We start from the raw sequence: 119014 nt of genomic DNA, 5'->3' as shown, positions 1-119014 counted from the left end.
TGCGGGTTTTAAATATTATAAAAATATTTGAAATCCTATACTCATTTACTCTCTGAAACGTACATGTCTAAAAATGACTTCAGGAGGAGAATGACCCATCTGTCATTTTAACAGTATGGACTACTATCATTATTATTAACAAAATAGTGATAAATAATATATAATGTAAAACAATTATAGATCTATCTATAGTAACACAGATTCGTGTGTTTTTACAGCATGCTAATTATTTATTAGCACACATGTTACTATATTAAAAAGTTCATGTCACAAATCACCAGCTGAATGACAGACGAAAGGTAAAAATCATCAATCAACCAGTATTGTTCTAATTCAGTATTCTTCCTTCAATTTTTTTTAAAAAAAACTTATCACTGAGCGAATTCATTGTAAATAATGTTGATTTTTAATATGCAATTGTACTGCATCTAACCGCGCTGTTAACAGGGGACATGTTGCGTTGGTACTCTCGATCTTTCTAGATATCTTTTTGTGAATCACCATGACATTTTTTCTCCACTTTAAATTAAATAACTTACAAATGTAAAAATTAAACGCTTAATCCTTCTGACTGAACCAGTGCAATTTGTACAAAGGGCGACTAAATATGTACAAGATATGCCTACTAAACCTAAATAATCGAGTTCTTACTTACATGTCCAGATGTCATTGAGACTTTCTTGTCTTTCTCTCGTATAAATTTGAGAATGTTTGATTGCGGTAAGTCTCTGAAAAATTAAATGTAATGGAGCTTTACATCCTACTTGTATTTGGATTTGGCGAATAAAAACGGACAATGTTTTAATTGTTTGTCAAGGTGGTCACGATATAGTATCCTAACCTATGCTGGATCCCAAACCAGGATAGTGAACAAGTGGGTACATTTCATTATCCGTTGATCGATTATAATTGAAGCATTTAATGTGTTCCACAGAATTAAAATTGTTCCGTAAAGGCTTCAAACTAAGACAGAATCTGAACAATGTGAGAATATCTCAACCGTGCCTTCAATTACCGAACACAATATGGGTCAATAATCTGAAAATGAATGTAATTTTCTTCAAATCGTCATCGCGTAATTATTATCTCATACAATTCTATTTTTTAAAGGCAAAGAATTTCATCGATTTATTATCAGAAAATAAACGATGTATTAAATTCATCTGCTCCATGTAGAACTAGAAATAGAAGGGTGCATAATACTGCAATTAATCACATTGGTATAGTGGGGGCGTTACAATCGATTTTTGGCATGAGTGACCTTTTCCAGTGCGATATGGTACCCGATGTTCAGGTAATATATTATGTCATTTGCGAAGTCACCTAATCGAAAATAAATTGAATCTTTCAATGCACCCGAATGCATTTTTCTACATTTCTTCTTGTTCAAATTCATAATTACATAAATGATATTAAAGGCATTGCTGACATTTTGTTGGCATTATATTCCTCAAAGGGACGCTACTCCTTATGATACTAAAATTGATTTGGAATCAATTGATATTACAAGAATGAAGTTGATGATATAGTCATGTTTTCTGTAAGATAATGTGTCAAAATTTGACCAGTCTGCATCTATTACATCAACACAGCGATTTCAAACCAAAATGATTACTGAGCAGTTGTCAACGGTGGGGATCTGCTCTTTTATGTAGGATAACTGGAAAGGTACCTTTGCGACAGCAACGATCTCAAATCTCAAAAGCATAACATCCTATTAAAATCATATTTCTTCTGAAAGTATATACTTAGATCTGAAAGTAGGTGATTGATATACCAACATTTCTACCCATCTTGCAACCGAAAAAAAAATGACTTCAGCGCTGAAACGCAGTATTCTCCAAAACAAAGCATAATTTCTAACTTTCATGTTATAGGCTCCGATATAGCTGAATTGTATGTTAACCTTAATACATTGTACAGACAAGACTAATTGACTTCTGGCATCGTTGCTTTACACGAAGAAGACCCTAAGTGTGATATTATGCCACTTTTGGAATAAACCGACTTAAATACACAATAAATGGCGTTAACTACCTTAATTGGTCCACGGGATTGTGAAAAACTCCATTGCAACAGAAAAATGTTTGGCACATCTTCCAATCACTTTCATGACTCGATCAGTTTAATTTAAAATGTCTATAAGACGAGTGTTTTGTCCTGGTTTAACGCTCTTAGAATAAGATAAAGTACCCGGCGACGTTTAATCATTAACAGAATAGACCTAAACCTAACCCAGACGACTTGCTTTTTAATTCCCTCTGTCTTTAGAGTCAAAGACCTCAAGGATAAATTCTTATTCTTAGTCACTTTTTGAAGAATTTAATTAGTATTTGATGAGAATTTTGAGAGAATACGTAGACAATAAAGTATAATAATATTTTAATTACCTTTGTCAATTTATTTTATTATAATCAATCCTTTTTTTTGTAATTTTGATATTAAGCGTTTTTCAAAAAATAATAGCATATTTATGGATAATTACCAAGTTTTTTTTAAAGTTTAAAATTCTTAAATTTTGTTCATTCTAAGATGTAGTATTCCTTTAATATTGAGTTTTACTTTATTGGTTGATATTTTGTTGGTCAACGATATTATGCTGCTTTTGGTTTCACGTGTCAAAATATTATAAACGTGTCTGTGGTATGCGGGGCCATTTCTTATAATTTCGTTCGATTGACAAATTTCTTTTTTCATATTAGGCACAATAATTAGATATGGGAAAAGCTACTAACATCGCCTGATGCCAAATTTACATTCCAGTGTCATTTGTAGCTTATACCTACCAAGTAAGCCGATGGCAAACCAAAATTGCTTCCGACCATTTGCTCCTCTGTTACAAAAGTTTTACTCAAGAACGTAGGAATTGTCCGGATGAACATAATGATATGTCAGTGAATATGTTGGCGTCGATATAAGATTTACATGAAAAGGTCACAGACGCTTCTAACCTGTATATATAATTTTGAGATGTGAAATTTGTTTCTATTATATTATTATTCTTATATTAAGATTACCATGGGAACTATACCGTCTGTACGTATCGTTGAAATTAGGGCTGATAACGATTGGTGATGTGAATTAATGATAAAACTTTATAAATATTTATTATGTGATTAAATTTATCATTCACATTAAAAACGATACCCTACATTAGAACAAGGAAGAATATCTAACACCAGTTCCATAATTCACCAAACAGGTCCAAGGTAATAAACGACGCAAGAAAATGAAAAGTCAGTGTTAAGATATCCCTCCAAGGCGATTACCAGTTGCGTGTGGTTTTGGAAATTGAATGTGGCCATGAGTTCCGGAAACAAACCATAACACAGTTGCATAAGAGTTGGTTTCGAAACTTATAACCGGTATTCTTATTTGCAATCATAAGCAATTGGTGATAGCTATGGTGTGAAGGTAATGCATTGTATTCTACTGGAAATGCAATACCGGATAATGAAGGTATGAAAAAAACCAGTTGCCCAAGATCTCTGCATTAGCCAATACTACGGACTAAGCATCTAGGATAAGCAAATATAATTGCCAACTAGTAAACTAATCTGGACACCCATTTGCTCAATTCGAACAAAGTGCAACTAAACCCAAAATTAACGTAATTTTTGGTTACATTTCCTTAAAATTTTCGATAAATAAAAAGTAATTATTCTGAAAAAAGGTTGTTCATTTATTGAACAATGAAACATTTTTTATCAACGTAAGAGAATATATTATTTTTATTGGGTCATATAATATTGCAAACCATCATTTTGCTGACAACAGATGAGAAAACGCATTGGACTACGTAATATCGGAGTGATATCAGGTGTTACTCATCGTTAATTATAGCCATTAGAGCACAAAAATGATCTTATATCAGGTATAATGAAGATTGCGCAAAACAGCAAGCCATAACGGAAGCAACTTTAACAGATTATTTGTATTCAGTCGTTCCTCTACTGGTTAAAGAGATTGTGCACAACTGTGTTCAACTGGGATAGTCACATATTCCGACCACTAAGGAACTTGAAAGCAGCTAATGAGCAACAACACGCAATTTCGATTTTTGCTCAGTTACACTAAATCCAGATCAGATTCCTCCAGATGCCATCAGACGGAAAATTTATTTTCTCATGGATTCCGATTGTCGCAATTTAGACCTGAAACTCTTCTTAACAACATAATGTGTACTTGTAGCCCACTTGTTATTTGTTGTCACTGTTGGCGTTTAATACAGATAACCAAGTTTACAAGATATTCTTAACATTTTAGGGACATCGTGTTAGTCATTGCACAAAATGAATTTCAACAGCGAAAAGTGAAATATAATCCTTTATAGTCGAATCTAGTCAGTTTTCGAGAATGATGCGTCGTTAAAGATGATAACAGAATGAGACAGGACCTGTTTCACAAAACATTATAAGTGAGATAAAATCATGTGTGTAAAAATATTTTTTGTTTTCTAAAAAGCAGTTAAAATTAGCATTAGTGATTGACCAATCAGATGACGGGGAAACTAAAATATTTCTAAGCTGCGTTTTCATGAACTTGGTCGTATGTGATTCATGTCAAATACGTAACTGGCAATACATACATAGTTTTCTTTCTAGTATTTAATCTGGAAAGTAGACTATAATTAATGTCCTTTATTCGCTTGGCGGCATATGGTTGGGTTCTATAAACTTATTCAGATGAAACCAGTCCATTTCTCCAGAGAATACCTTTCAGCAAAGTTAACCATAAATTGTAAAGCCATTAAAGACTAGACGTTATCATCTGACCTTTAAATGATAACAAAAATAGTATTTCCTGTATTGACCACCATCTTTATAATAATGAGTTAGCCATTGGTCAGACAAGATTAGTTTGTGTCCATCATTCAAGTTAGATGACATACAATCTGATAAGGTTGAAGAGTTCGTGGTGGACATCAACAAGATTTCTACAAATCCAGACGAAAGTCAACTTGTTAAGTATTGAGGAAAGAAGCTCCAAACCGGCATTTGGTTGCTAATAGTATACCATAGCAGACCGATTTCAACATTAATCGAGAATAGCGTAACAATTGTTGTTTGTCACTTAATATAATTATACCATTTACAAATCTTTTCTCACTATCCAGCAAAATGTATTGGTTTCCTGGTTATCTTTTAAACGCATAACATTTTTCGTCCAGTCACCCTTACTGAATCTTTGCAGTACTTACACTTATTTTGAGTCTCAAATCTTATATAAGTAAATATCAGAGGCTATCGAGTTTTGGATCAATCAACTACCCGAGCAATCCAGGTGTCATAGCAAACAGGTTCGAATTCATTATTTGGCCTGCAAAAATCAATTGAGTATGCACCATTGTATTACTTTTGACGTCATCATGGCGCCATATTTTAAGTGTGGAGCTTTGTTGTTAAACGGATGTGTTTTTATCATCAATATTATAGTATTTAGATGAAATGATTAAGTAAACGGTGATATGTGAAGTGTGAAACATATTGAAGTTCAAAATAAACAGCAATTAAAAACATTTGTCGTATTTTATTATACAATGATGTTTTATAACAGTTTTTAGTTTAAATAAGGGCGATACTGTCTCAAGGGTTAAAACAACCCAGGTAAGTTTAGGAACACTTATATACTAGTTAGCTTTTCTTGCTCTTCCTGAGGAAAAGATATAAATAAAATATCCCAAGGTTTTACTGGAGCTAATTAAAGAAGCATCCTGTTGAAATTTTTAAAAGAAGACTTTAAGAAAGAGATTATTACGAGGCCTACAGCTTCAGATAATGTTCCACAAAGCCTGTTTGAAAAACCACACACAATCCAAATTTACTTATCTCAAATCAATCTTCTTGAAAGCCCTTTTTTCATCCAATGTAAAATGTGTCATCACAATGTCTACTAACTGTTCAGACTTTGGTAATTTATAATAAAAATTCCATTAAGACGTCTACAAGACAACACAATTTTATCAATGGCAAACTTGACGTCTTTTGTCTTGTGACGTACCAATCAAGTTAATGCCCTGCCATCTCAATTGTCATAGAAACAATATTAATCTTTAAACTTCATTTATTATGTATCTATAGACAGCAGCCACTTTCAACACAACTCTCATGGCACATAATATAGAGTACATGTAATTCCTGCAAATCTTAGTCGATATCAACTGTAAAGATCGAAAGGATGGCGATATGAAATCAAACGCTTATGGATACGTATCTAGAGAATTGCTGAAGTGATTTCATGATACGGTAGAAAATATTGTGAAATATAAAGATTTACAGCTATTTTGCGCATTTTAGGATTTCTGTGATCGCATTTATAAGCTTGAATCCAACAGTAAATATAATGGAATGGACCAACTTCCTGTTCATCCAGGTATCATCGACCATTCTCTTGAATCGTATTTGAACACGATTCCATCACTGCTCTTGTATAGCCAAGTAGAGCCTACACATCTTTAAAAAAAAATTGAACTATATTTTATTTAATGATAACGTATTGTTGTCGTCCTATCTATCAGCAAACCTTTCAAAGTGCATTATTTTTGTAGATCGAAAAATTGTTTTGCTCAAATTTATGAAAACTAGGCCTATACTCCAAAATCTAGTCAAAACATAATCTGAAAGTTTGAACTAAAATAATTCAGCCCTTAATATTACTTAACGCCAAAAATATTTAAAAAGTTTACATTAACTTTTTAAGTTATGCGTTATGGTTTGTGTAAGAAAACCACTGTAAGGATTAAGATAAATATCAACGCCTAATTGTAAAGAAATATGTTTGCTTCGTATTCAAAAGGTTTCAACTAATAATATCGAGCCAATATAAAGACGAAAACCAAAACTAGGTTAAACTGCTTAATTAACAATTAGTATTCTCAGTTTTAATGAACCATTTTAAAACAAATTCAGTTTGATCAAGTTGATACATAGATGTAAATAGCATATTTTAGAAATATTTTCACGTTTTCATGTTTTTGATATGAAAATTTGCATAATGTCACTCTTATTAGTCCTCTTGGAACTGATATTTTTATATCAAAATTTATTTTATTTTTAAATTAGAAAAATTTAGAATTAATAAACAATAACCTAAATTTGAGGCTATACCGTGACAATCAAGTTAATACCACGTGGTGATCTGTAAAAGAATTATGCAATAATCCATCTATAAACAATCACACTGAACAAACACAATCCATGTGATAATCTATAAATAATTTTCTTATTAAAGATATGGGTGAATTGTAAACTATAAAGTTAGACTACATAATATACATCTATCGCTTCCATTAAAGCTCTGAATAAAAAAAGGTTATTACGTAACGTCTGGATGTGGACAATGGTCGTTGATTAAAAATCAGAAAACAAGCATAGAAGGACGCTTCTCCCATTCAAGAATAGAATTTAATGTTGAAAATTAATGTCCATATCGTATCCTATAGAAATGGGCTATTTTAAAAGGATTGTTATCCTTTCGCCCACAGAATCAAATCTTGAGGTATATAAAGAAAGTCAAAGAACAGTTCGACACTCTATTCAATAAAAAACAAATTGAAATTGTCGCGAATCATAAACCCAATCGATAAAATTTAGTATTTTCGTTTTGTCTTGAAAATGAAGTTTCATCTCAAGACTTTTATAAATAGCACGCTATAGTCTAGAAAATTCACGAGAATATCCTTTTATAGAAATGGTTCTCAGTTTTCATGAATTCTATCGACTGTTTATCACTGAATATTGGTTTGTATTCTCTCAAGGCTACAATTGTATCTATAGCAAAATGGCTGTTTTAACGTACTTCTGTCGATTAAGCAGGGTGAAAAAAAAAATACATCTATTATACACAATACTAAGGTTGCACCACAGTTTGGCAATGATGACTTTCAACACCAGTTCGGCCATTATGTCACTTTCTTACTGACAAAGAAGGCATCTTTAATGTACAGGCTACGTATTTGGATATTATATATGCCTTTGAATTTCGTCGTATCCACACTAATCACGTTTGTGTCAAGTGATTCAATCTAAATGTCAAAAATGATCCAAATTCTAAAACCGTGATGAAATGATCCGATTTATTAACGAAAACGTATAAGCTTATATGTGCCAGGTTATGAGATAAATTTGGCGGTTAACATTTGAATTCAGAACTGTCCCAAGAATGAATAGGACGAGTCCTATCAATCACTGGGAAAGAATAATAATACCAATATTTGTACCATATATGATAGGCGTCACAAACGATGTAGCCTACTTGTATTTGATAGATCACAACCTTTCAGTTCTCTAATTATTTTTTTAGCAAGAAATGTTCCCTTATCAACCATTACACCGTTTTTCTCTGTTTTTACTGCTCTGAGTTGATATACAACACACTTGAGAGTAGATTAAACAGTTATACGCGAATATAATAGGTCCTGTAGATAAAATTTTACTTTTAAGTATTATTTGTTCTCAGGGGATAACGCCCAAGTCGATGCCATTTTAACGATTTTGCTGAGTTGTATGAATGTAACATTTCATTTAATGTCGAAAAATATTAATCGTCCTACTCAACAAGAAAAGACTTGACTTGTTTCCTTCATATATCTCAGATAAATAATCTATAAGCTTCAATTTATACACGATTTATCCTTTTTATAGCCACGGGAAACACACAAACATTCAGTGGCGTAGCGAGAATTTCATTGACGCAGGGGGTGGGAGCATCTGAGCGCCCCGACATACCTTTGCAGATTTTAAAGTTAAGGTGGGGAGGTCAAAGGGCCTCCCCTTGGACAATTTTCTTATGTTGGAACACGCTTTTGAAAGTGAAAGGAGAATTTATGGCCGAGGGGGCAAACACTGCAAACATTATTTGAATCGCATTTGTTTGATGTCACAACGAAATGATTGCCAATGATTCTGCAGAGCCATAAAAGGGCTCTCCTTCCACGAGATACAATTCGAAACGCAACTAATAGAGTAACTAAGGTGATTGCTTCGGAGAACAGCTTAGTCGAGTTTTTAAACACAAGGAATCGAGCCTTTGGAATACCTTAAATAAAAAAAAATTATATTAATTATTAGTTTTATAATGAATTGTTGAGTACGTGTATTGTACTGAATGGGTTTCAAAATCAGAGTACCGACTCATTGTTGCATTTCGGATTAATCCACCACTACCACACTATTGTAGAAAATAAACTATCTCAACTACAAATTGTTTTAATTTCGTCAAGTGGACGCAAAACTCCAGTTGATTTAGACGTTGTAGTAATCCCAGTCAAACCAATATCTAGAAGAAGAACTAGTAGAAGAAAATTGGTTTAATTATTCACGCTCAATACGGCTGGTGTTGTCTTATCAAATAAGACTGAAGTTGAGTTTGGAGACACAAATCAAACACTTATAGACAGAAGACACTTAAATGTAATCTTGTGAAACAATACGCTGTTACAACTGCAAAAAAAAAAATTCAACACCACACTTTTTGAAACCCATTTCCCGGAGAACGAGAGAAATATGCAACCATATTGCATTAAGTTGCTATTTTATAGGTAAATATAATACAGAGTAGTACCAAATGCCAAATTGTACAGGATATTTTGTTCAAGATCCGCGAGTAAGAAAAGAATAACACGGTAGACAACCTGGCTAGCCCAATTTTCTAGAACCTATCTTCATAATCTGGTTCTGATTATCACAATAATAGGTAGCGTATCGAACACACATTTTCTACGTCGGAGAACTACAGTGACCTAAAACTTCAATGGAAACTAACACAGGTTTGATATTAAATACATAAATACACAAACAGAATATAGAGGGAAATATAGCAAATTATCATATTCATCTTGGACTGGTGTAATGTCGGCCAGCCTTTGATCTATGGTTGGAACTGATCGTGGTATATTATAGTATTTAGAATAGTGTCAGGAATTGAGTATTAGCCAATGCTATAACTGACTCTAGTTTATTATTATACATAACAATAAGTAAACAGAAACTGTAAACAATGTCTATTAATAGATATATAGACGTCAGGTTAGTGTAATAATATTATACAAGATAGAATCTTTATTATATATTAACATCATCAAACGAACGATGTAGACAGGGCAACTAGGTTTAAAAAGAAATGATTTTGAAGGACAGATACTTAGCATGCCATCAAAACAATGAAACAGAACTCACTGCCTCAAACTTGGTACATCGATTGAACTGAAGCAGAATTTAAACAGGTTACTGTTGTAAAAGATTAGTGCACAACCATTATCATTTTGGATAGAATGACTGTAATATTGTTAACAATATTGGATTAGAATTTGTTGCTTATTTAAGCAGCGAATTCGCCAATAGGATGCATTCTCTGGTTATATTTGAGTTGCCATCATCTCAATTCGTCAAAAGACTGTGAACAATGGCTGATTACTCTACATTCTAGTCTGAGTGGGTAACTCTACATGCTAGTCTGAGAGGATAACTATACATGCTAGTCTGGGTGGCCGCCGTTCAGATGCGGTAGTAGATCATAATAGTCACGCACAAATTTTGGATTTTATTTGCAAATTGTCAGAATATGAAGAACATTTTTGTACAAGCCGTATCTTCACAATATCGTGCTATTACGAACTTTGTCTAATACATTGACTGCAATAGCCACTAGCCGTTGTAAAAATGCATTTGCAGTTTTTACGTTCCACTCTTCTGAATCGGCTAATTGCCAGGACAGTTTTTTCGATTTCCAGCCTTCTATGGGTTTTCAACGCGCACAGCTTGTAGCACACGAGGCCTCGGTTTATTGTCCCATCCGAACGACTAGGTGCTTTCCCCATATCAGTCCCACCGACCTGAACACTGACAATGGAAAACCGGATCGACCTATGCCTGGATTGAATCCTGGATTATGAAAAATTAATTAACCGTCAAAAAATATTTGGAAATATTGGCAGTGTTAGACAACCCTGTGTTTCGTCAGTAGTTGATTAAAACACTTTAGACTGAAATATTACAATTAATATCTATAAAAACTTAAAATTATTCGCTACCCAAAATGATCTACATCTTGAATCACCATTTGCACAGTTTTCATTGCAGACATTCCGGTTAGCTATAATTACTTGCCATAAAAGTCTATGTTTGGTCACAAGCTAGACTGGCATATATCTAACAACGTCAGCAATTGTTTTAATTTATAATTATTACAATTTCTGGTAATATATATAGTAACATTAGGCTATTGAACTAGTAATGAAAAATAAAATGAGTGTGGTCTGGAACTTCAGTGTCACAATGGGACTGGATAATAATTGATTTCTGGCTTTCATCTTATCTCTACGTGTAAAATAATTCTATTATAATGCTAGGTCTGATAGCAAGTCCCTGGGCATTTTAACTCATTTAGATTTACACTAACGAAGATATTTATTCATGAAAGATAACATATTTATTAAATTTATGATTAAACCCCACTTCCTTGATTTCAGTACACTAATATATTTATCGTCAAGGAAGTTGTTGTAGAACCCTGGGATGTGCTATCCAGGACATTCTTCCGGGATCTTGCAAAATATATGTTGCAGAATACCAAGGCTCTCAAGTACGCGTGTACTTAAACATAATGAATGTGATGGCCCAAAGCATCAGATAATCTTATAGTAGGCCCTATTATGAAGTCCTGTCTCACGATATGTTTTCCCGAACTACTATCAGGTGTAGTCAATATACATTTACAAAAGTTTACATTATTTAGGGCCTACATAAACCTTATTTAAACTAAAACTTTATTTGCATGGCTTATGTTTGTTTTCATGTCATTTGGCTCTAATTACATCATACACAGACATCTTTCTAATTACACAGTTCTCCTGAAATTCCGGACAAAAGTATTCCAAATGTAAGGAACATCTATAATTACTGCATTGTAATGTTAGAAGCACAGGTTCAATGATACATCTTAAAGGAAACAAATTCTATGATTGCGGGAGACAACTCCTGTATTATATTTAGTTTATTTTCAAGTTCAATAACAATTTTGATTGCGATTAATTCGTTCATCGGCTTCAGTGAATATATGTACCGGTGGTAATATTTATTTTTGAACATTTTTCATTTTTGGAATGTTCCTTTGGGCTGATGCTATCAAAAGAAAGCTACTATGCTAAATTACAACAATCGCAGTTTAATGCAATGAGGTACACGTGAAATCAGAGTAATGATCACCTTGAAATTCAAAGTAAAGAATAAAAGACAAAACCAAGTGTTTGTGAACAGTAAGAGCTTTCTGTTCAGTGCACAACAGACTACAATCTGTTGGATTTGAATATACATTGTATAATATAATATAATATAATATAATATAATATAATATAATATAATATAATATAATATAATATAATATAATAATAACAATATCTAATCTAATCTAATCTAAATAATGCATTTATAGAGCGCCTTCAATCCAATAAATAATACTGTTCCGTGACGCTATTACATTTATACATAATATATAAAATAATGGTCTAAAAACCAAAAAGAAAAAAATAGATTGGTCACAGTAAAAACACAATGTCCCAATAAAGTTAAATTATATAAAATGTATAGTATAGTATAAATTTGCACAGAAGAATTCCCAAACGTCAATCTCTGACTTGAGAGGTAACGAGTTCAGGTCGAATCTTTCACACTTACACCAATCAATGGAAACAATTTCATTCCAGTTCAATAGAAAATGCGTTAATTGTTCCACAACTTACACAGACACGACCTGTCCGTAAACAGTCACTTCATTAGTTTGTCAGATACAAAAACAAAGATAACAGTAATGTTAAGCTATTCCAATTTTCCTGTACAAAATCATTACCGGGCCCAACTCATTAACGCCTTAACAATCTTCTATCATATATTTTAATTCAAAATCCAATCCATCTGTATCAGATGTGTCCCCGTTTATAGACAATTTCATATGTGGTACGTCGAAAACATCGATAATAGGATACATGTATATAGAAATACATAGAAATATTAAAACAGAACCAGAAACATGAAGTTTGGTAATGTCGCAGGCTGAAATAGTCCCATTGTCTGAAGATCGCACAGCGTGAAACTCTTGACTAACAACATGTTTCAGAACATGTTGGATAAATTTGATTATATGAACTCTCTTACATACCTTGCGATGACAAAATCTCCTTGCAGAGATTGTTGTTCTAAAACTGCAACATAACGATGTCCAATACAAGTATATGCTAGTCCCCGAAGTCAGTCATAAATGAAATTGTGACTGATCCCAGTAGATTGTGACTGACTTATATTATGCAGAACATATTTGTATGTATTCAGCTAACTGTTCGATTAAGGCACTTTCAAAGATATGCATTTAATTTATGGTGCAAAATGGCACTAATTGTCTTATACTACATAATAATTCTATGCATGATAAAAGCTTGATTGTTGATTCAAACTCATTTAATGACACCTTCTCTTTCGGACCCTTAAACTTAACTTTCCAGAAAGCTATGCCAAGAACAAGTTTTAAGTAGTGAGCTCCATGTTTTATTATACAATTACTTGCATTTAAGGGTTTTCAACTCGCTGAAAAAACTCAACGACTTGTGAACAAAATACGACTGACGATTTCGATTAATTGTGATCGGGGCCTAGTATATGCAGCCAATGAACAACACACTGTTGAAAGTTAATTATTTAGTATACAGTAAAATAATGTCCCTTATACGAATTGTTTTTTTTTTTGTCAGCACAGAGAGTCTCTTAAATAGGCTGTCGTGAGAATAACATCGATATTTGGTAGTTAATAGTGTAGTTATAACGGCAAAGCGGAGGCCACTTCCGGTTTGATTTGATATCCATGTGGTTAATCTCTTATAAAGGAGATAAAAATAGACATTAGGAAGATGAAACGACTTCCGCTGTAAGAGTGATAGAATTTGGTCGTTTAATATCCTGTTACAAATTGATATTTAATTGATTTTGGTGTAGCTGGTCAATATCCAAAAATATCTGTATACATATACTCTGTAACTTTATATAATATATAACTTTCAAAATAACCCAGTTGAAATGGGTGTTTTTTATGCTTTGAGAAAACCACCTATTTTGTGTTGATGCTATGCACCAAGCAAAAACTAGACTAAGTTTTTATAAGCACAGAATAATAATTATTTTTATATAGATAACTTGCGTTGCAAGGTAACATACGCCCATTGGCAGCTGTCAGAAATAATAAAACAGTCTTTAGTGACTAAAGTACGAATTTTCTCATATTGAAGAAATTATTTATGCTGAATAATTCCACAAATTTTTTTAAAATCAATATCAATAACCCAAATACAACAAACAATTAAATCACACAGCTCTAATCATCGGCAAAAAACAACTTTTGACGCGTGTTTACAAAGTCAAGGGCAATAACTCAAAAAATGTTCATCAAAAATATCTCTTGTTAGAACTTGTCCGAGATCTTTTTAATTCCAATGATCACACCAAGTTTCATCAGAATCGGTTGAAAACTGTAGCTTCTTTGGGCTCACAACCAAATTTTGACGCGTTTTTCGTAAGTTAATGGCATTAACTCAAAAACATTTCATCGAAAATGCGTCAAGTTAGAACTTGTCAGAGATCTTATCAATTTCAATGATCACACCAAGTTTCATCAGAATCAGTTGAAAACTGTAGCTTCAATCCTGCTCACGAACAAATTTTGACGCGTTTTAAAGTTAGAACTTGTCCGAGATCTTATCAATTCCAATGATCACACCAAGTTTCATCAGAATCGGTTGAAAACTGTAGCTTCAATCCTGCTCACGAACTATTTTTAACAAATATTGACGCATTTTTACGAAGTCAAGGGCAATAACTCAAAAACCGTTCATCGAAAATGCGTCAAGTTAGAACTTGTCCGAGATCTTATCAATTCCAATGATCACACCAAGTTTCATCAGAATCGGTTGAAAACTGTAGCTTCAATCCTGCTGACGAACTATTTTTAACAAATATTGACGCGTTTTTACAAAGTCAAGGGCGATAACTCGAAAACAGTACATCGAAAATGCGTCAAATTAGAACTTGTCCGAGATCTTATCAATTCCAATGATCACACCAAGTTTCATCAGAATCGGTTGAAAACTGTAGCTTCAATCCTGCTCACGAACTATTTTTAACAAATTTTGACGCGTTTTTACAAAGTCAAGGGCAATAACTCAAAAACCGTTCATCGAAAATGCGTCAAGTTAGAACTTGTCCGAGATCTTATCAATTCCAATGATCACACCAAGTTTCATCAGAATCGGTTGAAAACTGTAGCTTCAATCCTGCTCACGAACTATTTTTAACAAATATTGACGCGTTATTACGAAGTCAAGGGCAATAACTCAAAAACCGTTAATCGAAAATGCGTCAAGTTAGAACTTGTCCGAGATCTTATCAATTCCAATGATCACACCAAGTTTCATCAGATTCGGTTGAAAACTGTAGCTTCAATCCTGCTCACGAACTATTTTTAACAAATTTTGACGCGTTTTTACAAAGTCAAGGGCAATAACTCAAAAACCGTACATCGAAAATGCGTCAAATTAGAACTTGTCCGAGATCTTATCAATTCCAATGATATCACCAAGTTTCATCAGAATCAGTTAAAAACTGTAGCTTCAATCCTGCTCACGAACTATTTTTAACAAATTTCAACACGTTTTAACAAAGCCAAGGGCAATAACTCAAAAACCGTTCATCGAAAATGCGTCAAGTTAGAACTTGTCCGAGATCTTATCAATTCCAATGATCACACCAAGTTTCACCAGAATCGGTTGAAAACTGTAGCTTCAATCCTGCTCACGAATTATTTTTAACAAATTTCGACGCGTTTTAACAAAGTCAAGGGCAATAACTCAAAAACCGTTCATCGAAAATGCATCAAGTTAGAACTTGTCCGAGATCTTATGAATTCCAATGATCACACCAAGTTTCATCAGAATCAGTTAAAAACTGTAGCTTCAATCCTGCTCACGAACAATATCTCAAAAAGCGTTCATCGAAAATATGTCAAATTCGAACTTGATCGAGATCTTATCAATCTAAAGCATCACACCAAGTTTTATCAAAATCAGATAAAAACTGTAGTCTCTATAGTGCTCACAAGAAATGTTGACGGACGGACCGACGGACGGACCGACCGACCGACGGACAGGGGCGACGACAATATACGACCACATATTCATGTGGGCGTATAAAAAATCGCTTTACAACCTCTTAAAGGATATATCAAATTTTTTCACGATTTTTTAATTGCTTTTCTTGTATGTAACAAATTATGAATCTTTTTACTATTCCACACTTCGAAATATGTAAATTTATTTGAACTCTTGTTTACGTAATAATTAATGATGACTAAAGAATTCCTTTCTATACTTAATTGATGACTATTTACAACAAACTAAGAGGAATAATATTTTGCTTATTTTCTTGAAGATACAAATTAAAGGCAGAGTATCGAATTCCGTTAATATACTGGTATACTGTACCACGTGTTTTAAATTAATATTATTATATGACTGTATCTGCCCCTCCGAGCTGCTATTCTAGCAGGGCTGTTGGGGCATTATAAACCACTTTGATGATCCATAGTCAAGAATTGAAATTAAAATCAAATCTTTTTGTCAGTAGGTGGTTCCACTTGTCTTCCATGATCTGACCATATCACTATTAAGCACGATTTCTAGGTCATTGAGATATTCTACTAATCAAATGCACTGTGGCACATGATTCTCGGATATTCAATGTCACGGCCTTGCAATATCAATCAATTTTTAATTGTGTTTTATTGTAACAATTATTTTAGGACGAATCGATCCAGAGTAGACTGTAGGCTTATCATAAAAGTGGTCCAGGAAACAGATTAACATACATAATCCACTTATCTATATACATAACGTTATTTATATAGAACAGTGAGATAATCCATAATCACCCATACCATGAAGTTATAAGAATAAAATGGGTAATTACGATTGACGTTCCGAGAAGCAAATAAACTTTGTATTTACAAGTTATAAATTATTCACAATCTCCTCTAACTACAGTTAGTTTATTTTCTAACGTAGTTAGAACTTGATGTTCAAAATAACACGATATCTTCGATTGAGACATTACCGATCATAGGACTTTTATTGCCAGTTCCGATTGTCATGCTTGATTTTTGTTCATTGCTATAATTGAGAAATATCAGAGGGAACCATAAAACTGATATTCACGAGAAGTATCAGAAAGGATCATAAAACTGGTATTCAAATGAAAATATCAGAGAGAATCATATAACTTATATTCAAGAGAAATATCAGAGGGAACCATATAACTGGTATTTATGAGAAATATCAGAGGGAACCATATAACTGGTATTTATGAGAAATGTATCATAGGGAACCATATAACTGGTATTTATGAGAAATATCAGAGGGAACCATATAACTGGTATTTATGAGAAATATATCAGAGGGAACCATATAACTGGCATTTATGAGAAATATCAGAGGGAACCATGAAATTTATATTGAAAAGGAAAACCATAAAACTGAAGTTCATGAGAAAAAATCATATCACGAGTAGTATCAGAAAACTGTTGTTCTATTTGTCCCTAGCTTACCTTCGCCGTATGCTAAGTGCTCAGACAATTTATAAAGCATTCGTTCGGTTTGGTAAAACAATATGAATCAGAATTCGGTCCAGTGTATAATAAATAATGAGATGGTAGGCTATCGTCGAGTGTTTGTGTCAGTTGATTACCGACTAGGCAATATTCAATTCTTCTGTAACTTGTCAAATTCTTTATCAGTTGTCATGGAAACACAGACACCGTTTCACTTTCCGTGCCATCTTCAGTAGTTAATACGGATACCCTCATGTCCCTGTGCGCGCGTTTCTTGTCCCCTGGTGATCGTTTGACGTCATAGCGCGCGATGTGCTGTAAATAAAAGACAAATAATACATGAAAGTCGTAAAGTGATTTGAACGTTGACCTCGTCTGTCTGAGGCACTGGATTCGATTTGACAATAATGGATTTCTCACAGGGTGATATCGCTATTTCTTTGTAATGGCTTGGAATGGATGAAATAATTGCATCAGATGTCATAGCGAGGGAAATTGATTACTATCTCTGTGTTAGATTGTGTCTAAATATAGATTAAAAGATAGAGGATTGATACGCCGTTTTCCATCTCGAAAGCTATATATTTCACAAAATAGGCTTCTCTACAACTTCAGATCTGTGGTTTGACAGAAATGCCAGTCAGGCGAAACCTCCCTAAACCCCCCCCCCCCCCTCCCCCCTTCCCCACCAATGGCCAATATTCAATAACATGTCAATCTAAAACGTGTTTTACCCCTTAAGCACCTTGGAGTATGTTATTAAGGCAAACCCATCATCCCACAGGAGCCGACTCGCCCTGTTTAAATGGCCTAAGAATACATTTCTTCGTCTTATCGTAATGGAATAGCCTAAATATTGAAGTACAATTGCCATTTCGAAGTCAACTGTTTTGAACATGTTTTGAAACACTTTTAGCAGCATAGATCGTTCCGAAAAGAAAATTGCGAAAGATTAGCATCAAGGTGACATTTTCGCTCACATGGGAATACTCGTTTTTTTGTGTTTTTTGTTTTTGGATAATTTATTTTTCACAGCAGTGGCCTCATACGGTTATTCTCTATCCACAGGGTTCCACTTTAATATTTACCATAGAGAGTGTTACAGATGGGAATATGCTTTTGAAACAGCTGATGCCACTATGCACTTTACTTTTTGGATATTTATTTGGTTGAAGTATGATTTCAAACTGTATGGGCATTTTACACTAGCCATAACGACGATTGAATTCATATTGACCTAGATTGAGACAGGAGGAAATTACCTAAATCACCATAAAATAAGATCTAAATTACTTTCTTAACTATTCTCTAAATAATTACTTCTAAATTTTATCTTCTTTCTAATGCACGTCCAATCTCCCTAGACAATCAGTAATGGAAGAAATGCTGGCGAGTTAATGTTGCTATGCTGGCCAGAGTGACCTCATGCGTTCGACTTGCGCAAATTTTCGATGTACGATAAAAAAAAATTTTTGTCCCGAGAATAAATGTGAATGCCACAGTTCTCAGATTTCTACTTAATATGTATAGTAGAATTCATATTTTCACACGAACTGTAGAGCTGTTAAGATGAACAGTTGTGAATTATTGTCCATGACTTAGTCAAAATTGAAAAAAAAATTGTTATGACTTATTATGTTAATATTTGAAAGTTAAATTAAGTACGCTATAAAAGAAGGTGCCACGAAATTTTCTTCTGTTTAGACACGTGCCTTTTGAGGCGACCACATATTGCCCTCGACTTCTCACCCACGTGAAGTCGAGAGACGACAAAGCGTTGAAAAAGGCGAGAAAGCGAGGAAAAAGGCGAGAAAGCGAGAAAAAAGGCGAGGAAAAAGGCGAGAAAAAGCGCGAGGAAAAGAGAGAGGAAAAAGGCGAGGAAAGGAGCGAGGAAAAAGGCGAGAGAGCGAGGAAAAAGGCGAGGAAAAGCGCGAGGAAAAAGGCGAGGAAAAATGCGAGAGAGCGAGGAAAAAGGCGAGGAAAAAGGCGAGGAAAAGAGCGAGGAAAAAGGCGAGGAAAAGAACGAGGAAAGGAGCGAGGAAAAAGGCGAGAGAGCGATGAAAAGAGCGAGAAAAAAGGCGAGGAAAAAGGCGAGGAAAAGAGCGAAGAAAAAGGCGAGGAAAAATGCGAGGAAAGGAGCGAGGAAAAAGGCGAGAGAGCGAGGAAAAAGGTGAGAAAGTAAGGAAAAAGGCGAGAAAGCGAGGAAAAGAACGAGGAAAAAGGCGAGGAAAAGAGCGATGAAAAGAGCGACGAAAAAGGCGAGAGAGCGAGAAAAAAGGCCAGAGAGCGAGGAAAAAGGCGAGAAAGCGAGGAAAAAGGCCAGAGTGCGAGGAAAAAGGCGAGGAAAAGAGCGAAGAAAAAAGCGAGAAAAAAGAGGGTAGCTTTCAAATTAATGAGTTTTGCTGTTGTTCCATGCATACGGTATTTTTCATTTTGGTATTTTCATTTTCAATCGGTACCCATGTCGGTCGGTCCGTTCACATTATTGGTAATCGAATGAGAATCTAGGATTAAGTCGATTTTGTTTATTAAAGAATAAAAATTGTATATATATGTTTACGAAATTGGATGGGGAACAAACAAATGCGTCTTCTTTTCTATTTTAAATCTATCCGAAAATTAACTCAAGTTTACCCTTTGTTCTTCATTTCATCAGATAACGACACGTGTATCCAGAATAAATTCTATTTTGTTTATGTTATAAGCCTATTATGTAACATAACTATGGTCCTTGGATTCGATTTATCGATGAAATAAATATTCATTCATAATGAAATGATCATAAACTAATGGATATGCCTATCAACTGACGTCTTATGTCGTGTAAAGCCTGATCTGGAATTTAGTTTTAAACCAATTGTAAATCTTAGGGGGTAAAGGTACTAATGACAAAGTTACGAAAGCACAGGCACAGGACTTAAAACTTTGTGTGTAAATTGAAAAGAAAGAGTATTTATCCAATATCTGCACAACTGTCCATTAAAAAATAGCCTATCAAACATAAACACTTTATTAAAACCAGACCGGGACACATTGTTAAAAAACTGTTTTTGTGAGTCTGTAGGGCTTATATTATTATATGGACCAATTAAAATTTGTAAGTTTGTATTGTTTTTATTAATTGCAAGAAAACTACTGTACGTATTTAAGCAAATTAAACGCTTTATTTTAGAGAAATATATGTCGCCTGAAGGTTCCAACTAAAATTATTGAGCCATTAAAAAGACAAACATCAAAACTTGGTCAAATTAATTAATTAACGATCCATTTGTTAATTAACGTATTGAAAACAAATTCAGTTTAATCCAGTAGATACATAGACATTGATAGCGAGAAAGCAAGGAAAAAGGAAAGGAAAAAGATGAGGAAAAAGGTGAAAAAACGATGAAAAAGGCGAGGAAAAAGGCGAGAAAGCGAGGAAAAGGGCGAGAAGTCGAGTTTCCTCGCTTTCTCGTGGGCAAGAAGTCAGAGTAGATATGGCCGCAGCCGGTTTCCATAGGCCTCACGACCTGTTTGAAATTATCAAGTATAATTTGAAGATACCATTTGTAAGTTAATAATGTACTTCGGTGGCAATATTGTACAATTTCACATGTAAATGTAAATGTCAGAGAGTATTAACTATTATAATTGTCGTAACTATTGGTCGCTCTGAAAGTGTTAAAATGACTAAAAAATAGTACTAGTTATAGATTCTTGAATAGCAAGCAGAGGAACTCTTTAATAGAAACTAGAAAGTATATATAGATGGATCAATATGAAGCCACACTGACAGGGTAATGTTAGATAGTTACATTATTTTCTCTCACAGGGACTCGCGAACAAGTTCATTTTATTCTCTTAAAGATTTATATCATCATTGTAATTAAGGGCATTACACCTTCAACTCTTCTGTCATCGGCCATTTTGACTGTAGTTTGGATCGCATTCTCCATCAACTAAACTAATAAGACTTCTCACTATTTCTGCACTCAGCACAGTGCTTCTCAACAGCGGAGGAATTTGAAGACCATGGGGAGGAATTATTGCCAATGGGTACTGATTCCATTTCCTACGTATTTTGTGAAGTGTCAGTCCAGCACGGTAATTAGTGTATTCACAAAAAAAGCGGTTCGTTGAAGATAACTGAGCGAGGAGATCTACGACTGAAATTGGCGCCATTCACCAAGAACTAAAGAAAACCGTGAACATTCGGCCCAATGGTCATATTGAACTATCTTGATATTTGGAGTATGATTTCATAAAAATTACTATTCAACATCTGATAATACCTTATTCATTTTCATGATCGACACCTTAAATCTCTATATCCACGTTTGTGAATCACACTTTATGGAATTGATGTGGCTAATGTCTTTGTGGTGATAATAATAATGTTTATTTTCACGGGGGAGATAGGCGATTGAGTAAGATAATTAGAGATGGAACTGAACGACAATCCAGATATCATGATACCAATCGATGGCACGATTTTCAAATTAATACAGTACTTTTGTTATAATAATAATAATAATAAACTATTTATTTTACATGGGACAGAATTAGGCTAGAATGCACAATACCTCGATGGACCACCTGTTTAACAAATACGCAAGTGTATGTTTTATCAGAGTTATTGGTTCAGAATTGGTACAGAAATATGTAGAGAAAGGAGCCAGAATGTTACGAGAACTATTTGAAGTGGCCAGAGCAAAAAAGGCTTGTATTAAATGGACAGACTATGTTGCTGTGATCAAGTACATGTTTAAGTAGAGCTGCATTTATAAATATGACCATTAAGTCTTTGTGAAGTAAGTGGATCAAACATTCGCCAATGGGGGTTTTGGGCATCACAGAAATAATCCACAACCAGTTTGTCTTTATTGTCACCATAATTGTATGGATTATGAGCAGATATAGTTATTTCAATCGAATATAGTTGACAACAGTTCTGAGCCTGTCGCCAGTTGTTTTCAAATCATGAACTGAAGTACTGTATTTAAATGGTTGCACTTGAACATTATATTTTCTTTGATGGAAATATATTGTCAGCCCTAATCAATCGCATCTTCATCGTAGATGATCTAGATTCGGGTGAAAAGCATTTACGATATTATTTCGATTATTGACCTTATCATCCCTCGTGTGGTTGATATAGATATGAATATCTAAGATCAAGTCCCTGTGATGACTAAAATAGATTCAATGATTTTAGTATAGCCTCTTACTAATTTTATCTTTCACTAGATGGAGTTTTAGTGACAGACAGTTGCTTCGTTTTTACAACTAATTGAAAACTGCCATAGAATGTGTTTGCTTAATATTGGAATCAATGTGGAATGTAATGTCTAAACGCTGCCACGCATAAAGCTGCTTGTTGGCTTTCAATTGAGTACGATGAAAGCCGAAGACAAGATTCGATAACCCAGTCACCATATATAATACCTCTTAATGACATGCAATTCCCTATCGTGTCTTCAGGGACAAGTATGGTATGACGTCAATCCGTCCAGAGGAATATTTAATCTATGAAAAGAGACTAAAGTCTTACATATTTTATGGAGCGTTAAGAACAAAAGATTAATCTGTAAATGACCCAGGATTAATAAGAAGAAATTTTGAAAGAGAAATATCTGGTTCGAGAACACGAGGCAATTAGTGGTTACTGAAGAAAAACGATCGTAAACATATCAATCAAGTATAGGCCTTTTAACCCAGTTCCAGCTTGAACTTCCTTAATATTTACATTATGATGAGGTTAAGGCCTGTTTCCTAACTTGGAATGATATCAAATCCCCCAAATTCAGCAGCAAACACCGTAAAGGGGACCTTATTTGTCTCACAGACAATTTTGAAGGTATAATAGTGTACATATGTTTGGCATATCTATCTTTACCTAATGCCTATTGTTGGAAATATAGACAGATGAAACGAATTAACTCTGATAAGGGAATTATCCAGTATAGTAATAAGAGTATTATGGGCAGTGTGATGTCGCATGTGGAATTCTGGGGGTAGCCATACACTTTAAACATTTAGAACACGATCCTCTAGTCGGGACCTCGCGACATAGTGTTTTTGGTAAATAAAACATAGTATCTGTGAAACGGTTGTCCTGGATATATCAAAAGAACAATGCTCAAAATCTACCTGAAAAGCCAAACACTGGCCATTGCTTTTGTTAACTATCACAAATGAACTTGGAAAGCTCCGTTGTTAGTGATCCTCTGCTAGGATATTTCAACTAGGAAAGCTCCGTTGGCAATGTGTTGTCTTCTGTTAGAACATGTGAACTGGGATAGCTCAGCGAATAGCAAGTCGGAATGTCGTCTTTTAAGACGTAGGTGTAAGAGCAGATTGTCATCTGCTAAGACAGTTGGACTAGAATTGTTCAGTTAGCATTGAGTCGGATTGTCATCTGCTAAGACAGTTGGACTAGAATTGCTCAGTCAGCAGTGAGTTGGATAGTCATCTGCTAGGACAGTGGGACTAGAATTGCTCAGTCAGCAGTGAGTTGGATTGTCATCTGTAAGGACAGTGGGACTAGAATTGCGCAGTCAGCAGTGAGCTGGATTGTCATCTGCTAGGACAGTGGGACTAGAATTGCGCAGTCAGCAGTGGGTTGGATTGTCATCTGCTAGGACAGTGGAACTAGAATTGCGCAGTCAGCAGTGAGTTGGATTGTCATCTGTTAGGACAGTGGGACTAGAATTGCAAAGTCAGCAGTGAGTTGGGTTGTCATCTGCTAAGATAGTGGGACTAGAATTGCTCAGTAAGCAGTGAGTCGGATTGTCATCTGCTAAGACAGTTGGACTAGAATTGCTCAGAAAGCAGTGAGTTGGATTGTCATCTGATAGGACAGTGGGACTAGAATTGCGCAGTCAGCAGTGAGTTGGTTTGTCATCTGCTAAGACAGTGGGACTAGAATTGCTCAGTAAGCAGTTAGTCGGATTGTCATCTGCTACCACAGTGGGACTAGAATTGCTCAGTCAGTATTGGGTAGGATAGGGGCAGTGGAAATGAGAATAGCCATCTTCTAAACCAATTGGTATGGCAATACTCAGACAGTAGTGGGTTGGGTTGTCATTTACTAGGACAGTGGGACTGGAATAGTTCACTCGATAGTGAGTTGAATTGCCATTTGCAAGGACAGTGGAACTGGGGTGCTCAATTGGTTGTTTGATGGATTTGAAATCTGCATTTGATGCCTTGTACACCTCAGCTGGGCCATCAAGACCTAGATCACCATCTGATGAAGGTCACCTCTGGTGCTGAGGTCGTCATCTGACTCAACTATCTCAGACTCATCAAAATCATTTTCCTCTAATCCATGATCTGGTGCAACAGCAAGCCAGATCAGCTGGAATTCTGTAGCAAAGCCTTTTGTTTGAATGGTAATTAAAACCGCTCAACTCATGCCTATAATGCCAGAATAGCTGCCTCCTAGATGAGGTGAACTAGACAACCAAAGCAATCTTCATTGATGCAGAAAGAGCTTCGTTCTACTACATAATAATCAGCTGGTGATCGAGGCATCTCGGTCGACTGTTCCAACAATTCTTTATTTTTGGTCAAGGTTTTTTTTTTGCTCCTTATCACGGTAAGCTGCCATTCGTCGAAGTGGTTAGTTCTTGTCGCCGAGGCTCACAGATTCATTTAATCAATGAACATATTATGTAAGATATGCTGTACCAGCGTTAGAAAGATTGTGAATGGCCCAACAGTGCCAAGTGAAACTTTCAAATTTTCAGATTGGATTGACGATTCAAATAACCTCATCAGATCCACTGCAGTCGGAAGAGGGATAATTATGATCAACTGGTGACGAGTGCGATTTTCAGTCGTTGGTGCGAGAGGTCGACGGAAACCAGCAATTATTCAAATGTTTCCAATATACCAACAAATGAAAGTAGTCAGGTATCGCAAGGTCAACCTATTTACGAGACAGTTAAACAAAAATGACACTTTCATTATTCCATACTATAGGCCATAGGCCAGGTTATTCTTGCCGTTTAAAATATAATACTTTCAACAAAAAACATATTTTATCACAATATATTTACATAATTAATGATATAAATGTCTATGTAATATCGATAACATAATTCAGATCTAGATTTTATGGAGAAAATATTTATTATAAATTATTATCTATCTAAATGGATCTAATCTCAAACAGCAACATAGATGACTCTAATCAAATTGGAAGCCAACACCACCCTCCTCTGACTGAAATAACCAGTTTTAAAATTACCAGAGTTGACATATCGTCACAAAGATAGCTTACCAGGCAAGGTAGTATACGCCCACTGGCAGCTTGATTTTGAATAAAAATATTTAGCAGTACAGTATCACCGGTATGAAATATTCAACCTTCAGTCATACAGTTCTTGGGCGATAATGAATATTATTACCAAGTTTTGTAAAAATCTGTCAAGAATTATGCCATCTCGAGTGTTTATGACCTACAAATTAAACATGTTTTCAAGAACAAGGCCAATAACCCATACTAAATATTGTTCGATTTATCTATATTTCGATGCGTTTCATCCTTGGTTGAAAACAAACATTCACACCAAGTTTTGTCAAAATCAGTCAATAATTGAACCTTCTAGAAAGTTTACAAACCTAAAATTGAGCGCATTTTCAAGAACAGGGGCTCATACTAATTATTTTTCGATTTTTTTGATTTTCAATAGGGTTCATCCTTGTTTGGTTACAAATAATCATAATAATTAAGAATTGTGCCTTTTAGAGTGTTTACCAGCAATTGTGTGTCGACGGACGGACATGGGTGACGACAATATATACCCCCCATATCATGTGGGGGTATAAAAAAAAGAATTTGAGACATAGTCCATATAGGGGACATAATCTTAAATGCTAGGTAGAAGGTTTAAATAACACAAAGTATTACAAAGTTACAAAGACAGCTGCGCCATTAGTCTTCAGAAATAAAAGAAAAGTACTAAAATCGCATAATTCATTCAAAAACAAAACAACAAATATTTCTTTTCCTATTTCTATAGATGTCGTTTCTATATATGGCAATGTCTAAAAAAAAAGACGACTCGTCTATTTAACTTTTCTGGAGACACATAGATTTAAAGGCTCAAATTTGACAGTGAGCTGTGAACACTTTTACTGATTGTCTAAGCTATAAATTTCATGTTTCTGAGGCTGAAGTATCCTTTAAAAGGATATAATTGCTTCATTCATTACACATATTGATGCTGCTATTTAAACGACAACAAGTATATTTTTGATCATCTTATTATTAGTTTAAAATACTCTTCATATCTTATACTTGAGCAATCAGGTTTATAACATGGGGTAGAGAAACCCTTCAAAATGCGTTATATATTTACTGCACAATTCTCTATAGGATATCAAAGACACAACTACCATGAAATCTAGATCATTTCATGTATAATAAAAAGGTAACACCCCAAATGTCTGATAATTTTTTTTTTTATATTACTCATGAAATGTTCCCTGGCAATCCTCTAATAGGAAAGGAGAACTGATTTCTTTTATATTTTCACTTTTTGTTTTACAGGACAAATACCAAAATGACACAAGAACACACAAAGCAAAATAAGAAAACCCCTGAAAATAACATTGAGCTGTAATAACAATAAATTTAAGGATGTGTGCAAGTTTTTGTAAAGATAAGATGAAACAAAATCTACTAAATTATTAAGTCTTTTGATAAGTCTTCAAATGTATAGCAATCACCCTATAGCAATGATTATAAAACAATCTAGTAGGTTTGGACTTGTCTGCAATTGGAAGAAGTCAAACCTTCACCCCAAAAGCTACAATATTTTCAAGATACTGAATTATTTCCAGCCTGGGTACACTAATTTCCAGTTACACTTTACACTATATTTTGAAACCATAAACTGTTTAGGCAACCCTCATTAGAATTTATTCAAATCTATCATATAAAATATTGCAAGTAAAAATAAAGCATTTTATAATAAACAAACAACAATACAAGAAGAAATCATCACATGATAAACAAGGAATGTAATATTATTTACTAAATAACAATAATAATATCAAACTTAACAATATAAATTATTTAATATCTGAGAAAATATTAGTTTTAAAAATCTATCATGTACATTCCGGGTTCAGGCCATTTTCTCAAATTTCCATAATTTCTTAAATTTGTTTGATACAAAATGGTCCATTCTACAGGTAAGAGTGCTTTTCACTTATTGGCAGAGAAAAACAATCTAATTCAAATACAGGGCAAGATGTTTTGTTCACGTTTTTTTCGGCAGGTAAATTTATCATCCATGATCTGATAAAATTCTTCTTTTAACCATGTTCAATCAAATTTTGCCTAGTAGCGTGACAAGTTGTCCTGTTAAACTCTGAACACTGAAAATCACAGTTAAAAGTAGGCAAGACAAGACAAATCACTGTTTAAATTTCTCACATATAGTAAAAAGATCTTTTATTGAACAGAGTGATGATTGGTTAAATATTACATTGCATGGAACATGAGATGCATAACATTGTGTCAGATCATGGATTGTGGGTGGAGTAACCTGCAGCAAAATAACAAAACAAAACCTCCAGATTTTAATCAGTTATCAAGGAACAAAGAAATTAATCTTGCTTTGAATATATACATAAAGTACTAATTAGTTACACAATTTTGGAGTAAAAGTGATTTTATTAACATAGTCAGATCATCTAATTTGAACATTAATAGTAATTTAATGATCATCATTCTAAACACTATCACTAAACACTCATGTCCTGATTAATTCAAATAACTATATCTACAGTAAGCTGCATATTTCTTTGGTTACAAGACTGTCAGTCTGGAGAAATCTGTTGCTTAAGCAATGTAGCCAATGAGAGTCAACAATGAATATGATTACAAAATTCACATCCCTTAGAGGAATTATTACTTCTTTTTGTTTATGTGAATTCAAGTAAGTTACTAATAAACAGCATTGGAAGATGGACAAGCTGAATTCTTATAGAGCAATCATTGATGTTTGATTTATCTAATCTGAATTTCCTAATCTCTTAAACAAGTGATAGTCATTTGATATGCAGATTTCCATGTTTCAGAATTAAGCTAACATTTCAAACATATATCACTTAAGTTTTCTTTTTCACAAACTTTCTGAAAATTATGGAGGGAAACTAAGAAGCTTATTATAACTGAGCAACTAAAGGTGTAGGCGTACTTGATTGACACAATCATGACTTCACTTCTACTTGGTTGTTAGTACATGCACCATCATCGGAATTCTGATGTTTGGATGTCAGCTTACTTAATCTGACAACTTCATTTGACATCATTTCAAGATCCTGAAAAGAAATGATACAATCTTAGATAGTCAAAGACGCATTTAAACTCGGGTATCAAAGAAATGAACCATTAAGAAATGCAAAAGTGTATTTATCATTGTTCTTTATTGGTAGGTACGTCATTGGTATGTGTTTGTATTCTCTATGTTATGAAAGTTGTCTGTAAAATCTAGAAAATAAATCCATCCAGAAATGTAATTTAGCACACAAAAGGACAAACACATTTGACATAGAGTTTCTACACTTTATAATATAAAGTTCATATTTTGGCAATGTTAGGATTTACACAAGTCAATAAAAACCTCTTTCATTGTTACAGGTAATAAAGTGACTTATATTGAGAAAAACTTCAACTGGTTAATAGTAACAAGATTGGGTTAAATACTTTAATTGAGCTTTATTAAACCTCGCAAACCTCTTTTTAGAATGATTATTTGAAATGTTGAACCATAATTTATCAGTCAACCTTTTATGGCAAAGACCAAAATCCGTCCTTACATCTTAACAGACTATATGGTTTTAGAGAATAAAGACAGTAAAGTCTTCATTCCTAGAGCAAGTTGAGTGTGGGAGGCCAGGCACTTATCTTATCAATAGATAGCTAGAGACTGACTGGTTTACATGTTTCACCAATCATAAAGATTGTAAATTGAAATGATGTAAGTGTCTATATCCATTGATTAAAATATAAAAGCCAGATTGGTGTGATGAAATTCTGATTTAATGTTAAGTTTTAAGTAAGTTGACATTTAGAAAGCAGAGTACTTGTTAAAAGACAGCCTCATAAAATAATCACAAGACATTCCCAAATAGGTATACAGTAACTGCATTCCAGTATGCTAGTTAGGAAAACAGAATTTTAAATCTTCTATATAAAATATCTGATATTGGGCCAACAAGATATATCTGGAATAAAAGTATACCATTGACTTATTTAATTGAGATTGTAATGAGGAAGTAGGTCCATGCTTTTTCCAAGTCAGATCTTCTAGTTCACAAATAATAGTAGATCACAGCCAAATTTGAAATTCTGTTGGTAAAACTAGAACAATAGAAGTTTTCAGAGAGGTCCAAGAAAATAGGTTAAAAACCATAAAGGTTTTTTGCAAAGATCTGACTTGCTAGGCCATCATACTTGATACATGTGCATAAGATATGCTTCTGTCTCATAAAAATAGAAACATAACATCAAGTCTTTTTGTATAATCCATCATTTATCTGTCACCATCGTCACAATATTTTTGTAGTGATTATGTTATCTACATACATAAATACTAAATATTTTCTATGAAGGTATAAGTGGAATATGCGGAGCATATTAGCATTAAAACATTAGTTGAAACAATAAAATGTGTGAAACCTCCTTGAAACCTAACTTTTTTTTTCTCTCAAGTTTCTTTCAAATTCAAATTCATGTGAAACTTTGAAGTCTGCAACCTTTTAACCATAAAGACTAGCCTAAAATGGTTGCCATGGAAATAATAATAAATCTTCAATGGACTCTAATAAGTCTAAAGAAATATCTTGAGATCAATTGAATAAATTGAACTGTGCTGTTAACTAATTCTTTGTATCATTCATAAATTTGACAAGTTCAGAAACAGAGATCTTTTTCATTAAAGAACAAAAAAGAATATCCTCACCATTACTTTTTAAATTTCAATATATCTCTGACTAAGAAGATATCTCAATAGCTATTAAGAATGTCATTTTACATCAGAAGCTACGCAAAAATCTTTCTATTAAAGGGACATTCCCCTTTTTTGCTCTAATTTGTAAAAACTATACACTATTGAGAAATGTTCTCTTTAATGTATCTGAAAGTTTTAAGTAAAGAAATCCAATCATTATTCTTTAAACACCAAAAATATTTAAAAACATTACTTAAGGTTTTTTAGCTCTTATGCTTTTTGGAAGCTGTTAGAAAACTAATGTTCGGATCTGAAAAAATATAAATGCCTTATTGTAGAGAAATATGTCTCTTACGTATTCTTAAGGTTTCAACTAATAATATCTGGCCATTATAAAGCCAAAAACCAAAACTAGGTTAAACTGCTTAATTAATTAGTACTCTCAGTTTTTAATTAACCCTTTTACAATAAATTCAGTTTGATCAAGAAGATAAATAGATATCAATAGCATGCTTTAGAAATATTTTAAGGTTTAATTTAAGTTTTTGATAATGAGAACTTTTTAGGAACAAGTATAACAAGGGTGGTCACCATTCTGTGTCAAATCAAAAATCTAATTTGTAAACACAAAATTTAACAAAATTCTGACATAAACTGTCACCTCTATCACAAGCCAACACATATTGATGCCTTTCAATTAAGTCAAGGGCAATAACTAAAATGCATTTGATCAAAAAATTGTTAAATCCAAACTTGACTAAGATCTCATCATAATAAATGATCACACCAAATTTAATTTAATTCGGATGCAAACTGTAGTCTCTATTATGTTCACAAACAAATTTTGACACGTTTTTTCCTATGTCAAGGGCAATAACTCCAAAACCATTCAATGGAAGTTTGTCAAATTTGAACATGTTCAAGATCTCATCAATATAAATGATCACACCAAATTTAAAATCAGATAAAACCTGTAGTCTCTATTTGTTCACAAGCCAATTGTGGACAGACAGATCGACATGGGTGACGACAATATACGACCATACTACAATGTGGGCGTATAAAATGTGAAATACCCCTTTAAGATATATTTTTAAAAAAATCTTTATATTTTTGACTGCAAGTGATATTACAGGCCTAGTCTGATACTCCTCAAGTATTAAATGTACTATATTGTGTATAGTAGATAAAGATTGGCTCTGCGACCATCAATGACAAATCTAAACTTGGACACCCCCACTTCTTTCTTTGTTATACAATATCTCCCACTGGGTGCTCCAAGTTTAGATTTCCCCTATAGCATCCCCACCCCTTTCACTTCCCAAACAATGTAAGCTCCTTATCCTGTTAGTGCTGGAAGTTACACCTTTCGAACAAAAATCTAACATCCAACGTCCAAGTTACCTTTACTCTTATTTCTCCCAGCTTCTCTTAACCCAGACAATATGGTGAAGTCTTAAATCCTCCTACCTTGGAACAAACCAATCCCAGTACTGATCAACCTTGGTAAAAATCCACACTTGTAATCCTGATACTTACGAACCCTGGCAACCCCAGTAAAACACATACCCCGGCATGAACAGTATAAATAGAAACCTGCAAGGTGAGTCTAATCAGTCTGAAGAGTTCAAACACGAACGAAACTAGTCACTGATAATCAGGGATAACTGGTCGCACAGCCAATCTTTATCTCTTATATTATATTTTTACCAACGACCCCATAATGGCTAATTTCGTGACTCCTGCGGGCAGTCAAGATCCTCTTTTAAAACTCGGAATTTATAACACCATGGTGGAAGAAAATCCATCGGCTGAAAGACAAAGAGTCTACTTTTCCACCAACCAAGTCTGCCAAAGCTAATGCTAAAGAAGCGATCTATCCTCAGAGGGACACACCAGTCGCCTCTCACTTCCATTTACCGAGACTCTCCAGTCGAAATCTCGACTACTTAATAATCAACTGACTCAGCACCAACCCGGACCTAACACAGTCTACAGCCAATAGGGCCTCCATTTAACTCCATTGGATTATCAGATTGCAAACTTTCCAATGGGATCAATGACAAATCTAAACTTAGACACCCCCACTTCTTTCTTTGTTATACTATATTGTGTATCACTGTACAATATAGCCTAGGTATTCAATTATTCTAGTGGACAAATAATTCCAGGTACATGAAAATTAAAGATTTAGTTACACAACGTGTACAAATTTACTCATGAACTAAAAAGTCTGAAATAAAGTAGATTACAGAAAAACTAGGTTTCAAAGAATACAAAAACTGACACAAAACTGAAAAGTTTCAAAGTACATAAAACTGAAAGGATTCCAATTGCAAAAAATGAAGTTCTCTGAAGTACATTTAAGCTGAATACTTTCAAAGAATATAACTGATAAGTTTTCAAGGAATAAAACTACAAAAAAAATTTAACTCACCTTTTGTAAGTGCATGTTTTTTGTTAATGTTTCTTCCACCATATTTTGCAACTTTTTATTCATTTCTTTTAGTTCACTGTCCTCTCCTTTATTAACAAGATCTAATACTTTCTTCAGTGATAATTTCTCATCATGGTGGTGGCCATGTTGATTATTGCTACGGTGATCTGTTAAAAACAAATCTCAATCATTTTTTAATTTACTTTAAATGAGATATTATTTCATTTAATGTATTGTCTGATGAATCAATGAATCAATTAGTAAACATATTGAAAACCTTGTTATGATTAAATAAATCTATATATTACCAGGTCTACTTTCCATTACATAATGTTCTATTATAGCTGTCTTTCTTAACAAATCTTCAGCCATACAAGCATTACTCATTTCTAGATGAGCAACCTGAAATTCAGATGAATTTTGTTACAATCTGAGCAGAGAATAATTTCAGATTTTAATTCATTTTGCAAACATGCAATACTGACACATAAAAATCACACTAAACATTCTCTTTGGGTCAGAATGAATCCAAAGAAAGACAGGGTTTGACATACTAACTTTTTCTTCCAATTCCCAGGAAGTTTGCTGCATTCCTCCCATTTTGGTCAACAATTCACCATATTCTTGTTCAACATCTTCTGAGAAACTTTTGTTAGTATTAGTTGGTGACTGGAAGGGAACAGTTTAGAACATAGAAATAATTTCTAGTAATATTTGCTTAGTTTCTGTGCCTGATTTTCAAATTTTATCAGAAGTCTCTTATAATTGACCCAAAAAGCATTTATGAATGTCTAGTGTATATTACAGATGTTATACAGAAAGTTGGAATGATGCAAATTGAAGCTTAGAGTGTCAAAAAGGTTAAAAACCTGCATAATCCCTATGGAATTTGTCTGAAAGATATAGGTATTAAATAAAACATCATTGAGCCGTCATAACGCAATGAGTTGTCTACCCTGATTATCTGCTGTCAAGTAAAGTATTCAGAATAGTAATACAATAATTTACCTGAGGTCCACTATTATTAGACTCTCTATTACCTCCACTAGCACTCCAGGATGACACAGAACTATAATAGACAATAACTTTATTAGAAGTCAAAGAAGAAATTTGTCAGTTAAAGCTAAATGTAGTTCTATAATTTTACTATCGCTTTGATATTGGTTATTGTACTAGCTGCTATTACCTGGACACAAATAAGTATTATTATAAATGTATTTGACAATATCTTTTAAAATTTTGGAATAAAAAGTGGGCTTTTAACACATCTTATATGAAAAATGACGCGAAAAAAAATCGCAGTGCTAAAAAAATGAAATTTTTACTTCAATTTTTAGTAAAACATGTTTTGCATGGCATCTAAACTTATTAAATTGAATAGACAAGACTGACAAATTTTTGCTCTCATGTACGGTCAGAAAAGTTGTTCATGGTTGATAAAAAGCCATCGTGAATGTCTTCATGTTATTTCACCAATTTTTCATAATGCTGATATATCTGAGTCGTTATGAATGTGGAATAATATATCATGAGCAGTCTAGTTCTAAAAAAAAAATCACTAAATGTCAAACTTTTTTTCTTCTCAAATTCATAGACTATTTTATATGATATTTCTATCTAGAGAGTAATCTTATAAATAATTGAGTAAGATGTTGAAATGAGTTAGCCGTTAATTGGGAGGCAAACTTCCAAGGTCAACTATCATATCTCTTAATTTAACGTTTGAGTGACAGGTGATGTCACCTTAATTCTAAATGGTATTGATTGATGACTATGTCAACTGCCAATAATTCAAATACTTATCCAGTTAGTACTGTTATTAATGTTTGAGAAAATATGCTGACCTGAGTGGGTGTTGTTCTGGTTTTGTCATTCTAGAATGTTATGTTATGATAAAATTTCATAAGTATATATATCATTTTTTGGGATGCCTTCTTGTTTTCACTGGTGGATATTCTTATTTCATATTGATTGAAATTGTTACTTTTTATATGTTAGTATCAATATCTCTGATAAATATAAATTAACATGTGTTTTTTGCATTTGTCAAAATTGTTATTTTATTTTAGTGTTATGGGTTTTTGTTTCAGTTTTATTTAATGGCAGACTGCATTTTGATGTATGTAGCAAGATACATAGATTATTTTATTTCCTGCTTAGACTGCTTCCTACAATCTGTACAGGAATCTTTAATAATCAGCAATTTTCAATAGCTTCGATATATATAGAAACCACTTAATATCTTTTCAAAATGCTCAAACTTCTACTACTTTCTCTAGGTTTGGAGAGAATAATTGGAAATTTGTCCTCTCCAAATCAATTGGTTGTTGGCACTTGAAATCATCAATGTCAAATCGGTCAGTCAGTAACAAGAATTGAGAGTGAAGGGAGGTCAGAGTTGTTTTGAAGCTTAATTAACGAGACTGGTTCATCCATCAATAGTTAGTCAAATGACATGTTTACTCACAGCATTAACCAATATTGAAAGAGAGAAGTGTGAAGTAGAGCATAATTAATACCCAGACAATCTGCTCCAATCATCCATGTGCTGATACAATCATACACACAAGTGTTGTTACTGCTATGTTTTTATGAGTTTACTGATTAAACTCACAAACCTTCACACAGACTATCTTAATTGGGATATAAAAAAACTGCAGGTGCTCCCTTAAGAAAGTATCAGTCCTAATTCTTATCACAATTTTAGCAAATTTTTTGTTCAACGTGTGACCCTGGGTCATGTCAATCATGAAACAACAGATTTTGCATGGAGAAACTGACTAAAACATGTATAAATGATGAGCAAATATGATTGAGACCTGTCATTAAGGGATATCATGGTTAAAACTGTGAAAAAGTGACACATTGTCTGTATGGAAGAGATATTTTCTTGAATATTTCTATTCCTAATCATAACTAATATCTGTTAGGATTCAATTAACACTGTATCAATATTAATATAACCTTACTAGTCTTATTTACATTCTTCAACCTTGAATTTCCAAATCAATCATAACTAACCTACGACTTGATAAACATTGACCTTCAGTATGGTTTGTTGTTATCAAATTTATTTTACTTCATGATGTCTTTGCTTACATTGGTTTTAAGTCTGTCCTCAAGGTCATTCTTCACATTGGTTTTAAATCTATCCCAGAGGTCATTCTTTATTTAGGTTTAGATCTACCCTTAAGTTGTACTTCACATTGGTTTGCCCAAAAGGTATCCTTCATATTGGTTTTAAATATGACAACAGATTATTCTTTAAATTTGTTGTAAGTCTGTTCCCCACGGTCATTCTTCTCATTGGCTTTAAGTCTTATCCCCAAGGTCATTCTTCAAATTAGTTTTCTTCACATTGGTAATAAATCTGTCCCCAAAGTCATTCTTTGTATTGGTTTTAAGTCTGTCCTCAAGGTCATTCTTCATATTGGCTTTAAATCTGAAAACAGGTCCTTCTTCACATTGGTTTTAAGTCTGTCCCCATGTCATTCTTCACATTAGGTGAAGGCAATCTGCCTGACAGGTCAATCTTCAAATCTGTTAGTCTTAAGTATGATCACATACCAAAAGATTAATCAACATGACATTATTTCTGGAACTTTCAACACTTTTATTCTTGTCTGTGAAAACCTATGATCCATACCAATTTTTTTGAACAGTGTATATATATATCGCAAATTACCAAGAGACTTTTTATTATGTTTTACTGTCTTGTATGAGAGAAACTTCTAGATCTTTAATTGGATGGTACATGAATAAGATAATGAAAACTATGTCAAATCTGTCTGAACACAATTAGATTCTTCCTCTCATGTCTGAGGAATGGTAACAATTGGAAGCATTAGTGCTATTGATTGTTGTGCTCTTTCTTGGATTGCAAAAATTACATTTTCACTCCATTACATGTATGTCAGAATACCCATGGTAAGAATTCAGGCATAACGTTAACAAAAACGCCATGCAGGGTGTTGGGAGGGAAAGTTTGCCAGGATAGCAGCATTAGCCTGCTCTTTTTCAAATTTCAAACTGTCGAGGGATCTTTAACATGCACAGCCTGTTGCACACAGTGCATCGGTTTATTGTCCCAATTGAACGACTAGACACTTTTTCAATGTCAGCCCCTCTTACCTGCATCATTGACAGGGGGACCTTCAAGTTTGCGAGCGAGCATCTAACTCACTGAGCCACCACAGCTCCCCAAGAGCTACCTTTGATGTTATACATATACAAAATAAATGGTAGGAAGCTCACCTATTATCACAGCGAAACATATCATTAGAATCAGAAGATCTGAATAATTCTTCCATACCTGAAATAATACAAATATCATTAGAATCAGAAGATCTGAATAACTCTTCCATACCTGAAATAATACAAATATCATTAGAATCAGAAGATCTGAATAATTCTTCCATATCTGAAATAATACAAATATCATTAGAATCAGAAGATCTAAATAACTCTTCCATACCTGAAATAATACAAATATCATTAGAATCAGAAGATCTGAATAATTCTTCCATATCTGAAATAATACAAATATCATTAGAATCAGAAGATCTGAATAATTCTTCCATACCTGAAATAATACAAATATCATTAGAATCAGAAGATCTGAATAATTCTTCCATACCTGAAATAATACAAATATCATTAGAATCAGAAGATCTGAATAACTCTTTCATATCTGATATAATACAAATATCATTAGAATCAGAAGATCTGAATAATTCTTCCATATCTGATATAATACAAATATCATTAGAATCAGAAGATCTGAAAAATTCTTCCATACCTGAAATAATACAAATATCATGAGAATCAGAAAATCTGAATGACTCTTCCATACCTGAAATATAACAAATATCATAAGGCCACACCAAATGGAACAATTGGTCTACATTTTTCAGCTGAAAAAATGGAGCGAGCAAATCTTTTTAAATTTTTGTTTATGGAAAATATTTTTGTTCTGTGGAGTATTTTGTGTCAAAATACAAACAATTTTTTTTTTTTTTTTAATCTTTTTGTTCTGCAGATTTTAGTTACAAATAAGATGAAAAAATATCTAGGCATATCATATGCACTATCCAATAAATAAAATTTTGGTTGTTTTTCAATGCAACATCCGTAATACATTGAGTTCTCAAACAAAAAAACATTATTTGAATCGGTAAAAGAACAGGCTCGGGTCAGGAGCAAGTAAGCGCGTAACGAGTAAACGACGTGCAACTTATATGGGAGATAACTCATTTTTAGCTTATTCGATTTACCAGACTCAATCGACTTGGTTACTTGCTTTGTTACGACAGAAATTTTGTTTCTTTGTTTAAATTTGATATTTTAAAAGCAGAATTTTTGAATTTCTCAAGCATTAAAATTAGAATAGCCAGTTTCGATTAATTTCAAATATATTATGCAGGTGGTCAAGCATTTGGCAATTTCCGTGATCTCCATCCCGTCAGTCATTGTGTAGCATTTGGCACCCGACCACCGTTTGTCGCAATGCCATGTGATATTGTGATTGTAACACTGCTATTAGTATCTATAAGACAAAAATATAGTCAATGCTTTAGAATCTTTTACGGAAAATTGATCATAAAAATGATGACATGACTATTCTGTTCAACGGGACTAGGTTTAAGGTGGGCGATTTGACTTGTTAATCCACGTGAGAGGAAACATCATAAAATAACATGGTAGGTAGCGCTGTCGCTGACTCTGTTTTGCCGTTTGGACTATAACAACTTTATATTTTTATGAACCGACACGAAAAAAAAAAAAACAATTGTATGAAATTTTTCTGTCAACGGATTTTGATACGAATATGACGAGCGGCGATTTTTTTAAATCAAAAAATAATAATTTTTTTTTGCATTATTTACATGCGGCGAATCCGTCGACCAATCAATCCATTTGATGTGGCCTAAGGATCAGAAAATCTGAATTACCCTTCCATATCTGAAATATTATAAATATCATAAGAATCAGAAGCTCTGATTAACTGTTCCACATATGAAATATTACAAATATAGATAGTAAATGTAAAAAAAATGACCTACTTTGTTTATCTTTGGAATCAGTGAGTATTTCTTGTAATCTTTCTTGTAATTTTTCAGCTCTTTTCCTCTCTGATTGCAACTGTCTTTTCAGATCTTTAATCTAAGTTAAACAAATCATTGGGTAATTCGACTATAAGGAAGATTTGTAAGATGTTCTAACAAAGAAGTTGACATCACTTTGGATATGTAGTTTAGATATTGATATAATAAATATATCTTACCATAGTCTGTCCTTTCTTTTCATGGATTTTTTTATTTCCAACACTATCTTTCAGTTCCTGAAAATATTAAATGTTTAAAGAGTTTGTATAGCATACCTTTACAGAGTTATTTCATAGAAAAATTTCATTATATGATACTACAAAAATACTACTACTACTGTTATAACTATTTAGTACCACATGGCCAAGAGGACAAAGAATTTATGGTTTGAGACATAACCAATGAACTGAAATTATAATATGATAATTGAATATATGTTTATACTTGACGTAAAGATGTTATTGTTGATGTTAAAATTTCTATTTCATTTTCTAATTTCTTTTCCTTTTCTTTCCATTCCTGTAAATACAAAATTATCTCAAATTACAACATTATTCATTGTTACAAGTTAATAGACTATCATTCTATCTAACAAGGACAACAATTTTAACATCATTCCTTAAGTATCATCTAAATCTCAGATATATGAAAGTTTTATGAAAAATGGGATGAAAATTCTTGCCTCTATCTTTCTGCTTATCTACTACTGCCTGCAACTTGATAGACAAGCTTATTTCCCACAATTGTTTTTTAGAATACACACCTTTTTAGAGGATTCATGATCCTCCAATAGTTTTTGGGTTTTAATCTCATATTGATCAACTAATTCTCTCAGTTCACTTTCATGACTAGATTTCATTTCCTTTATTGCTTCTTCCTGATCATTGTTACACTGTTCTAGATTCTCCTGAAGTTAAAAAGTTGAAATGATTTTTGCTTTTGAAACCACTCTTGACTAGTAAAAATGGATTATGTTTTAAACAGAAATCAATAAATATCAAACGAAACCAAAGTGTGCTCTGTCTATACATCTAGATAATTTAAGGTCGTCAAAAAATCCTACCGCTAGGTGTTAAAAGATCAGACAGTATGCACCAGGCTTAAGACCTTGTGTTTTGAACTGTACATGACTAGAATAAAGTAGTATGACCTCTTTTAATAATACCACCTGTGCCAATATCAATATGAAGTGATGGAGGAATACAAATATATAACTTACTTCAGTTTCTTTTAATCTTCTTTCTAACCAACATTTACTATCATTAATAGATTTATGTGTTGTCTGTAATTCTTCATATAATATCTTCATTTTTTCTAATTCTACCAATTCATCCTATCAAATTACAAAATGTGATAAGCAGTTAAGAAAATCTCCTAAGCACTAGGCAAATATGATAAAATATATATATATATATATCTAATAAAATATATGTTTTACACTGTTTGTAATAAATATCAAACAATACAATGAATCAGCATTATTTCACTGTAGAAATTATTATTATCTTATTAACAAAGATATGATGAAACATAAAGAAAAATGATCAGATAAGTTTGAATTGTGATTAGTTACGAATGCTACCATTGACCCACCTGTAATTTGGTGATTTGTTGTGTAAGGGAGGTAACTACTTCATTATGTTTTTCCTCCTGTTTATTAATAGAGTCTCTATGGTTGTCTATTTCTTTTTGGTATTTAATAGCTAATTCATCTAATATAGACTTTCTTTTCTCTGCAACCTACAATCAAAAATCAAAATATAAATTTGTAGACTTGGTTTACATTGGAAGCTATTCTTCACAGTTATTTATAATTCTGATCTCTCATTTTGGATTAAATCCTGAACCTTACGTCAAAGGCTTCTGAGAAAATGCTCATGACTGCTTCAAAATAACGTCCAGGGATATTACTTTGGCTCTATGACTGAAACAGAGCCCATGTTTTTGTTGTCTTGTTTGGAGACAATGAGAGAAATTAAATAGAATTGAAATCGTACTCACAAGACTTAATGATAAAATATAAAATACCTTGGTTATTTCTTGTACAGACTGTATTTGAGTATCTCGTTCATGTTGAGAAGCGTGTAGTTGTTCTATAGTTTCATTAGCAGCTTTCTGACTTTCCTATAACATATTTAACATTCTATGAAGATGGCATTGAGATAACATTGAGATAATCATAAGAAAGAAAAACAAACAACCAATTCTACAAAGATTCACGAGGATCCTGTCCACAAGCTATTCCTTGGCTAAACCTCTTGACATTGAACATTATCAGATTATCTGTACCTATTAACACCTTTTTGAAATAATGAGGAAAGATGACTGCCAACATAGTTTCTTTAACCAAACAATCAAATAATACTCTGCTTCTAGCCTGCAATCTACATTTATATTTTTCATATAGGGCTTCTATATTTATCAATTTGAAAACCTTGATTATTCATCATAAATAAATGATCTTGGACATGACCAGGTTAATAATACTGTAAAACAGTAACTTACAGTTAACTGAACTTTTAGATCATCTATTAGTTGAGTAGATTTAGTTAACTTATTTCTTAAATCAACTATTTCAGTCCGTAATTTAGTAGTTTGTTCAGTCAACTGTTGATTACCTACAATATTAGCTGCATCAAGCTGGAAAAAATATAACATAGGATAAAATCTATATAAATAAATAAGATAGCTCCCTTAAAATACATATCAAACTTCCAATATTTGATTTATTTCCTGAATTATTCCTTTATTTGACCATTCTTTGTAATTATCTAATTTTTATTTCAAAGTAGCAATCTGGGGCCTTATTCTTTAAAACTTAAATAAGATAAAAATCCAGATTTTAAAGGAAAACACTAGGATCTGATAGGATAATAATACTAAATTTTGTCTGAACAAACTGATCATGTGCATCAGATTGTTTATATCATTGATTAGTTCTTCTCTTTCATTATTCTTCTATTCTCTAAATGTCCTTTTTCCATTTCTTCCTTACAATGAATTTCTAGCCGGACCATAAAAAACACACTTAATAGCATTCTGGACAATCAAAATGGCGTCACAATTCAGAAAAACTGTGCCAATAGCCAGTGTGTTCAGGATAAAACTAGATCAAATGTAAAACAAACCTGTGATTGTAGTGCAACTATTGTTTGTTCTAATTCTTGTATCTTCTGACCAGCAGCATTATTCTCTTCAGCCTTAAATAAAATAAAACAAACAATACACAATCATACAGCTTAAATAACAAGTACAATACACATACAGCAGTAGTTCAATGAGTTGGGGCCAATGATTGGCAAACTTCTGTGAAGAAAAATGAAGACAGACAGTGCTCCTACATCCCCTTTTTGTCTCATGAACTTAAAGCACCAAATCATCATACACAAGATAATCCACCAGCCAACCATCAGGTCTTTGTCACAGCCTGTGATATTCCATCAGCCATTGAGAATATTACTGAGTTTACTCAGTTTGATCACAGTTTAAACATACATAATGTTTTGCTTTCAAAAATTGGTAACTTCCTTGAAAACTGAAAGAGAAGACCTTGTGGTCGTCAATGCATTTATTTTGTCCAGAGTTTTAACAACCATAACAATCTGAGGCTTTCTATATTTCAATGGTCAACTTACAGATTTCAGTTTGTCTATTTCTTTTTGTAATTTATTTTGTATGTCTTGATAATATTTCTGATCTCTGTCTCTTCCAGCCTGTATATCTTCCACTTTTTTACTGAAAAATATTAACATAGGTTGAGAAATCTTTATGAAACTTACATTTAATGAATTACATTATATAAAAAGAAAGCAATATTCCGATTAAATTCTACTGTTAATATTTAGGATTGTCAAAATATTCAAAAGATATTCTTGTTGGATGGTCATTTATACGGAGCCCCTTAAGCGTAATTTATGATGATGTTATTTCGTTTAAATAATAAATAAATATGTTTACAATTGCGTCTTAGGGGCTCAGTACATTTATATCTTAAATGAAAGAATTTTTATCCCCACAAATATATACAACTGAGTATGGTGAAGTTAAATGAAGAAACATATTTATAAAAATGTTTTAAACCAAACCAACCTGCTTTCTGCAAACATTTCTTCTTTTTCCTTCTGTATTGCCATATAACTAGAAAATTATACATTAGCTATTTGTAGGTTATACAAAAGATATAGAAAATAAGACTCATCTTATCCTAACAAATCAGTTGACAGAAAGAGTGATAACAAATCATAAAATAATTATTTCTGTATGCTAGTTTAGTAATGGGAATCCTTAAATGATTTTAATATTTACCTTTCTTGTTTCCTTTTAAATTTCTCATTAAGCTGGAAAGACAAACACTCAATAAAAATTTGATTTAAAAATCAGATTTGTTAGTTGACACCAAAATCAAATCAAAATATGTCTACACATGAATGACAGCCTTCCTATTCTGCTAAATCTAAACATTATCCTTCTGTATGGTAGGATTTATGTTTAACATGAAATTATTCATTTGGAATGAAAATGTCCTCAAATCTATAACTTAGAAAACAATATCTAAATTTACAAACCTTTTCATTTTCATTCTGTAAGGATGCAACATCTTCTTTGAGTTTTTTCTATGGAATAAAAATAAACATGTTTATGTTATAGATTATGATAATCATTCTTCCATCAATATGTTAATGAAACTTATATTTTATTTAAAGTATATTCCAAAGAAAATAATAACACACCTCTAAAGTAGTTAATTCATCTTTCATAATCTTCTTTTCTTCTTTTTCTGTTTCTAAACTGATGTTTAACCCTAGTTACAAACAGAGTAACATAAATTAGCAATAATCAACAAAACTGTATACTAAATTCAATTTTTTTTTATATAGATTCTCATGAATACAAAATTCTCAAAAATTTCCTGGTCTTCTCGGTATGCATATAGAGCTGGGTCAACCTATTAACTATAACTATTTTTTTAATTTGCTTCAATTGATGTAAACAAATTGTCAACTTACTGTTTATTTCTTCTGTTAATTTGTCAACATTCCCATCATTTTCTACAAAAAAAAAAACATAATAAAAAAAATCTATACTCATAATAAATTCTTGGAAAATATAGAAATCCACTAATTCACATAATCAACATAAATATGCAATTGAAGATGCATGCAAAAATCACAAACAGAATGATTAACTTTTCAATCATACATACCTGTAATAGTATCCTCAACTTTATCTGATCCCTCTACTTTTCTTTCCTCTAATCCAGGTGGAGGCTCTCTCTCAATCATTGGTGGACCATCTCTTTCATTTCGAACTTCTTTTTCATACTTGTCTTTTATAGCTGTAATATCAAAACTAGCTAACATATGGTGAATTCACTTTACAGACTATGACTGTTCCAACAATGTCTAAGAATGTCGTCTTGGGTCATAGCTAACTATTCTGCAGTCTATATTCTCTTGCTGCTCACATGTGTTGTGAATGCAAAATCATCTGCCAGACAGATAATTTTGAAAGTAAAGGTCAACTTTCCGAAAAAGGATGTCACTTTCAGGAGCAAGAAATAAATAACATGTTTACAATGCCCTTAATTTCAAATATTCCGTGAATTCCGTCACTAAAGCACCCAAAACCATCCAAAAGAAATACTATAAACACAAACTCTTTAGATATGAGAAATTTACCAGTCAGGTCTTACAATTATAAAAAATCTAATATTTTCTAAAAAAAATATTTCCTTACCATTTAAATTCTTTGTTAAAACTGAATTTTCAGCTTGCAGTCTTCTGACTTCATCTTCTAGTTCAGAGTTACCGCCCTTGCCATTATCCTGATCCCCTTTTATTTCAGACAATTCTTTTTCAAATTGTTCATTTGATGCTACCAACTATAATACACAGATAATAAACAAAACAGATTTTATTAATGGAAAAATGGCATTAAGCTGTTTATTCAGGAGGCATTTTTTGGATTTGCACAATATAAATTGTCCCTTGGAAAACTGAAATCCAAAGCATTCATGCAAGAAGTAGTATTTCAAAGAATGAAACTTACAGTTGATAATTCTTGCATCAATGTTTGATTTTGTAGTCTAAATTCTTCTTCTTGACTATGTAATTTACTCTGCAATCCATCATTTTCTTGTATCAATAGCTCTACTTCCTACAAAAATATAAAAATCTATAAAATATCATAGTTTACAAAACATGAAAACAATTAATGTGACAATTTCCTGTTTTTTGTATGTTTTTCAATCAGAGACTTTGCTCGCCTGCAACTTACCTTAGTTTTCTTACTCTTGTTTATTGCCTAAAATAAAAAAATAAAAAATTACAGCATTACAATTATCTAACCACAAATCGAAAATTACAAATTTTCAGATAGAATTGGTCCAATAGTTTAAAAGCATCTCAGAACCCAAATATTGTATTTCCTAAAAAAATAAGTTAAATTATCATGACATAACATGTAATCATACAACTTTCTGTTGTTTTGTTGGTAATTCATTAGAATAAAAAGAATTCATACAAAACAGTGGAAAAGTGACAAAATAATAATAAGTAATGATAGAACTCTACCTTGTTTGCCTTGGCCAACTCTTTATCAAGGTGTTCACATCTCTCTTGACTCAGGGTTAATTCTGAAATTAAAATTGTTTATATTGGATTAGTCTGAAATAAATAAAAAATCATCTTCTTTGCTTCACTGCCTTCAACTTCCATACTGTGTGCACCTAATACATTCTTAATCAGAAAATTTAAAAGCACCAGCCACGTTAGTTTTAAAAACTAAATTATTAAAACAGAATTATGGTGTGGTATTTTTTTGAAAAGTGGTAACATACCTCTCTCAAGCTTTTTAGATTTACCATCTAATTCATAATTTCCAGTTCTTAACTCTAATAGCTGAAGCTGAAAAATAAAAAAACAATTCTGGAGCTTGGCTGATTCGTTGGCTGAATCAAGAGAATATTGTCAAAAAAGACCTATTTAATATATATAAGCTTACTGTACTGATAATGGTAAAGGAACAGGCATGAGAAAAGAAATCTGTCTACAATCTTTTGTGACAATATTGTGGTGTTTCCAATATAGCATAGCATATATCTAAATATATTTTACTGCAGACAGTACTGTTTCGGCCTTCTGGAAAGTATTTTTAACATTTCATTTAAATTCATTCAATTTCTTTGATGTTCCATGTGCTGTATTATTCAGATACAAATGTTTCATACAATATCTTTTTGAAACAACTGTATAGAATATTCAAAATATTAGTACAGTCGAGTAACCTAATTTCATGCTAACCTATTTTTCGTGCATCTCAGGAAATGATTAATAATTGACATGTGCGACATCGTGTGACCTCCGCATTAGTTTGTTTTAATAAACATGGGTTTTCTGTACAATATCAGCTAGTAGAATGAATCCAGTAGTTTCAAGCAAGGTAAAATGTATTAATGTATACTTTGACAAATACAAAATGGCGGATTTCACTTATTACCAAACGTCCCCATTTTTTGATCGGCCGAATTTCCTTATAATCCCAAGCGGTAATCGGAATTCCAAGTGTCGTCTGCTAGAATATAGTCCAATGAACAAAGTCATGTGATAAACTAGCGGATTCTGTGTCAGCAGAAAACACAATGTGGGCCATATTCTTATGTTGTTTCAATGACTTTTAGCAATAAATCACACTACGTATCTTATTTTGTCAGTCACTATTTTTTTCTAAATCATTATTCTTTGAAGGAATTGTCATTAGTTATAATGAAATATTATTAAAGATAAATACTAAGAGAAGTTAATTATACCACCAAGTATCTATACAACGTGTTTTTCTCAACTTATTTATAGATAGAACATTGTACACGAAAATAGGTGACACATTTAGCAGCCATTGTCGAGTAGGTTACTCATGAAATATGGATCAAGGTGAGGGATTCATTAAGAAAATCGAAAATAAAAAAATTAAAATCATATTGTAGAATATTTGAAGAAACTTCTAAGACATAAAAAAGAAAATTTGCTTTTTTTCATTTTGACGAAATTCAATGTACGAAAATAGGTTACACCACTGTATTGGAAGTCTTAAGTAGTTCTGTCACTACTGCAGACCCAATAATAATTGAGTAAAATGAAGGAAAATGAATGGATTTAATGGAGTTTTACATCCTGCATGCTTTGAGCAATGAGCGGAAATTTTGCCAGAATAGCAACATTATCCTATACTATTTCTACTGAATGTTTTTATAATGCATTATGTCCGTTCAGTGATTCTGAATGGCACCGCCCCTTTTTGACATTTCAACAGTCTGTTCAATCTAAGTTATGCATTACAATCATGACAGTTGCAGATATCAAAAGAACAGTCGATACATCCAAAAAACAGGTCAACCATGTAAGTATGTGGATATATATAAGAAAATATACCTGTAAACGATGAAATTCGTCCTCTGATAAGGCTGACGCCATTTTTAGTTTATGTTTACGTTTGAAAGAGAGGCTTCATTGAAATACAAATTTCGGAATGTAAATTATATGTTTATGATGCGAAATATAAAATCAGCTTTGAAGTTGTACATGATATGAAGATTTTCTGAACAAGATCTTATTATACTATAAAATAACTTTTGTTCATTTAATGGTAATAATGATTGTCGCTTTTTATTTGCTACATAATCTCATTTCACACTACTACTTCACTCCATAACATTCCCTTTTTCTCAATTTTAATTTCAAAATGGCTGCGCCCATTAATTAGAAAAAAAGAAAATGAAATATAACCCAGTTGATATGAAACTGTTTGTGAATTAAGTAACAAATTACTCCAACTGTCTTCCATTGAGATATAGGTCTGTATCTAATTCACCTCAGAGAGGTTAGGCATGTAGGGTAGGCTATGACACAGACACTATCTCCTGTGGCTACAAGAAATGAGAAGGGAGCTTCTACTAGAAGTTCTACACTCTACTCAACTCTCAGACCTGTATTATGCTTAAAACTTGAAAAATCTGTTTCCACAGGCACAGGTATCTAGCATATTTGAAAATATTGTGTGTCTTTAATTCATCATTGTTATTATTTCAGCTGATCAGGCTACAATAAAATTATAGTTCAAAATGAGTGTTTATCTTGAGTTAAGTGTAATAGCTGTCATGGTAATACATATTCTAGTCTGTCCATATACTAAAGTTGAAGAAAGCTTTAATCTACAGGCTATACATGATGTAATTTATCATAATCTCGATATAGAACAGGTGAATATTCTATTTTATTATATATTACCTGTGCACTAGTGGACGATGCATTACAATAATTACGTTACATTTGGCTACACTAGCTGTATCATTTTGAACTGTCAGGTTTTCCCAATTTATATTATTTTGGGACTATCATCCTATAAATTAAAATATTAAATTGATCATATGTTCTAACATACTTTAGGCACATAATCATATTCATCTTTAAATGACATTTAGAAGTATAAAGAACATTATATAAATAAGAACACTATTATGTATATACTACTCCTTTCTTTAGTTTCTGCAACATTTCAATTCACATACAGGAATCTTTATCAAACAGTTATAGATTCAGCTTTTAGCCTTTTACTGTATACATACTTGTTCTGTTGTCTATCATTATTATTTTGTACTTGATAAAGATTCCTGTATGTGAATTGAAATGTTGCAGAAATTAAAGAAAGGAGTAGTATATCCATGATAGTGCTCTTAGATAATCACTGTTCCTTGATATTGTTTTTTTATTTCAGTATGATCATTTAGAGTTTCCTGGTGTTGTACCTAGAAGTTTTATAGGACCTGTTGTCATTGCCTTTCTCTCAATGCCTATGATTAGCTTATCACAGTTACTCAATCTAGACAAGATGGCTTCACAATATATTGGTAGGTTTAATTAATTAAAAGATCATTGTTAGCTCACTGTTAGCTATTTCTTTAAGTACAAATGGGGGACAAAACTTAGTCAGCCTCAATTCTTAGGCGTCTATGCATGCATTGGTTATTTACCAAGTTCTAATTTTTATTTAAAAGACTTTTTGAATTTATTTTACAGTAAGATTTTGGTTGGGATTAATGGTAGCTATAAGTTTTATATCATTTTCAAGATCAGTGGGTACAAACTTTGGTAAAGAAGTTAAAACATGGTTAATAATAACATGTCTCACACAGTTTCATTTCATGTTTTATATGTCTCGACCACTACCAAATATATTCGCTCTTGTTCTAGGTAATGTTATATTGAAATTAAAGTCAAGCAATAATATTTCAGTGTTCTGTAATTTTTTGTTCCATGGATATTAAGGCAATTTGAAACTGAATAAGAATTGTAATTCAGCTTTAAATTGTTTGAGAACACATTAGATAAATGTAATTTATGATTTTCTTCCCAGATGCTTAGATTTGTCATTCATTACCATCTTGAATGATCCAAGATGGCTAGCTGGACTCATTTCATGTCTATTTCGTTGATGGGTCAACTAGTTGTATTTGGTTCATGAATTGCTATACAAATAATACATGATGTTTTTCTCTGTGGGGGTTGTTCTTACAATATAAATCTTGAGCCTTATTGAATTCTGTTCAAGCAGTTGTTTATTTTTTTTAGTATTGTTTGCCCTGTCTATGGTGTTAAGTGAAGATTTTGTCAGGTATATATGGTTATCTGGAGCAGCAGTTATAATTTATAGGACAGAATTAGTCTTATTACTGGGTCCTTTATTAGTGTTTGGTTTGTTGAAACAGAAACCTTCATACCAAATGTTACAGTATTATATTTTACATGGAATTTTAGCTGCAATATCTTTATTAGGTGAGTATGGGTTTGTTTATTCAAGAAAGTTTGAATTGTAATTTAAGGCGATTGTTCAGATAGAAAAGACTGCAATTTTAAGACTTTGTTTGCAGAACATTAGGGTCTGTTGTTTATATTTCAGCTTTAACAATAATAGTAGATTCAGTATTCTGGAAGAGGTGGTTATGGCCAGAAGGAGAAGTTTGGTGGTATAATATTGTTTTAAATAAAAGTTCCAATTGGGGTGTATCCTTTAAATTTGATTCTATTCATTTGAAACTTCTTGCTTGGCTTTTGGAAGAGACATTTTCCAAGCAACTATGAATATTTTAGTTTGTTTGTGGTGTTGCAGACATTGATAATATATTCAAGATCAGAGTAAAGACACCAGAGCAAGTATCAACTGATGAAAAAGAAACAAAGTCTTAAGTTGTTTTTCAAGTAAAAAATAAACACATTGTATTTCTTGAATAATGCAATATTCACAAAATGTTTAATTTTCTTAACTTTAGTGTAGACAGAACCATTTTTCTGGTATTTCTACAGTGCTCTTGTTCGTGCTATATCATTTAGTATTGTATTGTTACCAATAGGTGTCTACATAGACAGAAGAATAATACCATTACTTTCATCAGCTGTTATATTTATCATATTATTTTCATTTTTACCACATAAAGAATTGAGGTTTATAATCTACACTTTTCCTGTGGTGAACTTAGCCATTGCCAGTGCACTAAAATATTTGTAAGTATAGTAATTTGAATTTGATATTTCATGAAAAGTAGTGAAAATTGAATGTCATTAGTAATGTTTTTAAGGATTATTGCTATATTTTCTTTTGATGCAAATTCAAAATTGTTTACTGCTTGCTCATGCACATTTTGCTAAAAACAAAAAATTTTATTCAAAGGTTACCATATGATGTATTGTCAAAGCTTTCTACGATATTTTGTAAATATTTCAGATGGATAAATCGTAATAAATCAATCAAGCGGTATTTATCATGTTTGATTGGTAGTGGTTTATTAGCTGGTAATTTATTGTCTACGGCAGGATTTTTATATATCTCACATCATAACTACCCTGGTGGTCAGGCCATACAGATATTACATAGTTTAAACAACAGAACAGGTATTGTTATATTGTACTCCATATTTGGACTGAATATGCTAGAACCTAGCCACAACACCATATATAATATTATGTGAACATGTGTAACTGAATTCTTTTTCAAGCACGGGTCCATCAATTTGCTTGGTACTAATCTTTCTATGGAAATGTATCATGATGTTATTTATTTCTTGTACAAACAGGCACATTTTTCCCCTGCTCCAGAAAAAAACATCAGTGAAACCCTGGTTGTAATGGATGACAACATCTTTTATCTTTACTACTTTTTTCTGTTTTTTTTATTTAAGAAGAAAAAATAAAATTTTTGTTTATTTGTATTATAATATTGTATTTGTAGATTTTGTTGATGTTCATATTGATGTGTATTCAGCACAAACTGGTATCTCTAGATTTACACAGCTCCATTCACATTGGAGGTATGTTTTACTAATTGTGTATGAATTAATTCTAAATTAAAGAATAAAGGGTTGTTTTATTATTCTATTGATGGAGTGAGAACTGCACCTGAATTTGGATGGTAGCGAGATAATAGGTAATCAACTCCTATTACCTTTATATTGGTTTTAGATGAGTGTGTATGTTTGTTTTCTTTGTAGGTATGATAAAACAGAAGATATATCTCCAAATGGACAGGAAATTCAGAAATTCACACATCTCTTATTGGAAGCTACACTTGCAAATTTTAGTGACAGTGAACTTTATACACACTCACATGAACTACAAGCCACCATTCCTGGTTTTACAGGAATATCATTAAATCCAAAAAATATGCCACCTGTAAAATTAAAGTTTGAACCAAAAATATGGATTCTGAAGAAAAAGTTTCTCTCAAGAATAAAAAACATGTAAACAGAAAGAGATGTGTTTTTTTTTATCCATTTTTATATGCCAACATCTCTCTATGTGGACGTATATTGTCGGCACCCCTGTCCGTCAGTCGGTCGGTCAAAATTTGCTTGTAAACGCTCTAAAAACTAGATTTTTGATGGAATGAAATGAAATTCAGTTTGTCTAGACATGTTCATAAAACAAAGATCAAGTTCGAATTTGAGCTATTTTTGACGGTTAGAAGCAGAGTTATTGCCCTTGTCCCTAAATCTTGAATATTTACCACCCGCATGCCATGGTGGGCGTATATGGCTATGGTCCACTATCTTCTCTTCTAGGTTTGGTCTCTAGTCTTAGAGACTGAACTACACAGAAAACCAGGTGACATTTTAATAGATTGAAGCAAGCTTTCTGTACAGTTATATCATTAATAGCAACAAACTTTGCTACCTTGTATCGACAGGTCAGATGTGTTGGTCTGTTTACTATTAGTTTAAATGCGAAAGCTGACTATATGATATTCATGGGGCTGTATTAACAATCTAATAAAATACATTTTGTCAGGATATGAATAATCATATTGTGTGATAAAAAAAATCCAAAATACTAAGATATCTTTATATTACCAACTAATAATTGGTGAAACAAAGTTTATAATATAAATTCACTATTATTCACAAATCACAAATTATGAAGTTTATTTCTTACAGTCTCAGTTTCAGTTCCATGAATACAGCATCCCAGGACCAATCCTCAAATCAATAAATTTTAGAGAATTCTAATCTGTAATAAGATTTAAGATTGATTTGGAGACCAAGACTGAATTTTAGGTTTAACAGTGCTGTATGGTACGTAGGCTTTAGATGTTGCCGTTCGATTTTCATAGTAGTCTGCCATCCATTTAGCTCTTGGTGGGGCTCCATCCCCTACTGGTGGTACATCAGAAATATATTGTAGCCATCTATGCCTGGAAAATATAAATGATTAACCTTAAAGACATTTTGTACTGAAATCTGAGAATTAGTGGAAAGATATGTTCACATTAAGAGGCATGAATACAAATAGTCTACTATATTTTGAGACAATGTAGTTTAATTGGTAATAATTAACAGAATCATTAATTGTCCTTCAATTATTACCTTTCCATCAATGATATCTTTATAACCTAGGTATCTATTGCATGATAAGGGGTTTCTTGAGGTTGATGTATGCAAAAGATCCCTTCCTGAAACGAATATCTGATTCTCAAGGAATATCAGCTGATTAGCTAATCACATTCCAAATGAGAAGGTAAATGTTCCCCAGTGCAGTTAATTTTAACCACTTACCATTCTGGTGGTATCTGACTGGCATCATAATCTAAATGTTTCTCAGGACTGTAGATTGCCCATCTATTTCTACCTACAAGTGTGATAATAATAGGCAGTCAAAACTTTAGTATTAGATTGAAAATGCTATTTGTATCAATACCATGAATAGTAGTATTACCTTACCCATGCATCAAGCACAATAATATGCACATCTGAATCTGAATTTAAAACAAAGCCGACTTACTCAATTTTTAGCAACAAGTAGGTTTTATTTTTATCATAAAAATAAATTCTATGAATAAAGTAGACCGTGCATGTTTTTGGACCCAGATGAGCACAAATATCTTTTCTCTACCAAATAGCCTTCTGTACAGATATCATATCATACTTACTCATTAGGCCCAAGGAGTTGGCAAGGTATGTTATGTGATCGTTAAAAACAAACAATTTATGAATTAAAAATTACCGAAAAAATAGTAATTATTCTGGTAGTATTTGTTTCCAAACTTGTCTTCACCAACTAAATCTCCTGTCTTCATATCATCCGTTCTAGAAAAAATAAATAAAAAATATTTTAGAGGAAAATGAAGTCATAGACCTCAGCTCGTCCTATTTCTTAAGCATCTTGCGGCTTGAAGACGAGAAATCAGTAATAGGTTTGCAGGAGCACTGGGACATAATTCAACCTACTTGTACCAGACATAAATGGACTTCCCTAAACCACCATTATCTTTAATAATCTGCCGAAAGACATTCAATTTGTCCAAAATACCAGTTTTCGACATCTTGAAATGACCTCAGGCCAGTTCGCTTTATCGACAATACTGTCGAGGTTCAGACCACAACGTACATTTTCAGAAAACCAATTAAATCCTATTTTATCAACGATTATAAACTATAATTCATAATATTTTTATGCTAGTTTTATTTTTGAAATGACTGTATCGTTGAAATATTGAAGAAGGTAGCACTACTTGTACCAGAGAGTACATAATATCTGAATAAAACGAATGCACCAAGATGTCAATTCGTCCATATACCAACAATATACCGACAATATTGCAGTCAATGCGACCATCTTTACACAAACCACCAGGATCTATCTGATAATTTTCCAAGCAATTTAATTGATCTGTCGAAGATAGGGTCAGTGTTTTCGGACTATATTGATAAAACAGTAGTACAATAGACATTAAATACAGATAACATTTAGTATGTAATTGATAAGTAGGCTATAAAATGGCGAAGTTATTATCAATAGTTTTAATTATATTCATACAAAATCAAGCGACAACCTCCAAAAAACCTCACATTCTTTTTATTGTTGCTGATGACTTGGGTAAGCGTCTTCCTGTTTCCAGATTGTGTCTTTGTGTTGCTCTTTTAGCAAACACGTTTACTCGAATTACATTATATTTTAGGATGGAATGATATTGGTTTTAGAAATCTCGATATCTTAACACCTACCATAGATAAATTGGCTAGTCAAGGTGTTATTTTTAACTCATCATATGTTTTACCAGTATGTAGCCCGTAAGTTTATATTCGGCTTTATTTAAAGAATATTATTGCATGTTGCGTTAGCGTTCAAACAAGCTGATTTTGAAAAGTTATCTCAAAGGAAATTAACTGAATGCTGAAAATGATGACAGAATGGTAGATTTATTAGTAAAGGAAAAAAGTTTATACATCCATCATGGTCCTCTCACAAGGTCCCTATCAGGTAAAATTGTACATAACAATTAACATAATATGAAACATTAAATGCTTAATACAAACCAAATAACCACAGAATATCCCCCATAAAAAATAAGTCAACACATAAAATAATGTTTGACACCATTTACATTGCCAGAACTTTTAATTTGCAATTAATGTCGTTCACGAATATTATATTTTAGTTCAAGATCTGCCTTCCTGTCTGGTTACTATCCATTTAAAACGGGCTTCCAGGTAAATGATTAGGCTTAATATCATTTGCATAGGCCTACATGAAGCCTAATATAATTTTCAAGAGGCAGAATGATGCCGCCATCTATTCTTTGGAAGACGCTTATTGTTCTTGCGTGCAGCTCACTGACCTGAATGTCCACGGTTCAATCGTGGAATAAGTCCCGTTATACCTTCAGTTACCCAGCTCTTATTAGCTCACTTAGGTGCAAATCTAAGACGTAAAATTCAATTTCGTTTAATTTTAATTTCATACTGTTACCACCTTACCACATGTCATCCAAGTTCTTTGTTTTAATTGGCACAGTGAATATTCTCCTTCTCTAAGCCTGTATTGTTCTATTGTTGAAAATGGCAAAATATTTTACTACTGAAGATTTCCTTGAATAAAACTTGTGTTGATCCTGGGTTTCCAATTTTTGTAGCACTTTGTCTTGGGTGCGTATCAGAATGTATGTTTACCATTGGACCTTACTCTGTTACCCCAACAAATGAAGAAAGCTGGATATGCAACACATGCTGTTGGCAAGTAAGGGGTTCTTTTTTTTTTTTTATATAATTTCACTCTTAATATGATGTACGATAGCTTCTTACGACGTCGTGTTGTTATAATGATACATCAAATAGATAAATGCAATTAAATGCTACTTGACACCCACTAATAACCTGGGCCCGGGCCTGATTTAGAAACTGCTTTATTTAAACACGTATATAGTTTTTGTGTCAATATGTTGCAAAAGTTTGGATAGCTTTTCCATTTTCACCAATTTAGTTTTAATCGTTGACTACAAAAGTAACGTGGTAACCACAGAAGTACTGGTTCTGGTGTATTCACACTGATTGGTTATTGCAGGTGGCATCTAGGATTTTGTAACTGGAATTGTACACCGACATACAGAGGTTTTGATTCCTATTTGGGATATTATAATGCTGCTACAGATCATTATACTCATAAACTAGGTAATACATCGTAATCAATATGGGAAGTCTAATGGTAGTTGCGGTACATAATAGATCGAACAAAAGAAACAATCTCCATTAATTTAGATGGCAAATAAAAACTCAGTATGTAATGTAACTAAAATTGTAAATTTGCAGTTAACTCATGTATTAACATATGCAGATTTGAGATTGGAAAATCTGAAAAAAATATTTTAGAGAATAATTCATTGTTTCTACCTTTTAATTTACAGTGAATTACTATGATATGCACGACAATGAAAAACCAGCATGGAAATACTATGGACAATACGCAGGAGTAAGCAAAACTTTTCATTATAAATATTTATACAAATTACGCACTAACAATGCGGAGGACATCCGCGAATCCAATATATTTTATACTATACGAAACATCTAGTATCTCGTAGTTTTGAGTTTTGCTTATCAAGGAACATTTGGACAATTTTGCGCAGGTGGATGCAAAACATCACTACAAATCACGCTTTTGTTGTAACTGACTTTTGTTATCCCGTTGCCCATGTATGAATTAACTGAAAGAACTCGCGTCGATTGCATATTGATTTAATTCCACTAAATTTATTAAAAAGAACATAGACCACGAGCATTCTTTGAAAGATTTTTGTCTATTGACATCCCTTTCCTAGAGTCTCCTTAACTAATTGTATTGAGATGTTTTAATATACATATACTTCATTTTAATATTTCAGTATTTTTTCACCGATAGATCACTGGAAATAATCAGATCACATGATACAGATATACCACTGTTTCTTTATCTTCCTTTTCAAAATGTTCATGAACCAATTCAGGTAAGAATAATTGCTATAGTTGCTATTACGTTTGATTATTTCTATTTCATAAATGATTTCACTCGAATCATTCAATGACTTTTGGTCTAGCAATGCCAAGATACCAAACTGTATATCAATTGTATCATTTCTTGATTTTCAATAAAAAGTCGTTCTAAGAGCCTACTTGCGTTGAATATTCAGGTTCCAGAAGAATACGCCGATCTTTATCCTCATGTTGGTAATTATGGAAGGAAACATTTCTCAGGTAGGTGAAGTAACTAATATGATGGGAAATGATATGAAGCTTTACGTTTCATTGATAAAATAGGAGATAGAAACAGTAGGCTAAGTGTCAGAATGGACAATGAAAAGAAAATTTACGAGTAGAAGAAGAGGTTCTGATTTTGTTTTGTTTTTAAAACTAGCGAGAATTCATACAAAGGTGAGGGGGCCCAACATGGTCCACAATATTACACAACTATGTAAAGTAATAAAAAAAGAAAGTGGTAACGCCACTGAATTCATAACAATAACTTTTTTTTAGGAATGGTCAGCTTCCTAGATGAGTCCATCAAAAATATTACATATGCTTTGAGAGATAAAAACATGTTGAACGATACATTAATCTTATTTACAGCAGACGTAAGTACACTATTACTGAAAACCGTTACTGATACAGAGGTTTTATGAAGGTCACTTGATCTGAAATAGTTTTGTTCATGAAGTTACTGCAGCTGAAGTCATCAGTGCAAATTGTGCAAATATATAAATAAGTAAAGTTAAGGTAATGATACAAAGTTTTACAGAACGGTGCCGAACTGTTATATTATGGTAATAATTACCCACTACGTGGTGGTAAACATACATTATGGGAAGGTGGAACTCGAGCAACTGCTTTCATGACCGGCTATGGTTTACAACATACTGGTATTCATTATGATGGGTAATGTATAGATACATGTTTATAGAATATAAATAGGAAAGACATTTAAAAAAGTTTAAATTCCATTGATTCTTGAGTAATATATCATTCTTATTTTAATGCAAACCAAAACTTTCAGAAAGAAACATACCAACAATCAATACGGAATGTTTTATTTTAGTTTGATCCATGCTGTTGATTGGATGCCAACATTGATAGGAGCTGCTGGGGCAGAACAAGGTAGGTTGATATTTCATGTTCAGTCCAGTTTACAATTTAATCCATATTAGATAACCGTACACTATAAACCACATCTCCTGTAAATCAGCATCCCTCTAAACCGACAAGAATCAAGAAAAAAAAAACATCAATTAACCAGCGTTAATGAAATAAATTATATTTTACAGTACCTGGTATTGATGGTATAAATCAATAAGGTTCTATCATAATAAATTTATATTTTACAGTACCTGGTATTGATGGTATAAATCATTAAGGTTCTATCATAATAAATTTATATTTTACAGTACCTGGTATTGATGGTATAAAACATTAAGGTTCTATCATAATAAATTTATATTTTACAGTACCTGGTATTGATGGTATAAATTAATAAGGTTGTATCATAATAAATTCATATTTTACAGTACCTGGTATTGATGGTATAAATCATTAAGGTTCTATCATAATAAATTTATATTTTGCAGTACCTGGTATTGATGGTATAAATCATTAAGGTTCTATCATAATAAATTTATATTTTACAGTACTTGGTATTGATGGTATAAATCATTAAGTTTCTATAATAATAAATTTATATTTTACAGTACCTGGTATTGATGGTATAAATCAATAAGTTTCTATCATAATAAATTTATATTCTACAGTACCTGGTATTGATGGTATAAATCAATAAGGTTCTATCATAATAAATTTATATTCTACAGTACCTGGTATTGATGGTATAAATCATTAAGTTTCTATAATAATAAATTTATATTTTCCAGTACCTGGTATTGATGTAATAAATCAATAAGGTTCTATTATAATAAATTTATATTCTACAGTACCTGGTATTGATGGTATAAATCAACAAGGTTCTATCATAATAAATTTATATTTTACAGTACCTGGTATTGATGGTATAAATCAACAAGGTTCTATTATAATAAATTTATATTCTACAGTACCTGGTATTGATGGTATAAATCAACAAGGTTCTATTATGATAAATTTATATTTTACAGTACCTGTTATTGATGGTATAAATCAACAAGGTTCTATTATAATAAATTTATATTCTACAGTACCTGGTATTGATGGTATAAATCAACAAGGTTCTATTATGATAAATTTATATTTTACAGTACCTGGTATTGATGGTATAAATCAACAAGGTTCTATCATAATAAATTTATATTTTACGGTACCTGGTATTGATGGTATAAATCAACAAGGTTCTATCATAACAAATTTATATTTTACAGTACCTGTTATTGATGGTATTAATCAACAAGGTTCTATTATAATAAATTTACATTTTACAGTACCTGGTATTGATGGTATAAATCAACAAGGTTCTATAATAATAAATTTATATTTTACAGTACCTGTTATTGATGGTATAAATCAACAAGGTTCTATCATAATAAATTGATATTTTACAGTACCTGGTATTGATGGTATAAATCATTAAGTTTCTGTAATAATAAATTTATATTTTACAGTACCTGGTATTGATGGTATAAATCAACAAGGTTCTATAATAATAAATTTATATTTTACAGTACCTGGTATTGATGGTATAAATCATTAAGGTTCTATCATAATAAATTTATATTTTACAGTACCTGGTATTGATGGTATAAATCAATAAGGTTCTATAATAATAAATTTATATTCTACAGTACCTGGTATTGATGGTATAAATCAACAAGGTTCTATAATAATAAATTTATATTTTACAGTACCTGGTATTGATGGTATAAAACATTAAGGTTCTATAATAATAAATTTATATTCTACAGTACCTGGTATTGATGGTATAAATCAACAAGGTTCTATAATAATAAATTTATATTTTACAGTACCTGGTATTGATGGTATAAAACATTAAGGTTCTATAATAATAAATTTATATTCTACAGTACCTGGTATTGATGGTATAAATCAACAAGGTTCTATAATAATAAATTTATATTTTACAGTACCTGGTATTGATGGTATAAAACATTAAGGTTCTATAATAATAAATTTATATTTTACAGTACCTGGTATTGTTGGTATAAAACATTAAGGTTCTATAATAATAAATTTATATTCTACAGTACCTGGTATTGATGGTATAAATCAACAAGGTTCTATAATAATAAATTTATATTTTACAGTACCTGGTATTGATGGTATAAATCATTAAGGTTCTATCATAATAAATTTATATTTTACAGTACCTGGTATTGATGTAATAAATCAATAAGGTTCTATTATAATAAATTTATATTTTACAGTACCTGGTATTGATGGTATAAATTAATAAGGTTGTATCAGAATAAATTTATATTTTACAGTACTTGGTATTGATGTTATAAATTAATAAGGTTGTATCAGAATAAATTTATATTTTACAGTACTTGGTATTGATGTTATAAATTAATAAGGTTGTATCATAATAAATTTATATTTTACAGTACTTGGTATTGATGGTATAAATTAATAAGGTTGTATCAGAATAAATTTATATTTTACAGTACTTGGTATTGATGTTATAAATTAATAAGGTTGTATCAGAATAAATTTATATTTTACAGTACTTGGTATTGATGTTATAAATTAATAAGGTTGTATCATAATAAATTTATATTTTGCAGTACCTGGTATTGATGTTATAAATTAATAAGGTTGTATCATAATAAATTTATATTTTACAGTACCTGTTATTGATGGTATAAATCAACAAGGTTCTATAATAATAAATTTATATTTTACAGTACCTGGTATTGATGGTATAAATCAACAAGGTTCTATAATAATAAATTTATATTTTACAGTACCTGGTATTGATGTTATAAATTAATAAGGTTGTATCAGAATAAATTTATATTTTACAGTACCTGGTATTGATGGTATAAATTAATAAGGTTGTATCAGAATAAATTTATATTTTACAGTACCTGGTATTGATGTTATAAATTAATAAGGTTGTATCATAATAAATTTATATTTTGCAGTACCTGGTATTGATGTTATAAATTAATAAGGTTGTATCATAATAAATTTATATTTCACAGTACCTGGTATTGATGGTATAAATCAATGGGATTCTATCAGAATGAATCAACCTTCAAAAAGAACAGAATTTATTTATAACTTAGATGATTTCTTTATTCCTTCTCAGGGACAAGCTGCAATCAGGTAAACCCATCTTTGTTTTCATTTTTTGCTCTGTGGGGATATTTGACACCATATGTTTGGTAGTAAATGTCTGGTGATCATGGGACATTTGTGTCTTTCCATGTCGTCTATATTAGACATTGACAATGTACAGAAGCGATTCACTTCTGGATTCGAAGATCTTGTGCTTTAGAATAATATGATTGAAATATCAGAATATATCTTGTATCTTATCTAGAGATGGTGATTGGAAATTGATATTAGGTTATCCAGGTCTCTATGATGGTTGGTATAAACCAATGAATGATACTAAAGATACTCCACTGTATGATTTTATTTATACTCCTGGTGATAAACCAGCTAGACTCTTTAATATAAAAGGTAAGAATTCTTTCCCAACGATAGTGACGTACCTAATATGAAGGACCAACTTATACCAATTTGGAAATATATTTTTGCATATACATACCTCTATGGACAATCGAGGGATGCACTTTTATAGAAGCGGAAGTTCTTATACTGCAAGCATGCAAGCTAGTAAATTTCTTATATTTTCAGATGACCCCAATGAGTATAATGATGTGTCTAAAGAACAACCTGAAATTGTCCAGAAATTAACTGCCAAGATCAGTGAATACAGAAAATCAATGGTACCAGCACTCTATCCAAAGAGTGATCCTGAAGCCAATACTGTTGCGCGAAGAAATGGAGGAGTGTGGACCCCTGGTTGGTGTTAATATCATTATAATGTCATGAATAATAATAGTCCACATAATTCTTTGTCAAATTGGTTTTTTCTTTAAGCTGTTCATCATAATTCTATTGAAGGCGGAATGGCTTTTTATTCAATGTTCTTCATTGCTATTTCTTAATTCTTAATTTAAAATTCTTATCTCTTCATTTGCACGCTTAATGCAACATTTTTGTTGAGCGAGAATTGTTATTGAACATTTGTATTTGAACATAATTATGTTGGTAGAGTTTTGTGTTTGACGTTTTGCATTTGAACATATGTTGAGCTAGATTTGTATTTTATAACAATAAATTTCATGGAAGCTTTCAATATAGAAGGGATTGCAAAAGACTGTCCCATCTGTAGCACTCGAGGTCACCCTTTGGGACCGAAGAAGCAATGAGCTCACCTTTAAGAAAAATTAGGAAAAAAACTATCGCATGCTATATTTCAGGCACCAACCGTATTAATGTGTGAACAGGTTTTTTAACCCTTGTTTTAAAATATTGGACTGCTGCGCCTGTTTGCACCTTTCTGGTTTCAAATCGCTGGAGGCTTATGTTATTCTAGAGGAAAACACCACTTTAATATTCTGACCAAACCTTCAGTCGGACGAACGGAAAACTCAATGTTTGGACGTGTAATTGCCATCGATTATTATACAAATGCATGACAAACTCTTAAGAGAAATAAGATCAATTTATAACATTAATAATGTCGGGGAGTAACATCAACAAGACCTTTCCGGTGTCTTCTCGGGTAGTCCATATACGTGTGGGAGTTTAAACGCTAATATTATTCATGTATTAAAGTAACATATTCTGTAGTATTTTTTTCAGTTGGATGCTAACAAATTCAAATTGATACAGTTTGCAATCTTAGGAAATAATAAACATTGTACAAGAAATAAAATCAAAATGTTTCAAAATTTTATTTTCAATATTAGTTGTTAACAATAACATATAAGCTATAGTACATGTATAACAAAATTGAGTCGGAATGTTTTAAAAAAACAAACATTGTTTGTAAACACATACTAAAAAGGTCAAGTGAAAAACATTTTGATGTCAATTTAGTGTTAGTTTTAACATCAACACCATCCTGGTGACCAAGCACCCCCATTTCGTTTAGCTACTGTATGTGCCATTGGATCAGGTGTCGGAAAGTTGGCAGGCACCATTGATTTTCTATATACGTTTATTTTACCAATCAATCGGTCCACAATGTCTGGATGCAAGGCTGAAATCTCATTTCTTTCTAGTGGATCATCTGAAGCAAAATGTACAATAATTATAACCTAAAAAAATGCTATTACTTTCCTGTTTATTTTAAAGGGACAAGCGATATTTTTAACCAATCGTAACTTAGTCTTAAAAACTTGAATTCTTTAGCTTGAGACATTGTAAAGACACCTTTAGAAATACGAAAATAAATCCGTAGTTTGAGATATTTTTGAAAAAATTATGCGATTTACAGCACTTCTGAAGACTATTTAAATTAAAATTCATGTAAAATAGTAAATTGAAGAGATTTCTTATTCCTTTTCTAAAAGGCACCAAGCGCGAATAATTGGACAACATCGGTAGATTAGGCCCTACACATGTATGCGAATTAAGTTAGCAATTGACTGGATCTGGATTTGAGCTCCATTATTTACGAGAAAACTCATGGGTTGTTGTCTTCTCCCTATACAGAACCATTATCAAAATCAGGACACGCCAAAGTTTAAAACCATTTAATTCATATAAAATACGAAACTTCTAGAAATAAATGCAATAAATACCTTTTATATTAAAGAGTCTAGCTGGTTTATCACCAGGAGTATAAATAAAATCATACAGTGGAGTATCTCTAGTATCATTCATTGGTTTATACCAACCATCATAGAGACCTGGATAACCTAATATCAATTTCCAATCACCATCTCTAGATAAGATACAAGATTTCCATGTTTTAAAATAAATGGAAAATGATATTACTACTTTACTGCTGTAGATTACGTTAATGAAGGCCGTTCCAACCATTTTCAAGTGCTGATGGATCTTTAGCGTGTACAGTGTGTGCTGTACATGGGCCTCCGTTTGCCCCCAACTTGTTTGGAACTTTAATCATGGTTTACTTCTCTGCTGATAATCGAGACTTATCTGGCATAAAGATCACATGTGGCCACAAAATTTAAACGGAAAGTAAATAGAATACCTGATTGCAGCATGGCCTTGAGAAGGAATAAAGAAATCATCTAAGTTATAAATAAATTCTGTTCTTTTTGAAGGCTGATTCATTCTGATAGAATCCCATTGATTTATACCATCAATACCAGGTACTGTAAAATATAAATTTATTCTTATAGAACCTTGATTTATACCATAAATACCAGGTACTGTAACATATAAATTTATTATGATAGAACCTTAATGATTTATACCATCAATACCAGGTACTGTAAAATATAAATTTATTATGATAGAACCTTAATGATTTATACCATAAATACCAGGTACTGCAAAATATAAATTTATTATGATAAAACCTTAATGATTTATACCATCAATACCAGGTACTGTAAAATATAAATTTATTATTATAGAACCTTGTTGATTTATACCATCAATAACAGGTACTGGAAAATATAAATTTATTATAATAGAAACTTAATGATTTATACCATCAATACCAGGTACTGTAAAATATAAATTTATTATTATAGAAACTTATTGATTTATACCATCAATACCAGGTACTGTAGAATATAAATTATTTCTTGTAGGACTTTGTTAAGTTATACCATTGATAACAGGTTAGCCTACGGAGAAGGCCTGTATTTACAAAAATGATAAACATATTTTCAAGACTCAAATCAACCCCCAAAATGGCACATCTGTCCCTTTAAGAATGAAATTACCTTGTTGTCCTCCAGCAATACCAATTAATGTCGGCATCCAATCTACAGCATGAATCATTCTACAAAGGAAATAAATTTTTACAAGACAAGATTCACTAAGAAGATTCTAAAGGCCAAAAGCGACACTTTTCAGTATTCAATATATGAAGCCATGTACATTAGTATTAATCAATTGAAGTTTCAGTTTGCTCTCTGAAAGGGGTTAGGTTTTCAAGCACTAAAATTCATATTATATTCCAAACATATAACGGTTACCCATTGTAGTGTGTTCCTGCATTCTGTATACCATATCCGCGCATAAAAGCAGTAACTCGAGTTCCACCTTCCCATAAAGTATGTTTACCACCACGTAGAGGCCAGTTGTTCGCGTAAGCAACCAATTCTCCACCATTCTATTATAAAGAAAAAAGAAAATACGCCCTAAAATGTACTTTTTGTCAATATTAAAAGCTTATAATTGTGTAGAAGATAATTGACATGCAAAGCGTGATAAAAAGGTGCAAGTCGGGCTCCAAGTTACTTTGATTAGTACAGATGCACTCTCACCCCCTAATTTTCAGCCACAAACTACATGTATACATCTTTACAATGGGTTTCAGTGGTTGAAAGCCGACACCGGGTTCTTCTGACTGTGAGGAGGATTCGAATCGCCCTGCAGTTTACAATTCAACTCCGCCATAAAAAGCCGGTGTGGTGACAGTACAAATTTGCTGTGAATAAAGGCTTATACGTACATCTGCAGTAAATAATATCAATGTATCTTCAAGCATTTTTCGATCTTGTAAGCTTTTAGTAATATTCCCGATAGCTTCATCTAAAGCTGTCACCATACCTTCAAATGTAAGATGGGTCAAATAAATGAAAAGCTCTGTGATTGTTGACACTTTCCCTAATAACCTGGCTACATTCTATTGAAGGTATCAATTGGCACATGTATGTTATTCCTTAAAGTGGTTTGCGAGGACTAGAAGCAGCAGTATTAATCCGATCAAACCAGCTTTAAAGGGAAGAAGTGTGACCAAGGACCAATATAAAGAGAACCTATGTTCTTATCCTTTTGTTATGTGAATAAATATTTTCCTACATGTACATTACCTACCGCTAAAATGTTTTCGACCGTAATTGACTACATGTGGATATAAATCTGAATATTTTGGCGGCACCTGTAAAAATCAAATATAAACAATAATTATCTAAGCCAATGTTTTGATAAAAGTGAATTGCATCAATATCAATCCGATGACTAATTGTCAACTCAATACCTGTACCAAATAAGTGTTCTTGTTTGTGCTATTCTAGAATATGTCCTACTCAACAAGGGTTATATTTACCTGAATTGGTGCATGAACATTTTGAAAAGGTAGGTACATAAATAACGGTTTCTGAGTGTCATGCTGTTTGATTATGTCTGAGGCTCTGTCTGCGAAAAATTGCTAGAAAATAGAAAGTTTTAGTATCATAATGTGAAGAAGAAAAAGTACAAAGAAAGAATAACAACTAAGGTTCACGGCGATCCTCCGTCTATCAGCTTGGATAAACATCTCTCACAGATTATGCTTACCCATTAAACTAGATTAATAAGGAAAGGTCAATACCTCCAATTTTGCACACGTCGACCTAGATTATTACCCACAACCACCATTTGTTTGGTTTAGGCTAGCGGTAATCAAGCAAATGTTATAGCTCTAACCGATTGTGCTACCGTAGGAGAAAACGATGAAGAAAATGTCGAAGATGATGATGCTGCTAGTGATAGTACTGATGCGCTTGAAAAGGGAATAGACAACGGCTGTGATGTGATCCTTACCGCCGAATATTTTCCTTTCTGATCCCATGCTATCTTTTCATTATCTCTCAGATCATAAAAGGGGCCTGAAAAAGTTAATATTTAGATAGTTGACAATTTTATTTTTGAACATATTGTAGATCTTAACCCATCTTTAATAATTATAACACTAGGAAGATGACAAGAAAAAGTAAAACAAACCTACCCATAGTATGTTGGAAATAGTCTTCAGCACCATTATAATAGCCAAAAAATGTATCAAACCCTTTATACGTCGGTGTACAGTTCCAGTTACAATAGCCCAGATGCCATCTGCAAACACAATGCATAATTTATGGTAGAGAGAATATCCGGACACACGCTGGCGCATACTATGACAATATTGTCGACTCGGCTGTCCCGGCTACTCCAACCCCGGCCTCCTGCACTCCCATCATTTCAATTTCTCATCAATATACATAAGTTTGAGCCCCAATGACAATTCTGAGGCACATTCTCGGTCCCTGATGCACATAAACTCTTATTGGACATTATAATTCCGTTTGGAGAAATGTGTACACGTTGAATATAATATTAATGAGTTTACAAATATTCTTACTTTCCAATGGCATGTGTTGAATAACCAGCTTTTTTCATTTGTTGAGGTAAAAGAGTAAGGTCATGTGGTAGACAAGTATTTTGAGAGTTTCCTACCACATAATGCTGAAATTGAAACAATTTATTTCATCATTCAATTTTCTTTGAGTCTGTCCTAGCTTGAGTCAGCATACAACTCAGTGACACTGCACACAAATCATAAGCATTGTATTGCATACAGTTCAAAGGCATTGTATTGCATATAATCCCATACAACATGTTGTATACATCTCTGTGGATGATTACTCTTATTATTCAGTATCAACTCGGAGATGATGTGTTGTCCAGAATATGCATAACAATGTTTGATAAGCTCATCCCAAGGCTATTCCCCGTGTGTAATATGAAATTTACCTGAAAGCCAGTTTTAAATGGATATAATCCTGACATAAAAGCTGATCTGGATCTAAAAATAACAATAATAGTTTTAAATATAGAGTTTTCATTCGACAAGACAAGACCTTCTTGCACCCATGAAGAGAGGGGCTTAAATCTTATTAGCCTACATATGCGTGTATAATAACGATTTTATTGTTTGTGTTTTGATTTAAAGGTTTGCACTTACGGACTACATACTGGCAACACATATGATGAGTTAAATATAACACCTTCATGTGCCAGCTTATTTATGTTGGGTGTTATCATATCAGGATTTCTAAAACCAACATCATTCCATCCTGTAATATAATTCAACACCCTGAATAACTACCGGCAATATATTTTCTAGAAAGGAATTTCAAAAAGGTTTGTATTTCAAAGTGGTTTTGTCACGAATTTAGTGAAAAGATGTTCAATATCTTTAAGATAAGATAAGATAAGATTTATTGTATATTATACGCCCATTGTGGCCGACATACAAATATAAAGCAGTGCAATAAAGTGAAAAGATATTATAGAATATAAATTTAGTATAGATAGGCCTATATGATGATACATGTAGAATAGACAAAATGACAATGGTACTTTATATATAAAACAATGTACAGGTATCATATTCCCTTGTAGGTGTTAAACACTGTGCTATACCGATACCGCAGGCTAAAAGCATCTCGTACTCTAAGGTTCTAGTTCCTATCGTATTGGAGCCCTTTTATCCCCAACCTCCAAACTATCTCCTGGTAGTCTAAGAAACTTCACAGATAGGCCTACAACCTAAGGTGTAGATACCCCTTGGGATAGGCCTACTAGTTTGACTTCCAATGTTTTGGAACCATGACTGAAAGGTGCAAAATATGTTATATATAATAGGCGGTTGTCACTGTCAGTATAAAACTTTTCCCTAACATTTGTATTTTACTCCTTCAAGATGACTGAATAGTCATTACAATTAAACAGTTGACTATTGACATAAGCTAAGCATACATAACGATAAATATAGGTCGATAACCTAGTTTATCAACGACAGCTTACAATGTATATAGATGACGAACGACACGGATATATTTTAAATTATACCCATACCTAAATCATCAGCCACAATAAACAATATATGAGGCTGTTTTGTTGTCATACATGGAAATAAACAACATATTATCAACAATAATATTCCTTTCCTATCCATTCTGTTCTTATCTAATAATGTGATATCAAAAAATGTCTATGTGATAACATCATCTAGGTCATATATTCACAATATTGCACACGTACTGCCAATCAATGACTACTGGTTAACCGCATAATATGATTTCTATGATATTGGCCCTTACAGGATGGAAACTTCGGGAAGGGAATTAAAGACAGTGGGAAAAATTTTTCATTGGGAGGGGGGGGGGAGTGAATCCGTCGTGGAAGAATGAAGACGGGCAATGTCATGCAGTGTGGAAAGAAGGAACTCGTGTCAGGATGAAACATAAGACAACCCCTTTTCGATTTTCAATGCCTGTGGATCTTTAAAAATGCATTCAGATCGAACTTATGACTATATCAAACTGAATCTGGTATTCAATCTGCTACCATCCAATTAACTGCAATTCCTAGGATAGTGTTCGATAAACTTCTCGCTGTGAGCGCTTAGCTAGGCGATCTGAGCCCGCGTGGACTGCCTGTTGTATACTTGCGCTTTGAGTCATGGATTATTGGCGCATCTGAACGTACACCTCTAATTATTAATGTTTGTATTGAATACTGGACCTCTTAAATAACATTTTTCAACAAAACTATGCATATGCATACAAAATTTTGACCCAAGAAGTAGGTTTCTATGCATCCAAGGTTAGCCTATATTTGGCCTGGAATATGTTTCGGTCCAGGCGTCATTTGAAAAGAAGGTATTGTAGAGAAGCCATAAGTTTCCGGTGTAATCTCTCTCCCTCCCATGTCCTAAGAGAAGGTGTTCCTGGAACATATCTCAAGAAATTTCAAATCATAAGATGACTGTAGACATGGCAAAAAATGAAATAATGAACACCAACTGTAAATAATACCATATTTTTATTTTTATTTTAAATAATATTGAATAAAAATTACAAATCTAAAGGAAGGCATGTGTAAACAATCGGTCTAAAATATTTGTAAATGATTCCTGATTTTCTGTTTCCTGAATTTAAATTTAAAAACCCTCTACCCAATCCTAAAAACCATACCAAACATATACATCCATACACCAATATAAAATTTCATTCTAAAAACAATAGGTTATATCAGGAATATTATAAGGGGGTTGATAACTGACTCTAGCACTTGTCTGTAGAACTAACACAATAGAACTTAAATCTAACCAAACATGATACAAAATTTTACCAAGTCTTAGACATATGTATCGGAACTCAACAGCAGTAGTTAATTCTTTAATGAACCATACAAGATGATATCTTAATTTTTTGTTATTTGTATCTGAAATTCACAATTTGAATTGTATATCTGCAGTAGAAAATACTAAATTATATATCCTATTAGATAGATAGATAGATATATTTTCACAGATTTAGTGAAGAAATGTAAATAATACCATAAAATATGAGTTAAGATATCTGGTTTGAACAACAGCAGGGAAATGTAAATTATATCATAATAGAAGATTCCTGTCTAACAGCATGGCAACTTGACATGGATATATCCAGATTTAGACAATATTCATATCTAAATGAAATTTGAATGAAAATATCAGAAGTAGTTTTCAAGTGTGAACACTTCATTCAGATATGTGTTTAATAATTGAGAATTGAAAAGAATAAAGCTGACATGCCTTTATCTTAAAATCATATTTAATAAAGGTTCTCAAAAACAAATTATATTAAAAGGAAAAAAGACAGATTCTGTAAATCATTAGTCATATCTTTATCTGTAGTATTTCAAATTGAAAAGATAGCAAGATATTTCGAGAAAACCTATATTTGTGAAGTTTACCTATGAAAATAAATCTAAAATCTTGTAAAAACTATGAAACAGTTTCTTTCTTAATGTAAAAATAATTTAAAACCATCCAGAAAGTTATAGCTTTTATGCTGAACACTGCATAATAATATACATAGTAGGTAACTATAAAACTATAAGTTAATCTATGCCAAAATTAGAAATACATATCCAAAGCAAAGTAGATTAAATAGCATCCCCTGATACGGAAAATATAAAATAAATACCATATCCAACCCTTTACCTTTTTACATAATATTTGTATAAATTAGACTAGCATATTTTAAATATAAGTTGTTAACATTTTATAAGTTATAACATTGTAATATTTTAATGAGACAATGAACAATAGTTTGACATTAGTTTAAATAACTTGCTTTATAATACTGATATATTATAATATCCTCCACTCCAACACAATGGTCTAATCATTTAATTGCAGGCAAACCATACATGTAATTTGATAAGTGAAAAGTCATGCTTTGTCAGCTTGTAAAGGGAATAATAAGTCAACCAACTTCCTTTGCTGTTTTTTTAGAAATATCATATGCTGTTGATCTTTGATATCACACAACATTTTGTTGACTATTTCAATTAGTAAGCTTTTTACAAAATCAAAACAATGAAAAATTAGTATTAAAAGATAACAATTTAGAACATAAAATTAATATATATTGTCAAAATATAATTTAAAGATTAATAAGAACATCTGTGGTAGAATAAGTAGTGATATAAGGTGGGCTGAGACAAATAAGGGATTATTTACCACTTGTTTCACAAAACAAAATAACATGGTTTCAAAAGAGGTTTTTATATATAATGTCTGTGATTCCTGTATTCAGGCATACATGTCTACATTGTGATGTGACAATAGCAAACACTGTGGACTCAAAAGCCTTTTTAGAGTTCTTGAAATTATCATAGATATCATAGATAATTCATAACTTTGTGACCACTTATAACTACTATTTGATTACTTCAAACCATTGCAGAACGAGATTTAAATAACAAACAGATTGTAAATAAAAGTGCTGTATTTCATCTAGTTTTTAGTGGTTTACCTTTCAAAACACAGATATAAGTTATTAAACACAATAACCAACAATCAATAACAAATTGCATACTGATTAATAACAATAGTGATGAAATATTAACATAAAATATAATAGATGTAGGCTACGTTAACATAAAACAAAGCATTGAATATAAAAACAAAGCTATGAATTTATAACAAAGTTATGAATATAATAACAAAGCTATGAATTTACAACAAAGTTATGAATATAATAACAAAGTTATTTTTGTTTCACAGCAATCTGAAAAGCGAACATTTTTTTCTATTGTGTATTACAATGAAACTAGGTATTAATGTCAAAACAATAAATATCTATCAGTCAAATATTTCAGATCTCAAACAAAAAGAAAATTAAATGAAAGGATTGTTTTAAATGTGTGTTTGGAAATTATTATGATAAAAAATACTGAGGTGTGCAGTAAAAAAAAAAACATTTTAAGCTCATTGTATCAAGCACTATAAAACAGTGAAAATATTTCATTATTGTAAGAACAATTATGACTAGTAATAATAAATCAATGGTGGGCCAAAGGAGGACATGCATAGATGAAAATGTTTAATTTGTAAATTTAGTAAACAGACAAGTTGATATTGATTCACTGGGAAATTATGCATCATCTAGAAAAGTCTACACCTCAGTATTGGTCACAACAATTATTGTTCCCAATCTATTTAATGTATCCCCAAATTAGTTACATAATGTGTGATATATTATGAATGGTTTTCTACAGATTTCTTTGGTATATTTATTGAGAGACTTGATATGGAATGACTGCTTTGAAGGTAACAAGTCGATTTTCGAAGAGGATTTTATGATCAGCCCTATATACAATTCTGTTGAATGAGTGGTTCTTTCTTTAAGGTTCAAATTCTAGTAGATCACAATTATTGATACAACTAATCAAACAGTGATATAAAAGCATTGTTTATATTGGAGAGTTCAGGTATGAAGAAGATGAGACTTTCAAATCATTTTGAAATGCATACTGACTAGTCCTTGGATTTTTTATCCTCAGATTCTTCATACACCATTCCTAAACTAAAATTTGAGAACTGTTGAGGCTCAATCTTTTTACTGAGATCCGTTAATCTTTTTGAAATGTGTAGTTCCTCTAATGGTACACCAGTAGCCCAGGGAAGATTTGACAACATTCCTATTTCTTGGATCATATCAAAGGTATCATCTCTGTTTATTAACCCACCAAATATAAATGACTGAAACAATAATATCACAAACAATGTGAGACAAAGTCAGCTGGTTCGGGAGCAAAAAGGAGATGAAATATATCAATATTATCTTGAAACTGGCACAATGATTGTTACTAAAACCATCAAAACCATCTGATTCCTATATCTAGGTTGATTTTAGTTGCTGTTCCATCAGATGATTGTAACACTTAATGAGATAGCTTTTCAAAACATGGAATACATTTACAAAGCAAAAGCCTGTAGTGACAGCACAAGATACAATCCAACATCTCCAGCTTCTTTCCTTCAAATCCAACACCGTTATACAAAATTACCTCCAAAAAATATATATTATATAATCATATTGTAGACAGAAGAACATACCTTATCTGAATTGGCTAGAGTAACCTCTATGGACATTCCTCCTCCTGGTAACCATGGATATGGTTTTGCCTACAAACAAGGATTCAAAAATCAAAGAATAATTTCATAAGTTGCTATATCTTATATATTGTTATTACTATAAAGATGTTGAAAATATGTATATAAATTTCCATTTGTTATAATGAATGTTCTTACATGTTCCTGTAGGTACATGACAACTAATAACTAATTAATGTTGTATTATGGTATTTTGAATCCTACCTTTTCTAAAGCACCAATATTAGCCAATGGAATCACAAGATTTTTAGGTGATGGTGATTTACTTCGTTCAAAACATAGAAAACTGCAATAAAAAAATCAAAACGTTTTATTTCAGAATCAAATTAACACTGAGAACATACAGATATATCAGCTGTCTTCATTAGTATGTATTAAGATGGAAGTACATTTTTGATATTGACATAAGCTGAAAGCTTAAAGTATAAAAGTCTCAGACTTGCAGTAGCAACGATGAACTTAGCGTTTCAGATGTATCCATTTATTGTCAAAATCAAACATACCTTCTGGTAAGATATAACTTGCCACTTTTAAAAGCTGAAGCAAGCGATTTATCTCTATTGATCAATGTACACAGTCTTCCACCTTGCCAACCTAAAATACATGTATTACAATTAACTTACAGTGATTGCCAACAAAATGGAATTGAATTTACATTCTGCTTTTTGTCACCTTTGTGGATAGGAAGTGGCAAAGAAGACATTTTTGCTTTGCCATGACAGAACCATTAACCTCCTTGTTTACAATAACGAAGTAATGAGAATCTTGAACAACCTTTAGCAAACAGACGCTTTATTCCATGTAATACACTTGTTTGTGGATCACATAGAAAGGGGAAAGTGAATGAAAAATCTGAAGCTGCAACAATTCAATATGACCAATGAAAACATCTTTGTAGAGACATGAAGAGTTTCTGTGTCAACACAATATCATTCAGCAACTATACACAGTAAGTTTACCTGGTAAAGGACATTCTGTTTCAGGTAAGGAGAATAGTTGACAGAAAGCTTTATCTTCATTAGATAATTCATCATCATCATCATCATTATCTTTATCTTTATAGGCTTTCTTACCATGTTTTAATATAAACTGTAAGAAATAGAAAGACAACATAAGATATATGGATAATTTAAAAAATCAAAAATATTTGGGACAACATTGTACTTTTCATTCATATTATTTTGCCTTTCGGAGTGCTTGTGACCAAAATATTGGAGATGACTAATACAGCACATTTTTACAGTTTGATTAGTTTTTATTTTAAAATAAGTCAAATTAACAAAAAGAGCTCATTCTGTTATGTTTCAGATACAAAATGTATATTTATGACAACTTGAAAAGTTTGGTTACAGAGTGATGGTTCAGCAATGTAAATATTGCCTCAAAATTTGCACAGGTAATTGAAAATAGTTCATCTGATACCCATTACAGTTCATTGGTACTTACTTTATCAATCTGTGATGTCATATGTCTCTTTTCATACTGGCTGTCTGTAGGTAAAGACATCCAGATTCTATGACTTGTGTCGTATTTCTTTTTAAGTCGAGGATATTTTCGGTAAAGATTATCAATAATGAATAATTTAAAACCAATCATTGAACCTACATAAGAAAGAAAGAGTGGCTCAAAGAGGTGGCACAAATTTTCAAATTTTGGCAAGGATTGTTATCATTATGAGTTTTTTTTTCATTATGAATATGAGTGTCATTCAACAATATTGTACATAATATAGGAAAACTTGGATACTGTACTGATAGCCCAAATTGTGATGCTACTATGATGCTGTACCCAAAACATGATAAAAAAGGTAGCACCCTGTAAAGTCATGCATTTAAATTATAACAGTATTCACTCCCAAAGCAGAAAGAACCACAATTGAAAGGCTCCAGAATAATTAGTTTTGTGTAAAAATAATTTCTCTTTAAAATGTAAGACTAACCGATCAGTTCAAATAAATAAGGAAGAGGTAGTGTACAACTGGTTATAAAAAATGTAGAAATAGTAAGAAACAGCAGATTGGAAGCTTCTGGATGGCGCCATGAAAATAAACTGAAAATGATATGAGAAAATATGAGACATAAATGGTTATCAAAGGCTCACTCAACAACAGTAAATTTAAGACCTTTGATATAGTATGTTGAATTCATATGCCACATCATCGTGTCCAAACCCATTCGTCATTCTTCTTCAGGGCCATTGTAACACAAGTGAAAGCAACATGTCATTCAATGTTTTGATAAATATGAACGATACAGAATTAAGTAAAATGTTCGGTAAAGAACTGAAGTTGATAGAAAATCAAACCTTTGGAATATTTATTTTGGAAAGTGGAAAGGATGTATTCTCATATCTGCAAATGAGTGGTGGCAAATCGATTTTGTGTTTTATTTTTCCGACCTCATTTTCGTTCTATCAATTGGGATTTGGGATGCGATGATGCCACATGAAAATAGAAATAGCTGACTATAAACCCAAAATATTCAAACTGAAGCCATAAAATCATGCACCACACATTATCCATTTACAATTTTAACTTGTAGAAATATATCTTTTAACTTATTTGTTGTCAAAAATAAATTGACTTTATTCTGAAGTAATATAACATTTGCAATGAATCAAATTCTGATTTGAATAAATCAAAATATTTGTAACACAATACCTTTTGACCTTTTCTAGTCCATCCGCTGCATCACCCAAAGCATTCTAAAAATAAAAGAATTAAACAAGATCTTCATTTTGATCCACATAATAAATGTACATTTGTAAAAGAAAATGGAGTACCTTCATGGCAAGTGAAGGCAAGTGTTATAAATCATCTAAGGCATGCACAGTAGAGAATCAAACTATGCTTACCTGGACCTTAGTGGCAACTTCAATGACCAAGTTAAATTTCTCAGATATGCCTAAATCATCATCATTATCCTGTAATATAATACATTAATTCTTATCATTATCCTGTAATATAATACATTAATTCTCATCATTATCCTGTAATATAATACATTAATTCTCATCATTATCCTGTAATATAATACATCAATTCTCATCATTATCCTGTAATATAATACATTAATTCTCATCATTATCCTGTAATATAATACATTAATTATCATCATTATCCTGTAATATAATACATTAATTCTTATCATTATTCTGTAATATAATACATTAATACTCATCATTATCCTGTAATATAATACATTAATTCATCATCATTATCCTGTAATATAATACATCAATTCTCATCATTATCCTGTAATATAATACATTAATTCTCATCATTATCATGTAATATAATACATTAATTCTCATCATTATCCTGTAATATAATACATTAATTCTTATCATTATTCTGTAATATAATACATTAATTCTCATCATTATCCTGTAATATAATACATTAATTATCATCATTATCCTGTAATATAATACATCAATTCTCATCATTATCCTGTAATATAATACATTAATTCTCATCATTATCATGTAATGTAATACATTAATTCTCATCATTATCCTGTAATATAATACATTAATTCTCATTATTATCCTGTAATATAATACATTAATTCTCATCATTATCATGTAATATAATACATTAATTCTCATCATTAATTCTCATCATTATCATGTAATATTTTACATTAATTCTCATCATTATTCTGTAATATAATACATTAATTCTCATCATTATCCTGTAATATTTTACAAGTTTTCAATTATCATCATTATCCTGAGAAATAATATATCAACCATCATAATTATCATCATTATTCAGAAATATAACACCATTGTCCTGAACTATAAGACATCAATCATCATCATTATCCTGAACTACAATATATATCAATCAACATCATTATCCAGGACTACAATATATATCAATCAACATCATTATCCAGAACTACAATATATATCAATCAACATCATTATCCTGAACTTCGAAATATCAATCAACATCATTATCCTGAACTTCGAAATATCAATCAACATCATTATCCTGAACTTCGAAATATCAATCAACATCATTATATTGAACTACAATATATCAATCAACATCATTATCCTGAACTACGAAATATCAATCCACATCATTATCTTGAACTACAATATATCAATCAACATCATTATCCTGAACTACGAAATATCAATCAACATCATTATCTTGAACTACAATATATCAACCAGCATCATTATAATGAACTACAAAATATCAATCATCATCATTATCATCTACTACAAAATATCAATCAACATCATTATTTTAAACTACAACATATCAATCAACATCATTATCCTGAACTACGAAATATCAATCAACATCATTATCTTGAACTACAATATATCAATCAACATCATTATCCTGAACTACGAAATATCAATCAACATCATTATCTTGAACTACAATATATCAACCAGCATCATTATAATGAACTACAAAATATCAATCATCATCATTATCATGAACTACAAAATATCAATCAACATCATTATCCTGAACTACGAAATATCAATCAACATCATTATCCTGAACTTCGAAATATCAATCAACATCATTATCTTGAACTACAAAATATCAATCAACATCATTATCTTGAACTACAAAATATCAATCAACATCATTATCATCTACTACAAAATATCAGTACTCGTCAAGCCCTAAACTACAATATTTCACTCAACATCATTATCCCGAACTACAATACAACAATTATCATCATTATCCTAATATGTAATACATCGATGATCATCATTTTTCGGAAATATAATATTATTATTATGAACTACAGTTATCATGATTATCCTCAAATATAATATATTTTGTTATTGCCATTATTCTAAAATATATTGATATCATTATCATAACTACAGCATCGCATTATACATAAATTATCATCATTGACTAACTGACAGTAGTGACAAGGACAACTAAATATTAAAATTAAACAACAACTCACATTTTCTTCATCTTCTCCAGAATCCAGAAAATTAAACTTGATATTCCAGCATCTAAAAATTACAAAGGCAGACTCAAAACCTAATAAGATTCAATATAAAGATCACAATAAATATACATTCATGACAGGGTACATAAGAATTATGACTATAAGTCATATTAAATAATTATAAAATACAAGATGCTAATAGACATGGATAAATAATGGGAATTAAACAATCTTACCTATATTGTAAATATTGTATAAATAATCTAAAAAATATACAGCCTAAAATACTTTGTAAAACCCATCCTCTCCATACCATATATAAATAAACCTAAAAATACCCAACATAGATAAATAACCAATAGATAAATAACCAAAATATTATAGTCAACCATATTACTAATGCTACCTTTCTAGTCATTTCCAGAGTAGTGATGTCAATAATAAAGAATAGAAGAAATAATCTTTTTTTTCAAAAGGATAACAACCGAGGTTCACAAGGTCCCTGTCTATCAGCTGGTCCTTGGCCAAGCCACCTAGCATAAATCTTTATCTGTACCCATTTACAGTTGTGTGGACTATGAGGAATGAGTATGAATAATTAGGAAATATGAATAATTAAAGGCCACCCTACTTTTACATGCCAACAATGTTAACAATTCATGAATGCCATTTATTTGATATAACCAAGTGAATCATGTTCCAACAGTGCTACAGCACATATGAATTTCATTGATACAAATAATAAATGACGATTCATCTTAAATGACAAGTAACAAAGTTTGGCAATCTGCAGCATTTAAGCTATTCATGGACATAGCAAGGAAGTTAAAAAAACACATGCAAATTAAACTTACAGAAAAAACTGTGAGTGAATAGGACGGATTTTTCCAACTAATTAAATTATAAAATCCTTTTGCAGTATTATAGTATGGTTTAGCTGCTCTACCTAGAATGTTTTAAACAAAAATTTCATATAACTTAAAAATCATTCTTTAAAACAATTCTTCCAATTTCTCTTTTACTGTGTTTCATGTTTAAAGTTTTAATCTATAGAATGTTATCAAGGATTTGATTGAAGATTGGATGCTGTTGTTCTAACAAAAGAACAAAATAAATAGATGTCATTGATAATTTAAGCTTAACATTTATGAATGTTGACTTACCAAACCTTTTAATATTCTCTTTCAACCTGCAAAATATCATAAAAACATTACATACCAGATAAAGTTTATCATTTCAGAAAAAATTTCTCTTTTTGACAATATGTCTAATGAGTTGATAGTGCCAAGAGACCAATTTGACAAGAATTCAAACTGATGTCTCAAAGGCCTTAGCTCAAATTTCTGAAGTGTATGCACTAGTGGGGGGCTTTTGTCCACCCAGAAATATAGTTTGTACCACCAGTTATACCCCTTTAAAGTCAGTTGCCAAGCCAAGTGGATAGAGGCCCCAGTTTCAGGAGACTGTTGCAGTCGCTGAATAATTCTTTTTTCAAAATAAGTTTATCTTAAGAAATTAATTGCTTACTTTTTACCAGTGAGTGGTTCTGCTTCTACTTCTGGTTCAATGTGTACAAAATCCATTTCTTCATTAAAATCTTCTATTACATCATTTAATTTATGGGCAAATCTGTCAATAATACCTTTTCCAAATGATTTGTTATTTTCTGGTCTCTCACCACCATATTCCTCTACAGAAAAATTAACAAGAAAAGATATAACACAGCACATTAGTGTTAAAGAGACAAATGCACCATTTTTTGGATCAATCGTACATTAGTCTCAGAAATGTGAATTTTTATTTAGCTAAGCCCATCAGTAATACTGTTCTCAGCTCACCATCAAAATTTGAACCTTCAAATCACTGTGGGCCCAGAACTATCTGCGTTTGAACGATAAAATGATGACTTCTCATTTTAAGATACTCTGTGATATAAAGAGAAAAATAAAAATTTAAAATATTTTCATTGTTAAAATAGTGCTCAATATAACAATTGTAAAGTAATATAGAAATATTATTTCTATAGACATTTTTATAAGATAGTTTTAAAGGAATTATGCGAATTTCATACATTTCTAGTAATTTAATATTTTCAACAGTCAATTCAACCCCCCCAAAATTGTGTAACTGTTCCTTTAAATGTTAAAATTAGAGTCAAATATAGTAAATTTAGGCAGCCCTATTGCATAATGTATTTAAAATACTTTAAACTATGGTTTTCTACTTGTGACCTAGGTCAGTATTTAGGTATAAGAGTGTTTTTTAATATGCATACTGTGCCAGAATTTCTACGCTGACTCATTACATTTACAAAAGCATTTGACTAAGGTAAATCGCCAAGCTACTTTGCCCTCTAAATTGTAGTCCAAAATCAAAATTCATTCAATTTTTTTATCTCACCTGGAACACTAACAACTGGCTCGTCTTGAAGCTCTGAAGCAATATCAATAGCTGATTCTACATCTGACATCTTATCATTATTACTCTTTTTATTATTACTACCATCTTTCTTTTTAAAACTACCAGATCTACAATATTCATAACATCTTAATGGTAAAATACAAGCATTGTCAACTTGCTTTTTTCTAGTTTGGATTAAAAAATTGTTAATTGTTGTCTCAGTTGTCTCTCCTATACGGATGTAAAATGAATTTATATTGATCCATACAGGTATATAATGTTATTGAAGCCTAACTTTTTGGGAAGTAAATTCTTTAATTTTGTCTCCAATAAACTGTTACGTTTCTTGCTCTTTTCCAGCATTTCTTTCAATTCTTTATGATCTGTATCTTCTTTTTTAAATACTTTTACCTCACTTCCTACAAATATAGAAGAGATTTTTACTGCATTAATTTCAACAACGAATGAAAGCTAAAGTCTCTGGATAGTAAAAAATCAGTTTGAGTAATACATTTAACTGAGAATTTACTTACGGAGAGCTTCATTCTCAATCATAACATTGACTAGTTTCTCTTGTAACTGATTTAACTGTTCTTCAAATACTTCTTTCTCTTCTTCATCTTTAAAATTCCCACTATGTTCTAACTTTTCACGATTTTTCTCTTCATTTGTCTGAAAGAAAACCAGTTTCTATCAGTCTACTTCATATCTTTTGTTAATACTGTTTCATAAACACTATATCACTTAACTTTATAGTCAACCTAACTGACGAAACTTCCTGTTTATTTTTTATGACATTGGTTTTTATTGGGTCAAAATAATAACAAGAGTCTATTTATTCTTACATATAAAAACACAGTGGCATCACAATTGTGGAACTAAAATCATCAACTTCATTTAAACCTGTTAGTAGAAATTCAAAGATTGTTCATCTGCACTAAAAGATTTTCTAGAGTAGTTTACCTTGATATCCCCATCCTCTGATTTTCTGTTTAATTTTGGTGACTTTCCATCTCCTTTAAATCTTGCTCTTAACTCACTTAAATTCATTTTATAATCAAGTTATTTAGCTGCCATTTATAATAGAACTGAAAAATAACAATAATTCATCTATCTACATGAAAAGTACTAAAGTACAATTTAAAATGTATATGTCAAATGATCCTAAAACAGTGGTTGCAATTTGTTACTGAAGGTAATCAAACTGAGCAGCTATGAAGCAAACTATGCTGTAGATATGATAAATTATTCTTGGATTAGGCCACTGTCTTTCAACATTCTGTTGAATTTTTGTTTCTCATACTAAGATGATGCCTATTTATTTTCATGTAGGGTTGAGCTGAAACTGTTACACATGTGTCCATTTTTCTACCTACAATTCTTGGCAAAATATTTTCAATATTGACATGTAAGCCTATGTGTCAGAATTGAGATAAGGATGGAAACCTTTTAGAATTTTATGATATTTGAGAAAAAAAAAGTTAGCTGAAATGTATGTGGGTAATGAATCGTAAAGATTTAGGTTTAAACCTAAGATATTTCAGATTCCTCTTGATTTCAATTTCCAATCTAAGAACTTCTACAATCTAGAACTTGAAGATAGTGCCAGTGCCAGGCAGTTAATAAATTCCAGGGAAAGGTGGAAGGATCTGTAGGCTACAAATACAAAACATGATGCAGCACTGGCAACTGGGGATGTTTACCCCTTCTTGTTCTAATCTCTAATGTTGACACTATCAATTTATCAAAAAGCTAAGAAACCATAATAAAGTTAAGACCAGACAGCAGACTTACTTTATAGTATGTCAATGAATTGTATTGGCCCATAACCTATTTGTACTGAGAAGAACTGAGAAGGAACACTCGAAACACTCACAAATAGAATTGATAGAAAGTGGGACAAAATGAGAATGACATTAAGTCACTTAATATAGTTTTAAAGTAATCTTCCACAGACAGGTTTTAAGAATGGTGTGAGCTATATCAAATAAATCGTAATTATGAATTTTTTACCTCAAAATGTTACCCAGTCAAACAGTCCATCAAGTCAAACTGTAGTTGTAATGTGAATCGAAAGGTCACATGACTATTTGTTTACATCCTGTAGTGCGTTCGATTAGTGTTTAGTAACAGCGTTCGGGCGTATCGTTTGTTAAACTTCTTGAACAATGAGATTCGACATAAAATTCTGTAATATAAGCTTGCGTTCATACGGTCAAATTGCTCAAACGACATGGTAGTGTTAATCTACATGTACATGTATGATGTTGAGCTAATTTGATTAGATCTCACTCGCACTCAATAGTTAATCACTATTTTGTCCCGACAGTGGCGTAGCGATTATTTCATTGACTTGGGATATCCGATCGCTGACGAAGATGAAGAAATTACTGAGGAAGAGAGGACTGTCGAAATCGAAAGGAATCAAAGAAATTTAGAAAATTTAGAAAAGCAATTATAAAAGTTTGAAGAAAAAATGATGGAAAGGCGAAAAAGAAAAGATGAAAATTCTAGCGTAAACAAATGTTACGCCTACCATTTCGAAAATCTGGTCTGAAACTGACAGATCTGAGGAAAATATCACTATTTTATTGGATTAGTTGACTCCAACAGCAACTTGGATGTGATTATGAACGAAATCCAGTGACATGGTCGTTTTCCCACAACTTGGCCTCACGCTTCCCACCAATATCAACATGGAATATAATGATCACAACTCTGCTGATTTGCCTCTTAATCTTTTTGTGACAGAAAAATTGGAAATTTCCTCACTTTGCATTTTATTTTCAGCTAGTAAAGTCAGTTTCCCTCCGACCCAAGCCCTATTTTTACGGATTCGTGGGATTTGGAATATATTTTGAAATATTGCAAACATTAGCCTATCTATCTTATTTTACATTCCTCATTAATTTGTAATCACATTTGCATTAGAAAATAATTTGTATGATTTTGCTTCTTCTAATTTTCGTCCAAAGACTATAATATCTCATACGAAACTACGTGTGGTTCTTACATGGAAATAACACTATAATATTTCCATGTAAGAATCATACGTAATTTCGTATGTGTGAAATCTCACACTTCTGTCCTTTTTCTTGGTATGAATGAGAATTTCAGTTCAACATATAGATAATCTGAATAACTCTCTCGACCAACACCTTTAATTTCGTATTATGAACAGCTTACATTTTCCGTTAATTACCAATAACCAATAAAACCATTAAACCCAGCCATCGGTCAAAGACCAGAAATCAACGCTAAATCCTTCCATTAAGATAATAGTAGGCAGTAATAAAAATGTATTGATATTGGAGGTAAACAGGAAGACCTCTTAAAATAATCTCCACATTTCACAAGCTTTTACTTTTATTTTCAGTCTGATAAACACACCGGTTTCATTATTCTTATGATCAATAAAATTGCTTTTTAGGGTTGAATGGATTGGAAATTCTTGTTTTACCGTGTTTATGTTATTTTCAGAGTGCTATTTCATTAAATGCTTTGATGTCGATTACAAGACAGTTGATACCATGTACATTACAGAACTTCGACTGCACTATTAACGATTTGATCCCCTACACCCAAAATCGTGTTTGTAACCACTTTTGCGATATTTGTGCCTGTCTTGATCCATTCCGCCATTAGTCACCCGGTACTACCTGTTATCTTCCCGGTACAACCCAACTACCACCATTTAAACACTTGAACGCCGGGCAATGTTTGCAACTATGAATAACCCGAACCACTTGGTCCGCTTTTATACGGCAACAAAATGTAGCAGGTATTTCATATTTAGGTCCAAACTAAGTTATGCCCTTTCAGTAAATTCGATCACGAAATACCATTCATTACTTTAGTGGTATTTTATTTGTGGTTCGCATGGTGTCATAGAGTATCGATTCGATTAGTCGTTAAATAAAACACATTCTACAAAGGGGAAATGGTTATTGAAGAGGTTACAACTTTACCTTGTATAATCAATAGGTTGTCCTGGCAGGCTGATTATTTTGTTACCACTTACATTAATTAAGAATCACTTGAATTTTGTGTGTGCTGCGAAGAACAACAGGCTATATATACGCGTATCTGACTACCATGTGAATAGTTTGATTGTGTTTTTGTGGAAATACTGCTGGAGGTACTGGATTTTTGGCTTTAGGTATGCAGTTTGTTGAACTTGATATTGTTTTTGCAAAGTCGCTTTATAGGGAGAGTGGTTGGTAAACTCTTAACTACGATTGGCATATCAACAGCCCGAGAGAAAGAATTTTCTCATTCTGTTTTGTTCAAAAAAAAAAAAAAAACTCAACCCAAGAATAACATGGAATGGTTTTATGAAACAAGATGAAGTTTAACAACACCACCGCGTTTGTAGTTTTGATGATTATCAAATACACAGGTAAGTCCAAAAGAAATGGTCGACTAATTTGTTACAGCATCTCTTATTTTCGCCGAATTATAACATCTCCGATCAACTCACTAGTCGCCGCCATGCTTGTTAAGATATTGTGATTATTGATAATAAAACCTCAGAAAATGATTTCTTTGTCATTGGTGTATTTCTGTATTCTTTTTTCGTTTCAGCAGTGAATGGCAATCCTGGACAATATTTCCTTATTGCCTTCCCACAAAATTACCATGGAAAGGCGGAAGGTTTGGTAAATTTGATTATTATATCAGCTTCCAACCAGAATGTAGATGTCCAGTTAACATTTCATACACCAGTCTGGTTCGTACCACCACTTGATCTGTCATTTAAATTGAAAGCTGGAGAGCGTCGCCAGGTTGATGTTTTAGGAACGATCCGAATGCCGATAGGAACTAGTGTAGACTATCGTTCAGTAAGTATCAGATCGACTGGGAATATTATAGTCTTGGTGTACAACAAACAGGCCTCAAATGGAGATGCCTTTTTAGCAATTCCAGTATCTCAATTTGGACTAGAATACTTTTCGGTAAATTATGACATCACGAGGTCGATGGCCGCCTCGTTTATCCTGATAACCGCCCCTCAAAACGACACTATAGTAAAAGTACGGCTGCCAAAGCTGAAAAAAGTCGGATGGATTTCATATGATAATCGTGACTACCATTCTCTTGAAACAATGGTTATACATTTATCTGAACATCAAGCTTTTCAGTTTCAAGTTAAGGACGATTTGACTGGAAGCCATATTGTTTCCAACCGACCCGTCTCTGTGATAAGTGGTCTCAACAGAACAAGTGTTTACTACAATAGATGCATTTCACACGTGTCTGACTTGATGCCGCCAGTGGAACGAATGTCCACAACGTATGTTACTATATCGTTCCCACAACATATTAGACTGGATGTTTATCGTATACTAGCCGTCTCACCGGACACGATAGTTTCCGCTGGAAATATTACAGATATTATACTATCGGAACCAGGACAATATAAAGAAATTTATTTAGAACCGTACAAATATGTTTACATCGAAGCAACTAAACCAATACTTGTGGCGCAACTTAGTAGTTCACCCGTTGACACTTCCAACAGGTTTGGCGATCCATCAATGGTAGTGTTAAATCCAACAGATGCTGCTAAAGAACAGTATTACTTCTCAACTCCCAATTTACAATCATACCTTACCATCGTGATAGATAAAGACCATACAGCTGGATTAAGACTAGATGGGACGCCTATAGAAATAGAGTGGTTCAATGTAACCGGAAACGACAGCCTAGTTGTTGGTGAACTGGTGATATCTCAAGCTAAATTTCACAAAGTAAATCATGTGTCGGGAATCAAGTTTTTAGGTTATATCCAGGGAGGAAGTTCATGTGAAGCCTTTGCGTTTCCTCTTGGATATCGTGATTTTGTCACTAATTCAGTAAGTTTCTTTTATCTTTTATTTTCATCTGATGACGGCACGTGTAATTTGTGTTGAGACATTATGTGATTAATATTATATTAAAGAAGTGTGCTTATTCCATAATATTGTCTTGTGTTTGTTTGTGATATGTACACTTCACTTCTAAATATCATTCAAGTCTTATATCTTTTATGCTTCCGCTTGGAAATGTCAACACTTTGTCATCTGTCAACAATATTTCTGTAGACGCAACTGAAATAACAATATTTACAAAAAATCAGCTATGTTCGATTGGTACTGTTCAGATGAACTCTGCCCTTGAATTTACAAAATATGTTACTGTTTATTCCATGATAATAATTGGATAAATTCTGGGGATAACTCTTTTCTTGATATTTCAGTCTTGCAACGCCTTTCTTAAGGAAGACAGTTGTATGGAGAATTCGGATAACAATTCCAGTATCAACAATCAAGGTATACCAATGATAATATATATGAATTTTCATTAATTGCTCTCTGTGTTGAATACACTAATCGGAAATTGCCATTGCCGTCTCTTTCTCTGGAATAATTCAAAATCTGATCATCAAAAACCCTGCCCTTTCAATTAGTCATCTAAGAAATGTTAAAAGTATTTCTAAATCTGTTTTTTTTTTATTTATCTTTTTAGCAGCTATTCGGTCAGTAACCTCATCCTCTACTTTAAAATACCAATATTCCTTGAAATCAAAGCAGCTTCAGAGTAATAGCATCATCTCATGCCATATAGAGTGTGTTTATCTAGAAGGTTGCTGGGGATATAATTATAGAGCGCCATCTATTCGACCCGGAGAAACTAACTGTCATTTACTGTATGGTGAATCGGCTGGTAATGCAAAACTTGATGATTGGAAATTCTATGCTCAAGAAATTAAATGAAATAGCGTAATAACTTGAAAAGATATAATGTGATTAGCGATCCGAATGTAGAAATCCATTACTGAAGTTTACTTTTGTCCAATTTGAAGTAGAGCGTTACAAATATTGGCTTTCCAAGAGGCATTACTAATTGATATTGGAAACTACTTTTTAATTCGTTATGAATATTGACAACGTTCTTACAAAGACTAACATCATTATTGATACGCGATATTATTATTGATATGTTATAATTGAAATACAACATTGGACGGACCTGGTTGTATCTCATATTTGACCAATACAGTATTGGCGAATGTAAAAACCCGATAGTACTTCTCTTTGGAGGAGTCCGCTATTATACAACTTTTACTCCTGATTTTACCATTCTATGGAAGAGATTTTTTATTGACGGAATTATCTTGCTTGCTTGCTTTTATGGTTATCAAAGAAATCCCATTGTTATTTATAATCAGCTGTACCTCTCTTTAATTGAACTGTTAGTCCACTAACCAGTGGCGTTTCACCCCCCAGAAAAGAGGCTGGCCCGGCTTCGCCCCCTCCTCCTCAATTTCAAATTTTTGATCAATTTATATAGTGAAAGCATAGCCTGTGTCTCTCCTGGAAAATTGTGTGCCCCCCACCCCCACCCAACTATAGCTGTACATGTGTTCTAATGCTTCCTTGTTGGGGTTGTCAGAACAAAAATAATAGCAAGGATGAATGAAACAATTTATTTGAAAGAATAGTATTTGTATAAAACAGGCTTTTTATCGGAATTCTCTTGTTTATTTTAAATGTTGATAAGGAATAGTATGGTAGCAGTTTTAGTTCGGATTTAGGACGGCAGTGGATGAAATTAGCAAGGTATCTGAAACAGAAAAATTATGTTTGTTATCGAGATACCATCTACGGTTTACAATAAATTGTTTCTGTTGAATCGTACAGGATAAAGCATCAGATAAGATGCAATGATGGTAACATTAGTAAAAGGTTCTCTATATACTGAAGATTCTCAGGGCTGAAACATGTAATTTTGATGGAAAAACGCACCATAAATTACACCATGTATGTTTCAAAGCATACACCACTTATCAGCACGGAAACGGAGATAAGCTAAAATTACAACTGTTTGACGTGCCCCATGACTTACCATAATCTATTATCGTCGCTTTCCATAAGATCCATAGGATGGATATCCTCCATATCCATAATTAGATCCATATAAACCTGAGGAATAGTATGGATTATATCCGGAATATCCAGTACCGTATCCAGTATAACCGTTATAACCACCATAGCCACCACCGTAACCTCCTAATCCACCAAATAAATTGGCGTTAGATAAACCACCATACCTCGGTCTAATATCAGCAGAAACACTCATTATAACTGAAATAAGATATAATTTCCATCAGAGCACGACCGCTGCTGTAGGGAAAGGAATTCCACTGGCATAGCAAACTTAATATTACAATTTTCGTGTCCTAATTATTACTACCTAGTATTACTAAGATTACAACTAGCATTTATTAAATCACACGAATACTATTAGTCTCAAGTCTCGTAAAAGAAATTTCATCATCAAAATTTAAAATCTAAACGACTAAAAAAAAAGTTAAAAACCCACCTGCTACGAGGCAGAGTAAAGAAACTTTTCCGATCATCTTCTTAATTAGTGAAGAAAAAAAATCTCAACTGACTGATGATTAAAAAAAAACTCCAGCCAATTTAAAGAGATTATAACCAGGAAATTTGAGTGGACAATTCATTACAGCTATTAAAATGTGTGACTGTTTCACTACATGACGCCAAACCATTACCGGGTTCTAGTAGAATATTGTCATTGTCCGACATTTGTTTTCACAATAACTTCAAATGAAAGTAATGGACACTATATTTATACAGAGGGGCACGTTGTCAATTTGTTAAATAATGATGTTAATTAAAGCTTAATTACTGTTCGTCATCATCTCAAACCATAGGTAATATTTGAAAATTAAAATAATCCTGTGATATTGTGAAGTAAGGGCTACCGTCAGAGGTCTACACGATGTACGTCAAGAGGATAAATGTAGAAAAAACCTCAGATTTTGTCGAGGCCCGGTTTGATGTCTCATTCCGATGGCTGGAGGCTTTGTTTTATGTTAGTCCACCAATCTTCCATTGAGGACGGGGTTAGTTGGGGTTTGAACCGTTTTGATTATAATCTCTGATTTTGAAACCAATAGTGGGAACTCTAAAGCTGGCCAACGCGAGCTATCACCGCTGTTCTTTATCAACATTACTTGCGTAGAGAAGAGTATGAGGCGCCGTTACAGGCCTACGTTACTGTACTCTGACATGGATTCAGAAATTTACAAAAACTTCAATTCCTGTCAAGATACCTTGGCAACGGGCTTACGTCACCCGTTATCCCTAATCCCAGTCCGTACATTAGGTCTGTGAAAATTGGCAATCGAACCTTTGGTTTAACGAAAGTGAAAGCACGTCAAACCAGTTTATATACGGAAGTCATATTTTTAGTTATTAGTTATACAGAATTTTATGAAATGAAATATTTCTGGGTTGTTAGGTATTTGGTAGATTGTATTAGTGTTTGTGTGTACTATCATATGATGTTAGCTATTATTTTCCGATATCTTTCTTTAAACTCTTAGTCACCAAGGTTCTATAAAAGCACAGACTTGTATTTCACATTTGTCTTCTTCAAGAGACCCCGCGCTCTTCGTGTGTTGTACACTGAATTGAACTGAACGCAAAGATGTTTCTGTTTTAGACTGGTGAATAAATCGTATTTTCAGCATATATTGAAGCAATGTGAATTTTTAGCTTATTAGATTTAAAAAGATAGTGTTAGAGTCACTATTCATATTTTGATAGTTGACATGAAAACGGGCTGAATTTTATTCAACTGTTTCGCACGAACCTTATTCTCTAACCTTCTAGGGTTCCGAAGTTTAATCAAACAAAGGGATACTTTATGATCCCTCGACAGTAGGGTGATAATGAAGAGCATTTACGTTCTAAAAATTGAACGCGCTTTCAAGAACAAGGGCAATAACTCATACTAAATATTTTTTTATTCTTCTGATTTTCATTAGGATTCATCCTTGGGTGATAACAACACTCACAGCAAGATTCGTAAAATCTGCCAAGAAGTGTGTTTACGAGCAAAAAAAGAATGCGTTTTTAAGAACAAGGGCAATTACTCATACTAATTATTTTTCCATATTTCTTATTTCAATAGGGTTAAACCTTGGGTGATGAAAAACACTCACATTAAGTTTCATCTAAATCCGTCAAGAATTCTAAAGTGTTTACGAGCAATTGCGGACAGACGGGCGGACATTAGCGACGACCCGATTGGCCCCATTTCATGTGGGCGTATAAAAATTGCACTAATGTCCGAAATCTTATGATGTAATCACTATTTATAAAATAAACTATATGAACATGAAACAATTGTTTATTTTTTTACTACTATTTACAGATAAATACTTATTCAACTACGAACTACCTTATTTTTACAATTTTCTTATTATGATGATATCACGTTGTGACCTTTAACACGGTAAAATATTTTATATACATACACATTAATTTGTGTGGATTGGGCACCATCATTACAATTTTTGATGCAGAGCTCCAGATCTTAAGCTGATGAAGGTTGAGGATATTTGAATCTGATGACTCAATTTCTAAAATACTTGTAAAGATTTGGGGACAAAATTAACTAAGTCACTGAACTGATCAATCACATGCATTCTTGTGGCGTTTTTATCTAGAGAAAAAAAAATGGGCTACAAATGTGGGAATACAAGCCTTAATGATCATGACATACATGCAAACAATAGTTTTGAGAATGTCAACATGACTAATTCATGGAAAAAACAGGAGATGAAGTAAAGACATCCCAACTAATAAAGAGATAAGAAATAATGACAACATTTCCACAATATTTTGTCCAACTTGTATTTTCCGAGATTTGAACCTAAAAGAAAATATAATATTGAATAAGACAATAATCGATCTATAGTAAAAACCACAAGCTTTGCCTCATCTATACATAATGTTATATTCTGGTCTACAAAAACTATTTTTCAATTTTCATGGAATTTTCGCTGTTTAAATTTAAGTCTTGATTACAGTTGCATTGTGTTAACTAAAGAGCACAGGAGTTGGACTATTGATATGAAATGGACTACTTGCAACGGAAAAAGAGCTCGTCTCGTGAAAACATGGCCTGGAAAAGGGGGCTATTTGTTCATTAATACAGCACAAGGTAAACGGTTTCCTTCTGCAAGGATGCGAAAAGCCGGCAACGAAAACAAGTCTATTGGTATGTCCACTTACCACTTAACAAGCAATATCTATATTAGGAACAGCTATGGTGCAACCTAAAGAATCATTTCCACCAAATGACTCCAATAATTTAGTTAAATATTCATTTAATAAAAACTCTATGTCTTCACATTTATTTTTATCAATGCTCTGCGTAGCGGCGGCTGTAACTGGTATATTGACAGCAGGACCAGAACTCTTCACTACTGCACATGCTGCAACAAGAAGAAAAATATTAACAGCATATATCCTGACACAAGAACTGATGTTTCTCGCTTTGAGTAAAAGGCCACTGTTAGTACGACTAGAAAAGACATGTATTTTGCACTAGGGGAGACCAAGTGGCGTAATCCGTCTACTCTTTTATTACTCTAACTGCATTTACGTTGTTGAACACAATTTTGCGTACTGATCTTTGAAAGCTGATAGGCGCAAAATTTAATTTCATATCATAGAATGAATCATTGGTATATTCTTACTTGCTTGGCTGTTGGATGCTGGTGTGTTGCTATTTACAAACGGTGGAACAAGTGCAGACGTCAAACCACTGACTCCATTACCAAGAAGAGAGTTCATGAGAAAAAAGTCTCTAGCTGTTCTGGAAGTATTGTCACCACGTTTAATCTGAAGCTTTCGACATCCACCAGTACAGAAAGGATCCTCTTCAATGAATGGAGGAATAAATGGAGGCAGCATTGATGCAATGATAACAATATTTGGTAGATCAGCTAATGATGACGATGTTGTTGTAGGCATTGTCGTGGTTTCGCCCTTCATATTGCCAATTGGATACGGAACCATTATAGGACTCATACCCATTCCGTATTCACCCATCATGCCTTGCTGTCCCATCATACCTGGCTGTCCCATCATGCCATGACCCATCATTGCTGGTATCATTATACCCTTCTGGCCCTGTCCCATCATGCCATAGTTCATTCCCTTTTGTCCTATCATTCCATGGTTCATTCCCTTTTGGCCCATCATACCGTAGTTCATCCCCTTTTGGCCCATCATACCATAGTTCATTCCCTTTTGGCCCATCATTCCATAGTTCATTCCCTTTTGGCCCATCATTCCGTAGTTCATCCCCTTTTGACCCATCATACCGTAGTTCATTCCCTTTTGGCCCATCATTCCATAGTTCATCCCCTTTTGACCCATCATGCCATAGTTCATCCCCTTTTGACCCATCATGCCATAGTTCATCCCCTTTTGGCCCATCATTCCGTAATTCATTCCTTGGCCTCCCATGAAACCGGACAATAACCCACCGGCATACATCCCTTTGTTATTACCCTTGAAAAATGGTTTAAATGTCGGCGCTTTCATAAAGACGGGCATTTGCGGGAAGTAACCTCCCATCATTCCACCGCCTTTTCCATACCCACCTCCCATCATTCCACCACCTACACCCATATTGTAACCTGCACCAAACCCATATCCCCCACCTTTGCCATAACCTGAGGAACTGCCTCCGCCATATCCACCTCCGCCTTTACCCCATCCACCTCCACCCCACTGACCCCCGCCTTTTCCCCATCCACCTCCCCCTTTTCCCCATCCACCTCCACCCTTGCCCCATCCTCCTTTGCCCGATCCCCCTACACCTTTTCCCCATCCTCCCTTTCCCCATCCACCTCCTTTGCCACTGGAACCCCATAATCCACCTGAACTGTCACTTGACCCACCATAACTACTACCACCGCCTCCCATCCCATGACTGCCTCCTCCCATACCATACCCTCCACTCATACCCCATCCTCCTCCACCCGTACCCCATCCTCCTCCACCCATACCCCATCCTCCGCCTCCACTCATTCCATATCCCCCGCCACTCATTCCATATCCGCTGTCTCCTTTATGTGAATGTGCTCCCGATAATTCCATTCCACTTCCGCCTCCGCCGTGACTCTGTCCATAACTTCCAGAACTACCATGGCCTTTAGAGCTACCACTATCATAGTCATCAGAGTCTCCGCCATATCCACCGCCCTTGTTGCTACTCCCATATCCACCTTTACCTTTATTGTATCCACCTCCGCCGTATCCAGAATCTTCGTCAGATTCCGAATCACTATCACCACCACCACCACCGCCGCCTCCACCATAACTTGGTGTCTGTGCTTTAGCTTTAGAAACAGCGGCGTGGTAGCCTTTGCCAAATCCTGTATTATAACCTTGCCCATAACCTTGATTATATCCTCCACTGTAATCTCCATCTCCACCTTTATCATTTCCACCACCATCTCCCTTACTCCAGGCGTTACTACCTCCACTATCCCAACTTCCCTTATCACCACCATTATCAGCATATCCGCCCCCATAGCCATCGTAGGACCAATCTTGATCCCCACCATAATCATCACTTTCCCATGATCCACCCATAGACGCACCTCCTCCACTGTGCCCACCTCCACCATGTCCACCTCCGCCGCCAGCTCCACTGGAACTGCAGTCCACATCTTTAGGCCAATTACAGACGTTAAGTGTTGTATCAAACATCAGATTTCCAGGGCAGTTGAATCTGTAGGCTTTGTCATGGGCACATTGGTAAAAGACACTACAATCATCTGGATCTCTTCTAAAACCTTCAGAGCCACAGTCCACGGGTGGATTTAAAGCCTGTGAACCTCCTTGCCACGAATCTTCTTGCCATGATCCACATTGAACTTGTGAAACACCTGGAATTTTAGACATAAAAACTATTAGTATATCCATTAAAGTACATGAAAAAAGACGATTCCTTGAAGGAGAGCCTTGAATTGATAATTCAGAAGATAAAAGGAGTGGGCATACTTATCTTTTGGATTTCAAATCATTCCAATTAAACGCTTGAAAAAGGACTACATTTAAATTTAGACTGTAGTTTTGTAACAGTGATCAGCTTAAAAAAGATTACAAGATGTTTGAAAAAAAAATCACGCTTCTGTCGCCATTTTTAACTTTGACTATGAATTTGTAGACATAGCATAATACTTAACAGACTCGTGTCATAATCTGTTTTATCTACTGTATTGATGTTCCAATGTGTTTTAAAAATATCACAAGATTGTGTGACCAATACAACATTAACCTTCTCAGTCACTTGCAACACGTTTGGTTATATCTTTTTATTTATTTTTTGACAAAAGGGAGAAAGAGTTGCAGATTTTGCGCTTAAAAAAATCTATTTCGAAACTGGTGAGAAAAATAAATTCATCAATTAATGCTTCGATGTGGTATATATTTAATATGGTTAAACAAGTTATGCCCAGAAATTGATAATACTATGAACTAAAAGTACAATGCACTTTTTACTTCTATGAATTCCTATTGTGGCTATACTTGCTACCGGCGGAAAATATTTATTGTAAGGTACTCATATCATATCATGGAATGAAAACCGGTTTCAGAATAGTTTTCAATTAGGTAAAAATAGATCGACGAAAGTCATGACTCTTTATGTTTTCAGACTATTATCTTCAATCCTCGAAACAGGAAAAGACAGAATCAGTGTTAGTTGCACCGACAATCCTTCTCGTAAAACATATTGCAGGCGAATCAGAAGCTGGATTGTGATTTCGAAAAGGTTATACAACATCGAGTATTTAGGCGAATAAATTACATTCCTTTAAGATATCTTTTCCATGTGTATTCCAAACAAGAAAAAACTCCCAATACGTCAAATAATTCCAATGATTACGATTGTTCTTACCTACTAAAAAAGATATAATATATCCAAGACGTTCCCAAGACGTCATTTTAGTGTCCGAACTTTGTGCAAATAGTCCGTGGTATTTTTTTAAACCCCATTATATAGATTTTTTTGAAAAATGGCTGACATCCATCGCATAACGACAGAAACATGTTAAAAAACTTAACAGTTCACAAGGTCACGAATTATCCCCCCTCGTCAGCTCTCTTGTGTTGGGAAAAGGGATTAAGTATAAGATGTAACGTAATGGAGAGAAATAGTTTCTTTAAAGTCACGTGATCTACCAGCAAGTTGCGGTACCATCAGCAAGTTAGTATACTGGTACTAAAATCTTTGACCCACCTACCAATGGTCATAAATGAGGACATTAAAAATTCCTTAAGCCTATCGTCCACTGGTACATGACTGTTAAATTTTAGAAATCACGTGGTCGTGTGTACCTGTCACGTGATATTGTTAAAACTAACGTTAACTTGTTTAAACTAGCGTTTTAAATAGATGCAAAGTTTGTTTTGTTTTTAAGTCGGTCAAACGATAATATTACAGTTTCTCGGGATTAAAGGTTTAACAAGCAAGGATTGAACATATGCATATTGATGAATCGCTTTTAAAACCAATTAATTAAGACAATAAATACCGTAACGTAAATGAGTCATAAAAGGCACCTTGTACGTAATACTATCTTACAATATGGGGAAAATCATAGTCTCGATTTCAGATTGGGGGCAGATTTTGCATAATATATTCTTCAACTTGCTTCGAAATGGTGTACGTGTATGGGTATTAGGTGGGATTGGAAGGGGTACCAACATCCAAGGATAAAATGTAATCCGATCTTCTCATGTTAAATAGATCGAACTTATCATTTCTAACGGGTTCCTTAATTTGTTGAGAGGGTGAGAGGTGAACATATGTAGGACGCGATTGGTCAGTAGGAGAGATATATAAGAGTAAGAGATGACCGCTGTTCTGACCACACACTATGATGTAGACATCATATATATTTCTCTATAAGATGTAAGCCTCAGACGTTGCCACTTTTAAATAGATTTCAATGTAGATGTTTTACCTATATGTGATGTTAGATGTGCCCTGATATTTTAAATTCATATAGAAGTAATAGATTTGATAAGTGTGTTCGAGTCCTCACCATCTGTCATTCATATGCTATATTAATACAACATTAATATTGGTGCCATAACATTACAAGGAATACTTTGCTACCGTTTTTTGGATATTTTTAGATTCGGCTGTTTAAAAAACAAACATAAGTCATGATCACCCCCGTCCCAGCTTTCTAAAGATCCAAATCCACGAAATATTTTTCTTTCGTTGTGATGGGTTTTGTAGAATTCTCTTACTGTTTTGAGGTGAGAGAAAGTTTTTGTTTCTGATTCTTTGCACAGGTGACTGATCAAGATATCGAGGATCTACTCCCAAAGACCAATATAAGAGAAACAAAATTTAAGCTAAGTTGAGAACAAGGAAGTCTTCAAGTCATTAAAAGAACAGTCCCATCTCGAAAGTGAAAATAGTAAATGAAAAGATATGTGAGTACATCTGCTAGGTGTAAGTTATTGTCAAAAAAAAAGAAATGTCGGTGCAACTGGCAAGATGAATATTGGAGCTTTAAAGTTCAAACTTTGATAATATCTGCAGACTACATGATTCTCAACAGGATATAAGCATAAGAGGGTTTAAATAAAGTCTAGTTCAAAAGTTAAGTTAAACTGTGGACAGGTGTTGAAGAAAACAAATAGTCTTTGATCAACGGTTATAATTACACAACTGGTAGAGAAAGTCATAACAAATATCGTAGGTAAGTGCTGGAATTATGAACGTCTCGGAACATCCAATTGACCCCCTTGTCTGTGTTGTTCAACGGCTTCTTGTGATTGGTTGAAACCTCCGGGTATGCAAATTCACGTCGTAAAAGTTTAATCGAACTGTCCAAAAAAGTTACGCCGCCTTGCGCCGTTATACGGCGTGTACTCGCCGACGTGGATAGTAAAACTTAAGCGCTGACGAACGTTGGCAACCACCGACTGAGAGCGTAGCGTATGCTAGCGTATTACGGCGTAAGAAGTATAAATCCACCTTTGTGATGTCACGCATTGCTAAAGTCTTCTGTCTCTATTTTCGTCAAACTCTCCATATTCTGTAGAAAACTCTGTGGAAAACTTCAGTTACTATAAATTATCATCAAACCTCGCCGCCCATGCTGGTCAAGCCAGTTTATTGAAGTGAATTGCGCGTGCAAGAGAAATAAAGTGTAACCAGTGCTTGGCGCGGATATGGTACAAAACGTAATCATTTTATGAGGCATGACCATCATTAAGAAATTACTATTACACTACCTAAAAAAATATCATGAACTATAGTCTGTTTCATTTATATATATTAAATATTTCTAAAGTAATAAAGATGAATAAGACATTCGGAATAAAAATGATATACATGTATGTTGATAGGGAAATATTTCACAATACAATGAAAGGTTACACACGGGATAATTCATCTAGCGACCTACTTTCATCTTATCTAAAGTAATATTGTTTCTCGATAGATAGCAGAAAGGAAATCTATACCACATTTTAAAGGTTACTTTACTTTTCTATCGTAAGTAACCACTGGCCTTTTATTTCGAGATGGTGGGGCACAGCATAAAACCTGCTGAAGCCATTGTCTTATCGTCAATGAACACACAGTGGTATTTTAGGTTGTAACATTGCGGTTAAGTTGCACATGGGAGAAGTCTACAACAATTGTTTATCATGGTGAACAGTTATTTGCGAAGTTTGACAAATATCAGTATATGTATAAATATTTAACACGGGCTTAATATATATTCAAAATAAATTGCAATCCGTCTAGAAAAAAGTAACGAGTAAGGTATATATTTTGTCCGAAAATCCATTGCTAAGTTGATAGTCTGTTTCATTTTTCAGAGTTAGTAAAATCTTGGCATAGATTTATATCCCGGGTCGATAAACATGGTGTTTGAAGAGTCTTTAGAATATGTCAAAGAGCTATTCGCCAAGTATATACCAGACAAAGTGTGGGAGTTATTACCAAAATCAAAAATCACTAAAGCTCTCCTTGTCGGAGTTTCAGCAGGTTTCTTGGCATATATGATTTTTAAGAAGAGGTACAAGCTACCACCTGGTCCGCGAGGATGGCCAATAGTAGGAAACACAATTTGTAAGTTTCTTATACTAATATTATTAAAGATAAATACTAAGAAAAGTTAATTATACCATTGGGTATCCATACAACGTGTTTTTCTCGACTTGGCAGCTGTTGTCGAGTTTGTTACTCATGAAATATGGGTCAAAATTTGCGTTTTTTAATTTTGACAAATTTCGGTGTTAAATGCTTACATGCACGAATATAGGTTACACCACTGTAATTTAGTATTTTCAGAGGGCAATTTACCAAAGATATGTACAGATTTGGCGAGAAAATATGGACCAGTTTATATGATTTACTTTGGTGAGTTCAAAATATGATGACCATTTAAAATGTACATCAAAAACTTTTCAGGCATGGACCTGATTAATGTTTTTGGAGTAGATGTCATTGTAAAAATTGGTTTGATGACTCAGTTTGAATTCGATTTTGATAAAATTGGTATCCATAATGTATGGTAGTTTGGATTAATATTGGGTTTAGGGTGGACAGTGGACAATTATTGAATTGTTTCATTTAACTTTTAGTCTATACGTAGCAGATCCGTAGCTACTGCACCCTCCCCCCAAACTCCCTTTTTCATTGTCCTATCCGACCAATTGTATTACTGCAACTGAACATCATTGCCCCTCCGGATATATTATTTGCCCCTCCGAACAATCAAGTGTGGCTACGGATCTGACACGTATTTATAATTTAACTAGTCTTCTAGTCGTGAGCATGTGTTTCGTTGCCTGAAAAATTGTTTTTAACCTTTTTTCAGGTCGAGAAAGGTGTGTTATTTTGAATAATCTAGAAGTAATAAATGAAGCTTTGTTGAAGAAAGGTGCGCAGACATCAGATAGATTTTCAGGCTATGCAAGTAAGTATATGTCAAATATCTTAGTATGAACCATTTAAAGATGGGTTTGCTTTTTTTTTTTTGGTTAAATCATGTTTATTGTTTGATAAATTGATGTCATCGTAAAGGTAATTTAATATTATGTTAGGAAAAACTCATCTTCGGAGGTGTGGAAAATCTTCATTTAAGAGGGAAAACTTTTTCTGACTCTACTCCAGTCGACAACTGTCAAAATATTCATCAGCGGCTGGAATAGAGGCAGATGTTTCGGCCTAGTTCCATCTTTTTCTTACAATTTAGACATCTAACTAATGGGATAGACACTAAAATAGATCACGATAATTTTGAATTTGGCGGATGGTATTTGGCGTTCCTTTAGATGTTCGGCTGTGAATAGATACATATAGAGTTACCTCACTGATTGATTGATTGGGACTGGTTGATATTTATTAAGTGACCAAATGGTTTTAGAGTACCTTTGTAATTAGCTAATTACGAGAATGAAATTAAATGGAATCATTAGAACACCTCTACTTCGATTAATATAAGTATTAGCCGCCCAATAATCGAATAATACCAACGACTATCATTCGACTACCAATCAAAAAGAATGACCATGATCAGAACGAGTATGGAAGAATGAAAGAGATAGAGTAACTCACGCCACATCATTCAGGGCTGAATTTCACCGCCATATTATTCGACCCGACCAGATCTGTCAACAACCAACAACCAAACCAACAACACAGAATCATCCAATTTGAACCAATCTAACTACCAACTACTACGACTACCACTACGACTGGAAGCGAACGTTTATAAAATATTTGCATGGAATTCAGTAATATCAATATGATGTTTTTCATACAAAAAACCCCTATTATTCAGAGCCTTTTTACTTGGTCCTCTGAGGTAATAGTGACTGATTCAATCACTAATTTTGAGAAGACAAACTCATGATATCACCACGCTACCAAGCAAATTACATCAAACTGAGCAATTGAAACGGCTGAGGTACAGCCCGACACGAGATATGTTCTATAACGGAGATCTGATCCGAAAACCAATTTCTGGCGTTGATAGAATACTAATCGTGTTTATAACTCATTTTATTTTTTTATAGTGGATATAACCTTGCACAACAGCGAAGATATTATCTTTGGGTCATATGGTACTGGCTGGAAATTAAGAAGGAAGGTAGCGGCAAGAGCTTTAAGATTATTTATGGTTAGAGGGCGTTTGAACGAGAAAATACAGTTAGCAGTATCCATGACTGTAGAAGCGATGTTAAAAGAAAAGGAACCTTTTGATCCTAAACCCTACATGTTTTACACTACGCTAAATATAATTGCTGGATTTTGTTTCAGTGCCAGGTACTTGACTATATAACTGTTAATACTTATTGCTTGGATAAAGAAACTCTATCGGTCACAGCAGATTAAATGGGCAGTAAACAAAATCTTCATTACTAAAAACGTCGTTTGTTTTTACAAAGTTAATTAAAAACGTAGTTTACTAACTTTTAAGTAAGCAGCTTGAACTAGTTTGGTTATCAGGCCTCATAAAGACTCGATATTTTTGATTGAAATCTGTAGGATACGTAGGAGACATATTTCTCTACAATTAGGGGTTTATTTTGCTTTAATCAGAACAGAACTTTAACGCTGCTGTAAACTTTTTAAATAGCTTTGGTGTTAAAAAATTACGTCAAACTTTCAGATAAGTTAAGGGGCACATTTCTCTAGATTTTGGTGTATAGTTTTCATAAATATTAGCAATAGAAAAATTCGACCTACGAAAAATCATAATGCCCCTTTAAGTTTTCATTTTTCAAGTTGTCATAATTCTTTTTTTCTAGAATATGTTAACCCTATTTTCAGCAATTCATCTATTTAATTTGACAGCAATCTTCTATCTAGTTTCAATAGTTTCACTTCAAACCATCTTTATTATGTATATTTTTAGTTACGAATATGACGATCCTAAATATTTAGAATTTTTGAAGTTAATGAATGAACAAGCATCGGTATCTAGCAAAGGAATTATGTTTGAGAATATCTGTTCCACTTTTGCTCGGCTGGGTATTTACAAAACTGAATCCTGCAGGAAATTTGAGAGTTTGGTAGGAAGGATTTTGGTTTTAATTGGTGAGCATGTCGAACAACATAGAGCAAATTTCAAATCTGGTAAGAATTGTATCTTCTCTAGCTTGGAGTAACAGCAAACAGTTCCATATAAATATAGCAGTATCTTATTGTAGTTACTGTAGTAGAATTTTATTCTCGTTACCATATTGAAGTAGTTGAGGACATATCTTATTCTACTCTCTCAATGGATTATTACCAGTCAGAACTAAAGATAATACTAAAGCATTAATGAATTTATTTTTCAGGTGAAGTGAATGATTTGATAGATAGCTTATTAGAAGCTGAAAGAGAAATAGCATCAGAAGGAGAGGAAAATATGGCGTATTTTCAACCAATACACATCAGTCTGATAGTCTTTGATATATTTCTGGGTATGATCTCAATGTACATCTGTTTCTCTTCAGAATTTCAAATATTCATTGCCATTCTTTGTTTTAAGTTAATCAGAATATGTTACATGCTGTTCGGAAAATAGGCCATATCATCAAACATAGTCTGGCAGAAGCTTCAGGCACCATGCATTGATGATGACTACCTTACATAATATCTGTCTGTAGCGTGTATAAAACAATTACTCACACATCAAACGGTATAATATCTGTTATTGTTCAAGTAGTATTTGTTATCTTTTAGCTGGTAATGAAACATCTCGTTCAACTTTATTATGGGCTATGATGTTTATTCTTGGTGTACCAAATGTTCAGAAGAAAATACAAGAAGAGGTCGATTCAGTGTCGGGTAAATCATCTTATTAGACCTTATTAAATATTGTCATAATTCAAAAATCCTAAAAGAAAAACAACAGCTTCAAATTCGAAATTTTCTTTCGTTCTATTAAATCTGTTGTTTGGTTAACATATTCTCCAATTCTAACAGAAATTATAAAAAATAAACATATAAACTCTTTGATTTATTATTGTAACATTGTAGGTGGTCGCTTTTTAACAACTGATGACAGAAAACATTTAGCCTATACTGATGCAGTATTACACGAAGTTATGAGACTTGGACCAGTTGCGCCTCTGGGTGTCGGTCACAGAGTAAGCTGTGATGTAACTCTTGGTAAGATCTTTGATTATAATCGGGTTTCTCTTGAACGCTTTCCGAACTTCTATAAACCCTGCAGTATTATTGATATTAGTGTACATAGACGACACACCGACACATCAAGATTGAAATCTGGGGAAATCAGACGTGTCTTTAAGGTGGGCTCAATGTTGGCATGCATGTGGTAGTAAGAAGAGGTCATTGTATTCTGACACTGCATAATATGATAATATGACTCACTAATACAGTTCGATATATTCGGGAGACCTTTAAGGAATCGTTCGATAAACAGTTGTAGATAATCAAGATAATTGGGATGAACTTCAGTCCACGATCTAAAATTGAATATTGATTGGATGTGAGAATTTTTAGGCTCGGTTCACTACAGATTGTATTAGTCGGGACCCCTCGGTATTTTTAGCTATTAGTTTAAAGACTAACTTGTTGTTTGAACCTGACTTTTCCAAGACACATAAATACTAGGAAATGGGAATATACGGCTTGACTTGATAGGTGAAGTCCGCGTGGCTTGCTGGTCTAAGTAAGAGAAGTTGGCTGAGGCTGGATCATGTGGAGAAGACTGTGAAGGAGTAGATGGTGAATCTGAAAGGGAAAAGTGTAGAGGGGTTACCTGTTTGCGTGAGTGTTTACCTGCGTCCGTTGGACTTGGACTACGTGAACTATGAGCTCGTTTCTGGGTCTGTTTAGATAGGGTGGTGGATCTAATTTGTCCTAATTTGTGCAAGTTAATTGAATGATCATAACAAAAAATGATCTGATCTACTTTTAGCCTAAATCAGACTGGAATGTATCACAAAATCACTGTACAGCAAGCCGCCTTCAGTAAGCGCTAAATAGTTTGACTCTTATCTTATCTTATCTTTATTTTTACACTTCTCTATTTCTAGGGGGTTATGATATACCAAAAGGAACTATGATGTTGACAAATTTATGGGCATTACATGTTGATCCCGACTTCTGGCCTGACGTGGACCAATTTAAACCAGAACGATTCCTGAACGAAGATGGCAAAATGGCACCAAAACCTGACAATTGGCTTCCGTTTAGTGCTGGTAGACGTGTGTGTCTAGGAGAACCATTGGCTAAAGCGGAATTACATCTAATATTGGCAGGGTTGTTCCAACAATTAGAATTTGCACCAGCACCAGGCACTTCTGTTGATATAGAACCTGATATTAAGGGAGTTGCTCTTGTTCCCAAACCATTTAAAGTAGTTGTAAAGAAAAGATATTGATAATTCTTGAATTTGTTCAAATCTACGTGTTCCTTTAGCATCGGTAGTTATGGCTTGATGTTGATAATATCGTATCGTTGCTAAAGGAACATTCAATTAGATGTGTTCAACATTCAAATTAATGGCTGATTTACATAATTTACATTAATTTACAAAGAAATGCTTAGAATTTTTCCTACCGACGTTCTCTCGGGGTATCACGAAAAAAATCTTTTATATAAACGTCTCCAAATAACTGTATGCAAAATCCGCCCTATGTCAGAAATCGAGACTATGATGTAATGTAACGGAATATGTATTCCATATGATATGATATACATCTACTCGACCATGGTCTTTGACCAGGAAAGGATTGTGGTAAGGTATAGGTGCGCAATATTTTTGGCCAATCATTCCTTAAGTCTCGGAAACCGGATTTTGTGTTTACTAAGACAATCAGTAATAGTGTTCACAACTCACCGTCGAAATTTGAGCCTTCAAATCCATGAGTGTCCAGAATTATCCGTGTTTGAACGTTAAAAATAAGAGTCGTCTTTTCTTGAGAAAACTCCAAAAAATCGCGTACGTGTCCCTTTAAGTGGATTATATCAGATTGATGTGATATTAGAAATTTCAGATTATTACCTGTAGTAGAATTACTTTTAAAAAAATAGACATATAGTCAGTGGGTTGAGTTTAAATTAAAGAGCAAATATTGTATACAAAACCTTATCCATATTATAAATACGTTGAAGGATCTTCTATACGGAGAGTTATCGGTTCCTGGAACCATTCCAAAATTGAAACAAGAGCTGTCGTTATCATTTACACTATCGAAGGTGTACATGACGATATATTGAGGGTGGTTAGTGAATTGTACTATTTGTACACTTAGAAATGTCGAATGTGTTGAGGTTTGGATGTAACCTAGATTTTCATATTGCATTAAAATCTGCTCCTGAACACAATTTTAGTTAGTCTATGAGATAAAATAAAACAACAATAATGTATAATACTTTATTATGTAGCCATTAGTCTCGTCCAATTAAATGACAATGGTTTAGATGGAGGTGATTTGAGCGTTTAATCAATGTAATACATTACATGAAATTAACCACTTCTATGAGTCTATATTTATGACAACGGTCCCTTACCACTTCGTAACACAAAAAGAGTATCTCATTGACATACAAATGTGATTAGGGTCATATTGCAGTTGTTGAATGGACAGTTTGAGAGGTTTAATAATGCACTATTGGTTACTGACTCCAATCGTGGAAGATTTGCTCCAAGACGGGTACAAACATCGGTTTCGAGAGTAATGTTCAATCGATTGCCTGAAAAGTAAAGGGCAACTTTTTTAAAAGATCATTTTAACATTTTAGCCTACACGATTACAATATTCTGGCATGCAGTTAACCAACACTTTGTGTTTGAACACATATATTGCTGAACACCCAGATAGATAGATAAATTAAAACCTTAATCATAAGTTGATGAAAACAAACGTTGTCATAAACATTGTAACCTTTATGCAACCATGTAAACCTACATATATTTTTAAACGTAGAATGCTGAGAAACTTACCGATTGACCTCATTTCAGCGGTAATATCCAATTTTAAAAGGGTTATAGGAAAATAAGAATACTCTAGATAATATGGTCTATTCCTGCTTGTCTTTTTGGGGCATTTACAGACGTGCGCAATATGTTGGACTATACCAAATGAAGCCTACCTGGTAAACTGCTTAACGGTGTAAATTGAGGTGTTGGTGGTGGTTGTGCAGCACCATTCATAGCTGACTGTAGAACCTGCCAGAAATCAACATTCTGCTTCTGACATTTAACGTTAGTGCCGGTGGTACATTCTTTGGTTGAATAATCATAAGCTTGGTCTGCCGCACATGATGTGAGAGTCAAATTGAAGTTGGTGCAGGACCAGTATTTCTGACAAATTGGATCTGTCCAGTCAGGCATGGTACCGTTAGCGACTTGACAGTACAAAAATTGGGAAAAGTCTTTAGAATCTTTGACCTGGCTAAAAGGATTCATTGGTTGTGGGAATGGAGCTTGGTTGATTTGGAACTGACGCATGTTGGGTTGAAAAGCATACGGATTTGGTTGGAATGGATCAACAAAGGGTCCTTGGAATGGTGTGGGTTGCGCTTGCTGCAAGAATGGATAAAGCGTGTTTGGCATTCGTCCTTGATTAGGGAATCCTTGTCCTGGAAAAGCTTGTCCTTGGTTTATTGGACTTTGACCAGGAAAGGATTGTGGTAATTGTCCTGGAAATGGAGGGAGATTGTTGGGTATTTGCCCTGGAAAGGGTGGTTGTTGAGGTATTTGGTTTGATGTTGGTGGTTGATTTGGAATGGGTTGATTAGGTTTTGTCTGATCTGGTGCTGTAGCTTTGTCAATTCCTGGGAATATATCGGCAAGTGATGGTACTGGTTGACTTGGTTTAGAGGCGGGTTGCTGTGGATCTTGTGGTTGTTGTTGAGCTTGTACACAACACAAAACAACTAGAATAGAAAAATATGAATAAATTAATTGACTTACCTCCTAAATTCAAAATGAAATATGATAGTTTGTTTTAAAATTAATTGGACCATTGCATTCACTTCAAGTAAATATGTTAATATCTGTTGACATAATTTTGAAATACAGAAATATGGAAAAACTATACAACAATATTCTAATGTCCTCATCTCATACAAATACTTTATAAACTAATTCAATAGATTTAAAGTGTCTCATCAATGTAAGCATCCAACGGAAACCTATCTGATGCATCAAGCCAACAATTTTGAATTTAATTTCTGTATCTCACAAAATAGTTCATTAATATCATATTTAAACTTCATGATCTGTTTATAGGCTTTTAAGTACCATTAACCAATAAAACTCAATTCGTCTTGTTTGCCAAATTTGACCAATTCAAATTCAAAAGCATAAATATTCCTTCCAAAATGTATCGAAACTGACAAATGTGATTTAAGAAAACTTTTAAAATTTACCAGCAAAAACCGTTATTCCGATTAATCTCTTCATTGTGGAATAAATATCTCCTGTATAAATCACCAGTTCACAATTAAACTTTCAACTGAAAAAGATTTTGACTGTTGGTCTTCTTATAGATTGTCGGTGATGATCCAATGATATCAAAGGGAGGAGACGTGGGTTTAACACCAGCTTATTCAGATTCGCCAACAGTCAAAATTGCAATGGTTGGTATACGGAAGGTGACCTGTACAGTTATTGTTCATCACTATTAAGCCTTGTTAATCGTATTAACAATGAGGAAACATTGAATTAAATTCATTAATCAAAACGTGATATTAACACCATAATAGTTGTTATAGTAGTTTTTTGATCAGCTTTTTATTTTTTTTAAATATCATTGTGCATTTTATGCACTGTGCTATTATGGTTAGTGAATAGATTTAAAGATGAGGTTATTGTCTCAGTACATATAACCCTATAACATCACAATCTTTTTTACTTTGTGATAAAATGTTTTGTGTGACTATTTGTTTTTTTCTTGTTGTTTAAATAAATACTTCTAAAAAAGATTATAATACCACCATTGTTTATCATATGTATTATATGTGAAAATAATATATATAACGTGTTAAATTGTAAAATGAAAATGTACCCAGTAACTCTGCAGTTCTTCTCACTAATGAGTGAATTAGAACTATTTTTAAAGATTTATCATCCATCATCTTCTCAGAAATAAACAGATAACCCACAGCTTTAGATTATACAAAAAATGTTTATGCTAGAATTAATGAATTGTCTTTGAAATAATTAATCTTGACAGCTAGTAATTGAATGAGTCTATGGACGGTAGTTTTGCTAACAATTTACTCAAGACATATCAACTGGCAACAATTCAGACGATACACAAAAGTAGCCTGGGCACCTCTTTACCATCAATTTCATAACTCGTAATTCTTACCCCTCATTTGGCCGATTTTTTTTCAGCACATAGTGGGCAATCGCTTCCACATCCTTTAATATTGATCGACAAATACAATTCACGCTTATTTACCGGTATTTGCGCTTATTTGCGCTTGTTAACACTTTGAAAGGTTTGGTTGGCATTGTATTTATTATAATTGTGAGTGATGGTGTCACGATTGCAGTTTGCTTCAGTATGAATAATACTGAAAATCATACATTGCGCCTGAATACAGCGGAAACCATCAGTCCGAAATGTCATTTAATATGTAATCTAGGAGAGAACTGTCTTTATTTCAAATTTAAAATCATCAAACTTTACATACACATTCTAAGACCATTGAAATTCAATAAGAAATGTTATTGTGAATTTTGTGTTGCATGATTAGTCATTAGTGTCGTTTTAGTGTCATTTTTGAGAGAGGCCTTTCAAATTCAGATTTAAGGTTAATGATATAAATGAAGTTATCAAAAGTAAACTCATTAAAAACCTACGTTGATCCTTCCACAAGGCGGACAAGTGAACCAGTGCTGTGAATAATATTACCGTGCAGTGCATATATAGCATTTTAACTAATTCATTAAGAATTTACAGTTTTTGTGCTAGTTTACTAAATAATAGGAAATCACACAGCAAGGGATATTTTGACATTTCCGTCTTCATACCAGTATAAACTTTCTTTGATCCTGTATTTTTGCTATCAAGTACTTGTTTTCATTCGGTTAAAGGGATATAGTCGACGATACAGGGTGATACTGATTAATTATCAGCCTTACCAGCCATCAGCCATTACTGACTGCCATATTCATGTCAGAAATGACAAGACCCGTTAAAAATAATTATAGCCCTTCGGATGGCAGACTGGCACTCTGTCATTTATTTTGGTCCGCGAAAATACAAAGATTCTAAGGATTGTTGACCTATACTCACATTTAAAGCGTTGACTGATTAGACACGTAACAGTGGCGAAGGGGGCTTCAAAGAAGTTACTTAGGTTTCCATGACGGGAATGTCAGTCTGCTGCTTGAAGGGTTGGAGCTGAAGATGGCTTTCGGTAGCTTTTATTATTTCGATAACAGGATTACGTGTGCGAATTTTTACTTCTATATCTAATCGGAACGCCTGATCCAGACTACATGTATTGTCTATCCAGATTTCGTCTATGTAATCGACAAAATAAGATATTTCTTTTTCTTTTGCAATGTAAGTTTTTAGTTGCTAGTCTTTTAAACTCATTAAACCTGTTATCTTTTGAAAATGAGTTCAGCTAGCTTTTAAGAGTTTCCACTGGGTCATTTGTTAAGACAAATAATGAGGGTTATTTTTCATCTATTTAACTGTATCGAGACCAGTTATCATTAATACAACTCTTTAAATATAACAGTCCAGTCTAGAACAGTCCTGAAATTTTGCAAGCTCTTGTAAAATATCGACAGTGATCAAGCCCATACGCTACGAAAACAATATATTTCTACGGGTGACAATCAGTGGCGGCGCTAGCCACCCGAAACAGGAGGGTACAAGTAGGGGGACAACTGTCGCTTCTGAATTTGAACTGCCACAGATCTGTAGAGGCGTCTTGTCGCAAGCCTCTCATGGAGCGTCTGAAAATGTTCTCACAAGAAATAATTCGAAAAATTGGATTGATTTCGTGCATTCTGATACATATTTTGTGGCCAATTGGGTCTAATCGGGGATGAAAACCATTTAAGGGGAGCAAATCCCTCACCCTCTGTACCCCACCGACGCCAGGGTGACAATCCCTGCTTTCAGAAAAACAGTATCACTGAGATGGAAGTTGTCGATATTATATGTATGTCGGCATCCAATCCTGAAACATCATTAACATGCCATTTTGAATTGGTGGTATCATATTGACATCATCAAAGGCATCATTTCTGGATGATGATTTTGGTCACTTTTGGCATGATGGTGGAAAAATCTTTCATATCAATAATCAGAATGCAAGAGAGAAGAGTATTAAAGGCGTATCAAAAAGAATATACTTTATTTAGTAATAAAAGATATCTAAACACACACATTTTCTTTTCACACATACATCACATTTACATCTATTTAAAACATTAGACAATTGACTATGGACGTTACCAAACGTAGTTTTACAAATTTACTTGCAGGATTTAGTCATGGGTTGAGGATTATCACGTAGCACACTCAGAACACATACAAATTAGATATGTAGAAACCAACACCCATTTACAACTTCGACATTAGCCAGCAGATACAGACAAGGTGCCATTTGTAACAGTGGCACTAACTCCGGACGTACTAGCCACATTGGCTACAACAGTGTCATTTGGTGTTGATCTGAAATCCCGATCCTTTGAAATAGTTTCAGAGTTTACACTATCTGAACTACTACGCAAAGTACCGAGTTCAAATCCTTGAAAACCGCCAGATTTGGCAACGGATGCTGAACTGCTTGGATATACCACTCCAAAACCAGTGCTGGAGGTAGCTGTATTACTATGGTCATTAGAGGTATAATTTGGTGCATAGCCTGTATTTGTATGAGCATTACTTTGACTATTTGAACCATAAGTTGGAACATAAAGCTGACCAGTTCCGGCATTGCTAGTAAAACCTATTGAATTCGGGTTGTAGAAATTACTGTTATACGATGAACCTGGGAAACCGCCCAAGATGACAGACCCACTACGATTAACATTAGCATTAAATGGATACATATTACTAGGATTTCCCGATACCCCAGATGGAACATAACCTGAACTTGTTGGAACGTATCCGCTTGTATTCGGTATGTAACTACTAGTGTTTGGTTTGTAACCACTAGATTTTGGAACGTATCCACTTGGGTTCGGTGCGTAACCACTAGAGTTCGGAACGTATCCACTTGTGTTCGGTGCGTAACCACTAGAGTTCGGAACGTATCCACTTGTGTTCGGTGCGTAACCACTAGAGTTTGGAACGTATCCGATTGTATTCGGTACATAACCACTTGTATTTGGTGTGTATCCACTTGTATTCGGTACGTAACCACTGGTATTTGGTGTGTATCCACTTGTATTCGGTACGTAGCCACTAGTGTTCGGGGTATATCCACTTTTATTGGGTGATGTAACACTTGTATTTGGTAGGTATCCGTTTGCATTTGGTGCATATACGCTATTAGGCACGTAGCCACTAACATTTGGCGTATACGCATTGGTAGAGCTACCACTAGTACTTGGGATTCGATAGCCAATTGTATTCGGAACAGAACCACCAAAATTAGTGGAAGCAAATCCCAAAGGCACAGGCCCGTTACCGCTTCCAAAAGAAGGCAGCCCATTACTGGCAGAGGGACTGGTGTTTGAACCTGCATTTGCTAATGGATAAGGCGGGAAGTAACTACCGCTTTGTGCATTACTTCCTAATGACGTCTGTGGCGTGTATCCCACGTTGTTTAAGTTGAATTGGGAATTGGCAAACCCTGAAGGATTATTACTAAATCCAAGTGGAATGGGAATTGTGGTAGCATGATTGAAACCGTTGGGTATATAACCAGATCCTTGGTTTGTGAACGCTGTCGAGACACCGGTATTACCAAATCCTAATGGTGTTGGAGGGTTACTACCAAAGGTTGTTGAGCCTAAGAAATTACCTGATGGGAAACCATTCCTAGGCACAAAGTTACTATTGGCGTTATTGACGTTAACAGGGTACGGTACAGTATTTAATGGCGTACCAGACCCTTGGTTAGTATTGATGTTCCATACTGGCAATGGTGGTGATTTGAAGACTGTACCAAAATGTGTGTTTGTCAATCCTGAAGGAAATGGGCTATTTGCTGTGTTCGAACTAACCGGAAAGTTATTTCCGAAAGTTAGAGGGAAGCTTGCTCCATTGGGTTTGCTTTGATACGTAGGTGTTCCTAATCCAAATCCACCAAAGCCTACATTTCCACTGGAGCCAAATAAGGGGAAGGTAAAATTAAGAAAGTTTCCAAAGCCTGGTATTCCACTAAAAAGTCCGGAACCACCCATCATATTTGTTCCTGTAGCCATTGACTGAGTACCAGTAAATCCAGCAAATCCATTAGATAACTGAGGGAATGATAGCCCATTCATACCTGTCATTCCATTTACACCAAGCCTGCTTTGGCCTAAGCTTGTTTGTCCTGTCGCACCCAATCCTAGTTGCTGTAAGTTGATGGGGAACAAACTACCAATCACTCCCAAACTGGGAACACTTGTTGATACTCCAGGGTAACTCGTTGTCATTGTGTTCGGTGAGTATTGGCTAGCAATTCGCGGGATATATCCGGATTGGGCGTTATTTAATGGAAATATAGGTAAAGGTACTTCTTGAAAAGCGTTATTGAAACCAGAGTTCGGAATATTGTTCATGTTCATGAAAATAGGATATGGTATACCTATAGTAGTTGTACTGGCGAGACCAGGTATGTACCCAGATCGTGGAATACTGTTAATCGTTGAAAACAATGGCAAGGGGTTTGTTGTATATTGTCCAAAGAACGGATCTGGATAATACTCTGGAATATTAGACTGCATTCCTGTGTTTCCGAAAGCAGTTCGGGTACTAAATCCGGCGTTGTTTATACCAATACCAGCAAACGGAGATGAGATTGACAGTGTGGGCGCTTGATTGGATCCAGATTGAGCAATGGGTGCTAGCATTTCCATAAGATCTCTAGCAAGAACTGATATTGACAGGTCTATTGCAGGCAAACTAGGAAACATGGAAGCACGTGGAAGAAATCCTACTGGAGGTGGCTGCAGAAAAGGTCCAGCTGCCAACGGTGGAGGTATGATTCCATTAGGAAATGGTAGGTTCAGTGAACCATCAATAGCAGTAAGTGGATCGATAAAACCAATTGCTGGAGGGGCAAGTGGGTCAATAAAACCAATTGGTGGAGGAGCAAGCGGATCGATTAGTCCATCGGATGCATACCCTCTATCATAAAACTCTTGTGGTATTCCTCCAGCTCCATATAACTGTTGAAAATTTTCTCTTTGCCATTGACAAAGAACTTGTCCACTTGGTTGACACTGGAGATTGGCATAATGGAATTGGTATCCTTGTGGACAATCGTGCAGATGGGGTACAAAGTCGTGGCAACTGAAGTAACTCTCACAGCCAAGAGCGCCTATGTTAGGAAAGACATTGTCTTGTGATACACATACGGAAGACAAAACGGACGGTAGCAACAGTGTTCCTGAAAATATATTTGAAAAATGTGTTTAGACTTAACAAAAAATAATGTATCAGATATAAAAATGAAATATATTGATAATCATTATGTTGCTAGAAAATTGCCAATACATATAATATGGTTATGAAAATTATGAGGAACAATATGCAGGAAAAATAGCAGATTGGACTCAAAGGTTAGTTTATCAACGGATGTTTTCATATTAGCAGAATAAAGTAGGATACAAATTAAATATACGTTAAAAAAGCGTTATATTCTCTTGAAACTATGCTTAAAGTTGTGTAAAATGAAGAATTCTATCTAAAAATTAAAGATTTCATTAACATCAAATAACATAATACCAATGCTTACCGATGACAAAGATCGCTTTTAACATCCTAGTTTCAATCATAGCTTGTCAAGCCTCTCTGAAGTACTGATAATATAATACAACCAAAAGTCTAATGATTGTAAATGTGTTCTTAATCGTAGAATAATGCATTAGAAAAATAACAATACTCATAACCTTTTCACTTGTAATTAAGAACCATTTACATCTAAATCACACGTATTCGCAGTTAAAAACGTTACCCCCTCTAATGTAAGACCTTTTAATCGCATTTAAATTTGCATTATACTTTAGAAATAATGTACTTACCACCAGATTTTTATTGTTATAATTTTTTTGTCAAAATTAATTGGCGGATTAAAATGTTCAAACAAAATGCTAATTATTCTGCACAAATGTTAAAATAGATGTGAAATTTGCAGTAACAATGCTGTTTCTGCTGTCGCATTTGAGCATGATCTATTCAGCATATGGTAATAAAATGGTCTGTACGGAGCTGTCTACCCACCTACATTTAATGATTCACAGATATTGTAAGAGGATCATTGAGTTGCATTTAAAATCTTGAATATCTTTATAAGATCTTTATGAATTATTTCAAGTGAATTGCAACAGACAGTACAAAGTCGTTTGTCCAACACAAACAATGATTCTATTGAGATACTGTGAAATTATCTATATTCGAGTGTTGGACAGTACCTTACTGTTCTTATTCAAATTTTTACCAAAGGCTCCTTTAATGGCTTATTTATTGATGGGAATAATGTAATGTTGCGATGAGCAATTATTCTATTCCTCTTTTCTTTGGTGTGTAACTGTCCGCTGAGCAACTGTCCATACCTCTCTAATTTCGTCCAGAAGCGTTTTTGTTGGGATGTAAATACGTAAGCATATTCATGGGTATGTTAATTCATATAGATTCCTATTGTCGTGTTATATTCATTAGACCTCATTCAATAACATTGAATTGATGAGGTTGTTTTGTTTTTTTTTATCGAACACAACTACCATAAAATAGTTGATAATAAATTTTGATAAAAGCTTTATGACTAAATACCATGAGGTGACAAAAAGTTATTATAACTAAACACTCTATAGGGATTTCAGCACTAACACCGTCATGCAATCTATTTTTTCCTTTGTATTATCATAAATCAATTAACAGAGACCTTTGTGACAGCTATAAATACGCCATTTGAGAATTTTAAATGGACATACTATGGACTCTATGATAAAATGTTATAAAAGCTGAACAATTTACGCATTATAATTACAAGGTTTTGGTTTTGCTGGTGAAAACCAACTTGAATGCGATTCAGTCGAATACAACATAAAAGCACTGTGGACATAATGTCGTTCTCTTATGGAATCGTTGTGCTTGTATTAGGTATGTATAAATACCAATGTACCAAATCAATCATAAACTTTGAAATTGTTCATAATATTATTTAGGTTTGTGTGAATATGTTAATTATTCAAGCTAAACAAAATGTATTATTTACGACAAGGGTGTATTTATATATATTTATGTACTTTGATTTTTTGAGATAAAGAGATCCAAAGCTTTTAAATTAAATTGTCTATTCTTTCAGGCAGCATTTGCCAGTGTTCAGCAGAGTTGCCTACAGAAGATTTCTTTAACCTGACATTTACAGCATGTCCTCCAATTTGTGTGAATAAATGTTTCAAAGATCCAACCAAACTTACTGATTTTAACGTCAGACTATGTCAGTGCGATCCGGACTGTATTTTATTTGGAGACTGTTGCATAAGCTTCTACACTTTTTGTTTTATTTTCCGACACCCGAGTGACAACATTGAGTTTATCAAGTCGAAAAGAGATAGGGAAAAACAAACCGAAGAGGAAAAGAAAATATCTGATTTTAAGAACAAGGCACAATGTGAAGGTTTCATTTTGTCGGACCATTCTGCAGTTAATCTTTTGGCTATCGCAAATTGCCCAACTGAATACCCCGAGGGTGACATCAAAGATAAGTGTACTGGAAATAAAACAGCTTTCCCCCTTGACATACCAGTATCGATTCCAGCGTTGTCATATTGGTTGTTTAAAAACGTTTACTGTGCTCTCTGTAATAATTTCACTTTAAACGACGTGTTATACTGGAAGACAGAAATACAGTGCTATATTCGTCTTTATGATGACATAATAACCGTAGAACAATTCACAGATTACAAACCAGCTGTCCCTTGTAAGACCATGGTGACTTTACCAGATGATAGCATCAAAGTAAGGGTTTGTAATCCGGACCTTAAACCAAGAAATACAGAAATAGCACAAGATCTACAAAATTCCTCGCGACACGAGAACACAGCAACTATGCCTACATCTCAAAACAGTAATGAATCAATGAGCTATACAAACCAAGGGGAAAATCAAAACTTCACTCAAAACGGCAACATTTCTTTACCAAATCAAGATTCAGAAGAATTGAAGAACACTGTGTCAACACCACTACCCTTCCTGCCATTTGGCTTACCCAATATATCCATTGACGCCCTAACCCAAGCCAACTTGGATGTGCTATGTAACGCATATATGTATGAATATACTTCCCGTGAAAATGGTAGTGTTACGAAGTATTTTAACCCTCATTGTAGAGCATTTGAAGTTGGCTGGCAAAATTTTGATCGCAATGAACGTATACAATGTGAACTTACTGCTGGAGGTGTTTTTAATCGGGTTCCCTTGGGCTCACGTCTGGTGCGTTTCCAGTTCGGAATATTTGGGAAATATATTTATTTCTATTCAATGGAGTCCAAGTCCTTGTTAACAAACTCTTATCCGAAATGCAGCGCTGAAAAATACTTTGAGTTTGTAACAAAGTCGTGTGAATTATTTTCATGTGCGCAGAATTATTCTGCATATTATCTGAACTGTATGCCAACTTTTCTATTAATAAATGACACTACATTCAGACATAATCCGATGCAGTCTACACTTTATGCTAAAACCAATGTTGTGTTAACAACGAGCGATGTAAAAACGTTCCAACAAGCGACTGACTATGTCTTGGACGCTTTTGCTGATTCTGGCTTGAACGTTTATCGACCAGAGAATATCTATCATTCTACTATTTTACCCTTAGATATTCATATAGATTCATTGGAAATTGTGAGATTGGCCACACTTACCTACCCAGAAATGGGAAGTGTAGAATTTGTTCCAGGCCTATTGAAAGCAGATTTAGTAATACCAGTTTTATTCAACGATTTTAACCAAACGATATCTAATCTGAGAGAGGGCTCATTGACGGACAGCACGCTCGTTTCAAATTACCCAGATGACAGAAATCTAGTTTGTTATCATGGTAGTAGGGTGACATACCAAAATCTGGACCTGAATGTGCTGCAAAAGAGAGCATTTGTTGAAATCGATGGTATCTTAGTTGATTTGGTTGAAACAATGTTTACGTTGCGCATTACTCGTCTAAACCCTATTCATGTCGTGACAGTGACAGTTTGTCGATCATTGCTGTTATCCAGTAATACTCAAGGGCAATTCGTTCCAAAGCCGAATGAACAATGTGATAATTTAACATCTCAGCTTAGCCAATTTTCACTTACAAATGGGAGTTTGAAACTTTCAGATAAGATTATCATCCCAAATGGCGATTTTTTCATAAAAGGTGATAAGGTAGATATATGTTCCCGAGCCTTAAAAGGAAATACTCTGTTGGCTGATTATAGATCACTGAGAGCCATATTCAAAAACGTTGCATCAGCGACATCCATGCTATTGAAGATTTTAGCATTTATTATAAGTTTGATATCTCGAGATGATAACCCTGGAACTGTCTACTTCCAATCATTGGGAATGACATGCACATTGATTGACTTCATCCATTTGTTGGACAGCCTCTCATTTCACAACTCTGACGAAGTATTGGCCGTGTTCTTGCATCTGGCATGGTTGTTGGTGGCTTACAGTTTTTGTGCTTGGTGCATAAACATGGTATGTTGCAACTCAAAGCGCACATTGAAATGTTTAAGTCGTCACTTCTTCATATCGTTCGCTGCGCCGGTAATGACTATTCTATTGTGCGCCACGGGAGATATTAATACTCCGCCGTGGAATATCGGTTATGGATCGACCGGCAAAATATTTTCTGCCCAGTTGAAAGTCGTTCTATATAGTTATATTATACCATTTGCTATAGGAATAACATGTGTCTTGATGTGCCATATTTATCGTCTTGCAAGAAGAAAAAGCTATAAAAAGAACAAGTCGTTCTATTCTCGCCACATATTGGTAACTAGCGTACTAACACTTCAGTTTGGCTTTGGTTGCTCAGAAGCGTTATCTGAATTGTCCGTCTATTACTTTCTCTACTTTTCGTCATCTGTATTGGTTGCTTGGTCATTTCTTTTAATTGCGTGTCACGGATTGAGAAAGCCGAAGTCCAGATTATCCAATCCGTCACGTTATCTACAATCAACAAACAATAATCCACATTCCGAACCCATACAATCTAAACCACAAGAATAAATCTCAATATTGGAAGTTGATTTTCGGCTAATCTGTTTCTACACTTTGACTGAAGCTGAATTAATCAGCCATTTTTTTTATTCCTGTACCGTTATCTTGTTTGTGGGCATTGAAAATGTTGTTATAGTGTTCATGTATCATGTACTTTGTTTATGTATGTGAAATTTAAATAAATATTTTTGGAAATATATAATGTTTCCTATGAATATTATGACCGTCCATGGTCAGATCGAAACGAACAGACAGAAAAGGTACCTTTGCTAACCTCAAACTCAAAATAAAACAACTTGTTTTTGTCCTATTTAAGCATTTATAAATGTCTCGAGGAGAAATATAAATTCCCTTGAGGAGTAGTTGGTTTCTGACTTCAGAGGCAATTATCATATAATATTGAGAAGAGAAGTTGTAACAATGCAACAAAAGCGGGGGTACAATATGTATAAGGTTCTAATTCGTGAAATCTGTAGTATATTCAGTTTAGATTGAGTACCCTGTAATCATATCAAGCTGAACTAATTAAACTTTTTGTTAACTATTTATATGGTCAGTCTCATTCAAATTGATACTAGCTGTAACCCATATCAACCATTTAAACATTAACATCGAACGATTTTTTCATTAGCTTTCATTTTGAATATAGACACTCCAGTAAGGATCTAAAGACGGCCTTCTTGAACGTTCGTCAGTTTAGTGACACCCCCAGCCAATCAAATTCTTGCCATCTCCAGTGCTCGGATTACAGCTCAGAATACACCTTTTGTTCTCCACACAAAATTCCAGCGTTTGGGAGGGTAGGAATATTCAACAAGGCCCTCTGAAGTATCTATATTTAAAAGCTAATAAACAAACGAAACGAAAGTTTGGTCTAATTTAAATAAAAATGTTATATATTCTAATCACATTCACACCTCTCTCCTAGATTGTGTCAACGCACTAAATAGTATATTAAACCAATAATTCGTCTGGTGATCGATGTCATTGTTTATATGGTTGATATGGGTTACAGCTTGTATCGATTCAAACATAACACTTCTCAATTACGCAATGTATGTGTTATATTTATTTTACTGAAATGTGATAACAAATTGTAAGTGGTTGCTAGAAAT

At 33.3% G+C, this 119014-nt stretch overlaps 14 protein-coding genes across 14 annotated transcripts; 6 read left to right on the top strand and 8 right to left on the bottom strand.

Moving 5' to 3' along the window:
* Positions 1 to 19589: 19589 nt before the first annotated feature.
* LOTGIDRAFT_153839 (hypothetical protein) lies at positions 19590 to 23200 on the top strand (the record flags this gene model as incomplete). The annotated part of the gene is made up of 3 exons (XM_009059845.1): positions 19590 to 19807; positions 22248 to 22373; positions 23098 to 23200. The coding sequence occupies 3 exons, from the start codon at positions 19590 to 19592 to the stop codon at positions 23198 to 23200; spliced, it is 447 nt and encodes a 148-aa protein (XP_009058093.1).
* A 9815-nt stretch (positions 23201 to 33015) lies between these two features.
* On the bottom strand, positions 33016 to 39186 carry LOTGIDRAFT_105286 (hypothetical protein; the record flags this gene model as incomplete). Its single annotated transcript, XM_009059844.1, has 5 exons — positions 33016 to 33191; positions 33333 to 33426; positions 34044 to 34075; positions 37349 to 37552; positions 39087 to 39186. Coding segments are annotated over 5 exons (606 nt in total), but the record flags the coding sequence as incomplete, so codon positions are not given.
* Positions 39187 to 45158: 5972 nt separating this feature from the next.
* On the bottom strand, positions 45159 to 47596 carry LOTGIDRAFT_105855 (hypothetical protein; the record flags this gene model as incomplete). Its single annotated transcript, XM_009059843.1, has 5 exons — positions 45159 to 45284; positions 45405 to 45431; positions 45701 to 45762; positions 45967 to 46033; positions 47555 to 47596. The coding sequence occupies 5 exons, from the start codon at positions 47594 to 47596 to the stop codon at positions 45159 to 45161; spliced, it is 324 nt and encodes a 107-aa protein (XP_009058091.1).
* A 647-nt stretch (positions 47597 to 48243) lies between these two features.
* Positions 48244 to 51918, top strand: LOTGIDRAFT_228830 (hypothetical protein; the record flags this gene model as incomplete). The annotated part of the gene is made up of 9 exons (XM_009059842.1): positions 48244 to 48381; positions 48897 to 49029; positions 49199 to 49372; positions 49751 to 49954; positions 50079 to 50182; positions 50454 to 50680; positions 50901 to 51067; positions 51405 to 51483; positions 51664 to 51918. The coding sequence occupies 9 exons, from the start codon at positions 48244 to 48246 to the stop codon at positions 51914 to 51916; spliced, it is 1479 nt and encodes a 492-aa protein (XP_009058090.1).
* A 580-nt stretch (positions 51919 to 52498) lies between these two features.
* LOTGIDRAFT_209731 (hypothetical protein) lies at positions 52499 to 54017 on the bottom strand. Its single transcript, XM_009059841.1, has 4 exons — positions 53896 to 54017; positions 53672 to 53754; positions 53224 to 53296; positions 52499 to 52862 (listed from the first exon to the last, which is right to left on the bottom strand). Exons 1-4 carry the CDS (start codon positions 53988 to 53990, stop codon positions 52691 to 52693), a joined length of 423 nt encoding a protein of 140 aa, XP_009058089.1. The 5' UTR covers positions 53991 to 54017; the 3' UTR covers positions 52499 to 52690.
* A 427-nt stretch (positions 54018 to 54444) lies between these two features.
* LOTGIDRAFT_105309 (hypothetical protein) lies at positions 54445 to 61958 on the top strand (the record flags this gene model as incomplete). Its single annotated transcript, XM_009059840.1, has 14 exons — positions 54445 to 54544; positions 54627 to 54738; positions 55107 to 55158; positions 55581 to 55684; positions 56009 to 56115; positions 56349 to 56413; positions 56826 to 56927; positions 57111 to 57174; positions 57454 to 57551; positions 57716 to 57852; positions 58013 to 58098; positions 61119 to 61242; positions 61460 to 61602; positions 61780 to 61958. 14 exons carry the CDS (start codon positions 54445 to 54447, stop codon positions 61956 to 61958), a joined length of 1473 nt encoding a protein of 490 aa, XP_009058088.1.
* A 910-nt stretch (positions 61959 to 62868) lies between these two features.
* LOTGIDRAFT_182669 (hypothetical protein) lies at positions 62869 to 68894 on the bottom strand. Its single transcript, XM_009059839.1, has 14 exons — positions 68740 to 68894; positions 67844 to 67955; positions 67633 to 67684; positions 67241 to 67344; positions 66848 to 66954; positions 66664 to 66728; positions 66188 to 66289; positions 65956 to 66019; positions 65591 to 65688; positions 65112 to 65248; positions 64857 to 64915; positions 64154 to 64277; positions 63738 to 63880; positions 62869 to 63223 (listed from the first exon to the last, which is right to left on the bottom strand). Exons 1-14 carry the CDS (start codon positions 68837 to 68839, stop codon positions 63045 to 63047), a joined length of 1446 nt encoding a protein of 481 aa, XP_009058087.1. The 5' UTR covers positions 68840 to 68894; the 3' UTR covers positions 62869 to 63044.
* A 3800-nt stretch (positions 68895 to 72694) lies between these two features.
* LOTGIDRAFT_153833 (hypothetical protein) lies at positions 72695 to 81729 on the bottom strand (the record flags this gene model as incomplete). Its single annotated transcript, XM_009059838.1, has 18 exons — positions 72695 to 72919; positions 73277 to 73345; positions 73538 to 73619; positions 73837 to 73927; positions 74293 to 74422; positions 74780 to 74934; positions 75273 to 75382; positions 75993 to 76036; positions 76187 to 76255; positions 78292 to 78343; positions 78516 to 78607; positions 79134 to 79225; positions 79443 to 79468; positions 79807 to 79969; positions 80680 to 80807; positions 80975 to 81098; positions 81213 to 81351; positions 81643 to 81729. 18 exons carry the CDS (start codon positions 81727 to 81729, stop codon positions 72695 to 72697), a joined length of 1878 nt encoding a protein of 625 aa, XP_009058086.1.
* Positions 81730 to 85023: 3294 nt separating this feature from the next.
* LOTGIDRAFT_153832 (hypothetical protein) lies at positions 85024 to 87434 on the top strand (the record flags this gene model as incomplete). The annotated part of the gene is made up of 4 exons (XM_009059837.1): positions 85024 to 85078; positions 85264 to 86534; positions 86918 to 86990; positions 87187 to 87434. The coding sequence occupies 4 exons, from the start codon at positions 85024 to 85026 to the stop codon at positions 87432 to 87434; spliced, it is 1647 nt and encodes a 548-aa protein (XP_009058085.1).
* Positions 87435 to 91772: 4338 nt separating this feature from the next.
* LOTGIDRAFT_153831 (hypothetical protein) lies at positions 91773 to 95500 on the bottom strand (the record flags this gene model as incomplete). The annotated part of the gene is made up of 3 exons (XM_009059836.1): positions 91773 to 91972; positions 92237 to 94441; positions 95455 to 95500. 3 exons carry the CDS (start codon positions 95498 to 95500, stop codon positions 91773 to 91775), a joined length of 2451 nt encoding a protein of 816 aa, XP_009058084.1.
* A 2553-nt stretch (positions 95501 to 98053) lies between these two features.
* LOTGIDRAFT_228827 (hypothetical protein) lies at positions 98054 to 103933 on the top strand (the record flags this gene model as incomplete). The annotated part of the gene is made up of 10 exons (XM_009059835.1): positions 98054 to 98073; positions 98403 to 98655; positions 98869 to 98946; positions 99407 to 99505; positions 100608 to 100857; positions 101450 to 101670; positions 101877 to 102002; positions 102265 to 102369; positions 102562 to 102693; positions 103587 to 103933. The coding sequence occupies exons 2-10, from the start codon at positions 98448 to 98450 to the stop codon at positions 103931 to 103933; spliced, it is 1566 nt and encodes a 521-aa protein (XP_009058083.1). The 5' UTR covers positions 98054 to 98073; positions 98403 to 98447.
* A 1158-nt stretch (positions 103934 to 105091) lies between these two features.
* On the bottom strand, positions 105092 to 106963 carry LOTGIDRAFT_153829 (hypothetical protein; the record flags this gene model as incomplete). The annotated part of the gene is made up of 4 exons (XM_009059834.1): positions 105092 to 105249; positions 105649 to 106434; positions 106472 to 106474; positions 106930 to 106963. 4 exons carry the CDS (start codon positions 106961 to 106963, stop codon positions 105092 to 105094), a joined length of 981 nt encoding a protein of 326 aa, XP_009058082.1.
* Positions 106964 to 110107: 3144 nt separating this feature from the next.
* LOTGIDRAFT_105381 (hypothetical protein) lies at positions 110108 to 111028 on the bottom strand (the record flags this gene model as incomplete). The annotated part of the gene is made up of 1 exon (XM_009059833.1): positions 110108 to 111028. A coding segment is annotated over one exon (921 nt), but the record flags the coding sequence as incomplete, so codon positions are not given.
* A 3723-nt stretch (positions 111029 to 114751) lies between these two features.
* LOTGIDRAFT_153827 (hypothetical protein) lies at positions 114752 to 117908 on the top strand (the record flags this gene model as incomplete). The annotated part of the gene is made up of 2 exons (XM_009059832.1): positions 114752 to 114788; positions 114994 to 117908. 2 exons carry the CDS (start codon positions 114752 to 114754, stop codon positions 117906 to 117908), a joined length of 2952 nt encoding a protein of 983 aa, XP_009058080.1.
* Between the last annotated feature and the right edge of the window lie 1106 nt (positions 117909 to 119014).

The sequence above is a fragment of the Lottia gigantea genome (genome assembly GCF_000327385.1).
Source record: "Lottia gigantea unplaced genomic scaffold LOTGIsca_4, whole genome shotgun sequence".
In the NCBI taxonomy this organism is placed as follows: Eukaryota; Metazoa; Mollusca; class Gastropoda; family Lottiidae; genus Lottia; species Lottia gigantea.
Note: the sequence above shows the minus strand (reverse complement) of the source record. Positions and strands in the feature narration are given on the sequence as shown.

Excerpts from the sequence above, each read along its gene's own strand:
- LOTGIDRAFT_209731 (XM_009059841.1), bottom strand. The coding sequence starts at position 53,990 with ATGTCGAAAACTGGTATTTTGGACAAATTGAATGTCTTTCGGCAGATT. Across the intron at positions 53,297-53,671 it reads GAATAATTACTATTTTTTCG|GTAGAAATAGATGGGCAATC; the intron begins GTAATTTTTAAT and ends TCACACTTGTAG. Across the intron at positions 52,863-53,223 it reads AGTCAGATACCACCAGAATG|GCATAGATGGCTACAATATA; the intron begins GTAAGTGGTTAA and ends TATATTTTCCAG.
- LOTGIDRAFT_182669 (XM_009059839.1), bottom strand. The coding sequence starts at position 68,839 with ATGGATAGGAAAGGAATATTATTGTTGATAATATGTTGTTTATTTCCA. Across the intron at positions 66,955-67,240 it reads TCAACACATGCCATTGGAAA|ATGGCATCTGGGCTATTGTA; the intron begins GTAAGAATATTT and ends TTGTGTTTGCAG. Across the intron at positions 65,249-65,590 it reads TGATATTATTTACTGCAGAT|AATGGTGGAGAATTGGTTGC; the intron begins GTACGTATAAGC and ends TCTTTATAATAG.